At 40.2% G+C, this 106,289-nt stretch overlaps 12 protein-coding genes and 1 non-coding gene across 17 annotated transcripts; 9 read left to right on the forward strand and 4 right to left on the reverse strand.

Annotated features, from left to right (window-relative positions):
- Positions 1-3,333: 3,333 nt before the first annotated feature.
- LOC104433489 (eukaryotic translation initiation factor 4B2) lies at positions 3,334-8,043 on the forward strand. Its single transcript, XM_039301929.1, has 4 exons — positions 3,334-3,687; positions 3,723-4,723; positions 6,642-7,070; positions 7,721-8,043. The coding sequence occupies exons 1-4, from the start codon at positions 3,595-3,597 to the stop codon at positions 7,743-7,745; spliced, it is 1,548 nt and encodes a 515-aa protein (XP_039157863.1). The 5' UTR covers positions 3,334-3,594; the 3' UTR covers positions 7,746-8,043.
- Positions 8,044-8,910: 867 nt separating this feature from the next.
- On the reverse strand, positions 8,911-8,983 carry TRNAR-ACG. The gene has a single exon. It is a non-coding gene; the product is annotated as a tRNA-Arg (tRNA).
- A 1,285-nt stretch (positions 8,984-10,268) lies between these two features.
- On the forward strand, positions 10,269-13,136 carry LOC104433490 (GDSL esterase/lipase At3g26430). Of its 2 annotated transcripts, XM_039301551.1 has the most exons (6): positions 10,269-10,630; positions 11,415-11,624; positions 11,786-11,955; positions 12,034-12,304; positions 12,383-12,689; positions 12,792-13,136. In XM_039301551.1, exons 1-5 carry the CDS (start codon positions 10,387-10,389, stop codon positions 12,649-12,651), a joined length of 1,164 nt encoding a protein of 387 aa, XP_039157485.1. In that variant the 5' UTR covers positions 10,269-10,386; the 3' UTR covers positions 12,652-12,689; positions 12,792-13,136. The 2 variants fall into 2 exon arrangements, with proteins under 2 accessions (XP_039157485.1, XP_010044555.1); XM_010046253.3 differs by having other exon boundaries at positions 12,383-13,136.
- Positions 13,137-15,321: 2,185 nt separating this feature from the next.
- On the forward strand, positions 15,322-17,865 carry LOC104433491 (GDSL esterase/lipase At3g26430). The gene is made up of 6 exons (XM_039301854.1): positions 15,322-15,327; positions 15,375-15,564; positions 16,429-16,638; positions 16,800-16,969; positions 17,048-17,318; positions 17,397-17,865. Exons 1-6 carry the CDS (start codon positions 15,322-15,324, stop codon positions 17,663-17,665), a joined length of 1,116 nt encoding a protein of 371 aa, XP_039157788.1. The 3' UTR covers positions 17,666-17,865.
- Positions 17,866-18,389: 524 nt separating this feature from the next.
- Positions 18,390-20,542, forward strand: LOC120288038 (GDSL esterase/lipase At3g26430-like). Its single transcript, XM_039301309.1, has 5 exons — positions 18,390-18,757; positions 19,125-19,334; positions 19,473-19,642; positions 19,756-20,026; positions 20,143-20,542. Exons 1-5 carry the CDS (start codon positions 18,526-18,528, stop codon positions 20,409-20,411), a joined length of 1,152 nt encoding a protein of 383 aa, XP_039157243.1. The 5' UTR covers positions 18,390-18,525; the 3' UTR covers positions 20,412-20,542.
- A 1,367-nt stretch (positions 20,543-21,909) lies between these two features.
- LOC104433492 (GDSL esterase/lipase At3g26430) lies at positions 21,910-24,908 on the forward strand. 2 transcript variants are annotated; one of them, XM_039301540.1, is made up of 5 exons: positions 21,910-22,230; positions 23,375-23,584; positions 23,686-23,855; positions 23,959-24,295; positions 24,449-24,908. In XM_039301540.1, exons 1-5 carry the CDS (start codon positions 21,987-21,989, stop codon positions 24,724-24,726), a joined length of 1,239 nt encoding a protein of 412 aa, XP_039157474.1. In that variant the 5' UTR covers positions 21,910-21,986; the 3' UTR covers positions 24,727-24,908. The 2 variants fall into 2 exon arrangements, with proteins under 2 accessions (XP_039157474.1, XP_010044557.3); XM_010046255.3 differs by having other exon boundaries at positions 21,911-22,230; positions 23,959-24,226.
- A 2,501-nt stretch (positions 24,909-27,409) lies between these two features.
- On the forward strand, positions 27,410-30,002 carry LOC104433493 (GDSL esterase/lipase At3g26430). 2 transcript variants are annotated; one of them, XM_010046257.3, is made up of 5 exons: positions 27,410-27,727; positions 28,450-28,641; positions 28,768-28,937; positions 29,043-29,310; positions 29,533-30,002. In XM_010046257.3, exons 1-5 carry the CDS (start codon positions 27,448-27,450, stop codon positions 29,808-29,810), a joined length of 1,188 nt encoding a protein of 395 aa, XP_010044559.2. In that variant the 5' UTR covers positions 27,410-27,447; the 3' UTR covers positions 29,811-30,002. The 2 variants fall into 2 exon arrangements, with proteins under 2 accessions (XP_010044559.2, XP_039157539.1); XM_039301605.1 differs by having other exon boundaries at positions 29,043-29,431; positions 29,533-29,624.
- A 2,716-nt stretch (positions 30,003-32,718) lies between these two features.
- Positions 32,719-35,039, forward strand: LOC104435617 (GDSL esterase/lipase At3g26430). Its single transcript, XM_039301595.1, is given in 5 exon segments — positions 32,719-32,986; positions 33,271-33,471; positions 34,027-34,196; positions 34,275-34,542; positions 34,769-35,039. Coding segments are annotated over 5 exon segments (1,173 nt in total). The 3' UTR covers positions 35,035-35,039.
- A 308-nt stretch (positions 35,040-35,347) lies between these two features.
- On the reverse strand, positions 35,348-38,057 carry LOC104433497 (probable protein phosphatase 2C 14). Its single transcript, XM_010046261.3, has 5 exons — positions 37,696-38,057; positions 37,439-37,609; positions 36,327-36,497; positions 36,042-36,221; positions 35,348-35,926 (listed from the first exon to the last, which is right to left on the reverse strand). Exons 1-5 carry the CDS (start codon positions 37,960-37,962, stop codon positions 35,450-35,452), a joined length of 1,266 nt encoding a protein of 421 aa, XP_010044563.2. The 5' UTR covers positions 37,963-38,057; the 3' UTR covers positions 35,348-35,449.
- Positions 38,058-44,170: 6,113 nt separating this feature from the next.
- On the forward strand, positions 44,171-48,620 carry LOC104433498. The gene is made up of 15 exons (XM_010046263.3): positions 44,171-44,471; positions 45,462-45,614; positions 45,744-45,855; positions 45,954-46,103; positions 46,548-46,652; positions 46,737-46,820; positions 46,905-47,020; positions 47,098-47,199; positions 47,287-47,400; positions 47,489-47,545; positions 47,664-47,730; positions 47,822-47,875; positions 47,977-48,051; positions 48,153-48,188; positions 48,338-48,620. Exons 2-15 carry the CDS (start codon positions 45,595-45,597, stop codon positions 48,449-48,451), a joined length of 1,206 nt encoding a protein of 401 aa, XP_010044565.1. The 5' UTR covers positions 44,171-44,471; positions 45,462-45,594; the 3' UTR covers positions 48,452-48,620.
- Positions 48,621-56,232: 7,612 nt separating this feature from the next.
- Positions 56,233-57,774, reverse strand: LOC104435619 (ethylene-responsive transcription factor ESR2-like). Its single transcript, XM_010048332.3, has one exon. It carries the CDS (start codon positions 57,635-57,637, stop codon positions 56,420-56,422), a length of 1,218 nt encoding a protein of 405 aa, XP_010046634.2. The 5' UTR covers positions 57,638-57,774; the 3' UTR covers positions 56,233-56,419.
- Positions 57,775-82,370: 24,596 nt separating this feature from the next.
- Positions 82,371-92,310, forward strand: LOC104417997 (nuclear speckle splicing regulatory protein 1). Of its 2 annotated transcripts, none has more exons than XM_010029194.3 (12): positions 82,371-82,424; positions 83,141-84,556; positions 85,732-85,739; positions 86,288-86,463; positions 87,795-87,855; positions 87,963-88,061; positions 88,528-88,622; positions 88,880-88,993; positions 89,876-89,943; positions 90,683-90,793; positions 91,261-91,492; positions 91,953-92,310. In XM_010029194.3, exons 2-12 carry the CDS (start codon positions 83,211-83,213, stop codon positions 92,061-92,063), a joined length of 2,421 nt encoding a protein of 806 aa, XP_010027496.2. In that variant the 5' UTR covers positions 82,371-82,424; positions 83,141-83,210; the 3' UTR covers positions 92,064-92,310. The 2 variants fall into 2 exon arrangements, with proteins under 2 accessions (XP_010027496.2, XP_010027497.2); XM_010029195.3 differs by having other exon boundaries at positions 82,387-82,516.
- A 6,074-nt stretch (positions 92,311-98,384) lies between these two features.
- Positions 98,385-101,859, reverse strand: LOC120288230 (disease resistance protein RUN1-like). The gene is made up of 4 exons (XM_039301855.1): positions 101,786-101,859; positions 101,553-101,693; positions 98,827-99,921; positions 98,385-98,734 (listed from the first exon to the last, which is right to left on the reverse strand). The coding sequence occupies exons 1-4, from the start codon at positions 101,857-101,859 to the stop codon at positions 98,719-98,721; spliced, it is 1,326 nt and encodes a 441-aa protein (XP_039157789.1). The 3' UTR covers positions 98,385-98,718.
- Between the last annotated feature and the right edge of the window lie 4,430 nt (positions 101,860-106,289).

The following is a 106,289-nucleotide window of genomic DNA, read 5'->3' on the forward strand; positions in this document are numbered from 1 at the left end:
CTACACTCGCTTATGCTAGCTCACGGGGTGCATAGGCCTCATGAGCCTGAGGCTTGTGCAAATACGTGGCCACATACCCCTATGCCTTTTTCTTTTTGTGCGATTTTATTGTTTCGCCATGCCTTCTGCCACCCCGTTCTACACTTTAAACCAAAATAAGTGATGGGTTATCCACACCTCGTTGACGCGACCACATAGGACCAAGATTTGGCGAAAACGGCCAAAAATTGCTTGAAATTAAGCAAAATTCCCCAAAACGTAAACCCTAACTATTACATCTTTCGCTATGCAATTCACCTTCGATGATCACCATAATGTCGAATTACTTTAAGGTTTTTGTTGCCCATAATGCTGCGATAGTGCTCAAGACGAGTGGTGAGTTGCCCAAATTTTGCCAAAATCACTAGTTAGATTTTGCCTTGTTTTTTTTTTTAATTCAATCAAAAGCCCCACAAAAATCATAAAGGCAAAGATGTAACAAGCTCTGATACCAATAGTTAGAAAATTTGTGAAAAAGCACGATCCCAATAATTGGGATCAATTGCGAAGTGTGTAAATTCTGTATTAACCTCTAGCCATTTATGATACCAAGAATAGATATGCAGAACTTGAACGATCATGAATAGACACTTTTAGTTAAGGGAAAATTCCAAATAAGGACCCGAAGTGGATCAATTTTCTCAAATAAGAATCCGAAATGAATTTTGTGTCAGATAAAGACATAAAGTAGACTCATTGTCTCAAATAAAAACCCGAAGTGATTAAATCAATTCCAAATAAGGACTGAGCTTGCCGGTCGCCCAAATATTCGCCACTATCAAGCATGCAACATTTCCGACGACTGGAGTTTAAGCAATTTTGTCCAAAAAAAAAAATCCAGGGAAAATTAACAAATCTTAAAATAGAAACAAAAAGCCTTAGGTTTTCTATGGTCTCCGCATTCATTGTACTCATCCTCCACAAAGTTGAAGACCCAAATTCTCTGCCAATTGAGGCATGAATTCAAAAACAAGAAGAAAACCATATTCTTCTTTCTTTGTTTGTGGAGACCCAAATTCTCTGCTAGTCAAGCAAGGTGAGGAGTGACAAGAATCGAGTCACGACGATGACCGAGCAACGATTTGGTTGAGGAGCAGCAGAGGAGAAGAAAAAAGAAAACGTAAACATATAAATGAATAACTTGAACTTAGTTAATTTAGAATTTTCCATTTTTTTTCCAATCACAAATTTCTAACAAAATTGCCCCTATTTTAATCACCGGAAAATGTCTGTCAACGAGCTAAGGTCCTTCATAGAGATTAACTTGGTTATTTCAGGTCCTTATTTGATACAAAATTCACTTCAGGTCTTTATTTAAAATAATTGGTCTACTTCGAGTCATTATTTGACAAAAAGTTTACTTTAGATCCTTATTTGAAAAAATAGATTAACTTCATATACTTATTTGGAATTTTCCCTTTAGTTAATTATCCTTTTGATATTGATGATGTGTTTTGCGATTATTAGATAATCAGAATAATGATAATAAAGAGAGGGTTTGGCTTAGATGACTTATTTATATGTCCATACAAATCTTGGTAGATATAGTCTTCCATCAAAACTAATTCTAGTAGATATGAATAATATCCATAGTTATCAGTAATTAGATTTAAATAATAAATTCTCAATGAAATCTAACATAGGTAATTTTAACTGAATGTGGATCATATTAAATAAAATTATGACATTCCACGACGGTGAATTGGCAGGTCTTGTCCTCGCCGAGATCGCCGAACGTATTCCTCCACGCGCGCTCTACTTGGATCGCGGTCGGTGCACCCAACCGGTTTCCTCTGACTTTGGAGTAGAGAATGGGCTCTTCACGCATGCTAGTTTTCATTCGGGGACTTGGGCAGGACGTGATGTGACAAAAGCTACGACAAATGAGTTGATTATTTCCCAAAATCGCATCGCCAAATTTCCTCCCTCGTCGCACACGAAATGCGTCGCTTCTACTGAATGGGGATCGAATTGTTTAGAATAAGCTCCGCTTTATCCGTTCAGACAACCTTGGCCCATGAGGGTGTCCGGGAGGTGGGGATTGGGAGACATGGTTGGGACGATTCGACGAGTTGGAAATGGGGTTTCGTCATTGGTCCTGACGACTACCGTGCACCGACGGCGGGTCCTGCTCCTTAAAAGAGAGTCCAACTCGCTCAGCGCGTCCTTTCTCCTCTTTCTTTTCGGCCACCGGTGGAGTAGATGTGGCTAAATGGCTAAACATGAGAGATCTCATGGTCATGGCCAAGGCTGTTTCTCTTTGAATGCGTTGAACTCAATATTGCGCACATTGTTTTCGCCATTTTATGGTGAACCCGTTGGTCATGTGTACTAATGTGGCAAGATTGCCGTGTACCTAAACACATGGGGGTCGGTGCAAAGTCTAACTAGTGCAAATGCGGCCCGCATCTTAGAACAGAAGGGAAAAATGCACATGGAGAGAAAGGATAGAGGCAGAGAGAGAGAGAGAGAGTTACTTCACTCAAATTAGATAAGATTAATTGAAATTTTCATATTACTATTTCTTTTTTAAATTTTAGAACTTGATTGCATTTTGAATACAAGTTTCGAATTTTTTTGTACACTTATGTATTTCTCTGATTCTCTTATAGTTATATGGTAATCCAAGTGTTCACGTTAATTAATCCATGAGCATAGATGTAAGATATCGTTGCACAAGATAACATGAATGGGCCTCCGATGTTCCTTTGGGATTCAAACATGAAATTTGCTAGATTCGGATCTAGCGCTTTGACCAATTAACTAAAAATGTATCTTGATTGGAATTTATCTACCGTGTTCCAATTTGCATCATTTCAAATCTGGATATTTAAAAGAAAATCAATAAAAATATCATCATTATTCGTATAAAGTCGACTTTCGAGTTTTGCCGTCCGTGCCGTAATTTTTTATCCGGACCTCGAATATAAAATTGAATCCAACTTAGTGAAGCAGTAGTTGAGGGGGATAATGGTGAGAAATGTAGATACGCTACAGCGATCTCTTCCTTTTTTCTTTTTGATAAGTGGATCCCTAATTTTCTAATTGATAAATAATATCTTCCCCTCCCCACCCCCAATTTTTTTTTTTTTGCCCTGAATAACATGCGGCATTCGAATTTTTTTTTCCCCGAAATTTAATTGGGAACGAAATCGATCCGAACCTTTTGGAAAGCGAGGAAGGCAGATTCCCATTTATTATTATTTATATTATTATTCATTAATTAATTTATTTTTTAAAATTTTTCCTCTGCTGGTTCTTTCTCCACACTAAAAAGGCGAAAAGGGAAAACGAAAAAACGAAATCATCTGCGTCCCGTCGCGAATCGCACCATCATCACCATCGAGCCGCGAAGCGACAGCCCTGAAAACCCTTCGCCTCTCTCCGCCCCCGATAATCTCGTATGCCCCCGGAGCTCCGGCTCCATTGACGGAGCCCCGCCTCGGTTCACCGGCGCCGCCGAGCAGATCGACCGATCCCCTCCCTCCCTCCCTCCCTCCCTCCGATTCGCAGCCCCCCGCTCTCCAGTCGATCTCCAGATCTCGAGCTGAAAGGATGTCGAAGCCGTGGGGCAACATCGGCGCCTGGGCCGCCGAGGCCGAGCAGGCCGAGGCCGAGGAGGCCGCCGCCGCCGCCGCCGCAGCCGCCGCCCCCCTGCCGTCGCCGCCCCCGCCAGGGCCGAGCCGCAGAACTTCCCCAGTCTCAGGGAGGCCGTCAGCGCCAAGCCCAAGAAGAAGAAGATGTCGCTGACGGAGTTCTATGTCGCCGCCTCCGCGGGCGGCGGCCGGGGAGGCGGTTCCAAGGGCCTGACCCCGGACGAAATGATGCGCCTGCCCACGGGCCCGAAGGAGCGGTCCGCGGAGGAGATGCAGTACGGCCGGCTCGGGGGCGGGTTCTCCTCCTACGGGAGGTCCGGCCCGATGCCGAACCGGGGCCGCGAGGATGGGGATACTTCCTGGGGCGGCGGAGGCAGTGGTGGGGGTCGGAGATCCTACGGGGGCTTCGAGGATGATCGCCATGGTCCTCCGTCGTCTAGGGTTTCGGAATTCGACCAGCCATCTCGTGCTGATGAGGTTGATAATTGGGCAATGGGGAAGAAGCCTCTGCCTTCACTTGATTCCTCAAGGCAGACCAGGTATGATTCTCTTGGAGGTGGCTCTAGGGCTGATGACGTTGATAATTGGGCAGTGGGGAAGAAGCCGCAACCTCCACCTCCTTCAAGGTCCTTCGGCTCGGGGTTCCGTGATGCTGGGATGGAGCCTGACCGCTGGAACAGAGGTGGAGGAGGGGGATTTAACACAGAGCGCCCCAAATTGGTGTTGGCTCCGCCTAAGGGTGATTCAGTGGGAAATGAAGTGGTGAAATCTACTAGGGCGAGTCCATTTGGAGCAGCCCGGCCACGAGAGGATGTCTTGGCTGAGAAGGGTTTAGATTACAGGAAGCTGGAATCAGAAATTGAGACCAAGAAGACGAGCAGACCCACAAGTGCACAGTCAAGCAGGCCATCCAGTGCGCAGTCAAGCCGGTCTGAGAGTCAAGGGCTGCAGGGTATTGAGAATGTGGCCAGGCCAAGGCCAAAAGTTAATCCATTTGGAGATGCCAAGCCTAGGGAAGTGTTGCTACAGGAGAAAGGGATGGACTGGCGCAAAATTGATTTTGAGTTGGAGCATCGCCGCGTTGATAGGTTTGTCGATCCAATCCTAATTATGTGATGCTATGTCGTCTTTGAATGCTTGTGAAAATGCAGTTGGCTAGTAGTGTCGTTTACTAAAGAAAACTTTCTGTCTGGAATTCTTGACTGCAAATCATGGTTTGCGTCCTTTGTTAATTTATGACTCCATAGTGGAGGTACTGGGAGGTGCATCAGACTAGTGGGTGTGATCGGTGATTTACTGTTCATCTGTACTTTCCACATCTGATGCTTGAAGTGGGCGGCATTGGGTTGGTCTTGAGTCTCCTGACGATGCTTTAGATTTTTTGTGATATGTGGTGGACGTAATAGTACCCTGATAGCATGAATCTGTGAAGAGGAAAATCCTTAAAGATTGTTGTACTTTCTATCATGATTTGAAGATGGAATAATAATGTAGAAGCGTACCTAGATATTGCCTTGGAAAAGCTATTAAGATTAAAGCACTCTGCTATATGCTAATTGGCTACATGATTTGGTTGTTTTCTGGCTCATCACTTTATTACCGTTTCATTAAACATTACTTGAACTGTGATTTGATGGAGGGGAAGTGGACAAGATTGGTCCATCTCCCACAAGAGACCTTGTGAGAACTAATCCATTGAGTTCTCTTTTAACAAGATAACAATGTTTGATTGTTTTAGAGTAAAAATCTCATTCGCTAAAGAAAACATTGCTTTGAGACAACCAAATCATGTGAGAATTCGAGGAAAGAGTTATTTTGCAGGTAGTTGGGATAATGTTTTGTTGAGAGAAGAGTCCTGAATTTTATATAGAGTTTGACGTGTGTGTTTTCGGAATATAACATTCCCTTCTGGAAGACGTTTGTACATTGTTCTAAGTACCCAACACATAATATTCCTGCACTGAAGATGGACTTTTTCTGCTTTTGTTGATCTCTTGATCTCGAGTCTTTTTTGCACTGTTTTTCTTTTCAAGTATTTATATTACTGAATGATGATTAGATGAGCACCAAATTCTGTCAGAGCCAACATAACTTTCTCACCATATATTCATGTTTATTGGAAGATTTCTGCCGGTTATGTCCATCTTTTGTTGGTTGACCAGAAAGTAATGGGGGAAGAGAAGAGGGTCTTTTAGCTTCCCAAGGTGATTTAATGAATGCAAAATATTTTAAGACGCCCTTAATTGACCGTGGAGAAGTCTATGCCTTGATAGGCAGACACACCTTTATTTTTGGACTGTTTAGTGTTAAGGATAAGAGAACAACTTGTGCATTTTCCCTGTCCTTTACCTACGTTGTTTGTCTGTTGCTTTACTGTAGCAATAGAGACTTCACTACTTTGTAGTCACAGTTATTGATGGTAATGTAAAGAAAAGCACAGTTGAAGCAGTCATTGTTTTGATTTATGGGGAGTGCTATTGTAGCCATGCTGGTTCTCTTATGTGCAAAAACTAGCTGCATTTATATAACAAAAGCTAGAGCATTGTTCTGCATTGCGAGCAGCTAAACTAATGAGACATTTTTATCCAAGAGCACTAATATTTGGTGAATATGCTGGATTGTGTCAATATGGTTTGTGTTATGATAATGTTCTGCCATAAGGTCTTTCATGTGCTTACCCTAAACTTCCTTTAACTTATGCTCTCCTTTAGTGGGGAAGATATCTTGTTGGTACTTTGCTTGCCTTCCACCTTGGGAAATGAAACCATACGAGGAGCCTACTTTTGTGAATTGAGCTTTTTTCTCATGCAAAGAAAATTTAATTCTTTTTAACGATCTTAGATTCCTGATAACGGTTAGACGGTATTTGGTTGCCTCTATACATGCTTTTTAGGTGTAGCATTAGTGCCCTTCCATGGCCTTGCTGATACTTTTGGTTCTGATCCCTTTTTCTTAAAGTTAATGCAAATGGATACCCTTGGCATCTAATTCAAGTAAGGTGTTCAGGCCTCAGACAGAGCAGGAAAAGATGCTGAAGGAGGAGATAGAGAACTTGAAGAAAGAAATGGAGAAGGAACTTGCTCTTAAAGCAAACAATGAACATTCCCAAGGATCTGAAGCAGACCAACCCAGTTTGAGTGATGCAATATCTCTGAAGGAAAGGGAACTGGAAGCTTTGACCCGTGATTTGGATGATAAAGTTCGATTTGGGCAAAAATCTGTTGACAGGCCTGGTTCTGGGTATGGTAGGTCCGGTAGCTTTTCTGATAGGCCACCTTCACGGTCTGGGTCAATTGATGAGTCTCGTAGTATGGATTACAACGATCGTCCTTCATCCCGTGGCATGGGAGATGCATGGTCCAGGTCTGGGAACGACAGAAGACCATTTCAAGGTGGCAGGGATAGCGGATTTTTGGCCAGTAGAGATTCCAACAGGTAGAATGCATCTTATGATTACTCGTGCTCATCTTTTACTATCTGGGAAATTTGTAACTAGCACTGTGTTCTTTCTCTGGAAACTTTCTTGTCATCAGGCTTCAAAATCTACGACTTGATTAATACAATGGAAATAGATTGGCAATTTCCTTAAAGAAATTATGTACTTTGTATTTGGCAAAGTTGGGTACTTTAGAAAGTTGATCTGATTTGTAGTGTGCAGCTTTAATGTGATTTCAGTGTTAATATGATAAAATGTAAGGTAATGTCAAACAAATTTAATTTACTGTACAGTTTTTTGAGCTTGACCTTCCTTGATGTAATCCAAGTTTGATTTGTTATGCTTTGGTGGATTCACTGATGATGGGACTGTTACTTTGAGCTAATCTTCTCTCTTTCTTCAAGTGATTGTTTGCTATGCCTTTCCTAAAATGATGCATCAAATAGCTTTTGAAACTTAATTGAGAGTATTCTCTCCCTTGCTGTTTATTTACATAATCTAATGTGCTAAAGGTGCACGGAATTTTTGCTTGGGCTGTTGCTCTTTATGCCATGTTGATTCACTGGAATCCTATGTCAGTTCATCTGGCTTGGTATCAGAAGTCAAAAAAAATGTGAAATGCTTATAACCCGATGCTCTTACATGCCAGGTCAAGGTCGAGGGAGAGATGGTGAACAGCTGGACTTCCTGGGGTTCTCGACTTTTGACAGCTTGAAGCAGATACTGTTTTGCTTCTTTGTTTTTTTCGCATTGATATCTGTCTTTTTATAACTTTCGTCTGGTTAGAACAGGAATTGTTTAATGCTGCGGGGGGACAGATGCATTTTTTGGATTCTAATTCTCATTTTTGCCTGTGTTGAGGACACTGCAAGTCTGTGGAAGTCTATTATGTGACCAATTTTTATACAGTAGTCTGATTGTAGCTTGCCGATGGATTGGCAATTTATATTTGATGATCCTTTCATCGCGAAACATTTCTGTGTCATGTTTTGAAATTCGGGTTTTGAGTGTGCAGCTCCTGTCAGGCTGTCACTCTTACAGGAGATAATGGAACTTTGGTGTTGTGAAGAAAAAATTTGTATTTGAATATAGTTATTCAATGGGACAGGGAAGGATTTCGGCAAAACAACGCTGCTTTTGTGGTATTCGTATTACTAAGCAATCAGGCATGGGCGAAGAGTCTCTGAATGGAAAATGCAAATGCTGGGGGAATCCCATCTCGAGTCTATTGTCCTCTTGATTTTAGTAGGGAAGAAATCACAGTCCTTATTGGGCGGCAGGGATGAACTTGGTGAAGCTCTCCTAGTAGCAATAGACTGATTGTATGACTCGACGGATTTTCGGTTCATTCATAGGACGGTTGATAGGTAACTCTTTGCCAATTCCAGTTTTAGTGTTCCATGTCCAAAGTAAGCCATCACTGGACGACCCTGTGTTGATCTGTTTACGGAGAATGCTGAGTTATATCAATCTAGCGGAATGGTCGCCTGAAATTTAAGGCGCCGCGTGTGGTGAAGTAGGAGTAAACAAATAGATGCCATACGCACGACGTAAGACCTGAAAGCATGTGAGGACGTTTGCCCGTTGAAAACAAAGCTCTGGTAGGGCAGTATGAGTTGCCTCTTGTTTCTTGGAGAGTTTCCAAAGAATTGAACTCGTCAATGGAAATGGCCGAACTAGTCCTGAATTTTGCAGACGGATGTCCTTCCTTCAGTTGACAAAAACAAGCGGTGAAATTGAGCCACAAGGCGAGCCATGGAATCCGAGAATGCAGTTTTACTCGAATTCAGAACAGGGAAAATAAGCGAAAATAAAAAGTGAAAGAGACTGAAAGAAGATCGACTCCACTGGGGATCGAACCCAGAATCTCTGGTTCCGTAGACCAGCGCCTTATCCATTGGGCCATGGAGTCCTTGACGGTGCCAGGGAGCGTTAAATTAAGTATATTAAAAAATCAACAAGCTTTTTCAGATGCCCAAAAGTGACTGATCAATTCCTCGACCAAGTTTCTTCCTGATTTCACTGAACTTATTCCTTAGGTTTAGACGGGCTGTTCCATAATCGTGCAAGAGAAAGAGAAAAACTAGGACTTTTCCAAGCCCCAAAAGTGGGACTCCGGAAAAATGAAAGGAAGGGTGCTTGAAGAGCCAATCTTGCGAACCATCCGTCTGTTCGTATCTGCAAGCCTTCCGTCACCACGTGGATGAGTCATCTCACGAAGGCACCAAAATTGAATTATGTTATCGGGAACCGGTTTTCTCGGAGACGGTGAAAGATTGATGGTTCTTAGGTGGGTTGTTGACTCGAGATAAAATTCTCTCGATTTCCAACGATCTTGTCGGCGCTGCTTCCCGAATAACTGTAGTGTAATGAGATATTTAATTCTATAGATTGCAAGGAAAAATGTCTTGCGAGGGTATCCTGGGCTCTCTTGGTTTGGAAGAAAATGGACGGAACACGACATCAAACATCGAACAGTGACCAGGTTAGAGTAAACGTCGATCATCGGAAGACACACGATTGGCATATATCGAAACAGTGATGCTATCCTTTGGGGGAATCTATCTATGCATCCAACCCCAAGTTACTTTGGCAATCCTTATGCATCAGCATATGAAATGGTAGATGTGGGAATTTAACTCGAGGCCTTATGTTTTTTAAAGTATCAGTCATTTTAACCTTATGAATTATTTGACTCTTGATTTTTTGAAAGCATTCTCTCATGCCAACTTCAATATAAAATGATTTGGTTGCCATCTTGAATTGCTAAAAACATGCAATTCATGGGAACATGCCAAAAATGAGCTGATCTTCACAAAAAATGATCCTATTATTCCTTACAAGACAGATAATTATCAAAAGGATCAGGATAACAAAAACACCTCCATACAATGTAAGAGATTCCAAAGAGAGCAAAGTCCCCTTCTAAATGGATCACACCATATCCTTGCCGGGGGCTGCATTTATTATTCCAAATCGAAAACTTACCAATCTTATAACAAGGCAAAATGATCACAAAAGTCATCCACCACGGCAAACATGACCAGGAGTTCTTATCCTAATGAAAAGTCTCATTTCCATTTCCGTCCGTCCAAAACGATGCCATCATTGCCATGAAAGTGACAAAAAAGAACAGGCATGTGAACGATTGATTTGATCCTCCCCACGTTATATAAAGCGCTGGCCTTTTCAAGTCTCGTCCAAATTCAAACGCCACGCTCCTTCACTTTGCACACTCCTCCCCACTTGCAGAAAACTTCTCCTTTCTCTCTTCTTTCTTGGTTCAGGTCTCGCTCGGTCTCGCCCGGTCTCGCCATGGAGGCCAGACGTTCGTTCGGTGGCTTCTTCGCCATGTTGGTGCTGTCTAGTTTGGTTGGGAGTGCAACATTGGCTCATGCCTCGTGTGATTTCCCGGCGATATTCAACTTCGGGGACTCAAACTCCGACACTGGAGGCCTCTCCGCGGTGTACGGCCAGGCACCGTCGCCTCATGGGGAGACTTACTTCCGCCAGCCCGCCGGGCGGTACTCCGACGGCCGCCTCGTGGTCGACTTCATAGGTACCGATCTAGACAAGCTCTCTCGCAATGTTCTCTCTTTTTCTCTGCTAGAAGTTAGGCTGCTTCCAGGATCGACAAACCTTCAATAAGAAATCAGATGAACAAATTTATAGCAGTAAGAAAAAGGAGAAAACAAGTCGTGATATTGTTTCCTCGTGTGACATCATTTGTAGAATGATTAAGATTCAAAGAAGGGTCGATCAGATTTAAATAATGGTTCTTTTGGGCAACGTGAATACTATGCGATTCCACCAAATGAAGGCATGAAGTCCGGTTTTCGCCCGATGAATGGGCCATCACAAATTAGACATAGCCAAAAACAATTTAGCAGAAAGCGACGTGGGTAGTATAGAAAAATCGATCGAGTCCTCGTGGGAACAAAGCTAATGAGCACACAAGCATGTGCGAGTAAAGTAGATGCGCAAAATCCACCGGCGAATCTTCTTGTCGCGACATGAATCTGAAGTTTCCGTCGGTCCCCATGGTCATGGAAAGTGACCTGCTGACATTAATGTTATTGGCGTGGTACACAGCACTTCAGTGGTGGGCCTGAGGAAATTATTGGCATTGGATTTGAACTAGTATTTCTTTTATCTTCCAGTTTTTGGACAGGATTTCCGTTTTCTTTTTTGGCTTTATAGGTCGGATGGAGTTTCATGATCAAACAGACGATTCAAATGTGATCCTCAATCAGCTAACTTACAATGTTTTGATTTGGCATCCAATTGGTTTTTCTCCAGAAGGAGTAACGAAAGGTGTTTGTGTCTGTGTCTTGTTTTTTCAGCTCAAAGCTTCGGATTGCCCTATTTGAGCGCGTACTTGGACGCGGTCGGATCGAACTTCAGTCACGGAGCCAACTTCGCGACTTCCGGGTCAACCATTAGACCCCAGAACACGACTTTCCGTCAGACAGGGTACAGTCCCATCTCTCTGGATGTTCAGTTCAACGAGTTCTACGAGTTCCGCCGCCGATCTCAAGTTGCCCGCAGCCGAGGTATAAGAATCTTAATCTCGAGGAATTCTCATGTCCTAAAATGGACCGAATCATCTGTAAAAGAGTCGAACGGCTCATAACTAGCACCATGTTAGATGATGAATTAGCATTTTTACGCTTCTAAATGATCCCGACACTGAATTTGATTTCCTGAGTATAAGGTGGGGTCTATGAGAAGCTGTTGCCCACGGAAGAAGTTTTCTCTCGGGCGCTGTACACATTCGACATCGGCCAGAACGACCTCACGGCCGGTTACTTCCTGAACATGTCCACGAACGAAGTAAAAGCATACATACCCGATTTGCTCGGACAATTCAAGAACGTTGTCTCGGTTGGTGTACTAGATATACCTTGTGATCCATTTGAGTGCGAGTATTCTCATTACTAAAATGTAACCCGCACTGCGCAGCACATATATGGCGAAGGGGGGAGGTACTTCTGGATACACAACACGGGCCCCTTCGGTTGCCTCCCGTACGTGATGGAGCGGATCCCGATCCTGGTGTCGCAAGTCGACCGCGCAGGCTGCGCAGCCCCATTCAACGAAGTGGCGCGGCATTTCAACCGCGGATTGAAGGAAGTCGTGACCCAATTGAGGAAGGAACTGCCGTTGGCTGCCATCACCTATGTGGACGTTTACGCGGTCAAATACGCCCTGATCAGCAAACCCGTGAAGTACGGTAAGTATCGAGCGACCCATGAAGCATCCAGCATCGACCGATTCCCATCGATGACTAACGTCTGTCGTGGAAATGCAGGATTCAAGCAACCGTTGAGGGCGTGCTGTGGCCACGGAGGGAAGTACAACTTCGACATGCACATGGGCTGCGGCTCGAAGATCACGGTGGGCGGGAAGGAAGTGTTGGTGGGAAATTCCTGTAAAGACCCATCAGTTTATGTGAACTGGGATGGCTACCATTACACTGAAGCAGCCAACAAGCAGATCTTCGATCACATCGTGGGCGGTTCGTTTTCTGACCCGCCCGTTCCATTGAACAAGGCTTGTCACAGGCTTCCCTCTCCCTGAGTCGTCACCCTCTGGATCGAGTTCTCACCTTGTTCCAGGTGGGTTGTTGACTCGAGATAAGATTCTTTTTTGATTTCCAACGATCTTGTCGGAGCTGCTTCCCGAATAACTGCAGTGTAATGAGACATTTAATTCAATAGGTTGCACAGAATAATGTATTGCTAGACTATCCTGAAATGGGCTCTCTTGGGTTGGAAGAAAATGAACGGAACGCGACATCAAACATTGAACAGTGACCAGGTTAGAGTGAACGTCGAGCATCGGAAGACAATGATGTGAATGGAAATTCCAAGAGGATTCCTTAGGTGTTCGTGGAACACCATGCCATGGCCTCATGTGGTCTGTTAGTGGTTGGCATGTCATGATCGGCATATATCGAAACGGTGATGTCGGCCTTGGGGGAATCTATGCATCCAACCTAAAGAATGTCCCCATGCTTCGGCATGTGAACCAGTAGATATCGGAATCCTAATTCAAATTCAAGACCTTATGTCTCTCAAAACATCATTCATCTCGATCTTATGAATCATTCAGCTCTCAATTCTCTCGAAACATTCTTTCATGCTAAATTCAATATGAAATGGTTTGGTAGCTTTTGTGTCACATCCCAAATCCTATAGGGATGAGGGATTGACACGGTCATTCTTTTTCGAAAAGATGCAGCCTCAACTATACTCAAAATATCTAGCTCCCAAAAGTTCCTGTGATGATGCTCTCGTTCTAACGCTACTAACTGAGGAACGTGAAAAACATGATAAGAAAAAATAATGAGCTAATATGGATCAAGCAATTACTTTGCATATTTAAATACAAACATAACTCACTTTTGCCAAATCTAAAAATTTAGCAAACCTTCAAGATCGAAATGTAATATTTCTTATTTTAGCATAATATGTTCAAAGTAGAAATATTCAAGATTATAAGAAATAAACATTACTGGTCCAGCCCATTGATCAATATCACAAAAAACAAAACAATAATCCATTTCATTGACTAATCTCATGTCACACATTTATGGTCTATCCCATTAATCTATCTTATATGAAACCACACATCAATGGTCCATTTATTGACCAATCTTTTGCTTAATATCAATTCATGGTCATGACACAACACCTTGTGATAAGATGACCAAGATTCTCTCCTAATAAGATCTCTACCTATTATTAACTGGTGACTCAGCCCACAAGAATATCCTAGATTAGTATGCATATACCCACAAATCCCTTACTGGGATCACGGCGATATTAAACATCAATATCAATTCACAATATCATCTACAATCCATTAAGCTAAATCCAAAAATCATTACAATACATTTCAAAAATCAACCGCATAACTTTTAGCAAATCAACTTATCTGCAGAAATACTTTTCATAAAACATTCTCAAATCACTTCAAGACTCGTTTCATAAGCTAGCTTTATAAACTAAATCTAATCAAATGCATGTCATAAAACATTTCACAAACCGATATATATGTGTGTGTATTCACGAAACAACTCTCACATCATTTACAAATACTAAAACATAGTAAATGCTTGATCCAAATTTTATGTAATAAACATGCTTATTCATAACTCATAATATATCAAATCTCGATCATTTTAAAAACATAATTTTACAAATTCTTAGAAGAAATTGTATTATTCACTTGAGAAAAGTTGAAAACCAATCTACGGTAGTCATTCGAGCTAACGCACTTGCATACCCATCAATTAATCAAAAACGATATTAAAAACTTAGTAATACACAACTCTAACGAATGACTCGACTAAACCATGTTCAACCGTCGACGTATCAACTCCTAAACACTACAAAGAAGCTCATTTATGGTGAACATTTGTCTTTCACCGTTACGCCGATTATATCCATTACGCATAACCTGCATGCAAAACTTTGCAATTTCATGTACTACGAAATCGAGTTTCTGTCCACTGCCTTGACTTCATGTTAGATGAGTGGAGAAGAACCAATGAAGATGGGCTGAGATTGTCTATAAAAGACATGGGCCTGGGTTTAATTGGCCCATGTATTACATTTCGAAACATCCGGAAAGGATATGCGTGATCTTATATTGCCAAAAAACACGCAATCCGCGGAAACATTGCCAAAAAATGAGCTGATCTTCATAGATAGTTTTGCCCCATCTTAGCAGTAAGAAATAATGCTCGAGGCGGTTACCTTTTTAGCCCCGGTTTCTATTATATAAAAAGCTCGCATCTACAAAAGGATACGGATAATGAAGACACCTCAATGCAATGAAAGATATTCAACATAAAGCAGAATCCTCTTCTAATTGGAACGCACCATATCCTTGCCTATTGCCGCATTCAGTATTCCAAACCGAAGAACTTACCAACCTTATAACATGGTAAAACAATCACAGAAGTTATCCTCCACGACAGCTTCACCACGAGTCCTTATCCAAATGAAAAGTCACATTTTCATCTCTGTCCGTCCAAAACGATGCCATCATTGCCTTGAAAGTGACAAAAGAGAGCCGCGTGAACGATTGATTTGATCCAACCACATTATATAAAGCGCTGCCCTTTTCAAGTCTCGTCCAATTTCCAACGCCACGCTCCTTCACTTTGCACACTCGTCCCCACTAGGAGAAAACAAATTCTTTCTCTCTTCTTTCTCGGTTGAGGTCTCGCTCGGTCTCGCCATGGAGGCTAGACGTTCGTTCGGTGGCTTCTTCGCCGTGTTGGTGCTGTCTAGTTTGGTTGGGAGTGCGAGGTTGGCTTTGCCTCGTGTGATTTCCCGGCGATATTCAACTTTGGAGACTCGAACTCCGACACCGGCGGCCTCTCGGCAGTGTTCGGCCAGGCGCCGCCGCCTCATGGGGAGACTCACTTCCGCAGGCCTGTCGGGCGGTACTCTGACGGCCGCCTCGTGGTTGACTTTATAGGTACCGATCTAGATGCCTCTCTCGTGATGTTTTATTTTTTACTCTGCTCAAAATTAGGCTGCTTCCTGGATGGACAGACTTTCTTTAAGAAGTCAAATGTACACATTTATTGTAGTAAGAAAAACAAGAAAACAAGTCGTGATATTGGTTCCCCGTGTGACATCATAGAATGATTAAGATTCAAAGAAGGGTGGATGAGATTTAAAATATGGTTCTATTAGGCAACGTGAATACTATGCGATTCCACCAAATGAAGGCATGAAGCCCGGCTTTCGCGTAGAACAGGCCATCATAAATAGAACATAGCCAAAAGCAATTTAGCAGAAAGCGACATGGGTAGTATGTAGAAAAATCAATCGTGTCCTCGTGGGAATAAAGTAATGATCACACGAGCATGTTCAAGCAAAGTAGATGCACAAAATCCACCGACGAATCTTTTGTCAGGACATGAATCCAAAGTTTCCCTTGGTCCCCATGGTCACGGAAAGCGACTTGCAGACATTGATGTTAATGGCGTAGTGCAGAGCACTTCAATAGTGGGCCTGAGGAAATTATTGGCATGGGATTTGAACTAGTATTTCTTTTATCTTCCAGTTTTTGGACAGGATTCCCGGTTTTTTTTTTTTTATTATTATTATTATTATTATTATTATTATTTTATTTTATTTTTATTTTGGCGATATAGGTCAGATGGAGTTTCATGATCAAACAGAGGATTCTTATGTGATCCTCCATCGGCTAACTTACAAATGTGTTGATTCAGCATTGAATTGAATTTTCTCCAGAAGAAGTAATGAAAGGTGTTTGTGTGTGTGTTTGTGTGTGTGTGTGTGTGTGTGTGTGTGTGTGTCTGGTTCTTTTCAGCTCAAAGCTTTGGATTGCCCTATTTGAGCGCGTACTTGGACGCGGTCGGGTCAAACTTCAGTCACGGAGCCAACTTCGCGACCGCTGGTTCGACCATTAGACCACAGAACACGACTCTCCACCAGTCGGGGTTCAGTCCCATCTCCCTGGACGTTCAGTTCAACGAGTTCTATGAGTTCCGCCGCCGATCGCAAGTTGCCCGCACCCGAGGTATAAGAATCTTAAATCTCAAGGAATTTTGATATCCTAAAACAGGACCGAATCATCTGTATAAGAGTCAAACGGCTCGCAACTAGCGCCATTGTAGATGATGCATTAGCATTTTCACTTCTAAGTGATCCTGTCACTGAATTTTATTTCTCGAGTATAAGGTGGGGTCTATGAGAAGCTGTTGCCCAAGGAAGAGGTTTTCTCTCGGGCACTGTACACATTTGACATCGGCCAGAACGACCTCACGGCCGGTTACTTCCTGAACATGTCCACGAGCGAAGTAAAAGCATACATACCCGATGTGCTTGGACAATTCAAGAACATCGTCTCGGTCAGTGTACTAGATATACCTTGTGATCCATTTGAGTGCGAGTATTCTCATTACTAAAATGTAACCCGCACTGCGCAGTATATATATGGCGAAGGAGGGAGGTACTTCTGGATACACAACACCGGCCCGGTCGGTTGCCTCCCTTACGTGATGGAGCGGATCCCAATCCTGGTGTCGCAAGTCGACCGTGCAGGCTGCGCGTCCCCGTTCAACGAAGTGGCGCGGCATTTCAACCGCGGATTGAAGGAAGTCGTGACCCAATTGAGGAAGGAACTGCCGTTGGCTGCCATCACCTATGTGGACGTTTACGCAGTCAAATACGCCCTGATCAGCCAACCCGAGAAGTACGGTAAGTATCGAGCGACCCATGAAACATCCAGCATCAGCCGATTCCGATCGATGACCAACGTCTGTCGTGGAAATGCAGGATTCAAGCAACCGTTGAGGACGTGCTGCGGCTTCGGAGGGAAGTACAACTTCAACATCCACATGGGCTGCGGCGCGAAGATCACGGTGCGCGGGAAGGAGGTGTTGGTGGGAAATTCCTGTGAAGACCCGTCAGTTTACGTGAACTGGGATGGCGTCCATTACACTGAAGCAGCCAACAAGCAGATCTTCGATCACATCGTGGGCGGTTCGTTTTCTGACCCGCCTGTTCCATTGAACAAGGCTTGTCAGAAGCGTCCCTCTCACTGAGTCGTCGCCAGCCTTATGAATCGAGTTCTCACCTTGCTAGATTCTTTCTTGGTTGCCCTTCTGATCCTCTTGTCTTAGCTGCTCAATTTGCAAATTTGAGGATCAGATTTTGCTCTCTCTCTATCTCTCTTTTCTGTCAATTCTCTTAAAGACGAAAGGGATGAAATGAAAGTTCACGAGAGAGTGATTGAATAACAAAATGACCGACAGCAAGAATGACCCAACCTTGCCCAATCTGAACTTTCCAAGTCTTTGCTGGAGTTTACTACAAGTTAGGAGCTAGGAAGCATACTTATAAAAGTTACCGCAGCACTTTAGACGCTATGTCGAGATGCCGTATCTTCATGCCTCGTTGTTGCAAGAAAAGTTGCTGCAACAATGCTAGACATGCTCCAATTTTTTCATCGAGACTTGTCTGGTAAGTAACTCGATAAGAGATAGTGAAAATGAGGACGATTTGTTCTTTTCGATTACAATTGAAATGCAAATGTTGATCAGCATATATCTAAGCTTAAGATTACTAACTTGGTCCACAGAAGTAATCTAATATCTTGATAAGAAATTGTCTTGACTCCCTCAAACCACTCCGAAAAGGATGGGCCTCCATTCGGAGAGGAGAAATAGACCAGAAAAAAAGATCTGATGAGATTCTACCATGGGAGTAAATATCTTCAAATTTCGACAAAATTTCATAAAAACGAAAAAGAAAATTACAGATTTCTGATCTCATCCAAACAAACAACTTCAATGGTCATATCCCATCCAGTTCTCCGTCGGTTTTGGACTTGTTATCACCTATAAAGGCCTCAACTTTTAATGAGGCTTCAGCTCTCGCTCGCTTTGGGTTTCTCTCACTAAAGATGGAGGCCAGATGTTCTTCCTGCTTCTTCACGGCGCTGTTGCTGTGTCGGTTGGCAGGCATGGCTCAAGCATCCTGCGATTTCCCGGCAATGTTTAACTTTGGAGACTCAAACTCCGACACCGGCGGCCTGTCAGCTGTGTTCGGCCAGGCCCCGTGGCCTGAAGGCGAGACCTACTTCCACAGCCCTGCCGGGAGGTACACTGATGGCCGCGTCGTGGTAGACTTCATAGGTAACACATCAAAAAAAAAAAAAAATTAACCGATAATGAGCTCCATTTCTCACGAATTCTGCCTCTTCTATACGTCTGCTCGGTTTCTGGTGACATTCAACACCAGATACTGCAGCTTTAAACATCTAAACAAAGACATGTTATCCGAAGTTAGCCATGAGATCGATGTCCAGGATGCCGAAATTTTACTGATAAAGCATAGTACTTTTTCCTTGAAATCTCACTGTAACATCTCCGGTTGATCATATTTTGAGACAGCGTCTAGATTCTAGCGGACTCCGAGATCTATATCAACTCAATTGGCCAATCGGATAATGTTCTAGATGCCAAGACTTGATTTACTATAGGATGTTCGTGTCTTTTACAGCTGAGAGCTTGGGGTTACCGTATCTGAGCGCGTATCTCAACTCAGTGGGCTCGAACTTCAGCCACGGAGCCAACTTTGCGACTGCAGGTTCCACCATTCGGCCCCAGAACACGACCCTTCAACAGTCGGGGTTCAGCCCCATCTCCCTGGACGTTCAGTACAACGAGTTCTATGAGTTCCATAACCGAACTCCAGTGGCTCGTCAAAAAGGTGCAATCATCCATCCATTGGTTCTCATTCGTCCTGGAACTTACGTCCTAGATGTCCTAGATCTTTTAGCTTTTGTAACTGGCATGGTGCCGGATGCATTCATTCATAATCATGTAAATGAGACTTTTTTGGATATAGGAGAGGTCTTTGAGAAGCTGTTGCCCAAGGAAGAGGTTTTCTCTAAGGCTCTGTACACCTTTGATATCGGCCAGAATGACCTCACGGCTGGGTACTTCATGAACATGTCTACCTCCGAAGTGAGAGCATACCTTCCCGACGTCCTAGGGCAGTTCAAGAACATCGTCTCGGTTCGTACCTGAACCAAAAACACTTCCCGTCCCCTTGAATCGTGTTGGTGGACGTACCACACGGTCGTGATTTTTCTCTTCCTGATCAAAACTACTACCCGGTGTGCGCGCAGTATGTGTACAGCCAAGGCGGCAGGTTCTTTTGGATACACAACACAGGCCCGGTCGGTTGCCTCCCCTATGTGATGGAACGGGTACCGATCCTGGCATCACAAGTGGACCCCGTCGGCTGCGCGTCTCCTTTCAATGAAGTGGCTCAGGATTTCAACCGCGGGCTGAAGGAGGTCGTGATGCAGTTGAGGCAGGAGTTGCCCCAGGCGGCGATCACGTATGTCGATGTCTACTCGGTGAAATACTCCCTGATTAGCCATCCCGAGATATATGGTTAGTGTACTCCCCTAGTTTTCTTTTGCAAAGATATAATCTGCTGTAGTGACATAGCATCAGATCAGACTACAAGAATCTAGGATGAGACTGTCTCCCGCGAATTACATATGCAGGGTTCAAGCATCCGTTGAGGACTTGCTGCGGCCACGGAGGAAGATACAACTATGACATCCACATGGGATGTGGCGCAACGGCGATGGTGGACGGGGAGGAAGTGATGGTGGCAAAGTCCTGCGACAATCCGGCGCTTCATGTGAATTGGGACGGAGTCCATTTCACTGAGGCGGCTAACAGGCAGATCTTCAAACACATCAGGAGTGGCTTATTCTCCGATCCACCTGTTCCGCTGAGCTCGGCTTGCCTGAGGATGCCTCCGTCCTGAAGCGGACATGAACATGTGGTCTTCTCTTGCTGAAACTCGTTATGTTGTTTCTTTCCAGTGCTGCTTTTGGGCTGTTTTCAGTTTGCGGTTTCGCGGGAATGCAAACCAGGAGATACATTTCCGACATTGAATCCCAGCATCATCTTGAATCACAAGCCTATTAACACATGAGATATCATCTACAAGCTTAGGACCTAGCAGGGTATAAGAATCTTGCAATTTTGCGTATCCGTGCTTCGCGAGGCACCCGATTTTCAGACGCACTTTTGGGAAAATGACTATTTTAATTAGATGAACGATGGCACGTTAGACATCGCTGCACGACCCACTAGTCAATAGCGCAGAAATATAGTCGGAGTCTCAAAGAGAGATCTCTCCAAATGTATATTCGAGTGTGAGTGAGTATAGTGTGGATGGGTGGTTCCCACTCTAAAATCAGAAATTGCCCATTAAGGATTGGTTCTGAAAAATTGGAATCAGGAATGGCTCGTCGATTCCATAGTCCCGCCAAGCCTCACGCGTCAGCATTGTGATATGCAATAAAGAATTACACAATTGAATCACCTCTTGATGAGATTCTTAGTTAGAGATTAGAGTCAATGAACCAATAATATTAGGGTGAACACCTTGAAAAACCCCAAACTAGTACACTTGTGACAAATTTACCTCAAACTATTTTTTTTACCATGAAACCCCAACTGGTATACTTGTGATAAATTTACCCCGACTAACTATAAAAAAAATCATAAACTGGTACATTTATGACAAATTTACCCAAAACTAATTTATTCGACAAAAAAAAACCCCAAACTGGTAAATTTGTGACTAATATACCATCCGCTAAATTAGATTAATACCACAAAAAAATCACAAAAATTGTAAACTGTGACAAATAGAGTGTAAAATCTCAAATTGGTATATCGGTCAATTGTCACGTGTCATTTAACTTTATAATTTAACAAGAAAATTTAACTAAAACTAACATAGGGTAAATTTGTCACAAGTGTACCAGTTTAGGGTAAATTTGTCAAAGGTATACCAGTTTGGGGTTTTTGGTGGTCAAAAAAATAATTTGGGTTAGATTTGTCACAGGTGTACCAATTTGGGATTTTTCAGGGTATTAACCCATAATATTATTATGTTAGGAAATATGTAAGTAAGAGAGCTTGTCATGAATGGGCAAATTCAGATTATTATCCAACATAAAAACTAGCCAGTAGCTTAGGGATTCAAGATTTTTCATTTAAAAAATTAAAAATATATTATATATATTACTGGTTGAATCCGGGGGACAGTTCCACGCCTGGAAGTGGAAATTAGACCGGATCCTTTAAGCACCGCCAGTTCTTGAATAGTCCGGTTTGATTCCAGGATGTTCTCGATGAATTTATTACACAAAAAGTCAGACGTTTATGGACGGCATTCAAATTAAGCAACGTTCATTGCAAGAAACATTTTTATATTTCCACGTCGACTTATATAAATACTCTTTCCTCTCGCTGGCGTTCGCCTGTGCACGCACTTGGGGCAAAATCGAGTCCAACTCGAGGGAGCCCGGTCTTCTCGGGCCTGCGAATGGCCATGGCGGTGGTGGCTGCGGCGCTCACGTTGCTGACCTCTGGATTTCCGGCATGTTCGGCTGCCGGCGCTGCTGCAGCAGCATGCGATTTCCCATCCATCTTCAACTTTGGAGACTCGAACTCCGACACGGGAGGGCTGTCGGCGGCGTTCGGGCAGGCCCCCCCGCCAAACGGAGAGACGTACTTCCACCGGCCAGCGGGGCGGTACTGTGACGGCCGCCTGCTCATCGATTTCATCGGTACGAATCTTTCGCTTCCCCTTGGAATGAATCTTGAGTTTCATGAGAGCAAGAGTTCCCAGATCCGAATTCTTCTGCGAGGGATTGCTTGAAAACAGTTGAAGATGTCATTATTCCAATTATTTTTCGAATTTGAATATTGGGTTTTCACGGTCCAATCCCATGAGATTTTCAAATTCAACGTGCTGTCGATTCCAATAGATAAGATCTGTCCATATGTAATCGGGCCGATATATGCGACTATCGTCAGTCAACTTTGCACATCTTTCTAAATAAAGCTAAGTTATAGCATAAAAGCTAGTGGTGCTATTAAATTATGTATGCACTTATTAAATCGTAAAATTATTTTCGGTTTTAATTATTATTATCATAAACTTTAGGAATATGAGATTCTTTTTACGCAAAGCCAAGCAAGCTGTAAAATGCTTGTAAAGCATCTTAAAAGTTTTTTTTTTTTTTTTAAAAGCTTTCGGGTTTAGCCTTATGACGATATGAATATTTTATGGCCAGATTAATACATTAGTGAATGTTCAGGAGCTCGAGCATAGATTTTTCTTTTTAAAAAAATTTGTAGGAAATACTATAATCCTAACACAAGGGTAATTGGTGCACTGACAATTAAGGCGCATTCGTTTCACAGAAAGTGAGTTATTTTAAGAATATTTTTCAAAAAATAATCGCTAATATTGCTTAGAAAATAAATGAATGAATTTTTATTTCATCATCCACGAATTTAATTAGGCATAAATTGTTATCGATGATGAAAATAGTTTTCGTTAACTAATTTTTCTAAACAATATAAGCAATCAGTCTTTGGAAATCACGAAATGAATGCATCTTTAAAATTTTTTAATTTGCTGATTAATAAGTACTCCTAAAATACTCGTTAGCAAAATCTTTTTATATCCATGACTATATGAAAAATTATACAAAATAATCTTCTCGTATGTCCAGATGATTTTGATTGTTCTTTCTTGTGCCATATGATGTCCAGATTATCCTCCAGAATCATTTGATCTAAAAAAGAAAGGAGCCCGATAACTTCTTTTTTCTTTCCCACAAATATTATTGGGTTAATCGTGATTTTTTGAAGTAAATAAATGAAGTGGTCTTTATATTCTTGTTTTCTTTCCTTCTTGGGCAGCGGAGGATTTGAGATTGCCTCACCTAAGTGCGTATTTGGACTCCGTCGGTTCAAATTTCAGCCATGGAGCCAATTTCGCTACTGCCGGATCACCGATTAGACCTCAGAACATGACCCTGGCACAGAGCGGATATAGTCCGATCGCATTGAATGTTCAGCTCGTCGAGTTCTCAGACTTCCTCGCGAGGTCGCAATATTTTCGGTCTCAAGGTACCAACTCTGGACGGCGGACTGTATATTTCCGGTGTCATTTTCAGGTGCTAACGAGGATGTTCATGTTCTGATGTGCCGTGCCTCCTGTTAACAAAAAGGAGGCGTGTTTCCGAGATTATTGCCTCGAGAAGAGTACTTCTCCAGGGCTCTGTACACGTTCGACATCGGCCAAAACGACCTCACGGCCGGATTGACGCAGAACATGACCATCGATCAGATAAAGGCATACATTCCAGACGTGACGGCTCAGTTCTCAGATGCTATAAAGGTGGCGCCGTCTATCTAATCTAGTTCTGGTCGATATTCCCGTATTCGTTTCTAATCATTTCCGAAGTATTTTGACGAGTGGAATTTTTTTTTATGTGAAACAGAAAGTGTATGCCGAAGGAGGAAGGTCGTTTTGGATACACAACACCGGCCCTTTGGGGTGTTTGATCTACATCATGAACCGGTATCATCTCGAAGCTCCAGAAGACGAGCATGGCTGCTTGAGACCTTTCAACGAGTTGGCTCAGTACTTCAATGCCAAGTTGAAGGAAGCGGTGGATACACTCAGGACAGAACTTCCTCTAGCAGCAGTAACATATGTTGATGTGTACTCCGTGAAGTATAATCTCATTACTCAAGCACACCAACATGGTGATTACCTCAGTACCTTCACTCCCTCTTTCAGACCTAATAACTTTTCCAGGATGGGTCGTTTGATAGGTGCGTGTCACTGTAGAATCTCGAGTAACATGTAGTTTCAGCATAGATTTAGGTAAACGCAAAGGGATGGAATACAATGGATTACTATCACGAAATCCATCGGAGGCTGTCTTGGTAACTCTTGGCCTGCGATGATGTTTTGCGCATTTGCAGGATTTCAGCAACCTTTCAAAGCCTGCTGCGGTCATGGTGGGAAGTACAACTACGACGACAGTAGGAGGTGCGGATTCAAGATCACAGTCGAAGGCAAAGAGGTCGTAATCGCAAGGTCATGCAAAGATCCGTTGGTCCGGGTCGGTTGGGATGGAATCCATTTCACGGAAGCGGCAAACCGATGGATTTTTGAGCAAATAGCCGACGGCTCGTACTCAGAACCGCCGGTTCGTCTGAACATGGCATGTCATAGAATGGATCACCAATCGACGGTTTGACCTCTCGTTTTCGGATGCAGAGAAGCTATTTCGTTTTTGAACATTGTATGGACGAGAAAAACCAGTGATTAGGACTTGGTCCGTCTGACTTCTTTAGCTTATTGCTGCTGCAGCTGTACAATCTCGGAACTTGGTGTGCATCTTCTTCAGTTTATTAAAAGATTTTAGCCAATCTTAAGATATGATTACTGCTGCGTTTGCTTTCTATGCCAGAAAGAATGACAAATGGTTTTTAGATTACTTCCCTTCAAGTGCCAAGCATAGGTTTTCAAATGAGCGGTGAAGAGTGCAGTAGGAATCATTGGACCATTTCTATAGGACCATATTACTTCCACAAGGGAATGGGCAAAAGAAAGGGAAAAAGAATGATAATGTCAATTGAAAAAAATGCATTCCAAAAGAAATGATACTCTAGGCAGGTACCTCTTTAGCCAAAATAACATGCCAAAAATGATCCTATCATTCCTTACAAGATAAATAATTGTAAAAAAAATTGCGGATAATGAAGACCCGTCCATGCAACGAAAGATTCCCTAGGGCAAGATATCCTGAATCGCACCATATCCTTGCCGATTGCCACATTCAATACTCCACATCAACAATATATAAAAATAATAATTCAGAGTGTTGTAGACTTTCTGCGGCTGATTAGGGAGCTTTCGGACAGTGAATATATATATATAAATGATAGTTTAGGATGTTGTGAAACCGTATGATTTTACGGATCTTAATTTGAGCTTACGGTTTGCCCAAAATGAAATTTCAAAGTTTATCGAGCATACGAGTCATATTCTGAACAGTAACTTTCGGGGCTTTTGAGTGGCTAAGTTGGGGTTTTTGTAGTATATTGAAATGGCTTTATATACACTGTACACTTGCTTAAAATGGAATTATGTGGAGGAAGTTATGACGTGAAGAAATTAGTGTGCAAGCTACACATAGCAGACAATTTATCAAATTATAGGCAAAAATGTAGTTGATTCGTTCATTAAATATTTTTTTTTTGCTTGTTCTTTTAATATCATTTTCTGGTTAATTGTTAGGAATTTGAGTGCATCAATTGAGTAATCAATGTAAATTGGTTTTTGGCATTCCCAGGTGAGTGATATTATTTCTTAAATTTAATATTTTATGAGTTATGAATAAGCATATTCATTGCAAAAAATTTGCATCGGATAGTTAGTTAGTTTTTGTATTTATGAATGGTGTGAGAATTATTTGATGAAAATATATTTTTTGTTTAATGAACAAAATTGAGAAATATTATATATATCAATTTATATATATATATATATATCAATTTGTGAAATACTTTATGACATGCATTTAATTTGATTCGGTTTATAAAACCGGTCTATGCCATGAGTTGTGAAATAATTTGAGAATATTTTATGAAAAAGTATTTTTGGTGGATGAGATGAGTTACGAAAGCCATTAGTGATTGAATTGTGAAATGTATTTTGATATTGAGATTGTTTATTAATTGAATTTCTAGTATTGGTGGATGAGAAATATTGCTGTAAGTCAAGGGGAATCTTGGTCGCTTGTAGGTATACGTGTCTTAGTTTAGGATATCCTTGTGAGTCGATTAATGGCCTAATAATAGGTGGAGACCTAACTAAAGGGGAATGTTGGTCGCTTTGTCAACATGTGATGTGTAGTGACTCTAGTTTGATATTGAGCAAAAAATTGATCGATGGATAAACTATCAACGTGTGATTTCATATGAGATGGATTAATGGGATAGACCATTGATGTGTGGCAAGAGATTAATCAATTGAATGAATAATTGGTATGTATTTTTATGAGATCGACCAATGGATTGGACCATTGGTGTTTACTTGTTATTATCTTGAATATTTTTATTTTGAACATATTATGCTAAAGTAATAACTATTGTATTTTTGGTCTTAAAGGTTTGTTAAATTCCGGTTTTTGTGAAAGTAAGTTGTACTTGTGTTTTAAATGTGCTTAATGATTGCATGATCCGTTTAGAAGAAATGTATTACTTACGGAGCCATGAGAGTTCATTCTTTTTTCTTATCATTTTTTCAGATGCCTCGGTTAGTAATCAATAGAGCGAGAGTGAGAATTATTGGGAGCTGGATATTTAAGGTATAATATAAGGCTACACCGCTTTGGAGAAAGAACGGCTGTATTACTCCCTCATCCATATAGGATTTGGGGTGTGACAGTTTTCACTTTGCATTTTGCAGAATGGCAAACTAGGAGATACATTTTCGACATTAGATTCCAGCGCCATCTTGAATCACAAGCCTATTAATACATGAGAAATCATCTACGAGCTTAGGACTTGCTAGGGTACAAGAACCCATGCGACTCTCTGTATCCATGCTTCACGGGGCACTCCACTTGTAGACGCGCGTTCAGAAAGATGATGTTTTAATTGGATGAGCGATGGTACATCATCCATCATCGCATGACCTTCCTAGTCAATATTAGAGAAATATAATCAAAGTCTCGGAGAGCCATCTCTCCAAGTGTACATTCAAGTCGATACGATACGATACGATACATATATGTTTGCCTATTATGTGAATAGGAATGAATTTATTACACAAAAAACTCAGACGTTTATGGACGGCATTCAAATTAAACAACTGTCGTTGCGAAAAAAAAAAAAAATTAAATTTCCATGTCGACTTATATAAATACTCTTTCCTTTTGCAGACATTCTCCCGTGCCCGCACTCTGAACAAAATGGAGGCTAACTCGAGGCAGCCGGTCTTCTCGGGCCTGCGAATGGCCGTGGTGGCGGCGGCGGCGCTCACGTTGCTGCTCTGTCAATTTCCGGCGTGTTCAGCTGCCGGTGCTGCTGCGGCATGCGATTTCCCGTCCATCTTCAACTTTGGAGACTCGAACTCCGACACGGGCGGACTGTCGGCAGCGTTTGGGCAGGCCCCCCCGCCGAACGGAGAGACGTACTTCCACCGGCCATCCGGGCGGTACTGCGACGGCCGCTTGCTCATCGATTTCATCGGTACGAACTTTCACTTCCCTTTGGAACAAATCTTGAGTTTCAATTCCCAGATCCGAATTTTTCTGCGTGGATTGCTTGGTAGCAGTTCAGATACCGTTGTTCAAATTATTCTTTGAATCTTGGGTCTGAAGAAAAGATACGACTAGAGTCAGACAACTTTCCACATCTTTCAAAATAAAGTTAATTTATAGCATAAAAGGTAGTGATAATATTAAATTATGTATGCACTTTTTAAATCGTAAAGTTGTTTTCGCTTTTAATTATTATTATTATTATTATTATTATTATTATTATTATTATTATTATTATTATTATTATAAAACTTTAGGAATGTAAGATTATTTTTTAAAAAGCCAAAGCAAGCTGTAAAATGCTTGTAAAGCGTCTTAAAGCTTTCTTTTTAAGCTTTCGGGTTTTACTTTTACGACAATATGAATCTTTTATGGCCAGATTAATACATTAATGAATGTTCAGGAGCTCAATCATATTTTTTTTTTTAAAAAAAATTTATAAGAAATATTATAATCCTAACACGAGGGTAATCGGTGTACTGACAATTAAAATTTCTCAATTTATTGATCAGTGCTCCTACAATACTCATTAGCAAAATCCTTTAAATACTCATAACTATACGGAAAAACGATACAAAACTTTTTCAAAAGTTATTGGGTTAATCGTGAATTTGTGATGGTCTTTATTCCCCCCCGCCCTTTTTTTTGCAGCGGAGGATTTGAGACTGCCGCACCTGAGTGCGTATTTGGACTCCGTTGGTTCAAATTTCAGCCACGGAGCCAATTTCGCCACGGCTGGATCGACGATCAGACCCCAAAGCGGATATATTCCGATCGCATTGAATGTTCAGCTTGTCGAGTTCTCCGACTTCCTCGCGAGGTCGCAATATTTTCGGTCTCAAGGTACCAATTCTCGACGGCGGACTGTATAACCCGGCAATCAAATTGCTGCTCATCACTAGTGTCATTTTCAGATGCTGATGAGGATGATCTTGTTTTGATGTGCCATGCCTTCTGTTAACATAAAAGGAGGCGTGTTTACGAGATTATTGCCGCGAGAAGAGTACTTCTCCAGGGCTCTGTACATGTTCGACATCGGCCAAAACGACCTCACGGCCGGATTGAAGCAGAACATGACCATCGGTCAGATAAAGGCGTCCATTCCCGATGTGATGGCTCAGTTCTCAGATGCTATAAAGGTGGCGCCATTTATCCAATCTAGTTCCCGTCGATATTCCCGTATTCGATTCTAATCATTTCCGAAGTATCTTGACGAGTGGAAAAAAAATTTATCTGCGAAACAGAAAGTGTATGCTGAAGGAGGAAGGTCATTCTGGATACACAACACCGGCCCGTTGGGGTGTTTGATCTACATGATGGACCGGTTTCATCTCGAAGCGCCAGAAGACCAGCATGGCTGTTTAAGAACTCTCAATGAGTTGGCTCAGTACTTCAATGCCAGGTTGAAGGAAGCAGTGGATTCACTCAGGACAGAACTTCCTCTAGCAGCAATAACGTATGTTGATGTGTACTCTGTGAAGTACAATCTCATCACTCAAGCACGCCAACATGGTGATCACCCCAGTACCTTCAAACCCTCTTTCAGACGTAATAATTTTTCCAGGACGGGTCGTTTGATAGGTGCCCGTTGATGTAGAATCTCATGAAACTTGTAGTTTCAGCATAGATTTAGGTAAACACGAAGGGATGGAATGCAGGGGATTACTTTCACTAGGTCTGTCAGGTTGTCACGATGAATCTTGGCCTGCGATGATGTTTTTTGCGAATTTGCAGGATTTCAGCAACCTTTCAAAGCCTGCTGCGGTCATGGTGGGAAGTACAACTTCAACAACAGTAGGAGGTGTGGATTCAAGGTCACAGTCGAAGGCAAAGAGGTCGTAATCGCAAGGTCGTGCAAAGATCCATCGGTCCGGGTCAGTTGGGACGGAATACATTTCACAGAAGCGGCAAACCGATGGTTTTTTGAGCAAATAGCCGATGGCTCGTACTCAGACCCACCGGTCCGTCTGAACGCAGCGTGTCATAGAATGGGTCACCAATCCATGGTTTGACCTCTCGTTTTCAGATGCAGGGAAGCTGTTTCGTTTTTTAACACTGTATGGACGAGACAGACCAGTGACTAGGACACGGTCTAACTTCTTTAGCTAGTTGCTGCTTCTACTCTACAGCCACAGATTTTGGTGTGCATCTTCTGAAGTTGAATAAAAGATTTTAACCAATCTTAAGGTATAATTTCTGGGGCATTTGCTTTCTGTGCTAGTAAGAATGACAAATGAGGTTTTCAGATTACTTCCCTTCTGGTGCCAAGTATAGGTTTTGAAATGAGCAGTGAAGACTGCAGTAGGAATCATTGGACCATTTCTGTAGGACCATATTACTTCCACAAGGGAATAGGAAAAAGAGAGGGAATAAGAATGATAGTTCAAAAAAAAAAAAAAAAAAAAAAGCAAAGTAGGTGTGTAGTTATCCATCCTACTTAAAGGCAAAATGATGGTGTGCACATCAAATGAATATTCAATGAACTCAACACATATATTAAATTCAATATAAATTATCAGATCTAGTGAGACCCACGTGAGATCCACATGAGACTCATCATTTTCAATTATCTAAATGCAGTTTGATATACATATTACACACATATGATAACTCGGGCACAATGAAAAAACAAGTTTTGAACCAAGCATGATCATGTGAGGAAGATGCTAGTGTCCCAATTCACATTTCAAGCCATCCGGTCCATTCAACTGTATGTGCCTAAGCACAGAAAAGAAAGACAACCTTTTCTAACCACACGGCTCATTAATTCCATCATCTCTTATCATAGGATGAGCCTTTATCATTCCATTAATTATCTCGGAGTTCTCCATTGCTACTCCTCTACTCCTGTTACAGTCTTTGGGGTCCCTAACATCACATTTTGCAAGTAGATAATGAAAGCTCGATTGGCATTGTGAAAGGAATGAGAAAAAGCATTGCCATCACACGACATGCTCCTATGCCGATGCGAGTTGCCTTATTGTTTATTCATTTTCATGTTTCAAGTACGGCGGATCTTAGTTAAGTTTGAGCGAGTGATTAAGCTTCAGATATTTCATAGTTAGTCGCGGTCCGAGTTTTGCATAGGCTGAGCTGTGGCGGGCGAAGGCTTTTCTAACTGAGGACAAGCTTGTGCGGTGCCTAATGAGCTGAAACACCGGTCCAGCCTTCACTCAAGAATCCATTCATAAGAATAATATGGTGGATCAAATCATTGTCACAGACCATTCCATGCCAAATTAACTCAGAGCTTCCTATCTCTTCAGTGAGATATAAGGTCACTTCAGCACAAAAATGAAAATAAATAAAATAAAAAGAAATAGAAGGAATACAAAGTAAGGATCCTTGCAGTTGCAGGAAGTGATTGGTCAGTTTCCTTCGACGACTAATGAAGGATTATATTATTAAAGGGTCGGTCTCATCTGTTTTGTGTTGGAAGTTTCATCGACGTCAAAGCCTCTGCCATTTGCCGCCCACGACATGTGCTTTTCCGGCATTGACCAATGACTTCTCGTTGTTTTCCGTTTCTCTCTTTCAGTTAGGATTTTGTCAATAAATGTTTCGAGAAAATTTTGTTAAACATATTACAATTTTAATAGATCTGTTAACCCTCTACACGCCCGATCAATATTTTGAAAAACAAATATTTCCTCATTGAACATGTTTAATAAGTGCCTGAATCTTTATTTTGTAATTTTATTTATGTCTTACGAGTAATAAACTTTGGAAATTTGAGTATAATTCATTTGAAAAACATCCTTACCTAAAAATTTCAGATCTTGGAAAAATCAGTTTTTGCGGGCATGCAACACGTGCACTTTTACTACTTGCACCATCTGTCACTTTTATCCTAGCTAGTGCCATTGTCTACATTCCATAACTAACCACTAATTCACTTTATGAAAGAATAACCATGTGCCATTCCCTTCTATCCAATCTCCACTTCTAATTTCTTTGTTAGCAGCCGGAATTGTCCATTCTTAGTTAAATGCATTTTTTATTCGGACCAATTAGAACAGACACGTAAGTTCAAGATCAAGTAGATAAATAGATTTAAACTTTGGAGATGATGATTCTTGAAGGTTTCAAATAACTAAATTAGACAATCCACTACGTAGGACAAGTTAAATAATTTAACGATTTTGAGTGTTTGAATTACCCTTTAGGAACAATTTACACAGTAATAAGAGGAACTGGAATTTAAGAACATAATATGTGCACATTCTATCAATTATCCCAAAAAGGAAAAAAAAAAGCATGAAAAGTCCATTGTCAAATTCAGTAGATAAAAATAAAAGGAACGGTTCCAAAAAATTTCTCATTCAAAAACAGAAGTATAAAGAATAATCAACATATTTCATAGAAAAACGGATGAAACTGTTAATTCTACTAATCAGAAAGTTAAAAAGTTCGAAAATGGAGAACCTCAAGTCGTCCATGCATGTAGTCATGTACCAGGTTCACGCTTCAAAACCATTATTATCTTTTCGGACGCCTGAAGTTGCCTTCGAAAACCTTTAAATTTCTTTGTAATGCTCTCTCTCCATTCCACTGCAATCTCCTCAAAAGTCTTTTGACATACCCATCTTCTGTAGATGCCAGATTCATCACTTTTCTTGACTGTCGTATCTCAAGCATGACCATGTTCCGTGGGAGCCGGCCGAAGTTGAAGAGTGCGTTTCCTGCCAGGCCTTTCGTTTCCATGAGTTAATTAAATGATTAGTTGAAGAAAGATGAAGAGCACTGATCTTCTAAATTCTGTCGTTATCTCGTGATTTCGTGGAAGAAGACTTTGGTTGGGAGACTGGAAATTTAACAAGAAAGAGAAGACTACGAAGTTGGACACTGGGTTCTGTTACTAGTGTTATATAACTACTCTTCCTCTCGCTGAGGTACTGCGCGCTCGCACACGCTGAGCAAATGCAGGGTCGCTTGAAAGATCCATCCTTGGGCCTCCGAACGGCTGTGGCAGTGGCCGCGTTGCTGCTCTGTCGATTTCCAGCGTGTTTGGCTGCTGCTGCTGGTGCAGCTTGCGATTTTCTGGCAATCTTCAACTTCGGAAGCTCGAACTCCGACACGGGCGGGTTGTCGGCGGTGCTTGGGCAGGTCCCGCCGCCAAATGGGGAGACGTATTTCCACAAGCCGTCAGGGAGGTACTGCGACGGACGCTTGCTCATTGATTTTATAGGTACCTACTTGACTTTCTTCAGTTCTCAGATGATCACGTCAATGTTAGTTTCTGTCCGCAAGATCCGAATTTTCTCGAGGGATTGTTTAAGAAGAAGTTATACGCTTTTTGTTGAAATCATTTAGGACTTTAAAAGAGGAGAATAATACAACACGCACGACTCATAATTGCATGGTCAACTTTAGCAGATTTTCAAATTTTTTGGGCTTTGTCAACTGCATAATTTCACATGTGAGTTAGATCTCCATAGACATATTAAACTGAAACTAAAGCTTATATTGCAGCGGAAGATTTGAGATTGCCTCATCTGAGTGCATATTTGGACTCTGTCGGTTCGAATTTCAGTCATGGAGCCAATTTCGCCGTGGCCGGATCATCAATCAGACCACAGACCACGATCCAGGGCGGATATATTCCAATCTCACTAAACGTTCAGCTTGTCGAGTTCTCTGACTTTCTCCTGAGATCATGAATATTTCGGTCAGGTATGGTCATTCTAGATTTTCCAGGCACTTTTTCATGTAAACTGGTTGACACTCGAGAAAGGAATCACCGTTTAGTTTTGGGTTCGTGAAGTTGATGTCAACAGACTGCGGGGAACTAAACTAATTGGACTAGGTCAAATGAAGATGCAGTGAAGGAAAACGTTAAGTTGCATCCACAATTGGAAAAGCAGATATGTCTGATATATCAGTCTTTGTGTATCATTCTTCCCTTCTGTTATTACCTATAACATGAATAACCCTCATGGCTGCTCACTCGCAATGCACTTTGAAATTCAAAACAATAATAACTACCACCGCAATCTTCACGTTCAAGGTTCGACTTCGATGTTGCTACAGACTTTGCTAACTTGTTCTTATAAAACTTGTGATTGGCAACATATGACATATTTTAAAATATAAAATCAGTCCAAGCTATCCGACTTACCATACAAGTCGTAATCTGGCAATTTAATTTGCTTCTCATCGCTACCGTAATTTGCATCTGCTAATGTGGATGTGATGATGTTTCAATCTCATGCCTTTGTTAATGAAAAGGATGCGTATTCTCGAGATTATTGCCACAAGAAGAGTACTTCTCTAGGGCTTTGTACACATTCGAAATTGGCCAAAACGATCTCACCTCTGGATTGAAGCAGAACAGGACCATCGATCAGATAAAGGCGGACATTCCTGATGTGATGACTCAGTTCTCAGATGCCATAAAGGTGCTAGTCTGCGTTGGTATTCCATATTCGATGTGAAATTATTCTGAAACACTTTGGATGAAAATTCATGCGCAACAGAAAGTATATGCTCAAGGAGGAAGGTCATTCTGGATACAAAACACAGGCCCGTTGGGGTGTTCAATCTTCATCATGGACCAGTATCATCGAGAAGCTCAGGAGGATGAACATGGTTGTTTGAGACCTTTCAATGAGTTGGCTCAGTACTTCAACACCAAATTGAAGCAGGCAATGAATTCACTCAGGACAGAGCTTCCTCTGGCGGCAATAACATATGTTGATGTCTACTCTGTGAAGTACAATCTCATCACTCAAGCAAATAAACATGGTAATTAACTAAATAACCTTCTCATCTTTTCTCCGTCTCAAGAATTTTTCTGGAACAGGTCATTTCATAGGTGTATAGCTTGAAACTTATTATATTGTTTTGGTATATATTTAGGCGCAGAAAAGATAAGAAGTGATGGTTTACCATGACTTTCTTCCATCAAATCATCAGAAGTCAAATTTCAATAACCCTCGGCCTGCAATGATGTTCTTTAGCTAATTTGCAGGATTTCAGGAACCTTTCATAGCCTGCTGTGGACATGGTGGGAAGTACAACTTCAACAATAGTAGGAGATGTGGATTCAAAGCTACAGTTGAAGGAAAAGAGATTGTAATAGCGAAGTCATGCAAAGATCCATCAGTCCGGGTCAGTTGGGATGGTGTACATTTCACAGAAGCAGCTAATAGATGGATATTTGAGAAAATAGTTGATGGCTCAAACTCAGACCCACCGATTCCTCTGAACATGGCTTGTCATAGAATGGATCACTGAGACAAATTCATCCACTGAAACTCCAACCCCCCCGGGGGTCTATGAACTTGCATTTTCAAAAGCAGGGAAGTAGTTTTTTTTTCAAGAACTGAACTCTCCTTTCTATGAACATGGTTTGTCATAGAATGTGTTCTTTTCCATGTTCTCTTGCCTCACGTTGATCAAAATCACAAGTCTTTATGTCATTGATCTACAACATTATGGGAAAATCTCTTGCAGGGTTTCCCTCAACATTCTATGGTGATTGGATTGGAGCAAATAAAAGTTATACAAACTTAGCTAAGACTATCAAGTTTTAGAGCTGTACTAGCCATTTGGACCAGGAAAAAAGGGGGAATTATGTAGTATGTACTATTCCAGAAAAGGAGCATCCAGATATTTGTGACTCAAGAAAAACTCAAAATGACCAAATTGGCTATATTACCTTGTCGCGTCTGAATTGACTCAAATCCACGACCATCACAGTGATATCATCCAGGCTACCCCTACTAATAGCGAGATTCGCAAGCTCCTTACAAGCAGCTATGAGACCAACAGGAGAGAATCCCTTGTTACAGTCGCCATTGTTCTCTTGACTACTTAGGCATTCGGTTTTCGTGTTCATTCTCTTAATCAGGGATACTCTTCTCGACTTCAATGGTGGGCTGTCAATCTCACCAAAAAACTCATTTTCACTATCTTTCCAGCTTTCAAGAGGTCTTCTGTGGCTAGGCGATTGCTTAATTTTCTTCTGTTGCTTGAGCAGCAAGATCCTCTGCAGTTTTGATGAGGGGCTCACATTAACACATCCGTACTCATCATTTTCATCCTTGTGAAGATCTGTTGATGAAAAGGTTGCCTTATCAGCCAAGCAAGAACGTTTCACGATGTTGACAGCTTCCTGGTTGCCAACCTAATGCAAAAGGTAGAATATGAGAAACTCAACAAAACAATCAAATAAAAAAATCACGAAATGCACTATAAAACAATTAACTAAAGCAGTGCATTGCTTATTTCATGATGCTCACCTCTTCCCATAATCCATCAGATGCCAAGACTAGAAATTCCATATCTCCAGTCAAATGAAGAACTCTTGTATCAGGTTCAGCCATTACCCACTGCTTCAAATGAGCATCGCCGATGCTTCTTGAAACGGAGAGTATGCCGTGCACTCTCCAGGATCCTCTGTGCATCTCCACAAATCCTCCCTAAATCACAAGATGAGAGAGTACACCATCAAAATCAGTAAAAATAAAAATAAAACATTGAGAAAGTTTTAACTTTCAGGAGTTCAATTGGAGAGTAAAGCATACCATATCCTCTATTCTTTGCTTTTCATCCTCTTTATCTGCTCTATGATCCTTTGTGAGAGCTTCAGCCACTCCTCCTCTACAGAGAACCGCCCTGCAATCTCCCAAATTTGAAATAGCAATTTCTTGGCCTTGTATTAAGGCCGTGACGCAGCAGGCACCGCTGCTTAAACCCTGCAAAAAGTCATTAATGGGCTGGTCAGGTACTGCATTTGAAAGGAGTATAGCAAGTTGAATGTTATAACAAGCATATGTGCTTGGCATACTCTCTGTTCAGTCTTGACCTATTCAATATGATGTAAATCTTGGCCAGATACATGCATATAGAGGTTTTGAAGAATGGATGAAAAGTCCATCTTGACTAGCGAAGAATGAGTTTGATGAAAATGGCGGTGATGAGGATAAAAATGAAAATGAACCATTGAACTCAAGTGGGTATATTAGGATAAAATTTGCTACTTGCTGTAATCTAGAGACTGTAAGTAGCAAGTTTGACAGGACAGGGCAAATAGAGTAAAGAACGAGAATGCATGAGTGTACTGCATTTTTGTTATACCAGTCACGCCACACTCGATTTGCCAGAAACAAATAAGGAGATTACTGATAATTCTATCTGAGGGGCTCTTCAACAAAAACTACTCATCCAAGAAAATTCGAACTTTGGCACTCGCGAAATCTCCATAGAGGCTATCTAAAATCCAAATCCTGGCGGCCATTAATCATGACAAACATCATCTGTTTTACCTCCCCCACCAAGTTACGCGTAACAAAAAGAAGCAATCACCTTTATGAAATGCACTTCAGTTATATCACAAGTTCTCCCAAATGGATTGAGGCATAGAAGCAATGCTAGAAGATAAAGCACTCAAGTTCTCGAGAAAGCTCGTGGAAGCCGAACATCTGTCGAGAACGAGAATTAGGTAGATCTAAAGAAGCTAACTATTCTCATCCACAATATCATCTACTCCGCAATTCACTACTCCCCATATTCAGACTTCATTAAACAGGCATTAATGTCGACCGCTAGACCGACCAGGTCAAAGCTGAGGAATTCGTTCTCGTGATGCAAGAAACTGCCTAAACTAAATCGTTCCAGCACACAGCTCAAAACTTACCTGGGTCATAAATTCTCGGTCTGTTTTCAAGTACCCAGCTTTAATAGCTGCTTCCTTATCTGAACTCGCGTCGGCATTCCCCATCTTTTCAAGGATGTTCTCGTGCAAGTGCTCCGCAACATAATCCGCAGCCTTCCTACCCCCATGCCCGTCATACACACCGAAGAAACCCTGCACAATGATAACCCAGAAAAGGGGTAAAAAAAGCGAAACTCTCGGAGAAATTCCCGGATAAACCTCACTGAAAAAGTCCTTACTTTACTTGGGTTCCCATCTAGGGAAGAGGCGATCTTGAAAGCGTCCTCCATGAGCTGCTTCTTGCCTTTGAAAGAGGCGACCGCGACCCCGGGCTCGCCGAAGCAGACGGCGTCGTCTCGGCAGGCGAGGTCCCGGGACCTGAGCTGGTCGGGCTGGAGCTCCCGCAGGACGCTCGGGATCTCCAGCTTCGAGGGCCGCTTCCGCTTGGCGGAGGGGGAGGGGAGAGCGAGGGCGCCGGTCGAAGACGAAGATGGGTCGCTCGCCATGGCGTTTAACGGCTAGAACAGAGTTATGAACTGTGAATTGAATTGCAGAGAGAGAGAAGGGGGAGAGGTGGGCGCGACATGCGAGCCGTTGGGGAGCTTGGAATTAGCGGTCAATGCTTTGAACGGATTCTTGGGCTTGGGCTTTTCGCGAGTCACACTGGAGGGAATATTTTACGAAATTCAAGCAGATGCTGCGAGCCTCTACTGCTGGGCATTTTTTTATTGTTGGACTAGATCTTTCTTGTCAGAATAGGAAATCGTTTTCCCCCTATTTTAAATTTGTTATTTTCAGTTTATGAAAAACGTTTTCTGTTAATCTATCAATTTTCTGTCATTCAAACATAAAAAAATTGGAAATAATTTCCTCAAACAATAGTAATTTAAGGAAAGTGATTTCCTTCTTGCCAGAAAAAGCAATCATTTTTTTCTGGTCTAAAATTGTTATTTTCAATTCATAGAAAATGTTTTATGTATATTGATCAGTTTTCGATCATCTAAATACCGAAAAATGATAAAATAATTTCTTGAAAACTTTTTTCCCTCAAATAGGCGAATCCTTGAGGCATGTTTGTTTGAAGCACAAATGTTAAGTATGTAGATGTTATGTGTGTCCACAAGGCACACGGTGGTAAGGGAATTAGGTGAGGTGGGATGTTTAGTTTCAAGTATAGAGTTCAATTTTCACTTTCTACAAAGGGATGGAGTAAAAAGTTTGAGAGAAAGAGAGAAGATTTAGAGTAGAACAGACTAAAAAAAAAAAAAAAGATATTATAGTGCATTTATGTGTCAATAATTGTTTATTTGAAAGAAGAGTCTCAAATTAAACAAAAAAAAAAGTCATGATACACGAGTTACAAAATTTAGATTAAGCAAAAAATAAAAAGTCAATTTAGACAAGTCCTATTATTAATCAGACTTAAATAAATAGGTATTAAGTTTTTCTAAAGGACTCCATTAAGGAGTATCCTAGATATTGGATAGTATTTTTCTAAAGCACTAATTATGCACTATACAATAATAGCAAATATATTGAAAACAAATTAGTTACTTGACAAATGTCTCGGTGACATATCTAAACAATGTTTTTCAAAAGATGCATTTTCCTTTTTTCAATTTGGCAAAGAAAATTTTGTGGCATTCAATGATTATCCTCATACTTTGTGACATCAATAGTTGAAAAGGATTTTGCCGAAAACATTAACTAAGAAAATATTGCAATTTTTAACATGTTAATTGTTCTTGTGATAAGCTCAATAAACACTACTATCCAAAAGCACTTGTGAACAATATTGGCTACAGGAAAAATAAGAAAAACGCCATATATTCTTTATTTAGTTAATTAACGACTGTCTAGATAGCTGCTACTAATATTCAATTTAGACTAAGTAATTCAAGAGGCAAATTTAATTATCTCTCTCTATATATTTGTGGGGGTGGATACTTGTAGGGATTAATCTCCATCATTGAATGCAATAAATGCAATGTCGATTGTTGATAGGTCCAAATTCACTTGGCAAAAACAAACAAACCCCATAGCTGGGCTTGCAGAGCCCCTCCCATGCTGCCCCCAAAAAGGGAAAAAGGAAGGCAATCGGATGGGAATATAGGCATTATAGGATCGCAAATTGCAGACCACCCTTTTATAGACCAGGTTAGTCGGGTTGGAGATAGCTTGAGAACTCAAATGGACCCAAAAATAAATATGTACTGTATAAATAGATAAAAAAAAATCATGTAAATTCGAGAATCATGTTCGGAAGATGAGCACTAAGGAAAGTACTCCTTATAGGAATAAAAACAATATATTAAATAATAACTTAACACTACGGATGGATGGTTCCAGGTTTCATACAGATTTTACCTAATATCTAGAACATACCCGTTAGAATAGATTATTCATTTTTTGGAATTTGGAACTCACCATATATATCCTAGAACCCGAAACTTACACTGTTACTGTTACTGGTTCTAAGGTTAGTTCTGAGGTCTACCTAAGTTCCACACATATAATTAATTGTACGATTACAATGAATTAAAACATTTAATAACCACCATTTACTACTACAATTCATTAACCATAGTTTATATTTAAATACACGAAAAATATGAACATTAATAAAGTAAAAGTCTTGATTATAAAATGGAAGCTCAAACTAGTATTATGGATTATACATTCATCATAGAACGATATGAAATAACATAAGATCATGCAAAGATATGAACCAAGAAAAATATTAAAACTTGTTTCAGGTTTTAGGTTATAAATTTCAGGTTCTAAGTTCCTCTAACTAAGAACCTAGAACCTTATTTTCTACTCTATATACCTTGGAATCTCTTACTTACAAGTTCTCATTGGTTCGGTGCTCTACTCTAAAACCATGCACACCCTTACTTAACGCTTTCAATTCATTTAAATCATGATATTTTTTTACCATTTCACTAACGTATATTGTCCAACGGATGGTGTTAAACGGGCTCTAATTTTGTGATAAAATGATTCAAAGTGTGTTAAAATGCTCTTAAAAGTGTTACACCAAATGGTCACTGAGCCGTTTTTCTTTAGGTCAGAACACATGTCTTATCATCTGAATTTTCATGACGATCCCTGTGAATCTTTATTTTCTTGGTAAAACAATTTAAAGTGCGTGGAAATGACTACGAAGATTCAAGGAAATCGGGCCACCATGGGTCCTTGGCAAAGCGACAAACTAAAGGACCAAATTGTTACATGGCCCACTCAAACTTTACTACAAATAGATACATGAGAAAATATTTATAAAGACGGCTATGGTGGATAAAACTAAAAAAATGAATCTAATGCACGATGTAGAACTAGTTTAGGCTAAGCTATTCATTAGCAGACATATTTTGCCAGTGGTCTCACTTCATCATGTAATGGGTTGTTTTTGGAAAAAGTTAAAAGGAAGAAGGTGGACAACGTCATTTGAAAAAGGGAAAAGGAAAGAAAAGTCTATTGCATACCCAACCATGTTATGCCAGCCAGCCAGCCAGAAAGGGAACAAGACGATTTTTTGAATAGCTTCCCTACAGTACAAAATATAGATCTTGAAAGTGGTGAAAGCATAAACGATACGTTAAAAAGGGGTTATTTTTGGAAAGATCAGGAATATCTTTTGAGTTTTAATTATCAAATTATCCGGAATTTGAATGACTGATAAACCGTTAGGATTAGTCCGATGCCCAAAAAGGCACAAAATCTTAGGAACTCGAACTTTGAGTTTCTATTTGCATCTTCTTCTTCTTTATATTTCAGATTGGTAATGACCCTTGAGTGAGGGGAGTCAGTGGGCCACGTCCAAAGGACCACATTAATTCCACAGAGGGAATAGGGGAAAAGTAAAAAAAAAAAAAAGGAATGACAGACAGGGGCCGGTTCAGAAATTGTGAAGTGGGTGTTGGAGATAAATCCCAGTCTAAGACAAGAAGAGATCGGTGGGCACAAACTGAAAAACAAGTGGTGGGCATCCTCGAATTGAGCATGACGACGTGGGGAAGAGATGTTGCTGTCCCTCCCCATTCGCATTCCAAGCCACAAGATCGTTTCGTTCAACTGCACAGCTGCCCAAACACACCAAAGAATAGTCAACTCCACCTAACCCTATGGCTCGTTATATTCCACCCTATAATCATAGATTGACCAATTAAATGACCTTTTTGCATTAATAATGATCTTGGATACCATCATTAATTAATCGTCATTTTGTCTACCGATCGCCCAAGGAACAAGATCGACAAGTGTTGCCATCGCATGGTATGTTAACATGCCCGCGCGAGTCGCCAACTCGATTGGACTTTTGTTCTTGCCCCCTGTCCTATGGTCTATTCATCAACCAAGCACATCACCGCCCTTCTTTGGCTTGGTGGCAAGGATAGCAAAACTCGAGACATCTAAGTGGGAATTAAACATCGCCCTTGAACATTCGTTCCTTCTTTGGAATTCTCAAAATCAATCGCAATCCAAAAGGTCACATCGTAGACTTAACTCATCCCAATCGGAAGCCACGAAAATTCCCGGTGCCAAAGAGAAAAGGTGACCAAGTCTCGCCAACCTTTATGGAAACTTTGAGACTTAGGATGGTTCCACCTACAATGGCGCAACTAATCAAGGACATATTCCTTAGGGCTTTTCGTAGTTCCCCGGTTCCCTTCTCCGTCTGCGACTTTGACTATTGGATCGTGAAACGTGGTTGTGGGGTTTGGGACTTCGGGGCGTTGCAAGAAGCTTCACGACGTCAAGGTCAATAGCCGCCTCCATCGATTCATCGGGGGCATTGACTCGTTCCCATTTCTTTTATTCAATTCACTCGCCTTTTGTGGATTCCACGTTATTCGTGTTACCATTCCCATCTCGGTAACTCCCCCCATCGATGTCCTCGACAGCATTAGCGAGGACAATAAACGAAGAATAAAAGTCACGAACTACGGGACAGGGTATGTTCCATAAGACACCTTCCTCACATATATTTAAATGTTCCAACGTATCTTATTACATCATGTAGTTTTTGACTCGCGTCCAAGATCTTTTTTTTTTTTTTTTTTGGTTGTTGTCTAGATTTCAAATGATATGAAATCGTGGGTAACGATACAAACACTGTGATTTGTTTCGGGTACCATCCCATGGCCATCTTTTATTGGCGGAAAACATTATCTTAGATGGATTGACCTAAGTCTCGATATAAGATAATCATTCAATGATCACCAGCTCTCGAATCATGGATATGGGATAACCATCACAATGTTGGTCATTGTATGCATATTCTCATAGACTGATAATCAGTAATAATTTAATACTATCACTATACAAGTTCAAAATGACCTACTTTTAAAGATCGCGATACTTTTTTTCTCTTATCCAAAATATTCTCAATTACCATGCAATTTACACATGATCTATTGGTTGAAAAAAATACATAAGTAGTAATGCCATTTTATTTCACACATATTTCCAAGTTTGGAAATTTGAATCTTTTCCTTATGGTAAATAATGTTACCAACAAAGTTTCGAATTTCGAACTATTTATATCTTTCCACATGTACATGTACATTTCTTCATGTTATTCAATTCAAGTACTCTATAACAAGGTAATTACACAAAATCGATTAAGCCGATCTTGTGTACATGTGACCCCAATACATTTTTAGTAGTGACATAAAAATCAAACGACCTTTCTCATAAAGTTGCTATAGCCCGTTGCTTTTTTGGGCAAGTGCATCATTTATACTCAGCACCTAACTACTAATTCGCTTTCTCAATTAAAATCATGACCGAATAATCATATGCCATTCCATTTGCTATATCTAATTTTCATTTCTCCTTTTTTCTTTCTATTTTTATTTTAAATGAGCAGCTAGAATGGTGCGTTCTTAATTAAACCAATTTCCAATCGGGGCAAATTACGACACATATGTCAATTCTTTTTGGAAATACGAAAGCCAAAAAGTCACATCTAATTAAAGTTCCACGACTCTATGCCGTGGCCTCAACCTTCCTCAGGAGATGATATGAGACCAAAAGTAAGTAACCCTTGATTATAAACAATTGACTCGAAGATGACGATTCTCAAAAGATTTAAATCTCATCACTTTTGATTCCCCCGAATCGATAGAGCTAACTGTAATTATTGCGTATCTTTATCAAAGCTCAGTTTTCGAAATACCTTAAATGGAGTTAACAGATTTTGAAAACAAGCACGGGACGAGATCATCTAATTTATCATTAGACGAAACCGAAGATTTTTCAAATAATTAAATCCGTCATTCTAATTGATTTCGAAATCAATTAAATGCCAGAATACCATAAAGCAGGTATCAAAGCTCAATTTTTGAAATTCCTTTGAAGGGAACTAACAGATTTCAAAATGAGGATGGGATAAAATAATCATCTAACTTATCAATAGGCAAATCCAAAGATTTTTCAAAATAATCGAATCGGTCGTTCTAATGGATTTGGAATCAATTAAATATGGAAGTACCAGAAAGGAGGTACGGAGCAAAAGCCCTCTCATCTTATTGCACCTGCGCTAAGCCGGTATTCCCTCAAGAGCGAACATTCCAAAAAGCAAAAATATAGACATTTCACGCAAATCGAGAACGCCCCTCTCTCTCTCTCTCTCTCTCTCTCTCTAGACTCTCTTCGCTCTAATCGACATATATATATATATAAGTAAACAAACAAAAAGAAACACGTTCAATCTGCCTAAATTCAACACCAATCTCGTTGGCTAATCATCGCAGAGGCGGCCATCCTCGTTCGGTCCTCCTTTTTTCTCACGCCATTCTCGCTTTCTTTCGCTCCCAGCGCTTTCCGAAGCGAGGGGCTCGGCTCTCTTCTCTCGGGCCTCTCTTCTCTTTCTCTGCGTGGCTAGATTCTCGTGATTCGCTGCTTTCTATTTTTTGATCCCTCCCCGCCGTCCGTCGGGCCGGCGCGCTCGCTCCTCCGCCGCTGCTCCCGGGTGGCCCCCTCCCCTCCCGCGCGCGTTTTTCTCCAGGTGCGTTCCCCCGATTCCCAGCTCCCCTTCCCCTTCCCCTTCCTTTTCGCCGCCGCCGCCGCCGCGAGTGATCGCGGGCGATTCGGCTTCTTAAGCCGAGAAACGGCCAGCGTTTCCGTCGGAGGTTTTGATCCTGGCGCGGCCGGGCGGCTGGCTGCGGGACGGCGAGCGAGGTCAGAGCTCGCTCCGTCGCGGCGGTTTTGAGACGGCCGGGCGTGTGTCGGCTGAGCGCGGCGGGAGTAGAGTCGAGTGCTTCTTTTGTGTACGGATCGGCTCGCGTCCGCCTGTTCGTAGTTGCTTGTGCTTCTTTTGCGTGATGGAATTCGACGAAAACGCATCGTTGTTCGGTCGATGTTTCTGGCATGTCGACTTCGCCGGCATTGTGGTCCGGTACTGTACGGTACGGTACCGAGGATTTTCATTCGAGGGCGGAGCTGAGGCTCGTACTTAGGATTTCATCGGTTTTCTCAGAACGAGCAGCATCGTTCTATCGTTCGTCGTCTAGAACGATATTAGCCATTTCAGGACCTGCAGATTGTTCATGTGATCTGATTCTTGAGGTGGATTGGATCCTTGTTTTTGTTTTTTCGCGCTGGCTGAGAGGACATCTAAGTGTCGCTTGGCATGATGACGGTAGAGACGTATGGCGTCTACGCTGAATGTGAAGTCTGAAGCAAGAATTCTTATGTTATCCCCCCGGTTCATGAGATGCAGATGGAGGTGGAGTTGTGAGTTGTGAATTCTTTCTGTTTGGGAGAGGCGCGGCTTGCTAGCAATGTCTTGTGTGCTGCTCATCCGAGTCTGTGCCCCCGATGGTGTGCCTTCTTTAGCTTTTTAGTGGACGCTAAATTAATCTAACTGAAGCCATGACTTGCGCTTCCTCGCCCCTCTCCGATTTGACCAAACATAATTGTCCAGCGACAGAGTGGAATCTACAAGTGTTCTTGAAGTAGTTTTGCTGTTTAATTATATCTTCAAGCTGCTTTTCAGGTCTACTGCACTTTTGTCGGGGGGGTCTTTTCAACTAAAATGGAGGACGGGCGACTCAAAAGTTGTTGAAACAGATGCGGAGCATCTTGTGCTTTCCATATTGTGAACACTCGCTGAGAAGATTGTTGAGGAAATGGGGAATCCTATGCGCAGGTTGGAACTTACTGATGGCTTATATTACCAGGAGAAGCGACTGTTCACTGTTTCTGAGAGAATAATGTCTGAGTGTTACGGGCTGCCGAAAGTTATCTTTCTGAAATATTTGTCTTTCGGTGGTTGCAGCGCTGGGTGTAAAAAGTCAAATGACACCATGAGGCTGATAATAACGACATTTTTTGGAATCGTGTTTGGTTTCTTCATTGGAGTATCTTTTCCTACATTGTCTCTAATTAAGGTATCCCATCTGTTTCCCTTGATTCATGTCTTCATTTTCATCTTCTTACCTTATTTGCACTATCCCTCTTATTGGAATCTTTGGGTACTTCTCTCCAGTTTAATCTCCCGACCAGCCTTCAGACTGCTCATGATGTCATGTATTCAGAAGACCCAAAAACAGGGCTCTCAACCCAAACAATTCTAAATTTGTCTGGTGAGAAGGGTTATAATAGCAGCTCAGACCAAGCTCAAAATGGTACATCTAAGGTAAAAGCTCCTTAATTTAAGCTGAATGCTGACAGCCTATCTGGAAATGAGGAAGGCGCATGCTGGAAAATTTTATGCCTGTCGCATGTGCTCTTGTTATTGGTTAATGTTTGAGGGTGTTTGACCATCCTGAATTGAAAGGCATATATCAGATCTGACTTCATGGCTCTTATCATTGAAAACCTTTCTGCTCTATCCAGCATATGTAAATATCAGTGGATTTTCATCAATCATAACCGCATCATGGTTTCTGCTTTGGCTATCAACAAAAGAAAATACAGGTCCCCTGAAAGGAACTTAGGTCCTCTGATAGCAATTGTATATTTATAGTTTGTTTGAATAATGAACAAGCTGATGTTCTTCGTTCATCTCTGCTGTATCTCAATGGGTACTTATCTTTCTTCTTACTCAGAATTTTTAGATGTCGCCATGATTTTGTTACAGATTTGGGCCCCTTCAAATCCCAGGGGCGCAGAAAGACTGCCACCAGGAATTGTCACTGCAGAGTCAGATTTTTATTTGCGCAGACTGTGGGGTAAGCCAAGTGAGGTACGTCTTTACCTGTGAATTAAATTGAGTTTAATCAGCAACTCAAAAGTTTTCTCAGATGTATAATCAATATGTCATCTTCAGGACTTAACCACTAAACCGAGGTACCTAGTGACCTTCACCGTTGGTTATAATCAGCAGAAGAATATTGATGCTGCTGTTAAAAAGGTTTTCTCTCACTCTGCAAGTTTTGCTCGTTTGCCTAGCATTTATTTCTGTTCACGTGCATTGCTAAATGTGCTCTTCTCACAGTTTTCAGGGAACTTTACCATTCTCTTGTTCCACTACGATGGAATAACAACCGAATGGGATGAATATGAATGGTCCAAGAGGGCCATTCATGTGAGTGTTCGGAAGCAGACAAAGTGGTAAAGAACTGCTATCCATAGTGTGCAGTATATTTCCTGAACTTTCTTGGGGCTTAGATTTCAATATCTCTCCTCAGGTGGTATGCCAAGCGGTTCTTGCATCCTGACATTGTGGCATCTTATGACTACATTTTCATATGGGACGAAGACTTAGGGGTTGAGCATTTTGATGCAGAAGAGTAAGTGAGATAAATATATGACTCTCTTCTCCTATATACATTTCTTATAAATGGAACTCATCAAGTTTTGTGTGGTTGCCATGCCAGATACATAAAATTGATGAGGAAGCACGGCTTGGAGATCTCGCAGCCAGGTCTGGAGCCTAACAGAGGCTTAACATGGCAGATGACTAAAAGAAGAGGTGATGGAGAAGTCCACAAGTGAGAATTACGCCACCCTCGTTTTTGCTTAAAATTATGATCTTTGATTAGTAAGTTAATTAGACAGTACTTTTTTTTTTTTATTCAGAGAAACAGAGGAGAAACCTGGCTGGTGTACTAGTCCCAGCCTGCCCCCATGTGCAGCGTAGGAACTTTGAGCATCATTATTAATTTTCCTTTTCTTCGATACTTCTTATTATCTTGTCACCACTAATTGTCGATGGAAATGGATCCCAACCAAATTTCACATTTGACATTTCCAGGTTTGTTGAGATAATGGCTCCAGTTTTCTCACGAGATGCTTGGCGCTGCGTGTGGCATATGCTTCAGGTCACCTGAGCATATTCAAATTTTGTACCCTTTACCTTCAATTTAAATTTGCCTCTTCCTTCTTTAATCTTGGAAGTGTGGGGATTTGCAGAATGACCTGGTCCACGGATGGGGTCTTGACTTTGCTCTTCGGAGATGTGTAGAGGTATGTGACCTGCATTTTGATTTCGTTTGTTTTTCAGTAATCGGCATTTCTACTTTTTTGTGTCTGATTATGCTGTGTTCCTGAACTATCAAACGAAACAGCCAGCACACCAGAAGATAGGAGTAGTAGATGCTCAGTGGGTTGTTCATCAAGGAATCCCCTCACTAGGGAACCAGGTAGATTGAAATACTAGTCATGTCATTCTGTTGTCAAGAGAAGTACTGACAATTCGGCAACTAATATCTTCGTAATGTTTCTTTTGGTTGACATCCTGCAGGGACGATTGCAAGATGGGAAGCCACCATGGCATGGGGTATGTAAAAGTTTACAAAAAAAGTTGGGCCAGTAATGCATGTGCCATCATTAGATTATACACTTGTCTCTTCCCCAGGAGCTGTTAAGTCTTTCAAAAATCGATTTCTTCGGAAGCTTATTCATAAATCGTGTTTTGGCATGTGACAGGTCAGAGAGAGGTGTAGGAGGGAATGGGGTATGTTTCAGAGACGGATGGATGATGCAGAGAAGGCCTATTTTAGGTCAATCGGAATCGATCCTTCTCAGATGAAGTCTCACTAGAGATTTGAATCGCCGCAGTGGATTCCCCAAGTCCATACCCATAGTCATAGGGAATAGCTAGTACCGCATATAGTTGTATATCCCATTAACGGGCCGCACAGCGCTATTGATTCACCAATGATGGAATATTTCTCGCTATTAGTTGAAAATTGCTCTCTAGTTCTTTCAAGGGTTTAATTGGCTTAATACCACGGTCGGACTTCCACGGGTCTTGGACGCTGAATTATCACGAGTCTTGACCTGAAGCGCCTGCGTTCCTGAAAACAAAGAGATCATTTTGCGAATCAATTTCGATCCTACGCCCTTATTTCTCCAAGCTAATTATGTTATTATGTATAAGTAAAGCTGATAAAATGGGTTAATGTCCACCGACTCCTCGCCACAGATCTCCACTATGGACATGACCTCGGATATGGGCCGGTCTGAGGCCGAGTGGTGTAAGGCCATGGCCGAACTCGAGGTCGGGAGGCGGTGGAAGAGAGGGATGGGGCCGGGGCTGGGCCGGTGGCCGTCGATGGAGATGTAAGAGGCCATCTCGAGCTGGAGCTTTGTCAAAGTCAGACATTAAGGCCTTGATGTACCTCTCCTGCTGCTCCACGTGCATGTCCGTGTGTCGCATTGCCACCCTGTCGTTCCCCTTCAACATCCAGTTGTCCGGGGTCCTCCTCCCGTGCTTAATCGCTTGGAGGGCAAATATCTCCAGCTTTCGTGGCGACCTCGATGGCTTCAAAGGGCCTGATGGCTTCGCAGAGTCTGCTGCGGGCGAAGGCGACCTCAAGGCTATGCGTAATCATCTCTCTCTCTCTCTCTCTCTCAAAGCAAGAATTGAAGCCTGATTAGAATTAGCTACGGATCAATTACGTGCGGATTCATTTTAGAGCCACCCAAAACCTGACACGTCCCGCCTGTTTAAGAGGCGTATATCACTCCGTCGGAGCCCAATACTTCCAAGGATATTACAATCAGGTCATTGTCGAGGACTTTGACGAATATCCTCTGATCGGAAATGCTAGCAAACGATGTCCTTTCGTGGCTTTTGGTGATTGCTGAGTTTTGGATGCCCGTCATCGATTTGGACTCGGGATATTTCGAGGCTCTAAGCGGGTATGACAACAATAGCAATCAAACGATCGGCTCCACGTGGCCGTTTCCGTCACGATCAAGGGAGTCCCCCACCAACATCTCATCTTCCCCGACCAAGTTGCGGCTCCTCATTCGTCGCGCGGTCGTCCCGACACGTGGCGACCGGCTCGCATCCTGCAGATCTCCGTACGCACCCTACACGTGTCCGCCACGTGTGACTCCGAACTCCCGATCGCCCCCCTATCCCCCCGACGTGACCCTGCCCGTCAAACAAAGATTCGTGGTTAAGAAGAAGGGCCTCGACCCGAAGCCCCGTGTGCTCTCGGGCAAGGGTCACCTCCATCGGTCGCCCTATGTTAGAGATCAGGTACTCTCCGGTGAAGTCTCCCTGAAAAGAGAGAGAGAGAGAGAGAAACAAAACGAAAAATTCAAATGGGTCTCTCAAACTTCCCGGGCCCTCCCGAAGGCTTGCTCGCAATGCTCGTGATGAGCATTGTCTTCGTGGCGGCCATGCTGTTCAACGCAGCCGCGTCCCTGCTTCCCGAAGAGGGCGAGCCCTCCTCCTCCGCTGGGGAGAGGAGCGGAGCCTCCACGGTCTGGGTCGGGCGGTTCGGGTCGCGGCGCCGTCGCCGCGGTGGCCGGAGGGCGGCGGCGGAGGAGGAGTGTTGCGTGTGCTTGAGCAGGTTCGAGGACGAGGAGGAGGTGAGCGAGGTGGTGAGGTGCGGGCACGTCTTCCACAAGGGCTGCTTGGAGAGGTGGTTCCAGAATTACCGGTCCAACACTTGTCCCCTTTGCCGCTCCCTTTGCTAGCTCTTAGACCGAATCCTTGGAGCTTATATTCGCCAGGTTTAACATCACTATCTATTATTCTGCTGCTATATATCCCTTCGTTTCTTTATACGCGCAGACGGAGGATTCGTCAAAAGAATTCTGAATCTGCCGAGTCGATGTAACCCCAAGAGCATACACGAAATAAAGAAAATGAGGAGGATTTAGGGACAGTGTTGTTCGTGGGATTTCTCACGGTTTCTAGGGTTCTTTTTCAAATCCATGCAAGAGAGAGTTTTCGACTCGGAGCCGGCGGGATGCAAAGGTTGGAAGATCGAGCCCGTGTTCACGGTCCCGCTCCCCCGGATGCCTTCGCATGCATCCGGCGCATCTAAGATTTTTCCGCAAGCACAACTCCCCCTTTACCCGAGCAAAATGAAGGTCCTCGTCGCACTTCGTAAGTGCTCCTCCCATATATGTCAAGACTAGAAATCCCGTTCTTCATTTACGTTGGGAGGGCTACAAGGCCTGGCACAGCGCGGTTCTATATGAACGGTCCGAAACCCGGTTAAACTCACCCAGGGCTTACCGAGACCCTTCGAAACTCATTGGGCCGGGCCAAGTTTTCGGGCTCGAATACGGAAGCCCCGAAGCGGCACAGCCGGGCGCGATTACCATTTTGGAGGGATAAGAAAGAGGTGATGATTAACATATTTGATGATGTTCGATCTGTGTGTATAAAAATTAGAAAAGGGTTTTCGGTATCAATAGACGCTAGATAGATAAGAAATTCTGGAGATAATGGGAGGGGGTAAAAGAAAATAATTTTAAGATGTGCATAATCAAGAATTTTCAAATTCATTGGGTGTGTTTCTATTTTTCTGAAAATCGATGATGTAGAGAACGTGTTCTTAATATTGATTGTTCAGAAAATAGTAAACCAAAGAATGTCTTCATCATCAATAAAAAATTAGGCATACATATTTGTGAATGCAGGGCGAGACCTGCCATGTGATCTAAGCTGCTTAAGCCAATAAAAATAGTTTACATTAATGTAGTTCTATAAGTGATAGAAATAATCATTTTCAGGAAGATATATTTAAAATTGTTGATCTTTTGTGAGCAAACTACATCTTAGGGTCCATTTTGTTTCGCAAAATATGAACAATATGGAAAATACTTTTCTAAAAAAATTGATTCCATCGCTTGAAAAAAATTAGTCATCCGTTTTGTTTAGCAAAATATGAATGATATGAAAAATATTTTTCTAAAAAATTGATTCCATCGCTTGAAAAAAGTTAGTTGCTTGAAAAAAGTTAGTCAACGGGATATCAACAAGAATCTACACCTAAACATTTTCGTGGATTAAGAAAATTACTTTTTGTTCATTCATTTTTTTAAGCGATACAATAATCCTTGTCAGGGAAATCCTTTTGAAATAGTGAGTTTAACGCATGTTAGAGATAAAGAAAAAATTTCTGAAAATAAGTTTTGGCCAGAAATATCCCGGACCATATCAATTCCTTCCAGTTTCATTATCCTAATTTCAATTTTGTATGAACATAGCAAGCGATTGAACCTGGCAAATGCTGTTTGGTGCCTTACAATCGGGGTTCAAGAGAAACGATGCAACAGTGTATTCCGCTAGCTACTTGTTGAAGTCCTTTCGAGTTTCATTTCTCTTCAGGCCTTGTGTCTCCTTTCCAGGTTAAATGATTATGGCTTTCCTCAGCATACAGCACATGTACTTGGTTCTACTTATGCGCTCCCTCTAGATAATCAGCGACATACCTTCGCTCAAAAGAGATGGGAACCCAGGAGAGGGTTGAGCAATTGAAAATGACGGTTGACAGAGGCTGTGGCGGCGGCCATAAGCGGCGGCATGGCCATTGGCCGAGGATGCTCGCACGAAGAAAGGCAGAGGGAGTGATGGAGAAGAGAGTGGATGGGGGCATGAAGAACGTTTGTGGTTTCTCTCTCTCTCTTTTTTTTTTTTTTGGCCCCTCTTTTGGTGTGTTCGAAAGCAAGGTAGACGTGCATCTATAAAGAGTAGATACTCTTTAACTTTTTACTATAATTACAGTGGGCTTACATCCGTAGATAAATTGGCTGAAACCCTTATCAGAAAAAGATCGGTTCCGGCCAATACAGCCCTTACAGTCCAAGTTCTGGAATATGGGTCTTAAAGGATTTGATTGTGCAATATCTATATGGCATAATATGAGATATGCAAAACTTCGATACTTCATTTTAAATGTGTGTTTTTTTTTTTTTTCCAAAACTTTGCTTGGCGCACTAGTCACTATTCAACGTTGAAGTTAGCTCATAAGAGTCGATAACGTCCCTTCAAGAGGAAATCATTATTGCCTTTTTGGGGGTACTTACATTACAGTTGATGTTTGGGTGAAGTTCATCAAAGCAAGCTTTACCAACAGAATGCAGTCCCAATCTCCGATACCGCTTGAATTGGACCCCATGCCTCGTGGCCCCCTCCATTTCAATTTTTGGTCCATCCGCTGTAACCCCCTCCTACTCAATCGAATCATATGCTAACACAGATGAAATGGAAGGACCATCATAAATCAAGCTCGTTTTTAACCCTAGTCAAACGAGATGACCGGTGTCCATAAAGACGTGGGTTCCTTGAATCCAATCCACCTTTCCACTTTCGTGTAAAGCTTTAATGAGGAGAAAGAGATGGGGGGATTAAGCTAAATCTCACCCTAGAAAAGGGCATGAATAGCGTGGTTCTCGGTCGTCATCTTTATTTAATGTCTAGTGCTGGCGAGGCCTTCTAGTCCTCAGATGGCTGGTCCCTTAGGAGCGGGAATTCATAGGCTTAGTTCGAAGGTTAATTGTTCTTTTTACCACCATGGTGGATAGTACGTGCAATGATGAATCAATATAATAATAATTTCCGCCAGAAGTTAGGTTTTACCGACAACGATAGTACACTTGAATTAAATCAGTCAGCTTCATTATCCTCTCTCTCTCTCTCTCTACATATCTCATCTTGAAAACTTACAGTTCCTTTGGTTATATGGACTATAACATCTTCTTAGAGGAGCCTCTCGAATTTTGAGATTAGTGAATTGAAAAGGAATAATACATTGGTTACTTCAAAGTTCTTCAAGAGTCTCGAAAGGTAAGCAATTCCAAATTCCATCTAAAACTTGAAACCTATTCGCTAGAATAGGTTCCTTATTTATTTTTACCTAGAATCTATTCCACATACCATGGACCCTAAAACCTCTGCCACAAGTTCCAGGGTTGATTATAAATTCTAGCCAAGTTTCACCTGTATAATTAATTGAACAATTGCAATATTATCACCTCCAATGATCATTAGCTACTGTTGCAACCCACTAATCTCAACTTATATTAGACACAAAAAGAATATGAAATATTAAAAAAAAAAGTCTTTTTCATAAAATGGAAGCTTCGGCTATTGGTTTTAAATTATACACTCATCATTTGATACCATAAAATACCACAAGATCGCACAAAAATATAGATCAAGAAAAACATAAAAATAAATTTCAGGTTTCACATATCTAAAGCTTATAATTTACCCATCAAAATAAGTTTTTCAATTTTTGGAACTTGGAACTTACTGTACATTACTCGGCACCTAGAATAGGATAGATTCCCAATGGTCTAGTTATTCAATTCTAGGTTCAACCCTAAAATTATGCTCACCCCTACTTGAGACCCTCTTAAACATTGACGTTGTTTTATTTGGAAGTGAGTGCCAGAAAAGTTTCTTTGAAATGGCTTACCTAGTCAAGAGCAGAAATCGAGGGAGGCTCAAGGAAAATCGAAAGTAGCTCCGTCAATGAAAGCTAAGTCACTTTTAACAGCAAGATCCGGAATACCGATCTAATCAACCAGATAATCAATCTGGTTATGCCCTAGAGAGAATGATCTGAACAGGGATTGCTGGAGTTGTACAATGTGGCAATGACCAACTGCTACGTCCGTTTATGAAACGCGACTTATGGATTAACTACTTTGAATTTCTGTAAAATCAACGTGTTTCGTTCTTAAGAACACCTTATCATGTAACAAAAAGGTTTGTGTGCTGGAGCAGACTGCGGAAGTGATAAAGCTCTGAAAACTTTTTACTCATATTCATTTTACTACTTAGTGTATGTGAACTGTCGGGCTTATTTTCCCTTAGCATAGGTTTATGACAACATCGATATGGAAAAATTCTAATCCACGAGATGTACTAATCAATTGATGTGGTGTGTATCCGTGGCATATACATCATCCACTAAATACACCCAAAATTGATTGGTAGTGTCTGTGCAAATCAATATTATCCCAATAACGTTGGTAATGTAAGAATTCTTCAAAATCATTTACGTATAATCACGTTTACATTTGATTAATGATCTCTTGCATATGCCATGTGCGACTACTCAAGAAGTAAATTAATCTTTGCGCTGAAGATTATTTTGTTTTATGTCTTTTAAAATGGTTTTCCCACTAATATTGGAGAAAATTGAGTTGAGAACACAAACGATTTTTTCTTTTTATATAAAGACAAAGAAGAACAAAAAAAGTACTAACTAATCATAGTCTAATTAACTTGATCTAATGCTTTTATAGACCTATTCGACATAGAACTAGATACATAAATCTATCTTCTAATTTCTCGAGCCCTAAGAGGAGAAAACTTTGTATACATTTCTAGAGGGGGTTCTAGTTTATCTACATTTATCCCAATAAGCTGTTTATCAAATTGTTGCAATTGATGTTTGATCCCAAATAGAACGAAGAGATCTTTGCAAAGTGGATTTTTCTAATTCGATAAATAACCAAACCTACTTAAATATTCCTTATTTTCCAGATTTTCTTAAAAAAAGCGCTCAACCTATGCGAATTGTTTATTAATAACAAATCTTTTCTATATTTAACTTTGCAGCTCTCTCAAGTTATTAAAGAAATCTACACTCTAGATACATGAACATATAGCTACATACATAGACATTGTGCTTAAATGAAGATACAAGGGAAAAAAAAAGCGGACAAGTTGAGAAAATTTAATATTTGTTCAATTGGATTTGAATGTATTATTTCCAGTTGAGACTATGTAATTAACTAGATAAATTGAGATGCCAGGTTGTTGAAAATTTTGCAAGGTTGTAATATGAAAATGTTGCTCAGATGTAACTTTATAATCATAAATTAGATTACTTAAAAGAGGTGAATTTCTTGTTACTTGGCAATCTAAAGATTTTTAAATCAAAGACATAATGGAAGTAAATGACTAGAACTCCACCATTTTTCCATTGAATCAATAAAAAGGGGAAAGTTCCCTTCTGTTAATAGTCGATGAAATCAACAACAGATGGCTATTTACCTCCTCTAGTTTGTATTCACAATAACTTTAAAAGATAATAACAACTGGATTAACTATAGTTTATCTATTTGTTAATTTTTGAGACGAAAAACCACAAGTAGAAGCAGGTTTTGTTTAACCCTAGTTCTTCCTTCTTCCTGGCCAGCCGGAGATAGAAGAAGATTAAGAGCTTCCTTTAGATCCTTCAAGCGGGAACATTATTTATTCTCGAAGGTGGATTAGGGGGAAAAAAAGATCAACCCAATTAATTGGATTTCGGAAGAAATCGAAAATCGGACAAAACATAAATTCTTCGTCCTTTTTTTTTGGAACCATTCCAAAAGCTGTCGGGAAACGAAGACAAGATTTTTTTTTTTTTTTGTCAAGAACGAAGACAAGATATTGGGAGGCAAGATTCTGCATGGATCGTCGTACTTTCTTGGGAAAAAACCTCCTCGAAATAGAAAGTAATTCAGCTAGATACCTGGTTCGAGAAAAGAAACCCTGATTGCTCATGTCAACGCATCCACTTGGCTCCGACAAAAACATTCACATCACAGAGAGAGAGAGAGAGAGAGAGAGAGAGAGAAGTCAATCTGATCTTTAAATAAAAAGTTTCTAGCAGGAGACATAAAATCATGCTGAAAAATGATCTCGAAGAAGGTAAGCTTGTTCGCATACAGCTACAAACACAGTTACCTCTCATCTCCTCCTGATATTACTTTCACTAATATTATTCATGGAATTAACCCATCACCTTGAACCCGCCGCTAAGCATTCTCAACTGTAGCTGCTGCGAAGCTGCTCATCACATAATCAGGGCACTGCAATACGTCCTCGAACAGGGAGTACTGGTCCTGCAACATCTGCAATCCGCTCTCTGGCCACTCGCCCCACAGTGCCGTGGCCTGTGGTCCAGCGGCAGCAAGTATGTCGAAGCTCTCCAGCTGCTCCAAGCTCGCTGTCGAGTCAGACGCATACTCGCTGCCAGCTGCAGAGCACTCCACTGAAGCAGCAGGCTCTTCAGCGGTGGCGGAGGAGCAAGCCGGCTGGCTCTTCGGCGGTGACGAGGGTTTTGGGAAGAACCGCTCAATGACTTCCTCCAGCAGCCCCGAATTACCTGACGAGTACTCCTGAGTAAATAGTTGCTCCACATCTTGCTTGTGATTTTCGGTGGTCGTCGATGCGATCGTTGAGATGCTTGCGCTGACAGGGCTCTCCACGGGACAGATTTGATGGTCTTCCGCGAGATGGAGGTTCATGGAAGAAGTAGAAGAACAAGGATTGCCAGTGGAGGGACTTACCAGAGACCCTGCGGAGAAGGTGATGGGCGTGGACGTGGTCAATGTCTGCAGGTTTGGGAAATGGCCGTAAGGTGAGTAAAGAGAAGCGGTGGTTGCGCTCGGGGAAGGGTTGAGGAAATCGCGGAGGAGGAGCATGTCAAGCCCGGAGGAGCCGGCGACGCTCCTCTGAGAAGCTGCCAAGTTAAAGTCGCCGCCAGTTGCAAGAGTGGATTGCCAGTTGGAGCGGCTCCCAATTGGGAAGCCGCGGAAAGTCTGGCTCGAGGCCGACTGCTTGGAGTAGTTGAAGAGGTGGTGGTGGTGGGCGGAGTGAGGCAGCGGGGGAGGAGAGTTTGGGTACACGAAGTTGGTGCGGGCCTTGATCCCTCGCATCGCCCGGGCAGCGCAGTCGTAGGCGCAGGCTGCCTCCTCCGCTGTGTCGAAGGTGCCCAGCCAACGCCGCTCCTTCGACTGAGGGTCCCTGATCTCCGCAGCATAGCGGCCCCATGGGCGCCGCCTCACCCCACGGTACCTTGTGGCACCACCGGAGGGGGGCCCGTCCCTCAGCGCCCTCTTGTTGGGATTGGCGGTGGCGGTGGCGGTGGCGGTGGTGGAGGGTTTCTTGGGGTGGTCGGGGAAGGTGGTTTCGGTGGGGTTGGTTTCGGGGTTTTGAGTGGCTCCGTTGAGTCTCCTAATTGCGTCTTCCATGTTTTTAATATGGTGAAGAGAAGAGGAGAGGGAGAGGGAGAGGGAGAGGGAGAGAGAGAGAAGGAGATGGTGGGTGTGGTGTGGTTGTGATCACTAGGGGTTGATGCAGACTCTTGAGAAGCTTTGATGTTGAGGACTAGTTTAGGGTTTGGTGGCTAGAAGTCGCAAGGGAGAGGCGTATTTATAGAGTTGAGGGACTCCGTTTTCCGGATAACACGTACGTGGAGAGTTTAAATTTCACAAATCATGGTTTGTCTCTTTTTTATTCATTCTTCTTCTTTTTCTCTTTTTCTTTTTTTTTTTATAATAGAAGGAAAATTATTCTCCGTCGTCCTTGTTTGCGCCAGTTACAGCCGATAACAATCCTTGGAAGTGCCCCACAACAACATCTCGATGCCACTGGTAACTTGAACTCGGCTGAAGGTGGGATGAAGCAGCACCGCCACTCGTGCATCCCCCATGGAGCTTTATTTAGCTGGTTATTCACATCATAAGAAGCATCTCTCTTCATACATACATACATACATACATACATATATATATATATATATATATATATTGCAATTTTACTTTTCATTTTTTTTATGAAAAATGGATTGAGAGTGGAGAGATTTGATGTCTCTGCTCCACTTTAATCTATGGATTCGAAGAAGATGTATTGGAAAGACTGGTTTATATATATATATGTCCCACTTCAATTAAAATTTATCTTTTCACGTCAGAGAGAGAGAGAGATCCTTTTTCTTGGAGACGGAGGATGATTTCTTCTTTATTATGATGAAGAGGGATACAGGTAATTAAGTAGACGCCTAATTCAGGGATTACCCCATAGATCAAGTAGAGACAGTAACCAGAAATGATGGCCTTCAGTACGTGGATCTAAGCATGCAATTGTACGCACTTTGTAATATGCAGAAGCATACATACATGTATATACACACATGCACAATATTTTCAGCCGACGTGTGGTATCAACCCATCATAACTTCCCATATCTGTTGTACTTCGCCCCCACTTCTCCAACTTCGTCATGTGATTTTGCAATCTATAAACGTGAAATGAAATTTACTCTGTTGTATCACGTATGCTCATACCGTTGTAACATATGACCCTAATTTCCTAAAACAATCTCAACTTTAAGTCCAATTCCAATTCTATCTCGAACTTTCTTTGTCTAAAAAAAAAAAAAAAAAACTTAATTTTAAGTCCAATTCTAATTCTGCCTTGAACTTTTTTTGTCTAAAAAGACTCAATTTTAAGTCCAATTCCAATTCTATTTTGAACTTTTTTTGTCTAAAGTAAAACTCAACTTTTAGTCCAGTTCAAATTTATCTAAAACTTATTTTTATCTTAAAAAAAAAAAAAAGCCCAACTTCGATTCCAATTCCGAATCTACCTCGAACATTTTTTGTAAAAAAAAAAAAAAAACGCTGACTTTTAAATCTCAAATCTGCCCCCAATGCCTCTGTCCAAAAATCACTACTAATCATCCCTAATTTCTCTAATATTCACGTCAAAAAACAGTTTCATTTCGAAAGTAATTTTTCGCATCACCTTACTATCAGTCATCCGTCAAAGTTCTATCAACGAGAACTGTTAAAAAATTACTTACTTGGATGCCAAAAAGCAAACAATATTGACATAGCACCCACCTAAACAATGTCATTTTGTTTGAAAAATCATTTAACTAAACATTGACGAAGAGTTAATGTGTCATGGAGGTATAAGTTTAAGGGTTTTTATGTCACAAGAAAAAATATAGGATAAATATCTCACAATGGATATAGATTGGGTTTTTTAAGTCGCAAAAAAAAATCAAGATAAATGTGTTATTGTAGGCATGGTTTTAGGTTTTTTTGTGGCTTTTTTCCTCTTTTTAAATAAAAAATTTGAGACAAATTTGAGACTAGAGTTAAAGTTGATTTTTTTTTAGACAAAAAATGTTAAGGGCAAATTTTGGACTAGACCTAAAGTTTGAGGTTTTTACTGAGATTAAAAAAAAAAACCCAAGGGTAAAATTGAAGCTAAACCTAAATTCTGGGATTTCTTTAGACAAAAAATGTTTCTACGTCAACGTAAATTAATGACCGTATGTTATTATATCATTAGGAAAACAAATTTAGCCACTAGTTTAGGTGTGATCTCCTCTCCAGAATAATTTTCAATGACCCCCTCATGTACTAAGGTTGAGCATAGTTTCAAGATAGAATAGAGAAGTTAAGAACCAAATCTGATGGGAACCAGTCCAACTTCAAATTCGAGAATATGCATGGTAGGTTTTCCAAAAATTGGGAAGCCTATTCCTATGAGTCACTTAGAATCTAGAATAAGTCTTTGTGTCTATCTTGTTCTATATCTTTTTCCATGGCGTCAAATAATAATTTGTAATCTGAAACCATTAATCTAAGCTTCCATTTTAAGCAATGTCTGTGACTAAAATCTTTTTTTTTGTTAATATTTCATAATTTTTTTGTGTCCAAAATATGAGTCATAACAAGTGAATTGTAACAAATGGTAGTTACTAGAAGTGTTAATTCACTACAATCATTTAATTAAGAGTACAAATGAAATATAAGTAAACTTTGAAATCGACTCTAAGATCTGATATAGGATATATTCCGAGTTACTGAGAACTTATTTTAATGAGTATATTTTGTGTTTCAGCTGGAAAATAGATGGAATCTAAAACTGTCCACCTCTATTATAATCAAAGTAAGATTTGGCAATTTACATTCGTAGCGAAGATGGGTCTAAGTTGTAGTTTTTAAATACCTCTTATTATATCAAATTATGGAATCTTACGTTTTGTGCCCCGTTGGACATAAAAAAATGTTTTAACTTTTACAGGGACACGACGCAGAACCATGCTGCTTGAAGATCACCCGATACACTTGAAAAGGCGACGGTCTCACGAATCGAGCACGTGCTAAAAACGACATAATTCAGACAACAAAAGAAAGAGCAGAACAAAAGTTCCTGCTGCTTGATAACCGTACTTCAAGTCCAAGGACGGTCTTTATCACGTAAAATACGACATATTATTAACCCTAGATGAGACATACGTACGCTGAATGACATATCATTAGTCCTATCTAGATACAAATATCTAATAGCTACCCTAGTAAAATCGAAGAAAGATAACAGACTTCAAAATTATTCAATGTGTAAGAATGTTTCTTGCAAAATTTCCCTTTAATTGACAAAAAAAAAAAAAGATCCTGTGCAATGACAAGATGGAATTTATTAGGTGCGCTTAACTTGACACGCCAATGCATCTCAACCCTTGGATGCATTTTTATGCATTAAATTTGTTTTTTTTTTTGGTAAAGCTTATGCATTAAATTTGTTTGTCTTTTCTAGATCCAACAGTTGGCATTTATCAAGGATAATGCATCCAGAGCATGAAATCATTACTTTATATATGTAGACTATTTTACATGGTCAATTCGTTTCTGAATCTGGGCTATAAGCTTGAGCACGCTGGTACAATACACATCCCAGATCCATCATTTTAGCTCAGAAAACAGCTCCATATCTGTTGAACAATAATAACTACAGTCAACCAGTGATTTCGGAGAGGCACCAGGATCGACAGTCATCGCTGCCCCATGAACCCTAGCTCTTGAGTTCCCCTGAGAAATTGGGCAATTTCTATTCCTCTGGAGGGTTCGGTTGATCAATCCACGACCTGTACAGATGCACACGTCCCATGGGACAACAACGTTTTTCGTATGTTATTTCCAATTTAAAAAGATCAACATCGGAAGAAGGATGCAGAAAGCGAGATGACTATGAACCCATCTTGTCATCGACGTGTTAACTAGGGTTCATTACGACATGCAAAATAATTGAGTAGATGTCATTTATGACCCCCAACTTGACATTTCCTAAGCTCCAGTCATCAGTTTAACCTACGGAAATGATTTCAGACAACATTATGTGGATGGGAACATGTTGGCAAATGAGCTAAGGCAGGAGTAATAACAGCTTGCTTTTTCGACTTTGGCTCTCGCGCCCGTTCAACCTAGTTGGAGTTTTTGAATAATTCTGCCCATATATTGAATGAAAAAAAGGGGGAAATCTCAGGACATTCGAAAGTAATAATCTAGAAAATTCATCAACATTCAATTTTTGCAAGTTAAAGGGTACTCACGAAAACTCTATCTTGGGATTTCATATACCATGCAAGACAAAATTTAAAAACAGTGAGGACCAGTTGTGGAGTTTGAGAAGGGTGGTCCATCCCTTGTAGTCTACCTTGTAATTAAGACTCGGGCAGGATTTTCGGGCAAGACCGTGGTAAGATATTATTAACAGCAAAAGAAAAGAAAAGAAAAAGATAAACAAATAAAATCCGAAAGAAGCACAAATGATAATAAAGTTGCTTCTCAAGGTCTCTCTATCTCTCTCTCACATATCATTATCACTTCTGAATGATAACACCGGCGGCGCTCATAAGTCGTTCCTCCATGTCCCGATGACAACGTAATTTGAAATTTCCCCTTATCCTAAGATTCTTACAAGCCGAGTATTTTTCAAAAAATCTTTTTATTAAAAGATTTTATAGATCTTTTTCGTATAGTATTGATAATCAGATTATTGAATTTAACTCAACATTGATGAAAAGAAAATCTACTCATCGTATGATCTAGTACACTATCTAACATATCAATGGGATTAAAAGTTAAACCATGTCTCTCTCTCTCTCTCTCTCTCTCCATATATAGGAATGGTGGCGGTTACCGTGACTAGGGTTTCGAGGAAATTAAATCAGATCACATGGAGTTGTCTGGAGGAGAGGGATAGGGTGGGGGTTAGATTAGGACTAGGAGATGATGGTGGATGGACGGAGACGTCTGAAGGGGAGCGTTGTACCCCTTCGTCAGAAAAAGGGTCGGGGACTTGTCCGCTAAATCTTATGCTCCTTGAAAATCCCCCCCAACAAATAATTGATTCACAACGACTAACTGACCCGTACATCTCCCCAGTCCTTTTCCTTTCACTTTTTACCTCGTCCCAGGGTAGTTCTACTTCAGCTCCGAATGTCTCTTTCAGTCCATCGAGGGCACACCGCCAGAGGAACTAGGTGCAGCGGAGAAACGAGTCGATTATCTTTTGAGAGCTCATAAACTCGGCTCAGAGCGTACGCCAACCTTTGAACGACTCGTATCATGAAACTCGTATCATATCATATAATCATGATAAATTTCATATCAAGAGACTTTTGAACTTTTAATATTTTGATGGTAACGAGTTCTCCAATCTTAAACCTTTCTATAATGAGTATAGAATTTTTACGGTGATATCCATGTAAAATCTCAATTTTTAATCACTTCATTTGGTTCAGATCAAAAAAAAAAGAAAAAATCACTTCATCTGGCCTTTGTCTACCTGATTAAAAATATAAAACCTTAAATATACTGATTTTTGTGAGTCTACAACTTTAATACTACTTAGTAAGATATTAATTGATATATTTTTGCTTTAGTGATTTCAAGCATAAAATAGGTGTTATAATTTCAATAAGGCACATGGCAAGCAACTCATAGATGCATGTGTTTTAAACAACTTTTTAAGTGTCACATTCAACTTTTTTTGTGTTTGTTTTATAACTAGTATTACCAAACATATAAGTCACAAACTTCACAGTTGAATCACATTACAACACAGTCATCATTCAGTCACAATCAAACCAAACGAGCTCTCCCTACATATTGATATCCTAGATGGGAAGGACTAAAATCATAGTCAACTTGACAACCACAAAACCATCTTTTTCATCGAATAAAGAATGTTGATTTTTTTTCGAGGGTACACATATCACGATAAGAAAAAAAAAATCAATTAAAATCTAAAATTTGACTCATAGTTACTTCAAAAGTGCCCTAAGGGTTCTCTTTTGATAAACTCCTTATTATGATATGAACATGTGCGCAATTTTCAATGACCATCAATAATTATTCTTGCTATTTTCAATTCTCTTAATTAGTCGCCTACTTATTTAAGTCCACGTAATATCCAAGGCCTTGCATTTATGCTATGAGTAACATAAAGAAGTTTAAGATTTAATTTTCTACTAAGTAGGTCATTAAATGAGTTAACTAGAGTCATTATTGGGTTATGCAACTAAACCGATTTTACTTATAAACCAAACCGAACCGCCCTGAAAATCAATTCAATTCCTAGTTCCAAATTCTTGGATTTGGTGAAAACTGGTTTGATTCCCAATTTCAAGTAAAGAACTATTTGGGAACTAGACTAAATTTGGAATTTGTTTCATAAAGCCTAAAAATCTTAATTTTTCTTTTGGCATCTTTTTCTCTGTATCTATCTAATTTTATGTTCTCTCTAACCTCACTTAGACACTTTATGACTCTTTCTCTTGCTCACAATCACCGTCCCTTCTCACTCGCTCACAACTCACCCTCACTTGTTCTTGACTTGTTTTTGCTCGCTCACCCTCGTTCATCTTTTACGTTGAACTGTTTTGTTGCTCATAATATTTTATTGTTAAAAATGAAACCCAAAAAAAGAATAAAAGAAAAATAGATTTGCGGGTAGATCCTAAAATGGAACCAAAAAAACAAGGTAGGTTCTAGAACAAATATGATAGGTTCTAGGTTCCAAAAACTGAAAATCAATTCTATATAAGGGTGATTAGTTCCAAATTCCTAATTTGGGAATCGAGGACCAATTTGGTTTGGTCTAATGGAACCAATCACTTTTCTTTCCCACTACTTGATGCTATATGTTATGAAGAAATTGAAAAAAAAAAAAAAAAAAAAAAAAAAACTGGTTAGTTTTATTTTTTTTAATAAATAACTAAAAAAAGTGCATGTGATCGGTCAGGTCCAATCTAATTCCCTTTGAATCGGGAACTGCACCAACACCCTCAGGAGCTGGACCAAATCAGCTAGTACCCAATTTGGGTGGTCCGTTTGCACATTCCTAGTTCTATATTTGGAACTTATCTACTTTGAAACCGATCAACTCTAGTTTAGTATTCAATAAAGATCTGTCAAAACATATAATGTTTTAATTTTGTGAACCAATCTCAGTATACCTAGCACTATTCGTATACTATTTCCAATAGGTGAGAAATTCCAATGCCTGTAGGAGAGTTCATCATTTCATGTAATCACCAACTTTAAAACCTACCACGACTCTTCATTTCGCTAGCATAGTCGCGTAGTTTCTTCTAAAGAATAAATATTTTCCCTTACCTCTTAAATTCAAGGTTCGAAAACCCTGACTTTTGTCTAAGAGAAGGACAATGGTGTCGAGACTCTCTCGACACCGAAGTTCAAGTTCTTTTAAGAGATTGTCGTTTATGTTGTCCTCTTGTTTGTCGGTTCTCGCAATAACAACGGACACATCCCAGTCAAAAATTACATGAAAAACACGAGCAAGAAACATTATGTCAAATATGGTCAATTACGCCTTGCGGTCCTTGTACTTTGAAGCCCATTCCAATCTAGTGTCTTCACCCTTTTAATTTGATAATATGGCTCCCAATCAGTTTGATGAAAATTTCACGCTCAAAACGGTACTGCTTACGTCCAACTCCGCTTAATTGAAGTATTGCTAAATAGATGACGGCCTTTTTATTGAAGTGGTATGCCTCATGATGCTCCCTGAATGATCTTTAGTGCATTTAAACCATTAGATCTAGGGAACGACGCACTTCCCATGCATCCAAATGACTGATATGCATCGAAGCAATGCTTATGGAGCCCTAATAAAGATCGATGGTACGGATCTTCGCGATTTTGAGGACTCAAAGTAAAGTCTCGTTTACTTCCTCCTCCAGACCGCTTGAATAGGTTAGAAACACGGTCTCTTTCATTCAGCATCAAATTATGTAATTCGTCCAAATAAAACGCAATCGAGTCTCTTCGACAGAACTCGAAGGTGTCTAAGCATCCAAACCTCATCGGGACATTCACGTGACAGGGTATCGGCAGTCCATGAAACCTTGGTGAAGATAGTAACTGGACTGTTTATAAAATCTTGGGCGGTTTATGAACTGTTAAAATTCCTAGATGCTACAGGAAAATCACCTCAACCAACGCTCCGGACCAGCAATATCTAGAAAATGCATCTAGAACATACTTGGTCCACTTAAAATAAAAGAAAGGAAGAAAAACAAAGAACCGCTGTGGTGAGACCGGAACTCGCCAATGGCCAGTTGCTGGCTGCCGCCATGACTAGCGACCAGCCAAGACCAAAGAAGAAGAAGAGAATGAAAGAAAGAAAGGAAATAAAAGGAAAAAAAAAATTAGTGAAAATGAGTGCATGTGGGAAAAGATTTTTCTTACCGAATGGTGGAAAATATTTTCTAATTCATTTTCAAATTCAACCGAGTACCAAAAAATGTAGTTGTTTTCTTAGAAAATAACTTTTCGGAAAACAATTTATGGAAACACCACATTTTCTGCGAAACGAACGGAGTATGAGGTACATTTAACACTTTAATTAGATGGGAAGAACAAATTCCAAGTCCGAAGTGTAGGAAGGGTCACTTGGTTGTTTAACTAGGCAAGATACGTAGCTTATAAAGAAATTTCAAAATGAACTTTCGGGAGTTACCTAACTAACGATCCAAGATTTCACCACTCTGCTAATTAAAGAGCCGAAATCAATGTACCAAAGCCTTCTTATCTTCTAGCTAGCTTTGGTCCCCAATATTTAGCTTGGTCCACGAAAGTCGAAGGTACATAATAAATGGATATCGCCGCGTTAATAAGCCAAGGTAGCGTAAATCTGAAAACCCTACTTCAAAATAATGATGACACGGAATATATACAAGAACGTGTTCATGTTATTATCCGTCTGTTGGGAGATCCTCAAACGATCTCTACACGATGCAGCCTCATACAGATATTGGAGACATGTTTCATGCGCGAGAGCTCGGATATCGACACTCTTCAACGGTGCCTACACAATGAATTGATTACGCAAAAAATTGCATGCATGTCTGTTGATTGCGTGTGCACCCGCGTACGGGACAGGGGACTTCCCATTGCACGGATGCAACAACTTATAACAGTTCACAGTTGTGTGCATTAAGTTTCGATTCAAGCAGTCCAAGAGAAGGCAAGGTGAGACTAGAGAGAGAGAGAGAGCGATATCGAAGCTCTCATTAAAGGCCAATCTGCGATGCTTGTCGTCACTTTGCTCACTCTTTCAATTTTTAGGACCATACGTTTATATTTTCGCTCGAAATCGTCGTCGCAGTGAATTCATGACGTGTTTTGCCTTAGAAGGGGCAAGTTCGCTGCGTCGTGTGCCTGCCCATTTGAAGGCACTCCATTCAGCCATATGTCCATATTTCCCCAGAGACATAATAAATATGCAGGCTGTCTTATTTGCTGGAGTGTTTATTGCAGTTATGCTGAATCCACGCATGCAAGATAGATTTTTTTTTTTCTCAGAAAGAAAAGGAAGTATCATTCAATTCTTTTCTTTGGAAAGAAGATACGCCTCTTTAATGCAGTACCCGATTCTTTTTTCCGCAAACCCCGAACATTAACATGATTAAATAATATATAGTTATGTAATTTGATCATAGCCTCTATGGATACACTCATGACATGTTTCGTTTCACTCAGAACAAGAGATGTAACCAGCACTCGAAAGAAGGACGATTCTTAGGCGAAGGCGGAAAGCGATTAGAAAAGAGGAAACCGAGAAAGCACGGAAAGGAATGGCCATCGGCCCAAGTTAAATGGAGAAAACAGGGAGCAAGAATCCACTAAGATCAAACTGGGGTAATAGGAAGAGATGGAAGAACTCTCAAAAACCCTAGCGCCCCCCATACATGCCATAGATCTCGAGAAAAAATCGTGTAACTTTACGTGTCGGCGAATATCTGCTCATCATCCTGAACTTATTATGTTCCTAGTGTGACAGCCTCCTCTCTTGTCTCACATCGCCTAGGGAGAGAGATCTTGGTTAGCTTATAAGGCTTGGTCCCTCTAACCTGTGTAACGCGTTTTAAAGCCGTGAGGGAAAAGACCGTGGCTGGGATGGCACTACGTCCGCGCCAGGGCGGGTGACCCAAAGCGGACAATATTACACAGTGGGGCCCGGGATGTTACAAGTGGTATCAGAGTCGACTCCCGACCGCGTGTGGGACCACAATGAATGTTGTTCCGTGAGGCCACAGCGAGGACGCTCTTCTATTAAGAGGTGGAGAGTGTAACAGCCTCCTCTCTTGTCCCACATCACCTAGGGAGAGAGATCTTGGTTAGCTTATAAGACTTGGTCCCTCTAACCTGTGTAACTCGTTTTAAAGCCGTAAGGGAAAAGACTGTGGCTGGGATGGCGGTACGTCCGCGCCAGGGCGGGTGACCCAAAGCGGACAATATTACACAGTGGGGCCCGGGATGTTACACCTAGTTTCGCGTTACCCGCGTTTTCACTGCATCGGACTGAATGAATTGTTCGAATAATTGATTTCCGCGTCACAGAATGATGACATCGAGAGAGCATTTCTTTTACTCGCAGTATCATCATTCACAATTCTTATCGACGAGTGTTAGTCAGAGAAGAAAAGACAAAGGATATCGGAATCAAACCGGGTCCCCGAGTGGACACGGACCGTGGACACTGTTTGGCACTCCTCGCTCCCTCGGGCACGGCTTACTCGGGCAGAAGTTGTCTCCTATCATTTATAGCAGCGGTACTCATTCATGAAGTCCTTTTGAACATAATAATCGCGAGCTGTTTAAAGTTCAGGTCAGATAGTAAATGATTTATTTAAAATAGGGACAAAATAATCGTCCAACCCTAGTTCGAGGAAGCCCTCTCAGCCATATATTTCTAATTGATCCTGGATAAGGGATAAAGATCGGAGGAAAACATGGCACGTATTACACACACATACACACACACATATATGGACGTGATCGCTAAGGCAAAAGGTCCTAGAGTGTCTCCAATAAAACCCGAACCATACTTTAACAGATCATTTAATTTTAAGGAGATTCCCATCTCTAAGATTTTGATGTGTAATGGGTTAGGTAATGAAAAGAACGAATATTTCCACTGTGCAATCCAATATGAATTTTATTGATTTCCAATAAAATAAGTCCCAATAATAACTTATCCGATAGTTCTTCCCTATGGAACTCTTTAGTACTTAAGGCAACAAGATGCAATTCTAAGATTAGCAAAAATCTGCGAATAATTGATTAATTTACTATATATTTCATTGGATAGTGGAGTTGACATTGTTACCTAATGACATTAATGTCATTCAATGTGAAAATCCCACGAAAAGACCGCATGATCAATGATTATGATGATATCGGTCTAAATTGATTAAATCTATATAATAACTTCTCTTCGTACACACACTTATTGATTGTCACCACTTTTCGTTAACATTCACAACCACCACCCCTTCATCGTCTGTCGCTACCATCGCCACATTGACCTCTCTCGCTGCCATGACCCCCTTCTCCCCTTAACCGGAGGTTGTCAACCTCGGAGAACCTCTTTAGACCAAAAATAAAAACAAGAACCTCGGAAGACCCTCGCTGATGAATCAAAGTTCCCCGAGATTACTTGCCGTAAGCTCTAACCAATGGATCGGGACCCCAATTTATGTCATCGCACCAAACACCGCGGTCCTTCAAATGTGGAATCTTGATGGACAAATTCATCGCTCGATCTTACATCACCATGAAGTAACGTATGCATGCATGCTCCAGTCGCTTCCGCACCTATATCGACATTAAATGATTGCGGTTCATGTGACATCGCTGTACACAAGACCCACCAAGATCCGTCACACGATGCTCTTCTGGGGTCCACTCGCATCACTCGTGCGTAAGTGCTGCTAATCTGACCGTCACGGTGACGCGAGCAGTGTCATTTTGTAGGGCTGTGTTGTCGGCTGTATTTGGGTAGGGTTTTGTTGTTTTCGTGTCACGTTACATGCATGCTCGCGTCACCAGAGAGTCACAGACGTCTTCGCTGCGCTCACTTGCACTGGAGATCTCTGCGACTAATGAATGTCCGTATCCTTCTGTGGCCCCTAAAATATATTTCTTTTGTTTTTATGGGCCATTCCCACATTAAATTCCACAGTGTTATAGCTTTTGTATCGAGAAAGGGTTTCAGTTCTATTTGCTTGATCAATCCAAGGTGACTCGAATGGCTTTTGGGGATGTATGTTCCATTTCACATGAGCATTTGCTTAGGGAAATGAGAAATAATAGGTTCTTGTGTCATATTATTTTAGGAAGATGGCTACTGCATCATGTGGTTTCAAAACTGCCCTCGCTTCAAGGTTCATTTCACGATAAAGCCTCCTCTGCTCAATAATATGGGTTGATCCATTCTCGCATCTCGACTCCATGTGTTTTAAGAAAAAAAAAATCCAAATTTAAAAGTACTTTTTTTCCCAATTTATTCACTTGTATCGCTTAAAAAAATGAGTCAATTGAAAGTATTTTCAATATAGTTTATATTGGAGTGAAATTTTTAATTGGCCTATAATTCTAAGCGACATAAATCATCCAAAGTAGGAAAATCTCTTCGAATTGTTGAGCTAAGCAAAAGGGCCTAATCGTTCTTCATATTTGCAAACGCTATAGTTAACTCGAACTTAAGCCAATCTCACATGTGATATTAGTTATTTGACTGGAGAACGACTCTCTTTTTAAAAGACTATGGCCTCATGCATTTTCATGCCCCACCTTCGTCCACTGGCGATTGAAAAATCGACCGTAGTATTCATCTTTTTCGATAATTAAGCTACGGTTTTGGTATTCCAAATGAAGGTTTCGACTTCGATGCTTTCAGATTAGAATCTCAGGTAATTCTAAGCTTTGTATACTTCTTCTGATTGATCTAATTATATAATCTTCGTGCTTTGTTAAAAATGGAATATATTTGAGGCAAGAAAAAGAAGCAGAAAGAAAATGAGAAATAGTTGGGGTGAGGCAAATTACCTTATTTGGATCAAGGAATTCGGGCACCTCCGATTTGGAAACAAAAATATGACAATTCGAGACCAAGAAAATAGGCAAGTCTTGGTCGTCTCACTTGTTCTTGGTATGTTTCAAGTCTCAACTTTATCTTCTCCCTTCTAAGACTAGCCAAGAAAATTGGCTAGTCAATTTCAGGTCTTAACTACATCTTCTCCCTTCTCGCGATATTTCCCAAGAAAATTGGCTGTCTATTTCTTTATCACTCTCTCATAGCTTCTTCTGCTGCTTAACTTTCACTCCGTTCCAACCTGGGCAATGTCTCTATTAGAAGATCCAACTCAAAAACTTAGACCGGTGGATGGAGGGAGACCACATAAATATAAAGAGCATAATATCTCTATTAGAAAGTCCAATTCAAAAACTTAAACTGATAGGTGGAAGGAGATCACATGAATATAAAGAGCATTTTGGGCCCATTATCAAGCAATGTGGGCAATATTTCAAAATCCCCTCTCATGTGCAAGGCGGATATGAGCACTAGTGAAATTTTGACCATGCACATTCACAAAATGAATAGCACTGGCTCTAATGTTATATTAAAAAGTTCAATCCAAAAGCTTAAATTCATAGGTTGAGGGAGATAATAAAAATATAAAGAGTATTTAAAATATGTTGTCAAGCGATGTTGAATAATATTTCAACAGTTTCCTAACATGACGATCACCACTATGGCCATTGACCGCAACATAGGAGCCGTGACAAATGCCAAGGTCAAGGCTTAGCCTCAGGCAACCGCCAGCATTAGCCACAACCTTTGGTTTTGATAGATGCGTCCTCTAGCGTTGGCCCCACCTCAAGCAACCTTTAGTCTCCACAAACATGATCTCACAATCACAACCTCCACCTTTGCAATGACCACTGAGGTACCAGCCGTTGCCAAGGTCGAGCCCCGGCCTTAAAGCGACCACATATCTAGGGTCCCTTGAGGCCAGCAACGTTGGGTTCTTGGGTCACAAGACTTAGATCCGAGGTCTAGAGTGTCGGAGCGCATCAATCTTACAAGCAGAATGGTTCTATATAGAGATAAAACACGAGACAGAAGGGATGGCAGCTAGCGGCGTTGCAACGTCAATGGGATTATATTTATTGTTGTAATCTTTATTCTATTTGAGTATAACCCACACCCTAGGTAGGGCTTTTTATCCCGATTATATTCGAGTTATACCCAGAGATATTTCGAATTTACATTACCCCACACGACAAATAGGATATTAGATATCCAATTTAACATGATATTCGGTTCATCAAACGTAACCTTAGCCTTTACAAGATATGACCACAAAAACCTAGAAACCCTTATGCCTCTCCTTGTCTCTCCCTCTGTCCTTCCTCCCATTGCCTTTGCCTTACCTCCGCCTTCGCTTCAACCGCCCGCTCTCCATTGCCAACTATTATTCCTAAGTGGCCCATTGCTACACCACGGCTATTGCCCATGGCTCATCACTGTCCACCTGCCCCATCTTTCTTTGAACCAAAATGACAGCCTTGACTGTTAAGGTATGGTTCATACTCTCCATCGACTGGAAATCACAGGGGTCCCACTCAGTGAGCAAGTGGCCGACTGGGGTGCCATCTTGGTGGAATCGCAAGGGTAATGCCCTCCATATGCTAGAGAGCTTTTATAGTTTGAGTTCATATTTTATTGATAATTTTAGCTTAGACTCATAAAAAGCTACTGAGTATGCATAATCTCTCTCTTATAATAGAGGAATGTAACAGATAAATGTGAGGTATAATGGAGTCATTTGTTGGACAAAGAATTTAAAAATGTCAGATATAAAAACTTTGTGTCTCGATTTCTTTTTTCTTGCTTTTATTTTCATTGTGCATCAAATCCTAACAACAACCACCGTAACCAGTCTCGGCCATTTAAGGCTGACGACTTCAAATTGAGGCAGAGTGAGGCGGCCATAGATGAGCAGAGGCAGCAAAGTAGGGCAAGCGAGGGCAGTGACGGCGCAAAATGGTGGCAAAGAATGTAATGAGGTGTGATGATTGGGCAAAGCTCGAGCATGAAAGAAGAAAGAAATGAAAGGAAAACGGAAAAAAAAAATTAAGAATCCGTTCGTTTAGGATAAAGTAAAAGCAATCACGTTAGTACTTAAAATATTATCCGGACTTCAAAACATTATGAAAAATTCGTATGTGAATTTATGTGTCAATATTCAAATGATGTGAAAGTTTCAAATATTTTGAATTTAAAAAATCAGGAGATATGTGCACTACAAGTCATAAAACTTGTAGTGAAAGTACAATCAAATACTATAACTTTCAAAAAATACAATCAAGTCCCAAAACTTATCAAAATGATTCAATTGAATTCTTCCGTTAACATCATTAATTAGTCTAACAAAAAATGCTAACACGACATTTTTAAATTAATTTATTTTTTTATGTGGCATTTTTATTACTTTTTGTTTTAAATCTTATTTAAATAATAGTAAAAAACTAAAAAATGAAAAGCTAAAATAATGTAAAAAAATGAAAAAAAAAAAAAAAAGGGCTAGGAATTGTGGTTGGGCGCCGCCGCCACTACCATCCTTGGAGCAGCTAGCGACCTCGCCACCTCCGACAATGGGTGGCAACGGCATGCCTAGCCACAACCTCGCCCTTTTTTCATTTGTTTCCATTTTTTAATTATTTTAGCTTTTTTAAGTTTTTACTAATTTTTAAATAATATTTTTAAAAAAAAAGTAATAAAAATGCCACTATGACAAATAAATTAATTTTAAAATGCTACATTAGCATTTTTCATCAAACCAATTGATGATGTTAACAGAAGAACTTGATTGCACAAATTTAATAAGTTTTAAGACTTAATCATACTTTTACGATAAATTTTAGGACTTATAGTCCACATATCCCAAAAAAAGTGTTCCAAAGTTTAGATTAAGAAAAATGTATAAAGTAAAAATATTAATTTGACAATCACTAAAAGAGGAAAGACAAACCTATCATGTTATGTAAAAAGTACACAGTGATATTTTATATATATAAAAAAAAATCCACGTGAAATATTATCATTTTTCATAAACATATTCTTATATCTTAATTTCTTTCACTTTCCAAGCAAATCGAATTCTAATTCTGCATATTTCCTTCACCTCCTTTTTCATGAACTCCACTTTTTATGCATAGATTTTATGGCCCCTCCCTGATTTTACTTTGAAACAGAAATGCTTGCACATGCTTTAAGGAGAAAGGCCAGAGCACACAGCTTTTATTTAAGAAGGGATGATTCTCGCTTTCCTAGGTGCACAGTAATGATAAAGCACATTTAACTGTTAACTCACGGTTCTTGTTCCACATCTCGTCTTTTGATAATCAAGGACAGTGTTTTCAAAATTTAGATGCATCCCTGAATAATTTGTCTCCGTCGCTCCGCGGACATCTGAAACCCTACAAAAGAAAAGCCTGCCCAACTTAAGATCAAACTTCTTTATGCCCTCTCTGGTATTAATAAGTGCACGCACCATGTCATGCAGCTAAGAGAAAGAATCGAAACCCTACGCACGCAGGCATGCATGTCAAGGTCAACCCACCATACGAGTTCACTTTCTTCCTCGCTGTATTGTCTTGTCAACCTCGTGGAATTCTTTTCGGGATGCACACCTAAAAGCAGTCGCAGAGAGAGATCTCTTCTCGGTTTGATCGAACCTAAAGCCGGGGGAAAACAGTTTGTGGTTACTGTTCAAAATCTCTGGGAAACTGTGTACTTTAGCTTGGACCCAAATCTCAATGGGGAAGATATCCAAGGCAGGGCCTTCATCCCTTTTCCACTTAATTATATTCTTCGTCTCATATTCATGGACCAGAGACGATTCACTTTCACTGGAGCTTATCATTATGATCTTATGTGATGGGCATTTATCTCCTGGCAGGGTTTTGTGTGTCGTAAAGTCACATAATTGCGGATTTTGAAGGCAATGTAATAGCAACGGCCTCTTTTTAATGATTATAAGCATTTTTCAGGAAGGGAAAGGCAGATTTTTCATAAGATCCTATTTTACCTTTTATCTTTTAAAATTATTCCATATCCCCAAAGTGTACTAACGAAGAAATCGCTTAAAGTCAACGAAGTAATATGTACACTTTAGCATGCCTAGCACAAGATGATTAGTCCTTATTGGAGGATGTAGGAGGTTTTAAGGCCACTTTTGATGAGGACTCGTTGTCGGCAGTTGAGTACAATTCCATTCAATCAACCTAACTTAAACTTAGGCATTCTTCTTTTTTATTAAGATAGAAAGAGCACTCATGAAAAGTTCTTTCCATAATTAAGCTCTCTTCATCCTTTGCAAAGGGTCACTCCAAAAAATAAACACAGACTCTTTTAACCTTTTTCAATTTATCTGTGTTGTGAAGCAAAACCATAACGTTGAAGCCATTGCAAATTATCCACTTCAACATTTTTAATCAAATGAAATCACAGTTTCAGTTCATATTTGACATGTTCTAAATATATGTAGGTGGAGATATCTACATTATTATACCTTATCATTGTTAATGAATTTAAATATTAAAATTACACCTTCACATAGTAGTTCAACATTTTTCGAAGAAGTGACACTGGTTGATAAAACCCTTCATAATATTAAGGCATGAGGTTTAAATTCAAGTTTTTCTAGGCCCTCATTTTATATTTTTATATTTTTGTGTAAAGCCAAAGTCCAATTTATGCGTGAAAGAGAGTATCACAGTATTTAAATATCCAAATCAGGTTTTCATCTAATAACTTAAACGTTTAGAACAGCTGACAATGATCTTACAAAACATTTCAATGACATGTTCTATAGATGTCAATTCGGTCTTAAACTTTTCAATTTTTCCAATTTTATTTGAAACATTGGCGCAAAATTTTAATGTAGTCATTATGGCCAATTCTAGTCAGAAATCACTGACGCAATGGTATGTTACATAGAACGATCAATGATGACTGGACTGTCATGCTAGCGATTTCCAATGAAAAGTGACCAAAAAAATTAAATTGAAATTTCATGCAAAGGTTTAGAATTAAATTGACAAAATAAAAAATATATATATGTTTTAATTAGCATTTGTATAATAGTTTTAGGATTAATTGAGTAATCATCCCGAGTTCTATATGTCATCAAAAGATGAGATTTTGTAGGAATACTCTGCTATTATATATTTATACAAATTTTTCAAATGCAAAACTCGGATATATCTTATGAAATGTTTTCATAAGTGAGGCTGGTAAGAGAGTCATGAATAAAATGGTAAGTAAGGTTGAATTGCTCTTACTATTCCTCATTTCTGCGGTGAAATTCTGTCGATAATTATTATTTCCCTATGGACCATGACCGTCACCGCTACTTTGTAATTAATTGATCATGACTAATCCATAAAATCCTAATTTCTTTTCCCTCCTGTGACATGAGATATCCAAACTTTTAACTCAGTTAATCTCTACGAAAACATGTGAAGTGTCGTGTTCGCATCAACAGTAGAGCTCCTAATGGTCCACTCGTTTACCCGGAGTGGAAGATAATATGATTTGACAATTGACCGATTTAAGCTATGTTGAGTGCGATCCCTTTTAATTTTATGATTAAATTAGTATAATTGCGGTTAGATGTAGTTGTATCTGCAAGCTCCATAGGACAAGTGTACAGCTTCGTAAGAACGGTTTGCAAAACTATGGTGGTAGTTATGAAAGTGCTGCAGTACCTCGCGATGAAATATTGAGTACCCTTTTATTTTATTTTTTTATCTTCACGATTTAGAAGCTCCGTTGGACACATCAATAACAAGGCAAGCAAATTAACATCAGGGATAGATTTCGGGATTTAATAAAGACAATATTGGGAGAGCAGAGCATAAGTCTAATACCTATATCCGGATAGATAACAAAGGAGGAGCCCGAATTTGAGCTCGTCAATATATCAAGTTAGATTCACATTCATTCAAAAACTTGAGTTAATAAATTATGGAAAAACTAGATATATTAATTACTCTACACTGCATCAATTATCCTATATGGGATTTTTCTAAGACAACTCACTCATACATGCATCCTAATAGATACATCAGGACATATTGATCTTGTTTGGTTCCAACGTTTCCTGATGGAGAGCCATGGCCACTTTTAGCGTCCATTTAAACGCAAAGCATGCCACTCAATCAATGTGAAATTGAGGAGTGTGTTTGTGGTTTAGACATTCCAAAAATCGCATCCATCGAATGTTATTTATTCATAAGATTCAATTTCAAATGGTCGCCACCTTATACGGTCACTCAAAATATCTATGAAACTATTGGATCATTACATCTTATCAGAATAAAACTCCCCCCAATAGATATGCGGTTTGTATAAGGTGCGGTTTCCAACGGACTTTCAAGATGGTTGAGGGAGCGGGATTGGATCGGTCGATTCTTCCGCAACATCTTTTCAATGAGCACGAGGTCCAAGCGAAGGTTTTGGGCACGTGCAAAGAGCATTTGGATCAAGAAACGAAGGAGGGAAAGTGTCGATACTTTGGCAAGCAGACGACGACAGTCGACGATTTTACTTCTTGTCTGCTGAAGAGAACGTTACGGCATGTCGGTTGCACACCTCGCACGCAGACATGTCAGCTTTAAGAAAAAGGATTCGACGGCTAACGATCTTGGCCTCCCGAATAATGGAGAAGCGGCTGCTGCTGCTGCTGCTGCTGCTGCTGGGTAATAAGGCGGCTCTACTTGTCGCGCTTCTCAGTGGCTACTCCCGCCATTCTCATAAATTTACAGTCGGATCGCTTTTGCTGCACGACTACGGATTTGGCGGTCCCTGCTCGCTCTCCCGAGTTTGAAAATAGGGCTGCTTTGCTTTTGTGCTTTCTCCTACGTAAATTGTACTCCACCATAACTTCCTTGGCGACCGAAGGTGTTGCCCGACAACCGATCAGATGTTCGGGCGTGACTGTGAGGGTGAATTTAGCCGGTGCACGTGCGGGGGAACGACAGCACATGAGCAAAAAATAATGCAAGTTCCGCGCCGAACAAGTTACATGGTGCAAGGACGAAGTTGACATATTGGTTATGCACGACTCGAGAAAATTATCCAAAAAATCCTAAACCTATTATATAACGGTCAATATAGCCCCGAACCTCTCAATTTTGTCAATCCAGTTATAAACCTCTTGATTATACCAATTTAGAACTAAACCTTTAAACATTTTGCCAAATTAGTCTTAAACCTTTTAACGAATTGTCAATGTAATCATTCAAACTAATTTTAGTCAAATGTCACTAACGTGGCAGACTAGTTAGCGCCGGCCGTCTTACATGGCGCGGCCAACGCTGATGTAAATAATTTTTTAATTAAAAAAAAAATCTGAATTTCTTTTTTATTGATTTTTCATTTTCTTTCATTTTGTCCCCTTTTTTAACGCATTGCTGGTAGGCCGAGAGCCAACAACCTCGTTGGCCCTTAGGTGAGGCCGATGACCTTCGCCAAGCCTCACAACCCCCGCCGGCTGGGGGCAAGGGATGTGGCCTTTATTGAATCTAGAAAGGCGTCACCGCCCTTGTTGTGGCAACGAGGGCATCGCAACCCTCAATGGGTTTGGCAAGGGCTTGCAAGCCCTAGCTATGGCCGGCGAGGGCATCACAAGCCCTCGCCCATTAACCCTTGGTCAATGACTAACATAGTTCACCAACGGTCTCAACGACACTGTGTAAAAAGAAAATATATAATAAAAAACAAAAAAATCAACAAAAAAAGTTGGATTTTTTTTTTTTGAAAAATTAAAAGATTTGTCTACATTAGTGCCGGCTGTGCTACGTAGGATGGCCTACTTTAACTGAGCCGCCACGTCAGCGATATTAGGCCCAAATTAGTCGGAATGACTAAATTGGTAATTCATCAAAAGGTTTAGAACTAGTTTGGCAAATTATTTAAAGGTTTAGACTAAATTGGCACAATGAAAAGGTTTAGAACAAAAATGGCAAATTATCAAAAGGTTCAGCACTAATTTGATAAAATTGAAATACTTAGGATTTGGTTGCTGTACAATAGGCTTAGGACTTTTTAGATAATATTCCCTTCACGACTTAATGCTCTAATCTATTGATAAAAATAAGTTAAGGTGGGTGTATGAGTTAATCTTCAAATCATTCTATCAAAGTTTGAAGTTAGGTCACTTAATAAGGTGCCAAGGGCAAATTTGTTATATGATTTTTCAACAAGTATTTCTGAAGCGTTTATTATAAGATGTTAATTTAAATTTTGCTTTATTAAGAATTATTGCACTTATAAGAATGATTATACCTGGAAAAGTGGGAAAAGTTGATATCTATAAGTTAATTTGTAAAAGATAATCAAAATCGGGAAATTATTGATGAAGCTATTTACGATGAATTTAATGGGAGCTCGTCTATTACAATTTGGCTATCATGTCCCGTTCGCATCATGCCGTTATGTTTTTATAAACGTTGGATCATCATATATTTAACCTAACCGTCCATGATTAGTGATTGATCCAATGGCTACAAATTTGCATAGTGGGTAATTCGACAAAGAATTCGAGTCACTGGGAGTAATTTCGATTGATGGGAGCAAACATCACGTCGCCATCACGATGACATGAAGTTTGTCTTTCTCTCGAAAAGATGATTTCCTCATTTTTCAGATTACAAGTTTTGTCTTGTCGTACACTTGGGGATTGGGATTTGGATTTCTGGGCACGTCTCTCAGATTTTGTTCCCCATCTCTCGAGCACCCAATGCTGAGATTGCACAGTCCATTTCTTGACATTTGAGCGTCAAAACAGAGCGCCCCGTTGATTAGCTGATCAACGGCCGCGTGCACATGATCTGAATCTGAAGAACGCCATCCGAATCGCTCGACACTACAACTGTATCCACATTTTCTCGAATGCAACCGACCGAAACAATAGCTGTCAAGAAAGTGAAGGCAAAATCACTATCGAGTATTGAACTAATGATAATGACGTTCGTCGGTTGGGTGAAAGTTATAATTTTTTTCTAGATCTTAAACTCTCGGTTGTCAGTTGAAAGTTGTTACATTTTTTTCCCAAGCACGATGCAAGGCGCATCCATCTTCGCTTTATAAGCAGAAGTCCCGGCGATTGGCTTGCCATTCTGAGTTTACTTGGGTAAATCCAAGTCGGGAAAAGGTAAAAAGGAGTGCAGAAGAAATCGCTGAATTCTGGTTGGATCGCCTGCATGAGGTCCAATCCTCGATTCCACGAAAGAGTCGGATCAAACTAACCACGTATATTTTTTAATTAGTTTTTTAAAAAATTAGAAGATATGAATTAAACACTACCTCATCCATTAGTACCACAAGTTACGGCATAATAACTTTTCATCCATTGCCACTTCTATCAATATTTCTAGATTTATCATACTCCTCTCATTGTGCACAATCACTTTTTAGTGAAAAAAAAGTTATCCATTCTATTGGACTAAATCGGGATCAAGATCATAACCAAATTAGATTGACAGTCTTATTCGATTCTTAGTCCTAGGACTAAATGGTCCGATTCTCGATTCTCAAAATTGGGAATCGATAACCCCTATCACTTATGTTACTATAACATAAAAAATTCTAACCAAAAAAGACTACAATAAAAAAAGATGCTTGACTCACGAACACGTGTTGGATTGATATTGGTCATGAGATACGACCTGCTTATTTACTGTCCAACATATCGATTTGCAATTCAATTTTGGTAAGACGATCTTGGTAAGTCTATCATTGCTCAAGTTGCTTGCAAAATACTTTGAACATGACCTTTCATGTTCATTTTGTACTTATATTAGTTGTTATGCACACGGGCTCCATGCATGCTTAAGAACAAGGAGAATTAAACACTTACAGTATATTATAAACATGTGAAATTTTTAATTATGATAACTGATCCTACTATAAGTAGAGAGACTTGAAAAAAGAAAGTAAATAAATTTGGAGTCAACACTTTAAAATTACAATTGAATAATTAAGGGCAATTCTTTTTCTTTGTTTTTTTTTTTTTGAAAATGGGTGAAATTAATCATATATCAAGGTGAAAATAGTGCCACCCTTATCAGCTCCATTAAGGATAATGAACTCTCTTATTAGAAAATTATAATGCCTTTTTCTAGCTAAAGATGCCAAAAATCAAAGATACCGTTTCGGTGCATCCAATACATGCTCCTTTCTTGGAGACCTTTTTATGTGTTTCCAAGAGGCCATGTCACTCATTGTTGAGCAATTTCAAGATTGGGCCGATCCACCTTTGGAACCTACCCACATAGGGTTGGTCCCATATTTTTGAGATCTTGAACTAATCCTATTGGTCTATTCTAATTTCAGGATTGATCCAAAAGATCGACTGAGTTTTCTTTTTCCATTTTATATATTTTTGGAAAGATTACACTTATTTTTACTAAGTACATATCAATCAACATAATATTTAGAACCGCAATATTGAGGAACCAAATGGTGACAAGTAAAACATCGATAAAAAGCAAACAAAAATTTAAAGCAACAAATAATTATCCAACTCGTCCCTTAATCAAGCAAAACGGAAGCTAAAATAACAACCATAAATCTTCATTTACCAAAAACATGTAACATAAAATATGAATTATAGAATCCCATTCCTCTTTCATCCATAAAAGACTGATTTAAATTTTAAATTCCAACCACTTGAAATCAAAACAAACATAAATAAGTTATATTTGGTCCTGGGTCGGTCCAATTCGATACCCTGGCCTTGAAACTAGATCATAAAATGCCCGGTTTTCAATATTTAAAATCAAAGAACGGATCACTCTTGGTGAGAAGAGAATGGAATCGAATTGCATGGTATTGGTCAAGGGTCGACGCCGAATCAATGCTTGTCACCTGGCCACCCAAGTAAATCATGGAGGTCAATTTCTGCCCACTGTCTTTTCATTCAAGGTAGTTATCAAGACGTCTACGCATTCCATCGATGGCCAGGTGGGCATCTAATATGATCCTTTGAGAGGACGCGACCATGGTGGAAAAGGGTGCGGAGACCACCCTGTGTCCCCGATGAAACCCTCGAGAAAGTATTTAAGGTCAGATTAAAAGATGTAGTGAGGATTATCCCAAGCGACTTGAATTTTGGTGATCATTTTTTTTCCACCAGTCAAGAAGCTCAAAATGAAATTTTCATTTTTGTGGATTCCGCTGTAATGAAAGACTGAAAGTACCAGTCCTAGAGAGAAAATACAACATCCGATAAACATATACGTTATTGTCAAGTCATTACTTCAATACTGGTGAAGAAATATATTTGAAATATGATTTATTATGGAAATGATGAAAATGGAATTGCTATTTTTGGACCATGAAACCAATACTCATCTTGGGCTACTTCGAAACCAATACTTACCTTGGGCTACAAGTGAATAGTGATGTTGCGTATCGAGACTTTTTTGTCTATCTTTGTCAAATCCCTTTTTTTCTCATTTTCTATTTGTAAATTCAGCTATAATAGCTCCAGGAACTAAATCGCGTCCTTTTCCACTGTTTTACCTTCACTTTTTTTTCTTCTTTCTTTTCCAATTCGAGGGATATAGAAGGAAAAAAATAATAATTTAATTACACGTTAGGGTTTTTAATTCACTATTACTACCATTGAATTAACGTGAAATTAAGAACAAAAAAAGACGATGGCCACGTGACGAGAGCGGAGCGCACGTGACTTCGTTTCTTCGAAGACGGGGTGAGACATATAAGCGAGGAAGAGAGAAAAGAAAGGCGGAGTGCACATTGGCGTCTCTGCGGGGGGGGAGTCTCCTTATGTATGGTTAGTCTTGCTTTCTTGTTCTTGGCCTCCTTCTTCTCCTTCTTCTCCTCCATTTCTCTGCGCGAAAGAGCGAGCGAATGCGAAAGGCGAAGGTAACCCATTTCCCTCCCTCCTGCTCCGCCAATTGGGTCATCGCCGCTTTCCATTTTCGTGCGCTTGCCGCGGCGGCGGACTCGTCGCCTCTTGAGACCCTCGGGCCGGTTCTTCCTCCCGGCGATTCCGTCGATCCGAGGAGCATTACCGATTCCAATTCCACTCCTTCTCAGGCCTCGCTTCGTCCGAATTCGTTCGCGCGCTCTTGATTTCTCTCTCTTTTTAGCTTACTTGGGATAGGGTAGTCGATGGCGAGTGGGGGCGCACTCGAGCATTGGCATTGCGTCCTCTGAATCCCCGGCTTCCTCCCGCAAATTTCGTTGCTTTCGGCATTTCTCGGCTCCGATCGAGAGTGTTCGTGGGGAATGCTTGAATCTTCTCGCCGTTTGTGGTTTAATTTTTAGTCTAACGCGGCGGGTTCGCGTGACCTTCTTCCTGGATGATTTCGAATTATTTGCGGTGTGCCCTCGGAGCCCTTGTGTTGACCCGCCCCGCATTTCTTTCCAACTGTTTCGATGTGTTTTAGGAGCTCCGCAGTGGTTTCTTGCTCGTTTCTCTTCTTTTGCTCTTTGAAACACTGCATTGCGTATTGTTTTGATTTTGCTCCTATTGTCATTTCGCAGGTCGGAGTCTAAGCAGTGAATTTGAGTAGCCCGTTTCCTGCCTACCTTGCTTATTGCTTTACTGCTAATTATGAGTGGTGCTCCTAAAAGATCTCATGAGGAGAGTGGTCATTCCTCTTCAAAGTACGCCCATGAAGATCTCGCCCCATATCCTAGGCTGATGTCTGCAGTGTCTAGTGAATATCATCCATCCCACGACATGGGTCAAGAAAGTCGAATGGCGAAGATCCCCAGGACGGAGTCTCGAGATCCAGATAGAAGATCACCCATGCAGTCGGTCTTTCGGATGCCGTCCTCCACCCTGGATGACTCGCATTTAGATCATGCCCCTTCTTCCGAAAGCAGGTTGGAAGCTAGGGATGCAAAGGATGGCAGAGATTTCAGGGTTGATAACCGGGATCCCAAGCCTGAGATAAGGGAGTTGTATGAGACGAAGAGGGACTCTCAGCATATGAGAAGTGAAAGGGAGGGGAAAGTCGAAATTAGAGGGGATGATGGTAAGAAATTGAAGTATGAAAGGGATAGTTATAGTGAAGCTAAGGTTGATGGAAAGGTGGAAAAGGAAAGCTACGGTGCTGGGAGCAGTCACTTGAGCTGGAAAGAATCAAAAGAGTACCACAGAGGCAAAAGGTATTCCGAAACACCAAGTGGAAGCATGGACCAATGGCCTATTCAGCGCAATAATCCACCAGGACAATTTGAGTCTGCCAAGGAAGATTCCACGACTGAAGAGAGGGGTCACATAGAAACTCACGAGGCTGTTGGCGAGAACAAAATTGACCCAAAAATTGATGATAAGCTGAAAGATAAGGATAGGAAAAGGAAGGATGCAAAGCACCGAGAATGGGGTGAAAGAGACAAAGATAGAATTGATCGTAGGAGCAGTATGCCTGTAAACAATAGTGCTGCTGATTTCAAAGACCATGCGAGGGAAGAAAGAGAAGCAGAGAAGTTGGAGAAGGACAGGAAGGATCCGGTAAAAGACAAGGAAAGATTGAAGGAAAGGGAAAAGGACCACCCAAAGAGAGAAACTTGGAATGGGCTGGAGAAAGAGGGAGTGTCCTCTGAGAAGGATGCTGCAGATCTGCCTGTGAAAACAACGGAGCAGGAAACTTCGGTATCTGATTTGAAAAAACATAAAGATTTTGATGCCTGGAAAAATGCTGACAAGGATGCTAGAGAAAGAAAGAAAGAGCGAGACACCAACATGGAAGTTGATAGAACTGAAAAGCGTGGTAGAGGATATGAGAAAGAATCAGAAGATGGATGTGCGGATGCTGAAGGAATGGAAAGGGAAAGGGAAGTGTTTAATTATGATGGAGTTCAGCAGCGAAAGAGAATGCTTCGACCTAGGGGTAGCCCTCAATTGTCAAGAGGTGACCCTCGGTTTAGGTCCCGTGCACAGGATAATGAAGGGTAGGTCTTATTACTTTTACTCCTCCTGATTTTAAAGCATAGTTATTCAGCATAAAAATTTAATTTTGCAACTAGTTGTACAAATATAATTGCAGAAGTTATCCTTGATTATCCTTCTGCATGACTTCAGTCTTTCCAAAATCATTTCCTACCAAATTGAATTTGTTACGATCAGATCCAAGTTGCTTATCATGTCGTAAACCACTAAAAGGGTCAAAACCACCTTGGCCAAGTTATAGAAGTATCAAAAACACCTTGGCCAAGTTATAGAAGTGTCTCACCGCTAAATTAAATTTAATCTTTAAATCCGAACTGCTTAATCTTTTATCAGGCTATTCGCTATTGTTTAGTTCAAAAAATTCCTAGAATGATGTCGAGTGGGAAAGTGGAGTTGACAGACCAAGATGCTTTTCTGTCTGGGTTACTTCTGTATGGTCCAGCATTCACAGATGCTGATTAGCTTATTTAGCTCTTTTCCCACTTACAATTCGGAACCTCTGCCCTTTTCCTGCTCTCCTCATAGAAAGGAATGTTTACGATTTATGCTCATCCTTTTCTAGAAGTTCCTTTCTAAGTGAAGCTCCAGGGGCAGCAAACCTTTTTCAAAGAAATCGCTGAGGAAAAGTGCTCTGCCTAGACAGGCTCACCTCTCCCTCACTCCCTCCTTCTCTACCCACGTGTGTGGAGGAGCCTTAGAGCGAATGCTCAACCTGTAGGCATTGCATCTTAATAGGATCTGGAATGAAGCACTTTATCTGGTGATTTACTTAATTGTCCTTCACTATAGTTGCCTTGACAATGTCCTTGAATTAAATTGAAACAAAGGATTCATTTTCCCCTTAAGCACATTTTCCTTCTTTTTATCAGAAGTGCCTGTTTGTTTTTTTTCTCTCTCTCTCTCTTGATATTCATATCTTGGAAAACTTGCTGACACACATTGTTTGCATCAGCTGCCAGTCTAGAATCAGTTCTTTGTGATGGATATTACTGGCATTGTCTGTCTTGGTTTCACACCCATACCCAATAAGACTGAAAGAGGCCTTTTGGATATTGTAATTGCAACTTTTTACTTTAGCGTGATAATAATATTAAAGATCGTGAATGTTTGTGATACTGATGCGTGTTTTGTTGAATGAATATTGCATTCTAACACTCTTCCGTTCTCTTTTGCGCAGGTCTCAAGGTAAGACATCACGATAAACTATATTGAGCTTGAAGAGTTTTTGGTCAGCGGTTCCAAAGTGGAACTAGAAAATATAATCGGCTCAAATACTTCTCTGTGGATAATCAGTATTTATATTTTGGTACTCTAAATCCTGAATTTAGTGTCTGCTAGGCTTGTTTAGTTTGTATGCATGAAGGCAATTTGTTTGCTTATCTTTTCTGTGGCAAATTATATTTCCTTAGGAATTGTGCCCGTAAAATAGATATGCCATTTTTGGTGCATTATTGTGTTTAGTAGCTTGAAGGAAGTCGGGCAATGACAGGGTAACTTATTTTGTTGCCATTCAAGTTTCTTTGTGTGTTTGGTTTCTGTTAAATTGCCTTTTCTTGCGGATTGCAGACCGTGACTCGTCATTGCTTTTGCAGTGGGCCTGGTGGGAGTCATCTTCTTATTTCTTCCTATGGATGCTACTTGCTTCTCTTTTTTTCTAGCACATGGCCAATGCAACCTTGTATGTATTTCTTTTGTTACTGTTGTGATTTAAATTTTGGCTGTTGTTGTTTCAGGAAAGTCTGAAGTTTCCTCTGTCATATATAAAGTCGGTGAATCCATGCAAGAACTGATAAAGCTATGGAAGGAATATGAATCATCTCAAGCAGATAAAGATGCTGTTACCTCACCTAATGGTCCCACTCTTGAAATTAGAATTGCTGCAGAACATGTTACTGCTACGAATCGCCAAGTAAGATCAATATGCTGTGTGTAGATCTCTTTGGGCCGTGTAATGTTTCCAATTGGTGAACTGTGACATCTCCTACTCTTTCCCCATCAATTGGTTTTGCAACCCAAGACCCTTACATGTGCGAGAAATCATGTGCCGCAATCATTGTGGCAGTATTCATGTTGTTAAGGCTAGTGTCTCTCTTCTTATAATGCATTGTTCCCACTACCTTTTATTCAATCTAAGGTTTCCTGCGTGCTAAACCAGTTTGTGGAATCTTCTTTTTTTCTCCGTATATGATGAGAAATTGGTTGCCAGTAGACCACATGCCTTTTTGTTTTAAACAGATGACATAATGTTGGCTTTATTCAACTTTGAGGCATAATTTAATTAACTTAACGTGTGTCAAAAATCGTGTATGTTCAACCAGAAGAAAATCATTTTGTTTGTTACTTGAGACGAGTTTGCAGTATAAATTGTATGAAAGGAGATTTGAATTTTCCAAACAGCAACAGAGTCGGCTAGCTACTTTTTTTTTTGCCAGGGAGTTGGGCAGCCACTTAAGTTAGAGAATGTAGAAAATGCCTCTGATGCGCAATTTCAAATATTCAAAAATGACATTTATGTTTCTTCAAAGGGAAAGAAAGAAAAGTCGACAACGGTTTTCATATTTATGGCTTGTACGTTTTGATGAAGAAAGAAAAGTTGACAGCAGTTTTCATATTTATTGCTAGTACGTTTTGAAGTTGATATAGAGGAGCCTCACCAAGCAATTATTTTTCTAGTGCTAACAATGTTATTTGGAAAGTCCTGTGTTAATAAGATGTCACAAGTGTCTATTTTAATTTTTTTTTTTGCTAGTGTCCAACTTTTATGTGTTTGTTCGCTCATCCTTATCCTGGATCTAGTTTCTAAGCTGTAGAATGCGTAACAAGGACTTGCGTTTGGATTCAACTAACAGTAGAGGAATTTCAACGACCCTATCTTGAGCCATCTTCTGACTCTTCCATGGGAACCTCTTTGTAGAGTAGACACTTGCCAAGTTGCCCCGAGAATGTTCTTCAGTCACTAGTTCCCTCAAAAAGGACTCTTTGTGTCGCAATTTTCGATTGCATGGATTAAAAGTTTCTTCAGTATCAAATTCTCTTTGCTAGAATGTGTGTGTACACTAACTTCTGAAGCTTGCCATTTATAACGGCTTTTTTCTTTTAAATGATTTGATCAATTGTTGTTCCTCCATGTTTCTTTACTTCCAGCGCAAAATGCTCCTTTACGAATCATCTATTGGCCGGTTGTGATGTATAAATTAGTAATGTCATGTTTCTTTCTGAGCTTCTTTTAATATCATGTAGGTTAGAGGTGGCCAACTATGGGGGACTGACACATATACATATGACTCCGATCTAGTTGCTGGTATGAGGTCATTAAGATCAATTAATATTCTGTGCCTAGAAAACAACAATAGTTATAATATCATATTCCATGGGGAAAGTAGTATTAACATGGAATATTGCTTCTAGTTCTAATGCACACAGGTTACTGCCGCCCCACGGCTTCTCCCCCACCTCCTGCCATCCAAGAATTGCGTGCAACCATCAGAGTGCTGCCTCCTCTAGATTGTAAGTTCATTTGAGCCATACTGTGCTTAGCTGCTGTTCTAATCTGAGAAGGTATTAGCATGTGCAGATTCAATCTTTTTTTTTTTTTTTTTGGCTTGGTTGCAGTTGAATTGAATAGATTGAGTAGCTGTTAGAGAACCCTATGCTGTGAACTTGTAACTGGTAGAAAGAAAATGATTCCGGAATATATAGTTGTGCCCCTTGGAAGTGGCTACAGTCTGTGTTTGTTTGTATTGCCTTAAAAATATTCCTCTTGTACTTTTCTTTCTACATTGAAAGATTTAGCTCTCCAACTTACATATACTTGAGTAGTATCATGCTTTTTTATACTCATTTTAGGAGATTTAATTTTAAATATTATTGCATATGTGTTCATTTTGGTCAAAGCTCTAGCTATTTTCTAGCTTTGACCATTAAACTCATGCCAGATCAAGCTCCATCTGTCTGATTCTGATTGGTCTTTTAGGTTACATTTCTACTTTGAGGAACAATGTGCGCTCCCGTGCTTGGGGTGCTGCAATTGGTTGCAGTTATCGCGTTGACCATTGCTGCATTGTGAAGGTGAAACTATTTCTTCATCATCTTATTTTCCGTTCTTCTCAAACAGAGAGAATGATGAGATTGACATATAAATTATTTGTTTAACCATTGGAGATGCCAAGCTCCCTTGTTGCCTATAATTCTTTGATGCTTACATGGTCTGCAGATTAATTATTCTGGAGTGGTCGGATGGAAAACTTTTTGAGATGCCTCAGCTGTACTATTAGTTCCTGTTTTACTCTTTCTCAGTAGTTGCTATGTTTTGATAATGTTGTCAGAAAGGAGGTGGGACTATTGAACTCGAGCCTTGCATAACGCATACATCGACAGTGGAGCCGACACTTGCTCCTGTTGCTGTTGAGCGGACCATGACTACACGAGCAGCAGCATCGGTATGAACCGCATAATTTCTTGATTGAGATGTATAATTTAGAAGTTTTTGGGTGTTTGTCCTACTGAAACATGTCTTTCCTCTGCAAGGCGCTATTTTAGGGTCTAGAACCTTGTCTAATGAAGCAATATATCGAAATTAGTTTAAATTTGTTTATCTTTCTGGTGTTTTTTCAAAGATCGTTTCTGTTGATATGTAAGGGTTGGCACAGGTCAAGTGGAAATCACATCTTCTGACCATGTCCTGTGCTGATAAGTTTTCAAATCATATTGGATTGTGCTTGATTCCTTTGTCTGACTAATTGTTGAGATTCACAAGTTTTTGGGAGGAGAAGCTGCTGGAGGAGAATGGTTGACCTGGCGAATGGCCTTTGTGTGGAATTGTTAGATCTCAACTTATTTTGTTTTACTTAGGTTTCGCATGAGTTAGCAACCATGGAATCTTTCTTCTCTTGCATTCACTGCCCATCAAACTCTCCCATGTATATACATAACCTGGGAAATTGTTAACAGCTTTTGGCACATGACAAGTGATACAGTAAAAAGGAATTTACTGGAATTGGTGATGGTTTATCAAGGATGACAAGACAATATAAAGCTTGTTAAAGTTGTTTGGACAAGTGAAACAATGACCTTGAAATTTTTTGCCGGAAGATATACATTTTGATGGGACTGTATTGAGAAAGGTACATGAGGCCTTGGGTTATGCCAGGGGAAACAATGTAGGGATCCCTTGTTCGTAAAAGGCTTTAGCTATTGTTGTTAGGTGTTGGGAATTGCAATTTCAATTTCATGATTACCATTGAATTCAATGTTGTATTATATTATATTATTCTCTATATGCGTGCAAAATAGCTAATCTGTTAAAATTGGTTGTCCTTTAGAATGCACTGCGGCAACAAAGATTTGTACGGGAAGTTACAATACAATACAATCTCTGTAATGAACCTTGGTAAGTTTTAGTTTCCCATTTGTTATTTCCAGCAGTTTGTCTTCTAGAGAGTTGAGCTTTTTAAGCACCATAATCTTGGAATTTATCCCTTCTGTTTTGGTTTAGCATGTTGGAGGAACTACCTTTGTCAATTTTATGCGTAAGTATATATATATACTCTCAACTTCAGCGCCGGCTTGAAGAGCTTCATGCTATCATCGCTTCACTCCCGCTTTTGAAGCTTATTTTGGATGGGGAAACCCTTGACCTTTTGAGCGACATGTTTTTTTGTGTTCTTACCACCAATCACATTCCTAAAAGGATGGGAATAGTCCATACTGCTCTCCCTGCGCTCATGCAACTACATGTGGGAACAGAAGAAAATTGGGCAAAAGATCTTACGTTTCTGGGGAAAATCATGTAAAAGATATAGTGGTTCATGGAAAGTATACCATCACATGTATCAAATTTAGTCAATGGTTAAATCTGCACCTACAAAATTAACCCCGCCATAAGGCTACAAGCTTAAAATCACCTACATACTTAAAATCACCAACATACCCATTAATGAAAAGTTAAGGCTAACATGCTCGATAGGTTTTAGCTTGTAGGACAAGGGCCTGTTAAGTATTTTGTCTTAGTTGTGCATGCTTAGGTCATTAGCTGGTCAAGTCTAAGTCATGTGCCTCTATCTTGCTTGTTAAGATTCTGTTCATTTGATTAGTGGTGCTCTGATAAATTACATTTGCTTTTTGTGTAGGATTAAATATAGCTTGAGCATCGTTGCGGACAAGGGCCTGAAAAAGCCCCTATATACATCTGCACGTCTGAAAAAAGGAGAAGTGCTCTATCTGGAGACTCATTCCTGCAGGTACCATGTTTCTTGCAGAGTATATACTCAGCATCATTTATAGATGTTTGTTGACAATTGATTATGCACGCTGGGACAGTCTATGTTAAATCTTTATGTTACCAACTGCTTTTCTGGAATATGAAATCCTCATTTCATGGAGTTTGTTTCACACGATTGGTACTGCATGTATCTTCTGCTGACCTTGGTCTGATAAGTGTGAGTATGGAGCAGACTTGTTGTGTGGTATACAGGGACTAGTCTACTGAAATTTAAACCTTAGTGCCAAAACTGAGTTGCTGATTCTGTTAGAGACCTTTATTTCTCAGAATGTTCATTGCATCTATGGTTGGCTTCACTTTTAACTACAAATTGCAGAAAAATATAGGAATGACTCGAATGGTCAGGCACAAAGCATAGTTTCACCTGGATTATTCATTAGCAAAGCAACTTTTGAGCGAATTTTTTTTCTTGTTGACTTATTAAAGGTATGAGCTTTGTTTCACTGGAGAAAAGATGGTCAAAGCTACTACGGCTTCTCAAATGCATGAAGCTGAAACAGAGAAATCCCAAAATCACCACTCACATTCTGTGAATGGAGAGAGAAATGACGCTGAAAATACTGTGATCGATGTGTTTCGGTGGTCTCGATGTAAGAAGCCTCTTCCCCAGAAAGTTATGCGTTCAGTTGGAATTCCTCTGCCCCCTGAATATCTGGAGGTATTATTAGCATTATTATTGAGTTTCCTTTCTTTGGATTTTGCATGTGTGCTTTGCATTTCTTGGACTTGGAAGATTCCCAGTACTTTTTACTAATTTCAACATTCCAGGACATATCTCACCTTGTTACAATAAGCTTAGAAAATCACATGCTCTTCTTCCCTCCATATTTAGCGTACATAAAGTGAAATCCTCACCATGTCAGTTCATGTCATTTATCACTGGTTTGTATAACATTTTGCCAAAACTACATGTCTCACTTGGAGAATAGAGTATTGCTAGCTATAGTCTGTACATTTGCATGATCCTTGTTCATGTTCTTAATTCAGATGCCGGTCAAATTGGTGATATAAATATGCAGCAGTATACTCACAAGAAATAAAGTGATTTGTTTTTTCGAGGAGAAAAGAACGATAGGAGCCCAAACTTTAACATTGATCTATCTACCCTTCTTGAATAGGTATTGGAGGAGAATCTGGACTGGGAGGATGTGCAGTGGTCACAAACTGGGGCTTGGATAGCTGGAAAAGAATACTTGTTTGCTCGGGTGCATTTTCTGTCATTGAATTAGCCCTGGTTGTAACTTTTTATTTCTGTCCTTATTTCATACGCTTCCTGTGGAGATTCCGGATGCATATTGATTTAAATTAACTAGAAAGTGTATTGGACTTTATCTTGAGTTATTTTGTGGATAAGATCTCTAGAAAAGCTAGTCTGACCACAAATTAGCCTGTAAATATGCAATATCCTGGAGTCATGTAGGTTTGGCTTGTTATGTAAACCATTTGTTTGATAAATTGACATGTAATTCAGTTTTCGTGTCTTGGGAGTTCTGTAGCATTCAGCAGAATGTTGGAGCTAATGCATCTTTTTAATATAATCAATTTTTGTTTCGGGCTCACTTATGTTGAGAATTTACATTTTTTGGAATGTAATGTCGAAGAACCACTTTGCATCATCAGCCACACCAGTGAAACTTGTGAATCGAAATCAAAATCCTCTTCGTCATGCAAGAAGAATACTAGTTAGGCTAGCGATCCTGGAATTTGAAAATTAAATTATCTTTCGAAAGATACATATGCTATTTATTGGGAATTTTCGTTCTTTACATGAAGACATATTGTTCTCCAAATTCACATATGAAATGTTTTTTCTTGATAAATCAGATGAATCTTGGTCCTCTTATTTTTATGAATCTGTCTCTATAGTTCGTCTGACTACTGTCTTTCTAGTACAATATGCCGAGGTCCTTAAGGTTGGGTCTCTATTCAATCATTCCAAACTCTCTAATAGGTATAGGCCGTGGAAAAGAAGTGTAGCAGAGATGCTAAAAATTTGATCATACAAATTACGGTACTCACAAGTTTGTACATCGTCTTGATTAGTGCTACATGGAAGATTTTGTTATTTTCCAGAGTACCATCTGCAGGAACTGCTTTTGCAACTGCAAAAATGAAAATGTTCGTTCTAAATTCTTGTTTGCTCAATTCCAGTTTCTTGTCAAAGTCAGTTGTTCAAGCCTTCAAGGCATTCGCATGTCTCTCTTAATATTAAAAAATTATTAAAGGGTGAGACATAAAATGATCAAAAATAAACTGGGAGTGGATAATTCGAGGGTATCCATTCAGAACTATAACAAAGTGCTATTGGCAATAATTTGTAGAAGGGGGTGGAGAAGCAATGATAAATATACATTTTGTGTCTTATTAGTCCAGTTTCTTCCTGCCACAACAACGCTACCATCCTCAACAATCACGCAGCTCTTCAATCAAAGGGTACAATCTGAAATCATTCACTAATTAAGACTGAAACACTAATCATCTTAATTAGAAAATGAAGTAACATACGTGAAATGCACCCGGTTACTGAAAACAACTTATCCAGCTGGAGCTTCAAGGCTGTCCAACAAAAGCTTTGCCTTATGTTAAAAAAGCAAGGTCCTGTTACTTGTCATGAGAAAAGAAATATGAGGACGAGTCAGAAATTCTCTCATGCATGCATGCATGCATACATGCATACACGCAATTCAAGAGGAAATCAGCATCAACTTTCCAGCAGTAGAAATATTTTAATATCAATATGTAGCTACCAAGATCCCTCAGGTATATTTTTTGATCAAGATCCCTCAGGTCCTGTATCATATACTCCTCACAAACTTCCAAGCAATGATTATCAGCACATACTCATGCTGTAATACAGATGGAAAATCCCAAGTAACTGTTGAACCGATATGGCTCTAACAACATTAAAGCAAAAACAGCAACTAATATGAGAAACTACATGTTGCTTGTTTCAGCGTGTCCTATATTTGGTACCTCAGAAGCTCATCTTTCATTAATCAAGTTTCACTCAAGACCTTCAAAATTTTCCATGAGTTCTGGCTTCTAGGTCATTCTCCTTCATAAACGCAGTGGCACGGAAGGATAAAAAAAGAATCCTAAACTGTTGCCAAGGCCTCAGAAATCAGAATAGAAAATTAGCTTCTTGTTCTTTTGTGACTATTCTACTGCATAACTTATGTAAACAAGTGTCTATCATGATTTTTCCTTTTTCATATCCACAGTCCAAGGGGCGAAACAATATCACTGCCTAACCAGTCATCATCCATGGGCACAACCGATGTTCATATTACTCTCAAGCTCCATGTCAATTTGGTTTTGACTTCTCCATAGTTGCCAAAATTATCAAGTGGCAAAAGAACTCGGCTGTCTGACTAGTGGCTTCTTCTGGTCTCACTGCATCTTATTCATTCCTCTATGGTTTCGCCTCTTCAAGCACCTCGTAAAACATGATGACAGAGTCCTATCCCAATTATCAAAGTTTCTCGCAATTCAATTGTCCTGAAAAAACTATCACACGCTGCACGATGTTTATGATAGGTACATACTCCAGATCCACATCTGCTAGGCACCTCAAAAGCACCCAAATCCCCCTCTCTCTTGACTTACCTACTTCTTTCAATAAATTGCCACCTACTCAAAGAAAGAAAGAAAAGCTACCTTCTACGAATTTGTTGCTGATTTTGCAGCGTCTAACATCAATTAGTGATGAATTCACTACTAAGCATCCGCAAACAAAACTTACGAAGAAACACTAATTCAACGCCTCTCAAACAAATTCAACAACACATCGTTCAAAGTTCCCGCGCAATTGTAGCACGAAGGAATCGAATTCAAAGTCCAGGTCAAATATTTCATCAACTTAATACAATTGGGATGTGCCAGGCGTTACCTGTTCTTCAGCAAGCTACATGAAGCCCAGAACATCAGCTACACATCCTTCAAGTCATCAGTTTCCATGGCTTTGGTCGGCGGTGGTAGTCCATTGCCGATGCTCTCCAGTCTCCGTCACCGTCGGTTCACTAGGGACCCCGTTTCCGGGAGACAAACTTCTTTTCTTCGTCACCTCCGTCGTTGGTAAGTGGCGATCTTACATCCATCAGAGCTCAGTGTTGTCAGATGGGAGACGAGCTGTCGTGATGCTGAAAGTGGCGTTGCTGGACAATCTTGCAAGTCGTTCTGTATATCTGTTTTGATCGTTCCATGAACTCATGGCTTCAAATATGTTGATTCATGACCAAACTCATAGGGTAAAGCTGGATCCATTAGATTTTGAAGCTTAGCTTTTAAATCTTCCTCTAGTCGCTTGCATATCATTCGGAATCCACACTTTTTCGTGACTCCACCTGATACTTTAACACTAAATTGTACATGACTGCCATAAATTTGACCAAAATTGGCTTCTCTCAACAGCGCAAATTGTATGAACGATACAAACGAGGTATGATTTTCAACGGGAGTCCATTCATCCTCATGCAGCATTTGGCCATTAACTTCTGTTTCCATGAAGTATGATTGTGATCCATGATCCTGTTCATCAGTACTATGAACAAAACAGAGAACGAATCCAAGAAACTGGTGACACAAGTCCCTAGAAGCCCTAAAAGATACAAAACCTTTTTGAATAGGGAGGACCCAACTCTGGTAACTCTACTCCAGGATGAGTAAAAAAGCGACCTGTTATAAGATAAACAGTTAGAAAGTATCCGAATAGAAGAATTCAATCTGAGTTTAGTAAGTGATCCTAGTGAGTTCCACTTCAAACTAGAGCTCTATAAATGAGTGCAGATACATTGATCCTTGCTTATAATAATATTATACAAGTCTTGTGATAGAAATGATTTTTATAAAAGAACGGAAACCAACTCCATCATATGCGTGTTCGTGTAGAACCACTTTAGATTTATTTGCTTTTCTTGAGCTCCCTATCTATCGTTTTCTGCTGTTGCAATATACAAGCACACGCTGAATCCCGCTTACACTCCACATTAATATGAATGAGAGAGAGAGAGAGAGAGAGAAGAGAGAGAGAGAGAGAGAATCTTACATCGCCAGGCGGGAATTGCAAAACCATCCCGCTAAACTCTATACCGTCAGAACCATAGGTATCGAGCCTCCTAAAGTTATCCGGGTCTGGAACATGGCATGGTTCTAAAAATATTAAATTTTTGCGCTCAAGGATGGATGTTGGAATGCTAGTTATTTTGGTCTCCCACAGATTTAAATATCTCAATTTGGGACAACAGGAATGATTTTCGAGAAACTCCAATTCAGTCAGACTACATCCAGTAAGGTCTAAATAATTTAAACTTGAAAGTCCGATCTTCATGGATGGCTCAGCAGAATCACCGTACTTTGGAAACCCCATGAAGGATACGCAACCCCCAAGTTCCAGCTCTTCAATATTGGGTAACTTGTATATACTAGATGGGAGACTTCCCAGATGCTTGCAAACAGATAAGTTCAATTTCTCCAAAGAAACAAGATTTTCTATTGATGATGGAAGTTCTTTAATAGCAGTCCCTTTCAATGAAAGAAGTGTCAGGCTTTCGAGTTTATGTGAAATATCAGGAAACCTTTCCAAATTTTTACAACCTGTAAGATCAAGATGCCAGAGTTTTTTTTGTCTTGAGCACTTTCAGAAAAACACCAAGTTGAGAGCACCCATCTAAAGTCAACACATGTAACTTCTCAAGATATGCAATCGACTCATGGGTTTCTACCATGTTTTCACAATAAGAGAGGCGCAATTCCTCGAGATGTGGAGTACATGATAGGTCAGGTATACGAATTAGGGACTTGCAATAACTGAAATTAACGAACTGCAATTGTTGGAAGTCCTGCAAATATGGTGGAACAAACATCTCAGTCAAAGTTACTATGAACTAATTTGCTGAGAACTGTGCATTGTATTGAGAAATAAGTAAACACTTTGAAACTTTACTAGTAATTATAAATCTATACATAAATGTGGAAAGAGAATGAATTTAGAGATGACAAATAAAAAAGCTAATGAATATTCGTCAGAAGTGGGCCACGTGATAAAAGTATGCCATGTGTCATGCCACGTGGCAATCAGAAAAATAAAATGAAGCGCCATGCGGCAACCATGTGAAGGCAGGCCACTAACAAATTTAAGCCACATGTTATGCCGTGTGCCAATTGTAGAAGTAAAGTGAATGTCACGAGGCAAGCACCGACGTGAACATTCTTTTTGTTCTGGTTTAGATTATATATAATAGCTTTATGTCAAAATATATATTCTATCACAACGATTTTTTCCCAAAAATTAAGGAACTTCTTTTAAGCCATTTAAAGACAATGAAACCAACTTTTTAAAACATTTTGAAGAAAAAAGTTAATATATTCAACTCAAAACCTAGCTTTGACTTTCAATTAAGAAACTAGCGGTATACCGTGTGGATCTTGCATATCAAATTATTTCAAAACGCACAAGCATTATGGGCAAAGTTTCTAATATATATTTAATTTCGTCTACTTAGAAATGCTGCTCTTCACAAACTGATTTAAGCATTTAAGAATGCCTTGTTTTACAGCGTAATGCATTCAAAGCTTGAAAATTCTTTTTCTTTGAAATATGTTTATAAAATTTCTTTGTATTGTGTATTATTTTCTAATAAAGTTGTTTCACTTAATTTTTAAATGCCAATTTTGCTGCACGTAAACGTATTTCCTACTCAAGTAATTAGGGTCATTTTGATAGGGGAAAAAAAGAGATGTGGCTTCAAAAACAAGGGAACGTCACTTCGGGCGCGTTTGGTAACGATTCTGTTCCCGAGAATAGATTCTGATCAGAAATGATTATTTTTTATTCTGTTCTTGAGAACAATTTCTAAGCATTTTAAGCTATATGGTAACTATCAAAAATTTCTAACTCTGGATTAGAATTGTGTTTGGTGCCGTGCTCATTGATTCTGTTCCAAATCAATTTCTTTTAATTTTTAAATACTTTTTATAATTTTTTTTTCCTTTTATCCGGTCGTCGGACTAGCGACCTCACCGAGCGTCGCTGGCCCTCCGCGAGGCTAGCCCTCGTCGGCAGCCGGGCGAGGCTCGCCCAGCCGTCGCCTAGCCCCGTTGAGGCTCGGCCTCGCTGGTGGCCAGGCTGGCCTCGCTAGGGCTGGGTGAGGCTCGGTGGCCACCGGAGAGGCTTGCTCAGCCCTGCCGAGACTTGGCCTCACCGGTGGCTGGGCTTGCCTTTGGTGAGCTCGCCGAACCTCGCCTTGGCCTGGCAAGTCTTTAGCGAGCTCGCCGAATTGGTTGCCAATGATCGGCGGACGGTGGCGGATGGCAACAGAGGAGGGGAGAGAACGTTTGAGCATAGGAAGAAGAGTTCCACTTTTTTTTTATTCTTTTTTTTGTTCCCGAAACAAGAATCAAGTTTTTTTTTTCTTGATTCTACTCAAAATCTATTCCCGAGAAGAAAAATTTTACCAAACGCGATTTTGTTCTCAAACTGCTCCCAAGAACAAAAAATCAGAATCATACACTATTTGAATGGTTACCAAATAGGCTTTTCGTTTCGTGTTCTAGTACATGTAATACACATATACACATACAAATGAAGTAGACAATGAAAAGGTCTATGTAGGTAAATGCTCACCTTAAATTGTTTAAGCACTATTGTGATACTGGCATTGCTCATATCAATTCCCACTAATTTCTTTGAACCAGAGGAAAATTCTGTAATCCGACGAGCACATCCAGGCCATTCAAACCATCTAAGCTTCTTAGGAAGACATGAAGGACCTTGGAAAGAATCCTGCAGGTTGTGCAAGATGAGCAATCTCAACCTTCTCATTTTTGTAAAAGCATCAGGATGGATACACATCTCTGTCCACTTAGGTAGCCTCAACACTATGGCTTCTACAGCACAATCTTCCTGCATATACAAGATTATTTAGGTTATACATATTATTAGTAATAAAAGTCAAAGAAAAGGAACACAACTTTGATCATAATCGTAATTCTTACCTTGTCACGTGAACCTCATCAACATCATCATACAACCATAGTCTGCTGCGTCTTCCTGGATCACCGCGACATTCTTGGTTCACAATATCCTTACCCATCAATTGAATTAAGTCATGCATTTCTAGGATGTTGGACTCCATTCTTATCAAGGACCTCTTAACAAGAATTTCAAATCTTGCAGTTGTCTCAAGATTGCAACTTTCGAGAACTTTCTTTGTATACTCTCTTGTGCAACCCCTAAAGAAGCAGGCAATGTGGAGAAAGATTTCTTTCTCATTTTCATCCAGTCCTTCATAACTAATTTTGAGCACGTTATTAATTTTTTTGTTAGGACTCCTAGAAAGTTTCATTAGTGTACTTTCCCATACATCATCCGTTTCACCACATAATAAGGAACCCAAAACCTCAAGCGCTAAAGGAAGACCTTTAGCATAATTCAGAGCCCCATTTACTAGATCTATTTTGATTTGGTGCGTCTGAGAAGCATGCTTACTAAGCAGCTCACTAGCTTGACTGTCATCTAGTGCTTCAACTTCATAAACATGATCTTGATATATCCCTTGACAAGTCAGCAAATGTTTGTCTCTTGTAGTAATAATGATCCTACTCCCATCACCAAACCAATTGCCTTCTCCTGCTAGAGCATTTAACTGGCGCAGGTCATCCACATCATCAAGTATTAGGAGAACTTTCTTGCGACCAAGTCTGCATTGTATTATATTAATACATTTATCAACATTGGACACTTCCAATCTTTGCTGCAGTAATAATGTATCTTTTAATAATATTTCTTGCAAAGTAACTAGATCCTTGCAATTGGTTGATGTTTCTCGAACATTTGCTAGAAAACATGAACCCTCAAATTGTCTAAAAGTAGAATTGTATAGGGCTTTCACCAAGGTTGTCTTCCCTATACCTCCTTGTCCCCATAATCCCACCATGACAACATCATCATTAGATTCAAGGTTTAACATTGATTTTAGCATAACAACTTGAGATTCTATCCCAACCAGGTGCTTAGCAACATGCAAAGGTGCTCGGTCAAGATGGCTGGAGATCCGTTTCACAATTTCTTGTATAAGCTTCGACTCATCCCTGACAAAAACGGAAAAGAAAAGTTATAGCATCATTTTAGCAATTTGAACAAGCAATCAACGGGCAATCACTGGCCAACAAGGACAAAGCAGCGTGCCAAATTTTTAGATAATTACAGCCAAAACAAAATGTATTCCCACTTAGTTGAATTAGAACTCCGAGAGCTCAGCACCAATCAAAACAAGTTTAGGATTCCACTTTTAGTCAGCCGATTCATGTATCTATCTACGTAAGGGGTTCATGTTCTTTTGATTTATACAAGACGATTAACTTATCTTTCTTTTTGACTATTATATATGATTACACTTAACCAAAAGGAGCTATTTAGGACAGACTTTGAACAGCAATTAAGATTTCAATCCGAAAATCATTAAAAAACACTAAAGCATGATGCCATTGCCTTACATGGCCTGTACAGACTAATTATCCTGTATCAAGCGTTGCGAACTGTTTTATTCCTGTTGAAGAAGAAATGGGGTCAGTGCAATAACACTACTTAACATTTTGTCCATTGGTTGATCAAGTTCTAATGTTTTATCTTTTTCAGTGCAACAACACTGCTTAACATTTTGTCCTAATGTCTATTTTCTATTACTAGAAAGAGCCACGTGTCTATTCTATGGTTTTTTTCTCTTTTTTTGGCCTTGTCTATTTTATGGTTAGCCATGTGTGATTTTTCGAACTCGAAATTCCACCGGTAACGATTTTAGCACTGGGTTGGTCAAAATTGAAAATATGTCAAACTCAATTGACCCAAATAAAATGCAAACAACTCAAATAGCCCACAAACAAATCGTTTTGAGCTTTTATTATACTTCGAGGAGGGCAACAAGGATCCAAAAAAAAGAGCCATAGACCTTGCCGAATGAAACAGGGCTTAGCAACAGCCAAAAGCAGAATAATATTGTTCCATGCTAAAAAATAGATGTTTTGTTTCCGTGCTGGTGAATTTCAATGAGTTCTTCAGTGCCAAAAATATTGTCGATGGAAAAAGACTAATAAATTTATGAAATCACCAAATTCTCTTATAATTAACAGATAACCAATTACTAACTTACCAAATTTGATTTTCATTACTTATGGTCTTCAATCTACTAACTTTTATATGAAACTACCAACATAAATTAGAGCTACTTACCAACTTTTGTCATATTAACTAATTACCTACTAGTTTTGAGTTACCAACTTTTACTAATTACCAATGCTATTTGTTCTTTTAATTTGCCGACTTTTCTATTGGATAACCAACTCTCATTTGAGTTACTTACTAACTCATTTTAAAAATTGCCAATCTTAATTAGAGTGGCTTACATAGTTTTCTTTAATCAAATTATCAACTAATTTTGAGTATCAATTTTCATTTGAATTACTCGCCAAGTTTATTTTTGTTTTAATTATCAACTTATCTTATATTTGTTTAACTATATCTTAGATTTACCAACTCACGTATGAAATTACTAACTTTAACTTAAGCAACTTAAGAATTTTTAGGATTTGTAAGATGAAGCATCTATACATATACTAACAATTGTGTGTGTGTTGATTAACTAATTAATTTATTTTTGTGAAAACAATCTTTCTACTTGTAAAGATTAGTTTCTTACACAAAATATGGACTCCACTCTACTTACTCATCATTCAAATGCCAACCGGACAAGTTACTAGCGTTGGAAAGAGCTTTCTTCCATCTCTTCACTTTCTCCGAATCCTTCCTAAAGTTGGACTCGTGCTTATTCGTAGAGCTCTTCGATAACTCATTCTTCCCTTTCTCACTACTCTTGGTTCCACTTTATAAAAGACTGGCAGAACGGTGAGGTTCCTTTGCTCCTTGCACTCCATAATTTTCACCACCTCTTCCAAGCACCATTTTGAGGAAGCGTAGTCCTCGGAGGAAACAATGATTGCGATGCACGATTCTTTGATGGCCTTCATAAGCATTGGCGAGATATCTGGTCTCCCTTTTCCAGTTCTTCGCTATCTAGGAAAGTGTATATTCCATTCTGGTTTAAAGCTTGGTAGAGATTGCCGACAAAGTTGTGACGCAGTTCTCTCTGAAACTTAAGAAGACGTCGTAAATCTTTTCGGGTTTCAATGAAGAAGCCATTGGATGATGGAGCTTAACAAATCGGCAACGATTGTGAGCTAAAGATCTGAAGCTGTGTTTTCTAGGGGTGATCCGGTCCAATATGGGCAGGTTCCAAACATGGACCTTGTACCCAATCCTATTATAACCGGTTCTTTTTTGGACCTTATACCAGACCTTGTTTGCACTAAACCATATTTTGGAACTACCCTGTTTGGTCCAATTTCAAAGTCAACCCTATTTCCATTAGAACCTATTTTATAACCACCCGATATCCTATAGGCTTCGAATTTTACATTAATATGCGAGAAAACATCATCCTCATAATTTGTATTGAAACATTAAGCATTAAATAATGTGGTTCTGTGACCCTATAATCAGCAACATGGAAATCAACACCCCATTAGTTTATATGTCCTCTAGAGCATGCAGTTGTAACAATGTCCAAATGCTCTATTTGTGCTGACCGATAGGGCAAGACAATCCCAGAGTCCAACAAAATTATGGAAGATCAGGCCAAGATTTTAATTCTTTAAGGGTGCAAGCTGTCCAGAGACCTTGAATCTAACCTACCAACTTTGGCAAACCAGCCCCAGATATGTGCAACCGAGACATACAAGCAAATCATAAGAATCTTCACATCAGCTTTGGAGAATTTGATGATGGACATGAACCATAAGGAATCAACTGAAGTTCATCAAAGTTGCTTTCCCAGGATATTCTTAACATACCTACTTTAAAAGCTGTATACAAAGATACGTATGATGATCAGATAATGTCTGTGATTTATAAATCATCATCAACCCTGCGCTTGCGTGATGGAGGAGATAGGTTTTCTTTTTGGTCGAATGGAGGAGATGGGTTAAGCATGAAGTCCACTGCTTTGCATGTGAAACTTGCATGGCTTCAATATGCATACATAGCTAAAATACAAAGTGTAGTTTCCTTGAGACTACAAGGATGACTCTCTCTCTCTCTCACTGAGCTACACAAACATTGTTTAATCAGCGGTTCAATAATAAACTAGTCCGAGGGGTGTAGTGAAGCAGAAATTCCCCAGGTACTTCCCAAAAACACAGACCCACCAAAGGTCCAAAGGAAGCATATCTCCCAGATTTTACAAGAGTGTCATATAAGAATTTGAGCACCCACAGGATCCTCGTCGTCATATATTTCTTTGGTCATTCCACAGGATAGAGATACAACCACAACCGTATCCCTAAATTCTCATCCTTTTTGTTTTGTCTCTAAGCTGTAACACTTCTGGTTTCTGAGGCCTCGTAAAATATTGCTCTTTGGGTCTCTCACCAGTCTCTCTCTCCCCCCCTTCTCTCTTAACAGAACGATTTTATATTTTAGCTCAGAAACATACAACGCAGAGCCCAGATCAGCCAATCCTTCGGAACCAAACCTCCGACCCTCCCAAAAAAGCAAAGGGAAGAAGGGTTTACCAAAAAAAATTCAATATCGGACTCACCTCGCTCCAAATAGCTGTGTCGGAGTGGGCGAGCTGCAAAAGAGAGGCGATGGTGGCGAGTCTGGGCCTAGCGACAAGAAGACGAGAGGTGCGTTCCTGCGGCGCACCAACAAGAGGCGAACCGGCTAACGACGATGGTGGCGATTGGCGAGGGTGCGGTGGATCTAGGGTTGCTGCGTATAGAGGGTTCCTGCGAATCGCAGGCTGCGATTGAGAGAGAGAGAGGCAGGATCGCAGGAGCTCGGAGAGAGAGAATCGCAGCTGCGATTAAGGGAGAGAGAGTGCGCGAAAGATCGAACAGAGAGAGACAGAGAGGGGTCAGTACGCTTGGGGGGCGCCTTTTTTATTCTTTTGAACTATATCTAAAAACCGGTTCCAAAACCGGTCCGGTTCCCGGGTGAGTCTTCACTCGGAACCGGGAACCAGACCAGTTCGCAGCCCTGTTTTTCGGGTGGTTCAGTCTGGATTCCGGGTAAATCCGGCCCGGTTGCACATCCCTAATTATTATTGGGTATGTGATATATAGGTGAGATTTCGATTTTTCTTACTCAAAGTATCAATTATAGGACGAGATTCAAAATGGTCAATCACTCCAACCGTCCCACTATCTACGTCGCGTGCAAAATATGCATAGTTGTCCTAGAGACAACGTACCTGTGGAAAAGTGAATGGAATTATGTCTCCATACAACAAAATACAAATGAAATTTTTCAATGACTGGACAGATACTCCAAATGCTAGTTAAAATGAAAAATAGCATATACACAGAGAATTTTTTAATGTACATACTTCAAAACGTACTAGAAAAATAAGCATATCTGCTGTACTTAAAAGTATGATATCAATTCATGTCATGAGGAAATGACATATGATTAGATATGATTAACTAATTATCCAGGAGCCTTTAACGTAGTTATTGGACTTAGAGCGATAAGCAACGAAGCCACTAGTCACCTTTTGATGATCATAAAGTTATTGCTGCACAATAGGGATGGAATAGATCAACAGTAACTTGAACATCTTTCTTGAAGATGCACTCAATGTGCTTTTCCAAATACACATTGATTAATTTCTTAATCTCTAATCAACCCCAAAATCACCCTAAAAAAAAACACTACGCTTGAAATAACCCCATATATGAGATAGTACCTTAATAGTAGTTGTGGGTGGAAGGGTTAATGGATATGGTTGGTGAATAAAGAAGTAACCAATGTCAGGAAGCATTGCTATTTTTTTTTCCTTGAATTTACAAGGTTCTTGACTATCCGGTAAGGCATGTATATCGATGGAAATTCTTGGAAGAGCTGAAAAAATGGAAATGAAGGAAGCTGGGCATTCTCTTAACAGTGTTTGCTAGTTTTCCTACCCACACCTTTTTGTTCCAATTTAGTTATGTGAGGAGTGAATGACATAAAGGTTAGTATGACTGAGAACAAAGGCTTGCACTATGGCAGATCAAGAAATACAATAGGTTTATGATTTTCTTTTAATAATTTTCTCTAATTTGTCTGTGAGTATTGCATAAGTTATCAACCAAGTGCATTTCTTTTTCTTTATTATGAGAGATTAGACAACGCATGACTATGTTAAGGATGTGTCGGGTAGTTTTTACCCTCTCTCTTTCTTTCTTTTTATGAATTGCAGTGTGCACTATTACTCATGTTAACTAATTTTTACTTATTCAAGCCCCAGACCACTCAATTATCTATCGAAATCTACTTCTATTCTAACAAAGAAGCAGAACCAAAATTGTAAAATATAGCCGGGACATCAGGGGATGATGGAATTGGGGGTAGTTGAGGTGATGGCCATAGTGAAGGCTGGGGTCGAGTTCATGTTCTGGGGACCCTCGTGAAAATTGAAGCCGATGCTAGGGATAAATGGATCATGAAAGTTGCTTTCTCCCAATTAGACCTGTTAAACCTCATAAATCCATTTTTTTTTACCCATATGGATGTTAAATAAGTTAATATATGGTATAATAATATTAAGTAAATAAGTCATAAATACGTATCAAATGGATCTTTGTAATGGGACTCACCCGATCGACCAAGAACCGATAGGCAAAAGTCTCGCCAGGCCGAATGGGGTGCGTCGAAGCCCCGCCAATCTGCAAAAACCCAACCCCAACATCATCAGTCAACGTCCCCACATGGACTGAACACCTTCACGATACAAGCTTTTTGATGTCTTCGTTACTTACCGGTCTCACTCCGTCGATCTGGATCGCGAGGTCCTCCTTCCCCAACCCGCTGGTGACCTCGATGATGAGCCGGTCTCCTTGATAAGCCGATATCGTCGGGCTGGGGGTTCATCCATTTATGGCGACGGATAGCTTCCGTTAGCCCCCTGGCGGCGTGAGCTCGTACTTCGCTACCCACCTGTAGCGTCGTGCCGTGTCCTTCGCCCCCAAAGGCATGGTCGTCAGTACCAGAATGCAAAGCAACCCTGCAAGTAATGGAGCCATCTTTTGCGCATCCATATCGAAGAGGCAGAGAGAGAGATTTCGAATTTTATTGTACAGCCAACGGATGGAGAGGGCGTTTATAATGGAGACAGGGAGGGAAGTTGGAACCCAATCGTGATGATGTTGAATTAGAGAGGAATTACATGATACGACGAGCGGATGGAGAAGGTGTTTATAATAATGGAGAGACGGAGGGAAATTGGAATCGAATCGTGATGATGTGTGAAGTTTACAAGCCCTTTCTAGAACTGGCACGAATAAGGTTGCGTGCGTAATTCGACATCTCCTTCCACACGAGCCCCCCGCCACTCCATTGGCTAGAATGATGTTGAGTAGTCATC

This window comes from Eucalyptus grandis, chromosome 9 (genome assembly GCF_016545825.1).
Source record: "Eucalyptus grandis isolate ANBG69807.140 chromosome 9, ASM1654582v1, whole genome shotgun sequence".
NCBI lineage: Eukaryota > Viridiplantae > Streptophyta > Magnoliopsida > Myrtales > Myrtaceae > Eucalyptus > Eucalyptus grandis.

Bases quoted from the DNA above. Each gene is read 5' to 3' on its own strand.
- LOC104433489 (XM_039301929.1), top strand. From the start codon at position 3,595: ATGTCGAAGCCGTGGGGCAACATCGGCGCCTGGGCCGCCGAGGCCGAG. The intron at 4,724-6,641 runs GTTTGTCGATCC...TAAGGTGTTCAG, and splicing joins GAGCATCGCCGCGTTGATAG to GCCTCAGACAGAGCAGGAAA. The intron at 7,071-7,720 runs GTAGAATGCATC...CTTACATGCCAG, and splicing joins GCCAGTAGAGATTCCAACAG to GTCAAGGTCGAGGGAGAGAT.
- LOC104433490 (XM_010046253.3), top strand. From the start codon at position 10,387: ATGGAGGCCAGACGTTCGTTCGGTGGCTTCTTCGCCATGTTGGTGCTG. The intron at 11,956-12,033 runs GTTGGTGTACTA...CGCACTGCGCAG, and splicing joins AATTCAAGAACGTTGTCTCG to CACATATATGGCGAAGGGGG. The intron at 12,305-12,382 runs GTAAGTATCGAG...GTGGAAATGCAG, and splicing joins CAGCAAACCCGTGAAGTACG to GATTCAAGCAACCGTTGAGG.
- LOC104433491 (XM_039301854.1), top strand. The intron at 15,565-16,428 runs GTACCGATCTAG...GGTTCTTTTCAG, and splicing joins CCTCGTGGTTGACTTTATAG to CTCAAAGCTTTGGATTGCCC. The intron at 16,639-16,799 runs GTATAAGAATCT...CTCGAGTATAAG, and splicing joins GCAAGTTGCCCGCACCCGAG to GTGGGGTCTATGAGAAGCTG.
- LOC120288038 (XM_039301309.1), top strand. From the start codon at position 18,526: ATGGAGGCCAGATGTTCTTCCTGCTTCTTCACGGCGCTGTTGCTGTGT. The intron at 19,643-19,755 runs GTTCGTACCTGA...GTGTGCGCGCAG, and splicing joins AGTTCAAGAACATCGTCTCG to TATGTGTACAGCCAAGGCGG. The intron at 20,027-20,142 runs GTTAGTGTACTC...TTACATATGCAG, and splicing joins TAGCCATCCCGAGATATATG to GGTTCAAGCATCCGTTGAGG.
- LOC104433492 (XM_039301540.1), top strand. From the start codon at position 21,987: ATGGCCATGGCGGTGGTGGCTGCGGCGCTCACGTTGCTGACCTCTGGA. The intron at 23,856-23,958 runs GTGGCGCCGTCT...TATGTGAAACAG, and splicing joins AGTTCTCAGATGCTATAAAG to AAAGTGTATGCCGAAGGAGG. The intron at 24,296-24,448 runs GTGCGTGTCACT...GCGCATTTGCAG, and splicing joins CAGGATGGGTCGTTTGATAG to GATTTCAGCAACCTTTCAAA.
- LOC104433493 (XM_010046257.3), top strand. From the start codon at position 27,448: ATGGAGGCTAACTCGAGGCAGCCGGTCTTCTCGGGCCTGCGAATGGCC. The intron at 27,728-28,449 runs GTACGAACTTTC...TTTTTTTTGCAG, and splicing joins CTTGCTCATCGATTTCATCG to CGGAGGATTTGAGACTGCCG. The intron at 29,311-29,532 runs GTGATCACCCCA...GCGAATTTGCAG, and splicing joins CACTCAAGCACGCCAACATG to GATTTCAGCAACCTTTCAAA.
- LOC104433497 (XM_010046261.3), bottom strand. From the start codon at position 37,962: ATGGCGAGCGACCCATCTTCGTCTTCGACCGGCGCCCTCGCTCTCCCC. The intron at 36,498-37,438 runs GTAAGTTTTGAG...GACTTTTTGCAG, and splicing joins ACCGAGAATTTATGACCCAG to GGTTTAAGCAGCGGTGCCTG. The intron at 35,927-36,041 runs GTGAGCATCATG...CTTTTGCATTAG, and splicing joins CTGATGGATTATGGGAAGAG to GTTGGCAACCAGGAAGCTGT.
- LOC104433498 (XM_010046263.3), top strand. From the start codon at position 45,595: ATGGGGAATCCTATGCGCAG. The intron at 46,104-46,547 runs GTAAAAGCTCCT...ATTTTGTTACAG, and splicing joins CTCAAAATGGTACATCTAAG to ATTTGGGCCCCTTCAAATCC. The intron at 47,200-47,286 runs GTAAGTGAGATA...TTGCCATGCCAG, and splicing joins GAGCATTTTGATGCAGAAGA to ATACATAAAATTGATGAGGA.
- LOC104435619 (XM_010048332.3), bottom strand. From the start codon at position 57,637: ATGGAAGACGCAATTAGGAGACTCAACGGAGCCACTCAAAACCCCGAA.
- LOC104417997 (XM_010029194.3), top strand. From the start codon at position 83,211: ATGAGTGGTGCTCCTAAAAGATCTCATGAGGAGAGTGGTCATTCCTCT. The intron at 88,062-88,527 runs GTAAGTTCATTT...TTGGTCTTTTAG, and splicing joins AGTGCTGCCTCCTCTAGATT to GTTACATTTCTACTTTGAGG. The intron at 89,944-90,682 runs GTAAGTTTTAGT...CTTTTTGTGTAG, and splicing joins AATCTCTGTAATGAACCTTG to GATTAAATATAGCTTGAGCA.
- LOC120288230 (XM_039301855.1), bottom strand. From the start codon at position 101,859: ATGCTTATGAAGGCCATCAAAGAATCGTGCATCGCAATCATTGTTTCC. The intron at 101,694-101,785 runs GTGCTTGGAAGA...AACCAAGAGTAG, and splicing joins GACTACGCTTCCTCAAAATG to TGAGAAAGGGAAGAATGAGT. The intron at 99,922-101,552 runs GTAAGTAGAGTG...CGTTTTTGTCAG, and splicing joins GGTTGGCATTTGAATGATGA to GGATGAGTCGAAGCTTATAC.